Source organism: Eutrema salsugineum, unplaced genomic scaffold, assembly GCF_000478725.1.
Source record: "Eutrema salsugineum unplaced genomic scaffold, Eutsalg1_0 scaffold_5, whole genome shotgun sequence".
Classification (NCBI taxonomy): domain Eukaryota; kingdom Viridiplantae; phylum Streptophyta; class Magnoliopsida; order Brassicales; family Brassicaceae; genus Eutrema; species Eutrema salsugineum.
Window position 1 is genome coordinate 1,720,536 of NW_006256612.1, and position 140,349 is coordinate 1,860,884.

At 36.0% G+C, this 140,349-nt stretch overlaps 16 protein-coding genes, 1 long non-coding RNA gene and 3 pseudogenes across 21 annotated transcripts; 8 read left to right on the forward strand and 12 right to left on the reverse strand.

The window, feature by feature from the left end:
- Window positions 1-3,754: 3,754 nt before the first annotated feature.
- Window positions 3,755-4,550, reverse strand: LOC18991723. The gene has a single exon (XM_006415042.2). It carries the CDS (start codon window positions 4,459-4,461, stop codon window positions 4,189-4,191), a length of 273 nt encoding a protein of 90 aa, XP_006415105.1. The 5' UTR covers window positions 4,462-4,550; the 3' UTR covers window positions 3,755-4,188.
- Window positions 4,551-16,859: 12,309 nt separating this feature from the next.
- On the reverse strand, window positions 16,860-17,949 carry LOC18991725 (annotated as a pseudogene).
- Window positions 17,950-18,454: 505 nt separating this feature from the next.
- Window positions 18,455-19,065, forward strand: LOC112083907. Its single transcript, XM_024152129.1, has 2 exons — window positions 18,455-18,710; window positions 18,839-19,065. Exons 1-2 carry the CDS (start codon window positions 18,455-18,457, stop codon window positions 19,063-19,065), a joined length of 483 nt encoding a protein of 160 aa, XP_024007897.1.
- Window positions 19,066-19,365: 300 nt separating this feature from the next.
- LOC112083908 lies at window positions 19,366-21,060 on the reverse strand (annotated as a pseudogene).
- An 886-nt stretch (window positions 21,061-21,946) lies between these two features.
- LOC112083909 lies at window positions 21,947-22,576 on the forward strand. Its single transcript, XM_024152130.1, has 2 exons — window positions 21,947-22,199; window positions 22,338-22,576. The coding sequence occupies exons 1-2, from the start codon at window positions 21,947-21,949 to the stop codon at window positions 22,574-22,576; spliced, it is 492 nt and encodes a 163-aa protein (XP_024007898.1).
- A 58-nt stretch (window positions 22,577-22,634) lies between these two features.
- LOC18991727 (uncharacterized protein ycf45) lies at window positions 22,635-24,640 on the reverse strand. The gene is made up of 9 exons (XM_006415046.2): window positions 24,472-24,640; window positions 24,337-24,399; window positions 24,183-24,260; window positions 23,872-24,092; window positions 23,708-23,780; window positions 23,331-23,615; window positions 23,095-23,238; window positions 22,956-23,006; window positions 22,635-22,873 (listed from the first exon to the last, which is right to left on the reverse strand). Exons 1-9 carry the CDS (start codon window positions 24,610-24,612, stop codon window positions 22,802-22,804), a joined length of 1,128 nt encoding a protein of 375 aa, XP_006415109.1. The 5' UTR covers window positions 24,613-24,640; the 3' UTR covers window positions 22,635-22,801.
- Window positions 24,641-29,744: 5,104 nt separating this feature from the next.
- Window positions 29,745-32,191, reverse strand: LOC18991728 (protein BEARSKIN1). Its single transcript, XM_006415047.1, has 3 exons — window positions 32,029-32,191; window positions 31,664-31,932; window positions 29,745-30,275 (listed from the first exon to the last, which is right to left on the reverse strand). Exons 1-3 carry the CDS (start codon window positions 32,189-32,191, stop codon window positions 29,745-29,747), a joined length of 963 nt encoding a protein of 320 aa, XP_006415110.1.
- An 8,672-nt stretch (window positions 32,192-40,863) lies between these two features.
- Window positions 40,864-43,108, forward strand: LOC18991729 (patatin-like phospholipase domain-containing protein 4). Its single transcript, XM_006415050.2, has 7 exons — window positions 40,864-41,485; window positions 41,594-41,737; window positions 41,969-42,041; window positions 42,131-42,236; window positions 42,327-42,423; window positions 42,619-42,714; window positions 42,791-43,108. The coding sequence occupies exons 1-7, from the start codon at window positions 41,060-41,062 to the stop codon at window positions 42,944-42,946; spliced, it is 1,098 nt and encodes a 365-aa protein (XP_006415113.1). The 5' UTR covers window positions 40,864-41,059; the 3' UTR covers window positions 42,947-43,108.
- LOC18991731 (protein FATTY ACID EXPORT 4, chloroplastic) lies at window positions 43,050-44,783 on the reverse strand. The gene is made up of 4 exons (XM_006415048.2): window positions 44,479-44,783; window positions 44,320-44,384; window positions 43,644-43,731; window positions 43,050-43,539 (listed from the first exon to the last, which is right to left on the reverse strand). Exons 1-4 carry the CDS (start codon window positions 44,711-44,713, stop codon window positions 43,433-43,435), a joined length of 495 nt encoding a protein of 164 aa, XP_006415111.1. The 5' UTR covers window positions 44,714-44,783; the 3' UTR covers window positions 43,050-43,432.
- A 9,349-nt stretch (window positions 44,784-54,132) lies between these two features.
- Window positions 54,133-55,854, reverse strand: LOC18991730 (protein FATTY ACID EXPORT 4, chloroplastic). The gene is made up of 4 exons (XM_006415051.2): window positions 55,508-55,854; window positions 55,348-55,412; window positions 54,710-54,797; window positions 54,133-54,608 (listed from the first exon to the last, which is right to left on the reverse strand). The coding sequence occupies exons 1-4, from the start codon at window positions 55,740-55,742 to the stop codon at window positions 54,463-54,465; spliced, it is 534 nt and encodes a 177-aa protein (XP_006415114.1). The 5' UTR covers window positions 55,743-55,854; the 3' UTR covers window positions 54,133-54,462.
- A 137-nt stretch (window positions 55,855-55,991) lies between these two features.
- LOC18991732 (probable receptor-like protein kinase At1g33260) lies at window positions 55,992-57,898 on the reverse strand. 2 transcript variants are annotated; one of them, XM_024153246.1, is made up of 2 exons: window positions 57,326-57,898; window positions 55,992-56,966 (listed from the first exon to the last, which is right to left on the reverse strand). In XM_024153246.1, the coding sequence occupies exons 1-2, from the start codon at window positions 57,657-57,659 to the stop codon at window positions 56,245-56,247; spliced, it is 1,056 nt and encodes a 351-aa protein (XP_024009014.1). In that variant the 5' UTR covers window positions 57,660-57,898; the 3' UTR covers window positions 55,992-56,244. The 2 variants fall into 2 exon arrangements, with proteins under 2 accessions (XP_024009014.1, XP_006415115.1); XM_006415052.2 differs by having other exon boundaries at window positions 55,997-56,969.
- A 15,090-nt stretch (window positions 57,899-72,988) lies between these two features.
- LOC18991733 lies at window positions 72,989-74,801 on the forward strand (annotated as a pseudogene).
- A 148-nt stretch (window positions 74,802-74,949) lies between these two features.
- On the forward strand, window positions 74,950-78,084 carry LOC18991734. Of its 3 annotated transcripts, XR_002898125.1 has the most exons (4): window positions 74,950-76,135; window positions 76,212-76,769; window positions 76,856-77,037; window positions 77,920-78,084. XR_002898125.1 is itself a non-coding variant. In XM_024153238.1 (3 exons), exons 1-3 carry the CDS (start codon window positions 75,155-75,157, stop codon window positions 76,964-76,966), a joined length of 1,650 nt encoding a protein of 549 aa, XP_024009006.1. In that variant the 5' UTR covers window positions 74,951-75,154; the 3' UTR covers window positions 76,967-77,268. The 3 variants fall into 3 exon arrangements, 2 of the variants coding, with proteins under 2 accessions (XP_024009006.1, XP_006415117.1); XM_024153238.1 differs by lacking the exon at window positions 77,920-78,084 and having other exon boundaries at window positions 74,951-76,135; window positions 76,856-77,268; XM_006415054.2 differs by lacking the exon at window positions 77,920-78,084 and having other exon boundaries at window positions 74,955-76,135; window positions 76,212-76,763; window positions 76,856-77,268.
- Window positions 78,085-80,525: 2,441 nt separating this feature from the next.
- On the forward strand, window positions 80,526-83,688 carry LOC18991735 (trihelix transcription factor GTL1). 2 transcript variants are annotated; one of them, XM_006415055.2, is made up of 3 exons: window positions 80,526-81,079; window positions 81,472-82,930; window positions 83,028-83,436. In XM_006415055.2, exons 1-3 carry the CDS (start codon window positions 80,784-80,786, stop codon window positions 83,037-83,039), a joined length of 1,767 nt encoding a protein of 588 aa, XP_006415118.1. In that variant the 5' UTR covers window positions 80,526-80,783; the 3' UTR covers window positions 83,040-83,436. The 2 variants fall into 2 exon arrangements, with proteins under 2 accessions (XP_006415118.1, XP_006415119.1); XM_006415056.2 differs by having other exon boundaries at window positions 80,528-81,079; window positions 83,024-83,688.
- A 1,348-nt stretch (window positions 83,689-85,036) lies between these two features.
- Window positions 85,037-88,261, reverse strand: LOC18991736 (transmembrane protein 120 homolog). Its single transcript, XM_006415057.2, has 10 exons — window positions 87,907-88,261; window positions 87,746-87,824; window positions 87,557-87,651; window positions 87,372-87,476; window positions 87,188-87,267; window positions 86,432-86,522; window positions 86,247-86,354; window positions 86,070-86,156; window positions 85,639-85,707; window positions 85,037-85,422 (listed from the first exon to the last, which is right to left on the reverse strand). Exons 1-10 carry the CDS (start codon window positions 88,102-88,104, stop codon window positions 85,291-85,293), a joined length of 1,044 nt encoding a protein of 347 aa, XP_006415120.1. The 5' UTR covers window positions 88,105-88,261; the 3' UTR covers window positions 85,037-85,290.
- A 3,654-nt stretch (window positions 88,262-91,915) lies between these two features.
- On the reverse strand, window positions 91,916-95,207 carry LOC18991737 (probable methyltransferase PMT18). Its single transcript, XM_006415058.2, has 5 exons — window positions 94,447-95,207; window positions 94,007-94,217; window positions 93,624-93,921; window positions 93,022-93,489; window positions 91,916-92,306 (listed from the first exon to the last, which is right to left on the reverse strand). Exons 1-5 carry the CDS (start codon window positions 95,167-95,169, stop codon window positions 92,090-92,092), a joined length of 1,917 nt encoding a protein of 638 aa, XP_006415121.1. The 5' UTR covers window positions 95,170-95,207; the 3' UTR covers window positions 91,916-92,089.
- A 10,426-nt stretch (window positions 95,208-105,633) lies between these two features.
- LOC112083910 lies at window positions 105,634-117,081 on the forward strand. The gene is made up of 9 exons (XM_024152131.1): window positions 105,634-106,219; window positions 106,378-106,862; window positions 106,971-107,360; window positions 107,421-107,540; window positions 107,696-108,034; window positions 114,404-114,580; window positions 114,665-114,878; window positions 115,971-116,248; window positions 117,028-117,081. Exons 1-9 carry the CDS (start codon window positions 105,634-105,636, stop codon window positions 117,079-117,081), a joined length of 2,643 nt encoding a protein of 880 aa, XP_024007899.1.
- Window positions 117,082-120,598: 3,517 nt separating this feature from the next.
- Window positions 120,599-121,760, reverse strand: LOC18991738 (60S ribosomal protein L9-1). The gene is made up of 3 exons (XM_006415059.2): window positions 121,336-121,760; window positions 121,117-121,239; window positions 120,599-120,909 (listed from the first exon to the last, which is right to left on the reverse strand). Exons 1-3 carry the CDS (start codon window positions 121,708-121,710, stop codon window positions 120,823-120,825), a joined length of 585 nt encoding a protein of 194 aa, XP_006415122.1. The 5' UTR covers window positions 121,711-121,760; the 3' UTR covers window positions 120,599-120,822.
- A 3,441-nt stretch (window positions 121,761-125,201) lies between these two features.
- Window positions 125,202-126,222, forward strand: LOC112084104. The gene is made up of 2 exons (XR_002898075.1): window positions 125,202-125,449; window positions 125,993-126,222. It is a non-coding gene; the product is annotated as an uncharacterized LOC112084104 (long non-coding RNA).
- A 7,365-nt stretch (window positions 126,223-133,587) lies between these two features.
- LOC18991739 (60S ribosomal protein L9-1) lies at window positions 133,588-135,106 on the reverse strand. The gene is given in 4 exon segments (XM_006415060.2): window positions 133,588-133,927; window positions 134,398-134,520; window positions 134,654-134,781; window positions 134,784-135,106. Coding segments are annotated over 4 exon segments (579 nt in total). The 5' UTR covers window positions 135,025-135,106; the 3' UTR covers window positions 133,588-133,840.
- Between the last annotated feature and the right edge of the window lie 5,243 nt (window positions 135,107-140,349).

Here is a 140,349-nt window from a genome sequence, read left to right on the forward strand (position 1 = left end):
GTTTTTTTCTTCTTGTGTAAGACCAAGAGACCAAACAGGAGGATCAACAAGGTTTCGATCTGTGTGTCGGGCTTTACCATATCTGTAACCTACCACAAAGAAGAAATAGTCGAGTATTAAAAATTAACTAGTAATAACTAATAGGCGAATAAAGTACATGAACAAAACATCTATAAAAATTCTCAAACATAGTAATTGTGTACTAATAGTTAGTTATTGAAGATTTACATAAAATTCATTTTCTAATTCGAAAAATGGACAAGAACAAGAGATCTCAAATGTACGAATGATAAGAACGATTAAAAAGAAAAATCTTACCAAACTAAGAGAAACCAGATGACGCCGACTGGGACGTCGAATAGCGATGTGGCGGAAGGCTGGGATTACAGCCGACGAAACCCAAGTTCACCGGATAAAGTAACTTCGACGGCAGGCGGGCGTTGTGGTAGGTTAAAATGGAGGGGAACAGCGAAAACTTCTGAGAAACGAAGACAAAAAAAGTGACAATTGCTGAATAATTTCAGAGGTGAGAGAGAAAAAAGGAAAATGGCAGACGTGACATGATGAAGGGTATTAAGAGAGGTTTTATTGAAGGAATACATTTTTTTGTTTTAAAAAAAACGGTTACCAAAGCAGTTGTCACAAACATTCAAATTCTATAATAAGACATGTATTTAGAAGTGGATAACGCAAGGAACAATTGTAACTTGGTCCATAAATCAAGGAAAACAAATCCAGTATTCAACTACAATATTAAGTTAATAACATGCAAAAAACACAACTATCACGATGCGATAATTATCTACTGATAGTCGATTACACCAATTTTAAAAAACTGCATACATATCCGACTATGGATAGAAGACACTCCTCGCTAGCTAGTACTGAGCAAACAGGTAGCAATGCTCGCAGAGCATCTGATGCTTGAAACAGCAGATGGGAAAATCGGCATATATATTGGGTAAGATCACGTCCACGGTGAACTCTTTGCAACATGCTATCAAATCCCTTACTTGATCACCAATCCCTTCCATGTACTCCATTCGTGACTTCCAACCAACTCTACGGTCTAGGATTACCAGCCCTCTTGTATAGTGACCAAATGCGGTGCCACAAATTGCAAGCATTAATGTTGCTGTATCGACTCCAGCTTTAGACGCGTGGCTAAAAAACTTAGGGGAACCTTCGACATCATTATCAACAGTTATTGTCGTTATGCCGCGAAGGTACAATGATGTCGGATTACCGGAAGTGATCGCCGACTCAAGAAAGATAGGGTACCGCTTCATCAAGCTGGGTTTTTGGACGAATGCATTAAGGTTTACAACCCTAATGACAGATGGTTCCTTGAAAGTTTCGTTGAGGAACTTACATGAACTAGCAAACGAGCAAGCGTTTATTGCAGACTCCCTAGCAACTCTTTAAAAAATATCAACCAGTGCATCGCGGATCTGGGGAAGCAAATAATTTGTGAAGGGTGTCGGCTCGGATTGTCGGAGATTCCACATATCCCTAAAAGCAACAAACGAAAAATAGTCAGCTACAGCTAAACGACTATGATTCTAAAATGTGTAAAAACTTCAAAAGTAGCTAACTGTGTTGTGTATAACTAGTAAACACTGTACAAACTTTGATGTACCACAAATTCTGCAAAAAATAATAAATCTACGAAAAAAAGAACAAGTGAAAATGGTAGATCTAGCAATTCAACTAACCCAGCTGAGAACGATAACGGTCACAAACGTTTACATATGCACAAAGATGAAACTTTAAGTAACAATTAGCTCGATCCAAGAGAATTCGACGGGTTATCTTTCAGAAATCATCGTCGAAGAAATCGATTTTGGTTCCATTCTTTTTCTTGGAGGAATCGGCTAAAGATGAGCGATGTGTCTACTTCGCCGAAGAAAATAAATGGACGGCGGAATAGTAAACGATAAGGATGAGGTAAATATGAGAGAGAATGTCTGCTAGCAACGAAAATAAAAAGTGGAGCTTGTGTGTTGAAATGAGATTGTTATTGAAATTTGAAAAAAAGTAATGCTGATAAAATATTTGTCAAAGAAAAAGTAAAACAATAAAACGTGGGTGTTAATCTCAAAAATATATGTTACTGTGTTGTTGTGCTGAGGGGGTAAGTAGTATTTTTCACCAATAAAATAATATCGTTTTATTCAGCTAATTTGCTCTTGGATTGTTTCTACCACACCTAGTTTCCCTTCTTTATATCTATCTTTCTCTTTCTTTTTAAATTTTTTCTCCCTCACAAACAAAAATAGATACCACCGGAGAAGTTATTACAAACTTTAAGATTAGAACAATCAACAAACACACAAAAAAAGTATCACAAGTCTCATCTTTTCACGAATCTCTTTAGCACATTCATCTTCATGTGCTGCTAATGCCTCTACCAATGTCATCATTTTAACTTTTCAATTATTATTTGTAAATATATTGTATAAATTGAAAATTAACATATTTATTATCTTAACATAATTATCATTACAAAGTAAACACAAATAATATTCAGATTTACTATATGTTAACATGTTATAAGTATCAGATATTTTTATTATCACGTTATAATTATCGGATATATTGTACGTTATGCAAATTAGACATTATTGTTATCACATTAACATATATAACATGTAAGAAAATAATTATCATGTTAAGTGTATTAACGAATAGTATATAACGTGTAATTATTGTTTATATGTGAACATAATAATTGTTAACATGTTAACAACATGTTTTTGATAATGAATAATTGTTTTTTAATCAGAAAAGTAGTAACACCGATCATATGATGAACAGTGTCACCAATTTATTCTATCAAAAAGTTAGTTTCTAAACCAATGGCATTCTTTTTTTTTTTTGAATTTTCATAACAAAACTATCAAGGAAGTGTTCGATCTTTTCTTCCAATTTGCATTAATAAAGATTAAAACTTGCAAAAGGGAATTAAGAAAAGATCATTGGGTTTCGATTTATGCCCGCAACGGAACAAGAGCAGCATTGACCTTGCTGCTCTGATCTCTCAAAGGCACTTCAATCAATGGCATTCTTTATAATTATCTAAATTAGGAAATATGTTTTTTTGGGATAAATTTATTTTCTCTTTTCTATTTTACTAATTTTTAAATCAACTTTTTATCTATTTAATTTTTTAGTCAAGAGTTGGTATCGAGTCAATTAACTCATTAGTTTATGACATGCTTTCTTTTTAATAATTTCTTTTTTTTTTGGGGTCTTTTTTAGTTTTTTTTTTTTGTCCTGGTCTCTTTTAGTTTAAAAGTTTTTTTTTTAAAACATAGTTACATATTACCTCCACCTCAACTTTTTTCATTAATCCAATTCTTGCTAGTTGGTACAACTAAGCTAGGCTTGAAATTATTATCTAAACCAAAATGGGATTTTGTTTATGATTCGATTGTATGGAAAGAATAGATGGACAAAAATTTTAAAATGTACTCTAATTTCTATTGGGTTCATTCGAACCGAACTGTCAACCGAGCAATAAAAGTTCCAGAAATATCTCTTTCAAATCACACATTTTTTACCAATATGACACACGATATAATCGTGTTTAGGCACATAATTTATAGTAATAAAAAAGTTTTTAACTATTTTATCCGCCATTATATTTCCATCTTGGAGTTCAAACACCAACTAATATTTGGCAAAATAGGTCAGCAGATATTCATCTTTTTTTTAATCAAATTCAATTATTTACATTGTGATTAACCGAGAGATCACGAGAAGTGAAGATGCAATTCAGAAGATGGAGTAATAAAAGAAAACAAAACTTTGCTCGGTTTTGTTTTGTTGACCAATTATAATTACATTGACTCAATACATATTTGAGTTCCATTACCATCGCCGGAATTTTAAATCTCCGTCGCCGGGATATAAAATACATTGAGATGTATTCTTTTTTTTCCTCCTCAATAACATCATCAAATTTTTGAAATTTTATATTCCTCTACGTTCTGTACAAGCATCATCTTTGCCTCTACAATAATCAAATCCAAACCCCAACATTCATGTCGTATATTCGGATTTCGGATTAAGGGTTCTTCGATTTCACCGCTCCACGACTAGTTATCACCGGAGGAATCAAAATCTTTTTTCCCGATCCAAATCGACGGCGGAAAAAAAAAAGCAAATCATCGATCCGTGATAACATCAATTCGGACCCCAACAGCTCAGATACATGACCGTCCTCAGAGACTCCTCAGCTTGCTTCGCCTTCTCAACATCTTTGCCGGAGGCAACGACGGTGGACGAAGAAGAAGAAGAGAACCTTTTCGCCTGAGAAGCAGATCTCACATTGTTCCAGATACGTTGATTCACCGATCGGATCACGTAATTCCATCGACATAAACCTAATTGATCTTTCGACGCCTCCACGGCTCCGATGCTTGTTGCCACCAACCACGCTTTGCTCCTTGAACCCATCTTCTCTCCTTCTTTCTTTCTTTTAATTGGTAAATATCAGAGAAACTCTTTTCTGCGTTGTGATAGATTGTTGATGAAGAAGATGAGATTCGACGAGGTCTGTATATATAATGGTGAAGAGGATGAGAGATTAGAGTGCAAAACCAGACGCTTTTCTCCGCTGGTTTTCTCTCAAGTTTCTTGTCGTATAGGTGAGAGTGAGTAAATTACCAATTTGCCCATCTGAGAACAAACTGGATAAGGGCTAGTATTGACTTTTTGCCTATCCTAGATTGCCCTCATGCGCACCTGGTTTCGGTAAAACTATTTGGCCCTCGTGTTTCGCTTATCTTTAAACAAAATAGGTAATAAAAGTCGAAACTATCTTAAATTTTGTCTAAAACTTCAAACCTATTTTTTTTTTGTTTTTTACGTTATCATTAGTTCGAAAGCAACAAGTTAGATCGAACATTTGTTAATAGGTTTTGGTGCTCATGGTTTTCTTTTGCCGTGGGATTTATAAAGTACACACATTGTAATTTGTATCACTAGCATTACAAAAAAAAACATACTGTATACTACATTGTAAATCCTACGGGTCAATCTTGTTCAAACCAATCTCCTTGATGATGTCTTCCATCTCGAACTTTCCATAAGAAATCTTCTTTTTTATCGGATGAAACCGAAAACTAATACACCTACATTTGACAAAATCATATTTCGTTTTATGATGATCAAAGTTTGTTTGACTACAAAGCTTATATAATAGGTCTTTGATGTAGGTTCTGATTCTGTTATAGTTTAAGGGCTCTTTCTCGAAAGAACTTTCTTTTCGTGAAATAGAGACAAGAGTAGTTTTTGATTCACAAACATTCCAACTCGCACAAACACAAGAGAACAAATGATTCCACATATGAACTCTAATTAATAAAAAACTAAGACGAAAAAAAATGTTTTACATCCATTTTCTCTGTAGACATCCGACTCCTAAATTTTTTATTTTTGTTTTTACAATGGAATTCAGATGGGATTCGATACATTGGTGTTGGTATGATCACTTCCGGCTTTTAGAGTTTTGGTCTATCCCTAACCAGAAAACATGGAAACTGCACCCATGAATGAAATGTTATCCATTTCTTTTTAGGAAAAAACATGCTTAACTTTGAGAGAGAAATATATTAGACGATATATAAGATTAAGGTAGCAATTTTAAGGGGGGGGGGGGGGGGGGTTTGTCGATTTAAGTTGACGTTGTCGATTTAAGTTTGTTTGGTCAATTTAAGTTTGTTTTACCACATCAGTATTTAATATAAAAATAATCAAATCTAAAAATAATCTATTAAACAACATAAATAAATATAAATTATTTGATTTACATTTAACTATATTAAATTAAAATAAAAACATAAACTTAGAATAAATAAAATTCAAATTTATTAAAATATAGTGATTGTCTTTTCATTTTTTTTTGTTTATGATTTAACCATCTTTAAGCTAACAAAAACAAGTCAATTAATAAAAAAAAGTTTTGAGACCAAAACTAAAAACAATCATTCGAATTTTTTCAAGCAACTGAAGATATATAAACAAGAACTATAAAACCACAAGACACAATAATAACTATCGAAAAGATAAGAGAATATCAAAATTAGAGAAAAAATGATAAAAATATATAATTGCAAATAAATATATATAAAATTTTAAAGATACTGACTGGAAAATAGATTTAATAAATATATGTAATAACAAAATATGTAAATAATAAATTGAAAAAGTTGTTATGTGAGGTTTAAATAAAAAAAATTCAGAAAAATATATGAAAGAGGTTACTAAGATTACTAAAAATGATAAAAAGCAAGTTATGAGGTTAAAACTGAAACCAATATGTTTAATAAAAATAAAAAACTAAAGAAAATCCATTAAACAACATAAATCGATATAAACTATGTAATTTATATTTAAATATATTTAATTAAAAATATTAAAGCATAACTTATAATAAATAAAATTCAACTTTGTTAAAGTATATTGATTGTCGTTTTATTCTATTTACATGTGATTTAATTGTTATTTTTGGCCTACAAAGATAACTAAATCAACAAAAATGAAAAAAACAAGTTTTAAGACAAAAGAAATAATAACAAAAGTCAAAAAGATTTTCAAGCAACTGAAGAACAAAAACAAGAACTATAAAACTATACAATACACAAAACAAAAATTTAATAAATAATCGAGAAAATAAGAGAATATCAAAATTAGAGAGATAAATGATTAGAAAAAAAAGAATATGGCAACAAATAAATATATTTGGAAAGATGGATTCAATAAAACATATGTAATAACAAAATAATTGTTATGTGAGAATTTAAATAAAAAAAATTTGAAAGAATCGATTAAAAAATGACTAAGATCATAAAAACGCAAAATGGTAAAAAAAACAAATTATGAGGCTAAAAAAAATATGTTTAAAATAAAATAAGCAACTAAAGAATAACAAATAAGAGTAATAAATTTTTAACACCAAAAAAATCAATAAAGAATCGAAAAAAATATCAAGATATCAAAAATAGAGAAAACATAAAAAAGAAGAAAAGAAAAGAAAAAAAAAATATGGCAGCAATTTTGAAGATATCAGTTGGAAAGATGGACTGAATGTAATATGTGTAATAAAAAAATATGAAAATGATTAATTCGAAAAAGTTAAAATTGTTGCTAGTCAGGATTTTGATGAAAAACTAAAAAAAAGACATATAAAGAAGTTATTAAATTATTAAAAAGAAAAAATATGTATGCTGAGATAGTTAAAAGTTATCTCTAGATCAAAATTTTAGATCAACGAGTTCGAAATTTAGATGAACAAACTAGAAAAATAATAAATAGAAGAGATTACTAGATTTATGAAAAAAAATTCAAATTATACAAAAAATAAATTGATAACTTAACTAAAAAACTAAAACATAATAAAACAAAACCCGTGCGTAACACAATATGAAGAATTCGCTCTGCACAATCACTCCACAGGCGTTTTGCATATGACATTGGGTTTGGCTTGAGGGTTAATGAAGTTGAAGAAGCTCAGGCAACACTTCACTCACATCTGTGGTGTTGCTTCACTTGTTTCATCAGGCTCACAAATCAATAACATGTTTATTGGGATTTTCTACGGATCTTCACCGCCCTCATAACTCACATGACATGGAGATAATGAAGCTTCTTTGAGGGGAAGGAATAGAAAATACCGGTTATGTTGAGATGTTGGTAACCGTTAGTTTACTTAGACTCGGTTGTATTTGTCAAATTAATTTTATGTTTAATGAAGGAATTTTACCAAATCTCATCGACAAAAAAAAAAAACTTAAAATCCAAAAAGAACAGGTTAAAAAAGCAAATATACACTTAAATTACAGTATATATTGGGCGACACATAACCAAATTTACAAGAACTAAAAGGTTTCAACACCTACAAAAATGTAATGTTGCATACGAGATGAAATGTCCTTCTTCTACAGATCTGGATTCAATGCGACTAGGTAATTCATCATCTCAAGCATCTCATCCATGAAGGACTTTGCAACCGAAGCGATATCAATTGTGGGTCCTCCGCCCCGAACTCCATTCTCGTGCCTGCATATATGATTAATAAATGTAGAGAACAAACATCCATTATTTATTCGTAAGAAAACTTACTCAACTCCCCAATGTTTAAAAGTAAAGAACAAACATCATATATATATATATATATATATATATATATATATATTTGTAAAAACTTACTCAACGCCCCACTGCAAACAGCGTTTGAAATCATTGTCGATAAAATCCTTTGATTTTGGTATTGAGGCTTCCCTCCCATTGTCCAACATACAATATCCTAGCATGAACTTGTGGCTACAACAATTTAAACGAAAACCAATTTATATATTTGCAGCAGAGTTATTGGCAAATGATAAAAGAAAACCAAATTCTAGTTAGTGGGGAGGAAGGAAGATAAGCTACTTGATAAGTGACGTAAAGAATTTTTGCCTTAGAAGAAGGTAAAACATCATGTTTGAGTGAAAATTTAAATCAGACTTGGTGAAGGTAGAGAGATATGCCACCGCGTCATCGATTTCACCACTTCCAAGTTTTGCAAAGAAGCTTTCTTTGTTGATGTAGAAGCTGCAAGCAATTTGCAATAACAAAATGTAGAAAAATGGAAATCGAGAACAAACACAAGAGCAAGTTAATAATAACTAGTGAACTTCTCCACGCATTGTGTGTACTGCATTGTGTGTACTGATATAATTTTCCATTTTGTTGTTTGAAAATCTAATAGTAATTTGAAATCATTTGTTTTTTTTTCTATTATTGAATATATTTGTTTATTAGATTTCCTTACATTTTAATGTTTGAAGACATGATCATGAAAACAATATAGAATAATGCAGATAAAAACACATTAGTATCCAATTATTTTAGTTAAATAGTTTAAAATCTTTTAATCACTCACTACAAGAAAACAGAGATTTAGCGACCTCATATACAGTTGCTAATTAGTCGCTAACACTAAATTTACGACTAATATCATCAGTCGCTAATATTGAGTCGCTAAATTAATTAGTCGCTTATCAGTCGCCAAATACCGACTGAATAACGACTAAATGTTGACGAAGTTAATCAGTCGCAAAGCAGTCGTTACCTTAGCGACTGATTGACGACTGTTTTTGCGACGTATTTGCGACTGAATGGCGACCATATGGTTCGATAATTGAATGATATTTGGTGCAATTTAACGACTGTTTTGCAACGTATTTATGACTGTATTCCGACTGATTTACGACTGCATTGCGACGACTTCAATAAATAAAAACAAAATCTAGTTTTACGATTAGATTCCTCCAAATCTCATAATTTGAATCCATTCTACATTTTAAATAACAATTTAACAGCAAAAAAATATTCAAATGTAAAATGTAAAATGCAAAAAGTCATTATATTACATAATACCATTGTTTTAAAAAAAGACATAAAACCATTGTTTCAAAAGTTACTAAACAAAGATCAAATGGTTACATACTTAACCATTGAGATAAGTTCAAAAGAGTCTTAAGAGCCGAGATACTTAAAAAAAGAGACGTAGAAAAACCTTAAGAGTGAGTTGGATCACTTGGAAGAGTTTGATTTGCAGCCAAAAAATCCATGAACTTTGGATCAGTTTCAGTCAAATACTTTTCCACCATAGATAACTTGTCCAGCTTGGCTTGTTGCTCTCCTTCACGCTTGGAGTTCTCAGCCGCTTGTTCTTCTATTTTGCGAGGAGCTTCTTGTAGCTGCTCTTCCAATCCCTTGTATGTTGAAGAGCTTCCTGGGCATTTCCTCTTTCCATTGACATGTGTCTCTGAAAAACTTCCAATTCCATAAGGAATTCCTCGCTCATTTATGAAAGTCGACTGCAAAAACAAATAAGGATCAAAGCATCAATGCATATATATTAACATCAAAGCATCAAACAAAGTAACAACTTAAAATCTATAGAAGCAAAGCATAATATAAAAGAACACATCAAAAATAAAAAACGAAGACTTTACCTGAAGAAAAATCTCATTCTCCTCTTCTATGGTTAGCCCCAACGATGGTGAAGTACCATCTGAAGTCTCTGAGTCTATCCCAAGGTCAGCCAACTTGGAATCCATGTTCTTCCTATAAGCCTCAGCCACATTCTTGGACTTTCGGTCTACAAACGTTCCATCTCGTTTTGTATGAACCTTGATGAAAACTTCACCAAGACTCACCGGTCTTCCCAACTCTTCTTCCTGAAATGATAACAATATAAAGAAAGAGTTAGTTCCCATCTGACTAAAGATGATATATAAATTATGAGAAAGTTAAAAATTGATATATTTACCATTTCTTGTTGGATTTGGAGGCATGACTTCTGCCCTGAGAAGTGAACATGAGGACCAAGTCCATTACGCTCAGACATCCGAGCAGCTGATGTGGTGGAACTCTTCTCTTTGGCTTCTTCAGTGTCCCAATACTCTGTCATTTTTTCCAAAGAGTATCTCCAATCCAGTTTGGTTGTTCTCGAGAAGCCCTAACCTTGCTGACCATGTCTTTCATCCGGAGGAGACATACTCTCTCAAACCTTTCTTGAACCACACCGGTTAATAAAGGATCTCAGGTGTGGGTTTTCTACCAAAAAAATAGAGAAGATGATGTTAGTGAGCAATAAAAAACAAATGGCTCATATGTATCAACACAAAAAAGGAGAATATGGATAGAGAACCTTACCGCGAATTCAACAAAGAATCTTTCCTGTCTCTCCCGAGGCACACATGTCCAGCTACAAAATGGGTCATCAAACTTGTTACAGAAAATTTTTGTTATCTTCCAAGTAAGGGAAGACTTGTCACGCCCAAACCTGCAAGCACACAATAAAGCAAAGAAACAGTTACAATCCTAAACCCAATACTAAGATAAGCAAATAAACAGTCCATAAATCTAAGCTAACAATTCATATACCAAGTCCATAAATCTAAACTAAGTACCATAACAATTCTAACAATTCTAAGCCAAATACCATAACAACTCTAAACAATCATAACAATTCTAAGACAAGTACCCTAACAACTCTAAACAATCATACAAATTCTAGCCAAAAAACCCTAAACTATGCAATTAGATTACTTGAAATCATACCATGTTGTGTTCGGCTTCTTTATGGGAGAGAGGACTGTGGTGTATGCTTCCCTGCCAGGCTGAGTGAGCAAGGCATTGAGAATTCGTTGCTGGTCTTCCGCGAGATTCACTGGGAATAGAGCTTCTTCTTCTCTTCCGGAAATACACTTTGAGCGTCAGAAGCTTGCTCGTGTTGTTGTTGAGAGACAGATTGCTGTTGACCGCGTGGAGATGGTTGCTGTTGACCGCGTGGAGATGGTTGCTCGTGAGATCGAGACTCTGGTCCTCGATGTGGATTCTGCGAGTTCAGGAACAACTGCGCTGGTGGTGGGTAATCCCTCACGGATACTGATGGTTGCTGCGTGGGGACAACCGGCAGCGATGGCGAGGGCGTGAAGTCGTAACGACCTGGCAGAGGCGACGACGATCTGGCTTGCGACGGTGCCACACCTCCTCTGCCTCGTCCTCTCTTCCTTCCACCACGACCACCCATCCTCTAATCGTTGAAGAACGAAAGTGTTTGTCGGGGATTTGGGGATTTTTGGTGAGATTTCTGGGTTGGGAGAAGAAAGGGAATTAGGGTTTCGTCGAAGGAATTTTGGGAATTTTGTCTAAGTGTTTAGGGTTCTCGAGTGTAAGGATAGTTATTTGGGCTAATGGGTTTGTTTACATTTTTTTTTTATTTTGGGCCGAAATGTAGTCGCAAAGTAGTCGCCAATTCCCGACTACCGTAAATTAGTCGTTAAATTAATCGTTATATACTGACCAAGTTACGACTGTTTTACTTAGTCGCTAATTAGCGACTAATTGCCGACTGTATTTTATGAGACGTAAATTGGAGGCAAATCAGTCGCCAATTAGTCGTAAATGTTAGCAACTACCAAATCAGTCGCTAAATGTCGTCGCCAATTAACTGTTTTCTTGTAGTGACTGTTCTATGTATTTAAAACGTAGCTTTTAGAAGTACCGTACAAACTCATTTGAAAAAGAAGGAAAAGTTAAACATTTTAGAAAGTGTTTGAAAGAATTAGAGAGAAATCATGTACATATTTATACTAAAACATTTGAAGTTGAATAATTAATCTAGACATCACAAATACCTCATTTCATAAGACATTTTATTTATTGATTTTTAATTTTTTGTTAATTTTTTACTAAATTTTGGGTTTATAAATTTTTACTAAATTTCGGTTTTATAAAATTTTAGAAACGGTTTGATTTGACAGTGAAATAAAACATTAAACCACAATAATTTAGAATAGATTGTTTTAAGTTATTTTTAACACATCATCAGATAAGAGCCAATAGAAAAATGACACATAATCGATAAATGGGATAAAAATGTATTTTTACAGCCAAAACTTATTCTGGAGCTGACACATAAGCGAAACACTGTGAAAATCGCTGGATTTTCCATTGGCTTGCCTCTAAAAAAGCTTTAAAATACTCAACATCATCATCAACGATGAAACATGGTTTCCATTGGCTTTATTTGTAATCCACTTACTATTACATTAATCAATTATAAAGGTAAATTAGCTGGGATTGATTTGTCGTATGATTGACGATGCTGATACACCTAAGTTGCGTATTTGGGTTCTAGAAGATGTCCAGAGGCAAGAATGGTCGAAACATGTCTACACTTTGCCGAAGAACAAAGTTGATGTCTACAACAGGTGAGATTGTTTTGTCAGACAAGTTTACATGTAAACCGCAGTGCAATGCCTAGCTTTATGGAGGCCTAAGAAGAATCATAAAATATATTATTGTTTTATATGTTTAAATATGTATTTTTAATTATAGTTTATTTAATGTTAATTCTATAGTTTTTTAAAACAAAATGAAAAAACAATCATAATATCTTTATTGTATATGTGTCTCAAACATTTATATATTACTACATAATGTTTTCTACGATATATAATAAATAAAATCATGTATCTTACATCTTTGGTTAAAGTTATTAAAAAATATGGCCTTTAAAACTAAAACAAATTTTGGTGACTTAATGCAATTGCCTTTTTTATACATGCAAAGCACGGCTCTGGTAAACCGTTTTATGTTTTTACTTCAACCCCGAAAAGAACACTCTCCAAAGTGTTGAAATCCGAGGTGTTGGAGACTACCATGAAGCGTTTGATAGTGAATGCAAAGTTTACGCCTTTGTAGACTATGTTATGGATTTAAAGTTTTTAACATAAGAGTTTAAGCTAGTTTTGGCTGTGAATGTGACTTCTCTCACTCACACGTTTCGTGTGATCTTTATCACTTTGTTGACTCTGTGTTACACAAATTACTTGGGAGCTTTGCTTATGTTTTCGTAATGATAAAGTTAAATGGTTTGGGTTTGATGTTTCTCCTCAACCGTCCCGATTCAGAATTTACTCACACATAAAACTGAAAAGTTATAAGAATTGAATCAACAGAATTCAAAACACTGATAGTTAATAAATGATTGCCAAATATACAGTATAATTTTAAAATTCTTGCAAAGATCTTGAGCATATCGTTTTCAACATATTCCTCTTCAAAACTCATATTTCCAAAACTTGTAGTATAGATTTTTGAATTTTCTTATTCAAGTCGTGAATCCCAACCACCCTCCTCATATCTAATAGCTCTTTAAGAAAGATCGAAAAAACTATGACGGAACGGTTGTTAAAGATTATTATTAACGTTAAATAAAAACATATATATGTGTGTACATTACTCCCGAAGAAAAAACGATATCACATGAAAACAATCCATCACCAGAATCAATGCCTCATGAACCTATTTAATTAGTAGCTGCAAAGTTGATGATATATATTAACAATGAATTCAAACTATAGTCACATATGTGATATTTGATCTAAACTATAGAAACAATGACTTTTAACCTTTTTGTTGGATAACGAAGCATGCTTAGGGAAAAGGAAAAAAAAACTTAGAGCTGGAAAAGTTAGCTATTATCAGCGCCATAAGAGCTATATCTCGCTTGATTGTTAAACAAGTCTGATTGAAGTGAGGTTCGTGGCACTCAGAAATAAACAGATTGTAGGAGTTGACTACGATGGAAACAACAAAGAGGAGGGATGAGAGTAGATTGGAACCAAGGCCGTGGTAAACGGAGATGTCGAAGATATGTGAATATCAGATCTAGGGCTAAGAGTTGAATCGCTTGTTACAGTTAAGGCTCGCTCTAGCTCTCATGGATCGGCTCCATCTCGGTGACTCTCCGCCTCCTGCGATGTGAGTTTTGTCTCCAGTGGCGTGAGGTCCCTTGGTGATGAAGAACAGCAACGGTGGTGATGTACGGTGATGTTCAGCTCCCTTGGATCACGATAACGGTAAAGGCGGCAACAACAACTCAATGACGACATATTGCAAGTAGCTAGAGACTATACATGTATCTGCTTGTTCTTTGTCCATTTCAATGACCAAATCGATTGCTTTCTCAGCAAGTCTTGTTTACAGGACTTGTGGGAATCACAGAATTCATCATTTCATTTATTAATTTGCTCCAATTGTTAATATTTTTTTTTTTTTTATAGTTGAGGGAGAGAGCTTTCGTACTAAGGAATGGCAGAGACCAATCTGACATCGCCCCCATACTAGCAGACCAATGAGGATGATGACTATGGTCTATGGTAGGTGTTTTTGCAGCAAGAATGTTTTTTATGATTATCGTTAAGATTTTCCTCAGTGTAAGAACTTGAATGTAAGAACCATTCCGAGAGGAGATTCCAAAACTTCTTCCGGGTGATTCGGCGAGAATGGAGTCTCTGACACACCTATCTATCTGCTTGAATATCACTGGATGAGGAGTGGATACTGAGTTATGGAGTCTGTTATTCCGTTCTCTCCATATGAGAAATATCAGAGTCTGAGTAGTAAGACGCCTGAGCATCAAACTTGAAGGGGCCACAGGAGTGGATAGCCATCGCATGAGGTCAAGGTTAGATGGGGCTATCTCAGGCGTTGCAAATTCTGACGCCATATGAAGGAGCTAAACTCACAGTTCAGCATCAGGTGGTTTAGGGTCTCACTTTCTCTGCCACAGGTACAACATGTAGATGTAGTGGAGATGTCCTATGCTGCAAGTCACGTTCTGACTGGGAGCTGATCGAGGTGAGAAACCCAAAACGCGAATGTGAGCTTAAGAGTGGAGCCTTTGAACCAGATGGATTTAGCCCAAGGAGTTTAGTTTTGTATAGCATCCTACTATGTAGCTCTCCTCTGTTTTGTCTTGTGTTGTGTTATACTTCTTATGTGATATATATTATTTTTTCAGGCCTTAAACCCTCTGAATTATTTGGAAAACATAATGTAAGATCAAGAATGTTTCAAAAATCAACAAAAGTGAGCTCCGTAGTAGTGTTTTGGAAACTGGTGGCTATACAAATGGTATAAATATCATATATTTTACCTTTCTCATCCTTATTGTTTTGTCTGGGTTTCAAAGGCTCTGTCTGTTTCGTTACTTTTATCTTTATTGATGTCAGGTATATTTTAATCTATCCACAAGTATGCGATGTTCACAATCATCTCTCCTTGTTTCGATATGTGTTGCAAACCATGATAAACTTCTTCTAGGTTAGTATTTTTGCCCACTGGTCTGCATGATCCCTTTCACTCTCAGCATACACTGGTCATGTAGGTTCTTTTTGCTATCTCTGGTGTCACTGGTTTGTGTGCAGTATGGATACTATCCTTATATTATTAATTGGTTCTTGAACAGAGAGGGTGGACCAACCTTTTCGCTGCCTTAATCGTCATTGTAGGACAGAACTTGCTAGGGTGTATTCGACTTGTAATAAAATGGAATTAAACCTAAAAGGTGTTGTAAAACATTTTTTCATTGAGAAGAAAGTTACATCCGCTTAGGTGATGGATTCTTTGTATAGTGGGCTCAAAAGTTACATCCGCTTAGGTGATGGATTCTTTGTATAGTGGGCTCATGGCTCTTGAAGGCCAAACTTAAGAACACGAATGCTAGGCCAAGACTGTTAGATGAAAAGGAGAAGTACCACCTCCGATTGTTAGTGTGGACAAAGATATGTAACATATAGTTGATGATGTGCTGTTTCTCCCAGAGAGAGAGCTGCTTTAGATCCATTTGCCTCCAAAAGATGAGAAACATCCTCAAAACCGTAAAGAGGTGAGCTTGCATGGGATATATATATCTTTGTTGCTAGAAAGTGATTGATAGATTTGTTTATTGTTCTTCGATGCAAATCTAGGATGGCAATGGTGGAGAAGAGGCCATGAAGGAAGATGCCATTGAGCGTGATGAGAGACGTTTAACTGAGTTGGGTAAGTAACAAATGCAGAATACGTGAGGAAGAACTTATCCGTGAGGAAGAGGAAGAAGCATGTTTGGCAGAAACCACCAAACAAAGGGCCAAAAGCAAAGCAGCCAAGAGACAAAATTAGCCTCTTGTTAGACAAAACTTATTTTTCTATTTAATTATATCATGTCACATTAGTACTTTCTAGGAACAAGAAATTCAGACTTTTACTATCTAATATATTTTATATCGTTTTTACTTTATATTAGCAAAATCATTTACTGTATTAGTGTTTCCAGTTCTATCGATTCAATTATTAAAGCTTTTGTGTGTGCGAGTATAATCTGAAACGGTCGACGGTTGAAGCAAAACATCAAAAACCCAAATCATTACGAAAACAAAAGCAAAGCTCCAAAGTCAAGTGATAAAGACCACACGAAACCTGTGAATGAGAGAAGCCACACTCACAGCCAAAACTAGCTAGACTCTTAATTATGTTAAAAACTTGAGATCTACGACATAGTCTACAAAGGCGTAAACTTTGCAATCACTATCAAACGCTTCATGGTATTCTCCAACACCTCGGATTTCAACACTTTTGAGAGTGTTCTTTTCGGGGTTGAAGTAGAAAACATAAAACGGTTTACATGTTAACGTGTCCGACAAAACAATCTCACCCGTAGTAGTCATCCCAACAACGAAAACTTTGTAGACAGAGACTTCGTGTCTATTTCGACCATTCCTGCCTCTCGACATCCTCTAGAACCCAAATACACAACTTAGGTGCATCAGTGTCGTCATCATACGACAAATCAGTCCCAGCTAATTTACCCTTATAATTGATCAATGTAGTTTTAAGTGGATTACAAAAGCATTCTGCATCAACAACCTTGAATTTCTCAGACCTAACATCAAAGCAAACTATCATGTACTTTTCACTAAATTTGGAAGAAGTTTTTCTTTTTTTGAAGTGAACTTTAGAAGAAGTTTTAACTTCAGCTTGACCGATGTAATACACAACCCCATTGATGCATATCCCTTCACACACAGGCACATGGACTAAGCTAAATTCAATCTTCCTCCACCTCCTTTTGCCAGTTCCTAATGTCAGAATTCTATGTTTACCCGCGTCAGGACAATATGGATAAGCGATGAACAATACCTTGTATAGGTTGCCAACGGGATCAAACCCTAAAAAGCTATACGACTTTCTGTACCTACTTAGTTTAGGTAAGTTCTCATACTGTCCCGTGATAGGGTTATATATCACGGGCTTCATATCACCACCCGTCTCTATCTCCGTGTCAGAGAAATAGATTAACCCAGAGGTAAGGCAACGAAATTCTGGACTCTTGTCTTTAGAGATCTTCGTGTGAAAATCAGCGGCTACTACAAGAGACGACGGCGACTTCTCATACGGTTGCTGAGGCTGATGCGCTGAGAAGAAGAGAAACTCATGGTTGGCTCGTTCGAGTGCGAATAAGAGACGTCTATGTATGGAACCCCATAGCTTCGACACGCAACGAAACCTAGCCATTGACTTTGCCGGCAACCTCGAGAATATCTCGGTAATAAGTTCCATTGGGATGGTATGAGAATATTTTCCTCTGCTCATGATCGTCTAAGTTTTGCTAATCGGACAGAGAGCAATTAATATGAATACATATCATCGAAAAGACTTTAATGTATATAGGTTTTTAAATTTTAGGGTTTTGCGTTTTAAGGTTTTTTTTTTTTAGCTAGTTGCGTTTTTAGGGTTCTGCTTTTTAGCTAATAATATATAGTGGAAGGCACGTAGACTTGCGTCTATCTCGTCACTAATAGCTAATATATGTTCTCGTCCTAATCTCTCCATAATTCTGTATTGGATAGGGGAGGTGAATTTCTTGTTTCTCTGCCCATGATATTTGTTCCTTCAATTTTAGTACGTATATATATGAAACTTCTTTATCTGATGTTTTGTTAGAAGATTTTCTAGATTAGAAACCCAAAACTGCGTTTGTCTTCTCTCAACTTTTAATTTATTCGCTTCTGATTGATTTTTCTTTTTGTTTAATGTTTAAAAGTCTTCACTAACACGAACGAGAATGATGAACAAGAACAAGGTGGCTAAAGCTAAATACGAGGAGGCTGGAACGTGGGTTTTTTGGGACATTGATGACTGTCCGGTTCCTAGAAGTTGTAAATCTCAAGAAATCGCTCAGAAAATAATCTCGGCGCTGAATAAGCTGAACTACTGTGGTCCACTCTCCATCTCTGCCTATGGAGATATGAATCACATTCCTCCTTCCATCAAACAAGCTCTCTCTTCCACTGGAATCTTTCTTAAACACGTCCTGCCCAGTTAATCTTCTTATCTTTATCTCTTCAATCTGAGTATAAAAGTATACTACAAGTAAGACATTGTTGATGTTCAGATTCAGTTAACTGTGTTTTTCTGTTGTGTATAACGTCTTTATGCTTTGAAACAGATATGTTTCGCTCACATATGTTTAATGAAATGTTGGATTGGAAATATGAAATTCCAACTCCGGCTAATCTAATGGTCATCTCCCGTAGCGAACTACTCTCTATCACTTTTGATGAGCCGAAGGCGGGACACAACATTCTTTTGGTACATCATCCACATTCTTCAGAAGACAGTGTCGCTTTTGCAAAGACCAGATGGCTCTGGAGAGGCTTATTGGAAGAACCATAAATAACAAAGCCAAAACTTGCCCTAATTATCATCCCAAGATTGGTTATCACTGCAAAGAAGCAAGCAGATGCAAGTTTTAATATCTCAAGTTTGAGTTTTTTTTTTCTCCACCACAGGATATTGATGTTAATCTCCAAAGGGAATTGCATTAGTCATTTAATTATAGAAATGGTTTTTTTTTTTCAATCCTTTGAGAACACCTTTGTTCATAAGAAAGACAGAGTATGTGGTAGTGTAAATGCCTAAAACCTGTTGACATGATAACCATTAAAACAGGAAAACTCAGATGCCTTGTCCATCCTATGAACTCCATCTTTCTATCACTACTTTGAACTCCGCTTCTCTTCTCCTTACCTAGAAATCCAAAACTGCCATAAGTTATAATAGCCTACACAAGTCAAATCAGTACCTTTAGAGCTTTTCTCTCGAGGATGCTCTTCTGGCTTCTTCTCGCCCTTGCTTCTTCGTCTCCAAGAGTGACAGTCTCAACACCCCCAATCTACAAACCAAAAATGAGAGAAGATAAAGAACATCAAGAAAAGCTGAAGCCAAGGTACACGAAGGAGGTATTTGTTCTTGCCCATATCTTAAAGGTCCGTAACAAATGCAGAATATGTTTTCTAAATCTTGTATACTTCTGTACATGTTCTGCCTTGAATGTGTTTACGTGACGAATCATTATTCGATATCTCATGAGAACTATAACTGCATGCAGCAAAATCGAGGTTGCGTATGAAGAAGCTATTGTGCTGAAAATGCAGGAAGAACTTATTCGTGAGGAAGAGGCAGAAACCAAACAAAGGGCCAAAAGCAAAGCAGCCAAGAGACAAAATTAGACAACAACTTTTTCTATTTAATATTTTCATGTCCAAGTTTGCATTTTCTAGGAACAGATATTCAGGTTTTTACTATCTAAAATATTTCATATGATTTTTAATTTCTATTAGCAGTTATTTATTAGTGTTTTGGATTCTATTGATTCAATTATTGAAACTTTTGTGTGTGCGAGTATAACGTGAAACGGACGGTTGGAGCAAAACATCAAACCCCTAACCATTAAACTTTTTCATTACGAAAACATATGCAAAGCTCCAAAGTAATGTGTAACACAAAGTAAACAGATCAGTGATAAAGACCACACGAAACATGTGAATGAGAGAAGTCACACTCACAGCCAAAACTAGCTAGACTCTTAATTATGTTAAAAACTTTAGATCTACGACATAGTCTACAAAGGCGTAAACTTTGCACTCAGTCTCAAACGCTTCATGGTATTCTCCAACACCTCGGATTTCAACACTTTGGAGAGTGTTCTTTTCGGGGTTGAAGTAGAAAACATAAAACGGTTTACATGTAAATCTGTCTGACAAAACAATCTCACCTGTAGTAGTCATCCCAGCAATGAAAACATTGTAGGCAGCGACTTATGTTCTCCGGCAAAGTGAAAACATGTTTCGACCATTCTTGTCTCTTGACATCCTCTAGAACCCATATACACAACTTAACGGCATCAGCATCATCATAAGACATCTCAATCCCAGCTAATTTACCTTTATAGTTGATCAATGGAGTAGTACGTGGATTACAAAAGCATTCCGCATCAACAATCTTGAATTTATTATGCCTAACATCAAAGCAAACTATCACGTACTTTTCAATAACTTCAGAAGAAGTTTCAATTTCAGTTTCACCGATGTAATACACAACCCCATTGATGCATATCCCTTCACACACAGGCACATGGACTAAGCTAAATTCGATCTTCCTCCACCTCCTTTTGCAAGTTCCTAATGTCAGAATTCTATGTTTACCACTGTCAGGACAATATGGATAAGCAATGAACAATACCTTGTATAGGTTGCCAATTGGGTCAAACCCTAAAAAGCTATACGATTTTCTGTACCTACTCAGTTTAGGTAAGTTCTCATATTGTCCCGTGTTAGGTTTATATATCACAGGCTCCACTTCAAAACCCTTATCTTCTGAGATCTCCATGTCAGAGAAATATATTAAACCAGAGGTAAGGCAACGAAATTTTGGCCACATGTCTTTAGAGATCTTCATGTGAAAATCAGCAGCTACTACAAGAGACGACAAGGACGACTTCTCATCATACGGTTGCTGAGGCTGACGCGCCGAGAAGAGAAGAGAAATTCATGGTTGGCTCGTTCGAGTACGAAGAAGAGACGTCTATGTATGGAGCCCCATAGCTTTGACACGCAACGAAACCTAGCCATTGACTTTGCAGGCAATTTCGAAAATATCTCGGGAATAAGATCCATTGGGATGGTATCAGAATACTGTCCTCTGCTCATGATCGTTTAAGTTTTGCTTATCGGGCAGAGAGCAATTTATATGAATACAAATCATCGAATATTATATATATATAGCTATATATATAGGTTTTTACCTTTTAGGGTTTTTTAGCTTTGATTACGTTTTATTTTTTTGTTCCTAATATTTTGAAGACCTAAACCTAGAATTATATATCGTGGAAGGCACGTGAACTTGCGTCTATCTCCTCACGAAGCTCAGGAATCTGTTAAAGGAGGTATGTTCTCGTCCCTGTTAATATATGTTCAATCTTGGTAGTATATATAAATCTTACTAAAAAGAGTTGATCAAAAACGATTACGGCCTTGTTATTTTTATTCATGGCGCTCGAAGATTATATATCGCCGATCTTCTCTCTCTGTTAGCTGATAGCTCAATCTTTCTTTGCTTTCACTACTATCCGTTGCTAGCAGATTATTTCTCTGTTTTAGGTTAGATTCTTGCTTTATCTTATGTTTTGATATTTGAAGATGTTCTACTGCGTTTTTCTTCTCCCAATTTCTGATTGATTTTCATTGTTTAAAAGTCTTGACAAACACGAACGAGAATGATGAACAACCCGGTGGCTGAAGCTAGATACGAGGAGACTGGAACATGGGTTTTTTGGGACATTGATGAGTGTCCGGTTCCTAGAGGTTGGAAATCTCAAGAAATCGCTCAGAAAATAATCTCGGCGCTGAATAAGCTGAACTACTGTGGTCCACTCTCCATCTCTGCCTATGGAAACATGAATCACATTCCTTCTTCCATCAAACAAGCTCTCTCTTCCACTGGAATCGTTCTTAATCACGTCACTCCCAGTTAATCTTCTTATCTTTATCTCTTTAATCCGACTATAAGTATACTACAAGTAAGACATTATTGATGTTCAGATTCAACTAACTATGTTTTTTTTTTCTTTTGTCTTTTTTGTGTAACGTCTTTATGTTTTGAAACAGCTGGTAGTGGTTTGGGTCGCTTATATATGTTCGATAAAATGTTGGAATGGAAACGGGAAATTCCACCGCCGGCTAATCTAATGCTCATCTCCCGTGATGGAGGTCTCTGTTATCTTCTTCGCAATCAGAAGGAATACAATAACACTCTTCTGGCACATCCTCCACATTCTTCAGACTACATGCTCGCTTCTGCAAAAACCAAATGGCTCTGGAAAAGCATATTGGAAGAACCATTATAAATAACCAAAAGCCAAAACTTGCCCTAATTCTCATCCAAAGATTGGTACTAGTGAGAAGAAGCAAACAGAGGCAAGTTTTAATATCCCATGTCATGTCTTTCCAAATAGACATGCACACATAATCTCCAAGTTGCATTAGTCATTTACACAAATGTTTTTTTCTCCTCTTTTCAATCCATTGAGAAAGACAGAGTTTGTGACATAAACAACCATTAAAAGGAAAACTCAGATGCCTTGTCCATCGTATGACTTCCATCTTTCTATCACTACTTTGAACTCTTCATCTCTTCTCCTTACCTAGAATTCGAAAACCATAAGTTACAATAGCCTACAGACATCAAATCAGTACCATCATTATGTATATTCAGATATTGTGTACCTCGACCATGGGGTTCCTTCCTCGAAGCAACATATCAACACTCTTTTCAGTCTGCACAAGAGTAACCAAAGATGATATTGAGAATGTCAATAAGATAGTGACTAAAGAGACAAGAACAGATTTGGTGAAGAATCAGTACCTGATGTGCAATCCAGTAATCTCTCTCTCTCATCTCGATCAAGAAATAAAAAGTCGGGGGAGCTTTTCTCTCGAGGATGCTCTTCTGGCTTCTTCTCGCCCTTGCTTCTTCGTCTCCGAGAGTGACAGTCTCAATACCCCCAATCTACAAACCAACGATGAGAAAAGACAAAGAGAACACTGAGAAAAGCTGAAGCAAAGGGACAAACATAACATTCCAAAAACAGCAATTATTACCAAGTCTGAAAGAGTAGGATTCTTGATGATGTTCTGGAGCTGCTCTCCATGGGCAGTGCCAATAAGCATCACTCCCCTCTCAGCAATAGAACGACAGGCAAGCGCCTCAGCTTCCGTGCCGATCTCATCAACGATGATCACCTGAGGCATATGGTTCTCTACTGCCTCGATCATCACTTTATGCTGCAAAGATGGCTTTGGCACTTGCATTCTACGCGCACCTCCAATAGCCGAGTGTGGAATATCGCCGTCTCCTCCTATTTCGTTACTTGTATCAATTATCACCTAAACACACATTGCACATACTAAATCACTTACCTTTTCAAAAAAAAAAAAAAAAAAAAAAGACAAAACCTTTCAGGGCAAAGAAGACCCACCACTCTTTTCTGGAATTCATCGGACAAGACACGAGCAATCTCTCGCAAAACAGTGGTTTTGCCAACACCGGGCCTTATAATTAAAGACAATATCAAATCATCATCATCAAAGATTGGAGATATGAAGCAATAGAGCAAGTGTGTAAGACAAGAAACACGTATACCGTCCAACGAACAAGATGCTTTTGCCATAGTGAAGAAGATCATAGAGCATGTCAATGTGACCACTCACAGCTCTTCCGACCCGACAAGTTAGACCGACGATGAAGCCTTTCCTATTACGAATAGCTGATATCCTGTGCAATGTACCCTCTATTCCAGCTCTATTATCAGCCCCAAATTCACCTACAAGCTCTTGAGCATCCTCTAGCTCTTCCATGGATACCTAAGCTAGTGTTTTTCATGGACACAATAATCCAGATTTAAAGACACACACAACAGATGAAGGAAGACATAACATTTAAAATTAGTTTACCTCGATGTTCCTAAGATACTGTCCTCCTGGTTCACCGAGATAACGTGCCTCAGGTGGTCTCCCCAAGTCCATAATTACCTAATTGGAGATTTAAAAATCCATCATTTTTCCTCAAAACCATCATTGACAAAGAGGAAAGTGAAGAGTAACGAACCTCTACGAGCTGGTTTCTTCGGGAATCGTTGAGGAGACGGTGACGCAGATCTCCGGGAAGTATCTACAGAGAAGCGAAAGGTTAAAAACAAAGTATCAAGAGATTTGAAGAGTAGAACAGAGGTGATTTACAGACCTCGAGGAATGAGCCGAGATTGTCGTCGACGTTCATAGAAGAGGATTTCGGAGGAAGAGAGAGGGAAGCCGGAAGTTTCCGGCGAATTGGGGAAAGAAGGCGACAAGCTTCGCCGCCCCATGGAACGCACACTCCGGCCATGTCTTCACTGCCCCCACCATCCGGATAAGGAAGATTCCAGTGAACAAACAAAGACGACCAAAAATTAATCACGATTATCAAATTATGGGCCTTTGGGCCATCGAGAGTTATAATCAGAAAGCCCATATGATTCACAAGTTAAAAAATCACCAATCAATCAGTCAATTAAAAAACGCTTTTTGTTAAAGAAGAGAGGATAAATATCCTCATCAAATATCACCGTCATTGACCGACTTACCATGTCGGTAACTTCTCTTATTATATTCATAATGTTTGCTATAAATATGTTGTTACCTCCCCTTGTAAACTAGAAGTTACACGAGTGAAATAAGAAGAACATCTCTTCTCTTCTCTCTCTACTCCTTCACTGATCGTCTTCTTCTTACCCCCACCACACAAAACAATACATATATATACTCACCTATATAATATCATATAATACATAAAACGTTATCAGCACGAGCCGTTCTTATACCGTTCCTATACCGAAAAGAAAATGTCAAAGATTAAGATCGAGGATGGAGATATATGTCTGGCAGACAGTGCGACAACGCACACAATATTAAAAGATAAAAAGTATTTCTCCTCTCTAAATATGAAAGATTCCGCTGGAAGCGTGAATACAATATCTGGTAATGCAAAAATTATTATGGGCTCCGGAAGAGTCAGTTTTTCAATGCCAAGGGGAACAAAGTTTGAAATAAATAATGCGTTATATTCCCCCGGATCTTACAGAAATTTGTTAAGTTTCAAAGATATCCGCAGAAATGGATATCACATAGAAACTATGAATAAGAACGGCATTGAATATCTTTGCATTACATCAGTTATTTCGGAGAGAAAAGTTGTACTGGAAGTATTACCAGCATTATCCTCCGGAATATATTCCACAAAGATAAATATGACTGAATCATATGTTACTGTAAACCCGAAGTTTACAAGTACATTTAAAATCTGGCATGAACGATTAGGGCATCCTGGTTCAGTCATGATGCGGAGAATTATGGAAAATTCTAAAGGCCATCCGTTGAAAAACCAGAAGATTTTTCAATCGGGAGAATTTATGTGTAATGCTTGTTCTCAAGGAAAACTAATAACTCGGCCATCACCAGCTAAAATCGGGAATGAATCTCCAGTATTCCTAGAGAGAATACATGGTGATATATGTGGGCCTATTCACCCACAATGCGGGCCATTTCGATATTTTATGGTATTAATTGACGCATCCAGTAGATGGTCACATGTGTGTTTATTGACAACACGTAATACGGCTTTCGCAAAATTCATTGCCCAAATAATCAGGTTGAGAGCACAGTTTCCTGATTATATGATAAAGAAAGTAAGACTTGATAACGCTGGTGAATTCACTTCCCAAGCTTTTAATGATTATTGTATGTCATTGGGAATTGATGTTGAACATCCTGTTGCACATGTTCACACACAAAATGGCATGGCTGAGTCATTGATTAAACGGTTACAACTCATTGCTAGACCGTTAATATTGAGAACAAAGCTCCCAATTTCAGTATGGGGTCATGCTATCTTGCATGCAGCGGCATTGCTTCAGATAAGACCGAGTTCTTATAATAAATATTCCCCAATACAATTAGCATCTGGCCAGGAGCCAAATGTATCCCACCTACGTGTGTTCGGGTGTGCGGTTTATGTTCCGATAGCCCCGCCACAAAGATTAAAAATGGGGCCGCAAAGAAGATTGGGAATATATATCGGTTATACGTCACCGAGTATAATTAGGTATCTTGAACCGCAAACTGGTGATATGTTTACGGCACGTTTTGCCGATTGCCATTTTAATGAAGATGAATTTCCAGCGTTAGGGGGAGGAATTAAAGAAGTTCCAAAAGATGTTACATGGTGCACACCATCTTTGTTGCACCTTGATCCCCCTACGAAACAACGTGAACTCGAAGTTCAGAAAATTGTTCATTTACAAAATATGGCAAATGAAATACCAGATGCATTCACAGATACGAAAAGGGTGACAAAGTCATATATACCCGCTGCAAATGTTCCATCGAGAATTAATGTTCCAGAAGAACAAAATGATGGAAAAATAGCAAATGAACCCAAAGTTCAGTTAAAGAGGGGGAGGCCGATTGGATCAAAGGATAAAAATCCCCGAAAGAAAAAGAAATTGGGAAAACAAAATGAAAATGGTCCAGAAGAACCACATACAGAGAAAGGTCTTGAAGACGAAAATGACGAAGAAAATCATGAGATTTCCATCAATTATGCCCAAGATGGGATATTATGGGCTAGAGATGAAATAGAAGATAATGATGGAATATTTTCATTCTCTGTATGCAAAGAAATTGAATATGAAATTGATGATCCAGATCCAAGGTCCATATTAGAATGCCAGAAAAATTCTGATTGGGAGAAATGGAAAATGGCCATAGAAACTGAATTGATCTCCCTTAATAAAAGGAAAGTACCGATTGTTACAACACCTAAAGATGTACAGCCGGTTGGGTACAAATGAGTTTTTGTGAGAAAAAGAAATGAGAAAAATGAGGTGATAAGATATAAAGCCCGACTTGTCGCCCAAGGATTTTCTCAAAGACCGGGAATTGATTATGAAGAAACTTATTCTCCGGTTATGGATGCAATTACATTCAGATTCTTAATGAGTCTTGCGGCATCCAAAAATCTTGAAATGTATCTTATGGATGTTGTGACAGCATATTTATATGGATCACTTGATAATGATATCTATATGAAAATCCCTGAAGGATTGAAAATGCCTGAAGCATTAAGTTCCAAATCGAAAGAAATATGTTCAGTCAAGTTACAGCGATCACTTTACGGATTAAAACAATCCGGACGCATGTGGTATACTCGCTTAAGCGAATATTTACTAAAGAAAGGGTATGTGAATAATGCAATCTGCCCTTGCGTTTTTATTAAGAAATCTTCGTCAGGATTCGTGATCATTGCTGTTTATGTGGATGACCTGAACATTATCGGAACTCAAAAAGAGATTGATGATGCAAGAACTCATATGAAAGAAGAGTTCGAAATGAAAGATCTCGGAAAGACAAAATTTTGTCTTGGATTACAAATAGAGCATTTCCGAGATGGAGTATTCATACATCAATCAAATTATACTAAAAGGATATTAAAACGCTTTTGTATGGATAAAGCGACTCCTTTGAGTACTCCAATGGTTAATCGATCTCTCGATACGGAAAAAGATCCGTTTCGACCTTGTGAAGATAACGAAGAAATATTAGGTCCTGAAGTACCTTATATGAGCGCTATTGGTAAACTTATGTATCTTGCAAATTGTACCCGACCGGATATAGCATTTGCTACAAATTTACTGGCAAGATATAGTTCGTCTCCTACGCGCAGACATTGGAATGGAATAAAACATATATTCCGTTATCTTCAAGGAACAATTGACTTGGGATTGTTTTACCCTAGAAACTCCAAACTTGGTTTAGTCGGTTTTGCAGATGCAGGTTATTTATCAGATCCTCATAAAGCTAGATCGCAAACTGGATATGTTTTTACGTTTGGAGGAACTGCAATCTCTTGGCGTTCTCAAAAGCAGATCTTTTTACAAAGGCGCTTCCTACTACAGTATTCAGAAAGCATATTCAAAGTATTGGAATGCGTCATTTGCGGGATTTATGAAGGAACATTATATCCATCATTCCAGGGGGAGATTACGTTATTGTACTCTTTTTCCCTTATCATGGTTTTTATCCCATTGGGTTTTTCCATGATAAGGTTTTTAACGAGGCAATACGTAATATATTAAAGATGATGGATAATTAAGGGGGAGTGTTAAAGAAGAGAGGGTAATTATCCTCATCAAATATCACCGCCATTGACCGACTTACCATGTCGGTAACTTCTCTTATTATATTCATAATGTTTGCTATAAATATGTTGTTACCTCCCCTTGTAAACTAGAAGTTACACGAGTGAAATAAGAAGAACATCTCTTCTCTTCTCTCTCTACTCCTTCACTGATCGTCTTCTTCTTACCCCCACCACACAAAACAATACATATATATATACTCACCTATATAATATCATATAATACATAAAACTTTTGAAATTGTTAAAACTTCCCTCGGTTCCTTCTTGAAATTGCAACGTTTCTTCAGTATTACTATATTTTCCTCTAGCTTAAGCTTCTTCTAAGTATGTAAAAGGTGTTGTCTAGCAAAAGCAAAGATGTAGGTCTATGCATTCAGATATTTGATTAGGTTCGGTTTGGTTTTTTCGAGTTTCGAGTAGTTCGGGTATAGCTTTAAGGACCTATATTGGAACCAAAGATAAATAAGTTCGGATCCAGCTTGTGTAGCTACCGGTTCACAGATTGGTTAGTATAATATAACTAAAAACCGTCTTGCATTCAAAATGTTTTTGGATTCGATTCGAATTTAGTTTGAATTGGATATTTTATCCGTGAAAATATCTAGCAAACATATTTGAACCACCCTAATTTCTCATTTAACACTTTTGAAATTGTTAAAACTTCTTCCCTCATCTCCTTCTTGAACTTGCAACGTTCCTTCAGAATTATTATTTTTTCCTCTACTTTAGGTTTTTTATTAAATTTATTGGATTTCTAATTCAAAACCATTTGTAATGAGTGGATTGGCCCAAATCCTTTAATGTTAGTTCATTTAAACTTCTGATGTGGGTTCCTAACAGTTTTAAGTAAAAGGTGTTGTCTAGCTAAAGCAAAGATGGACTGAGACATATATATATCCTTCTGGATTCTCTTACATAACAGAGCAAACAACTACCGTTGAAAGCTTAAACGTACATTACGCTTTTGTTCATTTTTTTTCCTAATGGGCTTTCTTGAAATTGGAAAACTTCCTAATCTCCTTGAAATTGCAATGATAATTTAGCATATAATTTTCTCCTCTACTATGTTTTCTAGCTAAAACGATGGTCTGAGGCATATATCCTTTTGAATTCTTATACTCCATAACAAAGCAAACATAATACTAGTTGAACCGTATGATTCTTAGTTATTAACATCATCACTGAAGCAATTTGCTTCCAGTCAAATGAAATAAATGGATACATAAAATCAAATAAGAAACATAAATAGTAATGTATAATACAACAAAATTAGCAACTCTTTAAAATAACCCGAGAAAGCTATTTTCACCGCGCAAAGAAAGCAGATTCGAAGGTGGCTGGACCAAGGACGAATTGTTGTTGCCTTCGTATTCAAACCTCATCGCTCTAGACGGTTCCTGATGATTCTGGTTCCCCATGTGACAAGCCACAATTCCCCATTCACCTACTGATTTGCACGTGCCAACACCAACCCCTGATGTCTCACACGCTTGCTGGTACTGAATCCCGTCACTCTCGCTTTCCCTTGGAAGAAGAGCCAAGTTGTGGTCATAGCCAATTGAAAGAGGCTTGTTGTGATGAGTGGAAGTCAATATAGCTTGAGACTGAAACATTGGTGGTTGGTTTTGATGAAGACCAATCTCTCCAGGCTTGTTAAGCTCAAAGGTTACGGTTCCGTGGTAAGGGCTTTCTTTGTGGACGAAGCTACGAACTTCAAGCCTATTGTTGTTGTTGATCCTTGAACCAGCATCATTCCCTACTTTGAATAGATTTTTCTTCTTGAACACTCTACAAACAACCCATCCATCTTCCTGCATATATAAAATAATATTGGCTCATTCAATCAAAGATGGACTTCCATAAACTTCTACTACCATTATAAGTCTCATTTCATAACTTTTACCCACATATTAGAAATAAATGATGAAGTTTCTTATATCTATCATTAATACACTTGTAACTTTGGCTGCGATTAGTGAGATGTGATTTTGAAGTTGAATTACAATCGATGTTGTAATTTGATGTAACTTGCAGTAAAAATTATGTGATATAAACTGTAAATTTATGTGGTGAAATTGCTGTAAAAAGATGAGTTAGTATTTTTTTGTTAAAATAACTGACTGGTAACATTTCTGTGGTAAAAATTGTAGTACATGTTATTTAAATAAATTAAAATTTTGATTATTAATAATGATTATATTTATTAAAAATAATGTTAAAATAGTTTAAAAATTAATACTAACTTCAATTCTATTATATTTAAAAAAAGTTATTTTTAATAGGATGTAAAAAAAATTAAAAACGTAACTACTAGATTGTAAAACATATTTACACAAAATGCATATACACAAAACGCTTGTCAACGTTGTATATTTACACAAAATGCATATACACAAAAAGCATGTTTACACAAATGCTTATACACATTATTTTTCTGAAATAATTTTTTGCAGAAAAAAAAGACAATGCAGAAAAAAAACGTGGGAAGTGGGAAAAAGCAAAAAAAAAAAAAATTAACTCAATCTCTACTAGTCTACTACATGAGATTTTCCTTGATGTTGAGTTAAATTTTGAGTTATCAATTTTACAAAGGACATAACTCAAAATTGTAACTCAACCATATCACTTTATAACTCAAACTTAAACTCAAAAAATTAAAACTAATGCATGATTGGTAACATTCTTGATGTATGCTCATAACTCAAACTAATGCAAGTGTAACTCATGTCACCAATCAAATTAATAAGTTGGAAGAATATGTATTAAACCTGTCTTAACTATATTGTTGTTAATGCCTGAGCCAGCATCATTCCCTACTTTGAATATATATTTTTTTCTTGAACACTCTACAAACAACCCATCCATCTTCCTGCATATGTGTAATAATATTGGCTCATTCAATTCAAAGTGGACTTTCATAATTTTCAATGTGTATAATTTTTACCCACATATTTAAAAAAGTGATGAAGTTTCTAATATATCCATGATTAATACACTTAAGACGTTTTCTTTTTTTTTGCGTACGTTAACACTTAAGACGTTATTCTTTCAAATTAAGAAGTTGGAACAATATGTATTAAACCAGAGTTTTGTTAAAAATTATGCATTGAAATTATAAAACGATGCAGTTTGCAAATTACAATAGAACCACGCTTATGATGAAACAGAAGTAGTAGTAGATAAGAGAAGAGATACGTACACTAGGTTCATCGTCAGTGTCCTCAATACGGTACTCGTGCATGATCCAATCGGTCTTCTGGCCATGAGGAGCTCGTCCTTTATAAAAGACAAGAGTCTTCCTCATGCCTATCTTCTTGTAACAGCTTCTTATGCATTTGTCACGTCCCGTCGCCTTCCAGAAACCCGAGTGAGTCGCACGGTTCGTCCTTGAACCTGTTGGATATTTTCTATCCTTGTGGCTGAAGAAATACCACTCGTTTTGAGGTGTTGATCCTATTCTGCATCTATCTGCCACACACAAACAAGAAAAACATATGCTAGTAATTAGAAAATTGGATCATGATTCATAATATATATGAGTTTTCTTAATCAAAGTCTACTTACCTTGTAAATCCCACGGCTCAATCTTGTTCAAATCAACCTCTCTGATGACTTCCATCTCGAACTTTTCATAAGAAATCTTCTTCTTCAAGTAGTAATGAAGAAGTTCTTCGTCTGTTGGGTGAAACCGGAAACCTGGCGGTACACCTCCATTCAACGAACTCATTTTTTTCCGGTTTGTGATAATCTTTATTTTGTTTGTTTGAGTCCAAAGCTATCTAAGAGATCTGCCTTTTTTCTCAAGCACTCTTCTTGTTCTTGGTTTAAATATATAGAGAGACTAGCTAGCTAAAGAGATACACACGTAATTGTCAACTATGTTATCGAAATTAATTAAATACTCAAAGATAATAAGTATTAAGATGATGAAGTTGACGGCCGGTGACAACGCCGCCGGTGAAGCTCCAAAAGCTATCGTGAAAATCAAGATTCACCGTCGGAGGCGCATTTAAGCCGTATCCACGCGCCTTGTGTTACACCGCGTGTGATACACTCACGTGAATCCAACTGATCTCATTTGGTTTTACGCAATGTTTGGTCCTAATAGCTTGTTTATTCAATCATTTATAAACGATTGGTCCCGATAAATTTGAAAATTTGATTATCATTATTAATCCGTGTTGAATTTAACTTGATTGCTCCGTAAGCAAGGGTATTTGCCAAAGAAACTAAATAAAAATCCATATTGGGAACTCCAATTCTGATCATACGGTCATATTTGTGTTCATATGGGAAGTTTGGTTAGCTAGCTATTAATATGATTCAAATTTAATGACTATTATTATTCGATAGTTGAATTTCTTTCAATGAAAAAGCATGCATGGAGGTTGGTATTAATGCAATCCAGGGGCCAATGGCAAAGGTCAATCTATACTATTATTTGCGAAGTCAAAATTCTTATATGTCAACACCAGAGCGATTTGCTTATGTATCATATATATGTATCATTTTTCTTAATTCTAATTGGATTATCATTAATTTTACGTGTCACTATAGTTAATATAATTTTAATGGGTCACCTATACTATTAGTTAATGGGCCATCGATTTCGTTTAATTCACCGAATTTGTAAAATGGGCCACCAAAAAAGATTACCAAAAAAAACCCTAAAACATTTATCGTACACTATATATATCGTTAGTTTACATATGTTTTTCACGTACAACAACTAACTCACCCTTCTCGAAGATCTACTCTTCGCTCATTCTCAAAGTAAATCGGTTTGTACTTTAGTAAGCCGGTGAATTTTGTTTCTGTGGCATAGTCTCCCATATTTCCTTTTTGTGATTTCTATAGTGATTATTTTTCTTTTCTCGCCTTCTTTTAATTTTCTATTTTATATTTTGGGTTTTATATTGTTGTTAATTTGTTGTTGTGCGGGCATAGAGATTTAATTGTTGTAAACTAAAACTAAAAATAATTAAAAACAATTATTTAATATATACATAATAAAATAAAACAAATCCAAAAAGGAAAAATATATTTACTATTGAACTCACAAATCAATTGAATTAAGACAAAATCGAGTTTTTCGTCTTTACATAATTGTTTTTTTTCTTCTTCTTTTTTATCTTTTAGTTTTTTATTTTATTTTATTTTTTATCGTCTTCCATCTTTATCTCTCCTTCTTGTCTCACGTTTTCTTCTTAGTTTTCTTTCATTTTCTTTTATTTTTTTTCTTTCACCTCTTCATTCTATATCTCTTTTGTTACTTCTTATTCTGTAAATTTTTTTTGTCACATCTTCTTTATTGTTTTATGTTTTCCTCATCTTCTTCCTATTTTACTTCTTCTTCTTCTTCTTCTTCTTTTTCTTCATCGTCTTTGTCTTCTTCGTTCTCTCCGACTTTATTTTCTTCTTATTTTCCTTCATTTATTTATATCAATCAAATATATGTACTTGAAAACTTTAACTATATCTCTCTCCTCATCCATGTGTCCATCCCTCTTTCAATATTTATCTCTCATTCTCTCATTTCCCCCTCGTCCTAAATTTATATATATCATATGATTTAGATAACTACATTTAAAATAAGAAGTACTTCAAAAATAAAAAAATAGGAACACAAAAAATATGAGCTAACATAGACTGAATATCATGTACCTATAAGGTTAACTCTCTCTACCGTTTCTCTTTCTCTCTTTATCCCCTCTCTCTCTCTCTCTCTCTCTCTCTCTCTCTCTCTCTCTCTCTCTCTCTCTCTCTCTCTCTCTTTTTCTATCCCTCACACTCTCTCTCTCCATTGACATGTCCCTAAAGCATCTATATGTCCCTGAAAGCTTTAACTCAATTTCTCTCTGCCTCCCCGCACAACATCTTATGTGTCGTTTCCACAGCAATTATCCTATGTGTCATTATTAAAACATATTATATGGCGTTTTAATTTGTTATAATAGGTCAATCATTAATCTTACGTGGAAATACCTATGATGTGTCTTTTTTCCTCAATTATGAGCCATCGATTTTATTTATGGGCCACTAATCTCGACTTTGGTCCTAGCCACTGATTTTGGTTATGGGCCATCGATATCAAAGTCAGTACTAATCTAAACCCTAGCGTATCCATCGTGCTATATATACTCCTCTCGGTCTTCATGTTTTCTTACATACAATGTCCGTCTTCTAAGGTTGAGCATCTTTTTTAAAAATAAATCCATTTCTTTTAAAAAAAATCAATATATATATATATATTTTTTTTTTTTTAATGCATTTCCATAATGACAACCTACTCTTATAGTTATACTTCGCTAATTGAATATTTTATCTCCCGCTTTACAATAAAATTGTCAGGTAAATAAAAATTCATGTTTGTTTATTTTAGTTTGTGCTTTAAATGTTTTTTCTGCTTCTAGACTATCGTCTTATGTAAATCCATTGCCTAATAGTTCTTTCCTTCAAAATTTTTATGAGTTTTCTATAGCGACCAGCAATCTTTCCCTTTGTGATCCTCTGATTTTGCCGTAACATCTGCTTCCATCTCATATCGTTTTTACAGAAGATGAACATTTTTCTGCGATGTTTACAACGATAAATTTTCAGGTTCGTTAAAGTGTAATTAGGACCGGCGGTGAAACCGTGCCGGAGACGTTGTCGACATAAGGGTTTCGACTAGCTTTTAAGTTTTCTTGAAGCCATATCGTATATGTATTTTGAATTTCCGAATTATTGGGGTTGGAATCATAAAAACATCAATGGCACCCCCGTCTTTCGGTAACTCCAGACCGAGTATTATAGCCAATTGTAACTCTAACGCTGGCGAAGCCTACTACTTGAGGGTTTCATTGCATGTTGTTCGCGATCCATGTTTTAGATGGATATAAGAACAATTAATGGTGTTGTCCACCGTACTTTCAAAGATGCATGTTATGCTTTGAGTTTAATACACGATGATACCGAGTATGTCAAAGCTATATATAAGGAAAGTCAATGGGTTCCCACTCCTTTCTTCTTATGATGTACACTGCTTTGTTACGTGCAGCTTCTATGATGAATTCTTTTTATGTTTGGAGATCCATTCAATGTTTTTTAGTATAAGTTTCGTCAATTCCTTGCATTGTCTTTGATTAATTTTCCTTAATTATCTTATTTTAACAATTTTTTTTTATTTTTTGTTGTGGTTGGATTTTAATTGTTTTCCCTAATGTACTTTCTAAATTTAGTTACCATCAATAAAAATAAACAATTAAACAGATTCCTAATTAGTTTTTGCTATTAATAATTTATATATTGTTCTTATTTTAACCCATTCATAATTGTTATTTATTGTTAAAAAAGACATACAAATAGTTTTCCTAATAAATCATATATATTGCTCTTACTTTTATTCACCTATAATTCTTATAACTTAGAAGTATAAGTATAAAGAAGAAGATGTAGTTAATGATAAAAACTAAAAAAAAAGATGAATTTGAATAAAATCATTGAAAATAAAAAAGCATATCAGAACACGAAATAGTGAAGAATAATAAGGATATAAAAAAAGGATGTTTTAGTTAAAGAAGGAAACCGGAAGAAAACAAAATAAAAGAAGAAAAAATGAGAAAATGAAGTTGGTGAGGATGAGAAAGAGATCAAGAAAAACCAGAAGAAGACAATCGAAAGATATATAAGAGGAAGAAGAAAAAAAAGTACAAGTCAAATCCGATGAAGAAGAAGAAGAAGGAAAATATGAGAAAAAGAAGATCAAGAAAAAAAGTACAAGTCAAAGATGATGAAGAAGAAAAAGGAAAATATGAGGAAAAATAAGATGAATAAATTGGGCCCAAAAAAGAAGGCAAAATCCTTAAAATTGGAGATTGAAGAAGAAGACGAATAAAAACTGAAAAAAGTAAGAAAAATACGAAGAAGAACTAAACCAAAAGATAAAGAGTAGGAGAGAGTAGAACAAAACAAAAGAGGAAGAAGAAGAAGAAGACAAATCAGAAGAGAGAAATGAAATAGAAGTTGTAGACGATGAAGAAGAGGAAAGAAAAGATAAGGAATAAGAAAATTGACGTCGATGATAAAGAAGAAGGAAAAGACGAAGAAGAAGACCGAAAAAAGAAAAAAAAAATCATAATAAGAAAAATTATGATATGACGAAAAATATTGAAGAATAAGAAGGGGAAATGAGTGATGAATTTGGAGAAAGTGGGAGACAGAGAGAAATTGAGTTAAAGCTTTCAGGGACATATAGATGCTTTAGGGACATGTCGATGGAGAGAGAGAGTGTGAGGGAGAGAAATAGAGAGAGAAAGAGAGAGAGGGGGGGGGAGAAAGAGAGAGAAAGAGAAATGGTAGAGAGAGTTAACCTTATAGGTACATGATATTCAATCTATGTTAGCTCATATTTTTTGTGTTCCTATTTTTATTTCTGAAATACTTCTTATTTTAAATGTAGTTATCTAAATCATATGATATATATAAATTTAGGACGAAGGGGAAAGGAGAGAATGAGATATAAATATTGAAAGAGGGATGGACACATGGATGAGGAGAGAGAAATAGTTAAATTTTTCAAGTACATATATTTGATTGATATAAATAAATGACGAAAAATAAGAAGAATATAAAGTCGGAGAGAACGAAGAAGACAAAGGTGATGAAGAAGAAGAAGAAGTAAAATAGGAAGAAGATGAGGAAAACAGAAAACAAGAAGAAGATGTGACAAAAAAAACTTAAAGAATAAGAAGTAACAAAAGAGATATAGAATGAAGAGTAGAAAGAAAAAAAAATAAAAGAAAATGAAAGAAAACTAAAAAGAAAATGAAAGAAAACTAAGAAGAAAACGTGAGAGAAGAAAGAGATAAAGATGGAAGACGATGAAGAAATAAATAAATAAAAAACTAAAAGATAAAAAAGAAGAAGAAGAAAAACAATTATGTAAAGACGAAAAACTTGTTTTTTTCTTAATTCAATTGATTTGTGAGTTCAATAGTAAATTTTTTTTTTAAATTTTAGATGGTGTTTCCTTTTTGGATTTGCTTTATTTTATTATGTATATAATAAATAATTGTTTTTAATTATTTTTAGTCTTAGTTTACAACATTGATTTCTCGATAGAAATATGCGTGATATACTCAAAAATGATGACCTTTTTGGTGGGAAACTCATTGTATTCGGAGGAGATTTCAGGCAAATATTGCCTGTTATTGTAGGAGGTAATAGCACCCGAACTCTTATGCCTACCATAAATTCTTCTACTTTATGGGACAGTTGTACATTTTTAGAATTAACCAAGAATATGAGGCTTCAAAATGGTGCTGAAGGTGATCGGGTTAATGAGGTAGAGGCCTTTTCAAAGATGTAGGAGACGGCAAAATTATTTCGACTGGCAACGATGAAGCTGAAATTGAAATCCCTAACGATTTACTGATAAAAGAATGTGCTGATCCTGTTAAAGAGATGGTGATTCATACGGATCGGAAAGAGATCCAAAATTTTTTCAAGACAGGGCAATTCTTAGCCCAAGAAATGCAGACGTGGGATTAATAAACGAATACATGTTGTCGGAAATAAAAGGTAAACATATTTAATGTTTTATACATACGATCTTACACATTAGCTTCATAATGCGATCAACTGAACTTCGTAAAACATTTTTCTAGCTGAAGAACATACATATTTAAGCTCGGACAGCATCGATATTTCTGATAAGGGCAAGATTGACGAGAAAGTTTACACACAGGAATATTTTAATAGTATAAAGATCTCAGGATTTCCAAACCATGAATTGAAATTGAAAATAGGGACACCTATTATGTTGCTTCGGAATATTGACCCTAGAGGTGGTTTATGCAATGAAACAAGACTCTTGGTAACACAGTTGGCCAAACATGTTATTCAAGCTAGCCACATAACTGGAGAATATATTGGTCAAAAGGTCTTGATCCCAATGTTTGTTTCCCCCACAGAGACAAGATTTCCTTTTAGAATGAGGCGTAGACAATTTCCGGTAGCTATCGCCTATGCAATGACTATCAATAAAAGTCAAGGACCGACTTTGCAAAAGGTTGACCTGTATTTACCAAACCAGTATTTTCCCATGGACAACTTTATGTGGTTATATCACATGTTACTTCAAGAGCTGGTTTGAAGATTCTGATAACGGATACAATGAGTCAGCCACAAACCAAGACTTTGAACGTTGTATACAAAGCCGTCTTTCAGAATGTAAGGAAACAATAGTTTTTTTTTTAAGGTTTAGATTTTTACTATTAAAAATGGTTTATTTAATTATTTATTAAATGACATTTTAGTTTACTTATCTTTTTCCTATTAATGATTGTCCTCATTGCAGAGAATCAAACATAAAACAAATAGAATACAAAAAAAATAATGGTGTTTGCAGAATTAATGAATTTTTTAAAAAATACAATTATCCAACTAACCAATTTGATGACTATGAATGCTCTTCCAAAATTAAAAGTTTCTATAATACATTAGCGTTTTGATATTATAGAAAAAAATTTAAGTATTCAGCTTCATGGACCTCGCAAATCCGCGCATCGCGCGGGTCTCCACCTAATTGTATATATGACTTTGCGTTATATTCTTGTTTATTTTTGGTTTGTCTAACTTTCAAGCATTCTATCTGTTTAATTCCTTTCATTGACTCAAGCAACCAATATATAAATGGATTATGGATTTATGAACTCAATGAAAAGGGATTTGACATTTGAGATAATAACAATAGAATTAACGAGAAAGCCAATCCCTGCATGCATGATGCATCGCACGTGGGAGACTTGCGGTGATGGTAGAGCTACGTTGACATGCGACTATTGTTATACATCTGAGCAATGACGTTTCTCAGTATGGTAAATTTTGAGATTTGAGAGTAATTAGGTAAGGGTATTCTAATTATTTCTGTGAAATTTTCCAATTTATTAGCTTTGGGTGTTAAGAATTAATTATAAGATGATAATATTTCAAAGTACAAAAAATGTTTTGAGCAAATTTTTGAGCGATTTGATATTTATACGTACTAGTATTTGCAAAGTCATAAATCCTATATAACGTTCCCACGATATATAAGTTTCAAACTTAAGTTTTTGATACCCTTAATCGATTAATTATGATCACTGGCATGCCTAGAGGAAGGCTTAAGAACCGTGTGCTTATGACATGTCATAACGAGAATTAATCCAAGATGTCTTAGTTATGGTTGGGGATGTTCTAATCATTGTCCAACTCAAAAAAAAAAATGTAATGAAGATGTTAAAAAAAAAAAAACTCAAAAAATATGTAGTTATTTTCGGTATGACTGGCTGGAAATGTTCAAGGCTTACTTCGACTGTCAAGTGTATAACATAGACCAACCTGATTTTAGAAGGAAGACAAAATTCTTGATCAATGGTGATAAGGGTGTAGATTATAGGTTAAGGCATCGGATCTGTAAGTTTAAATAGCTGATAGACTCCTTAGAAACTTATGCATTGTTTTGAACACACAAAAAAAAAAAAGTATTGTAAGCTAAAAGTTTCTAACTCAAAAAATCTTGTAGGAAAATCGAGCTAGGGTGTAGCTTACAAGAATTGTATCGTCTTGTTAAACTTGAGAAGAACTAGATTTTCTTAGAGATACTTGTGAGTTATCTGTTTTGGTATATACTTGGCAGAGTTTACATTCATGAGAAGAACTAAAACACGATACGCTATTTGTGTGTTTGTTTGTCTATTGCATTAGTCCTGTGCGCGTTCTAATTATAATGAGGATCAGACTTTTTTTTGTGCAACTTGGCATGATGACTAATTAGTAATTCGTAAGTATAGTCTGATAGCCTTTTACGAAAATTATGCATTGTAAGCCAAAAGTTTCTAACGCAAAAAGGGTTTTTATAGTTTTCTTGTAGGAAAATCAAGCTAGGGTGTAGCTTACAAGACTTGTATGGTCTTGTCAAACTTGGAAAGAACTACATTTTCTAAGAGATACTTGTGACTTGTGAGTTGTCTATTTTGGTATACTTGGCAGAGTTCACATTCATGAGAAAAACTAAAACACAATATTTTTTAAGAGATACTTGTGAGTTATCTATTTGTGTGTTTGTTTATCTATTGGACAATCCTTTGCGCATTATAATTATAAAATGAGTATCAGGAATTCAATATAGGACTGTCATGATCATGATGACTTTTTTTTTTGTTTTTTGCAACTTGGAATGATGACTAATTAGTAAATTTAGTTGTTGTTTGTGGTTGAAACCGAAACAGAAACAGAAATCAAATCACATTTTTTTTACTCTAATTTCGTCGTTCCTAGGTTCTCTCCCAAAAACAGAGAAACTAAAAGAGTCGGTGTTGACTCACCAACTGATTCGATAAAGTTTAAAGAGAGACACTTTCTTTTCTAATGTTGCTGTTTCCTGGGAGAACAAAATTTTATAAATTCTGCTATTTCATATATATAAAGTTTCAAGGGCTTAGCGAACAGTTTCGCCACGAAACCAACACAGTCTCATCCTCATGACTGTTTTCTTGTGAGCTGCGATGATCGTGTGAATCAAATCCCTTAACTTTCCCCAAAATTGTGAAACTTGAGTGTGACCCTTTGTTCCATGGCGACCTCTCTTCTTCCTCGACCTTTCATCTCGCTCCGTACAAGTAAAAGCTATAACCTTTCCTCGAGGATTCTCCCCCTTAGGCTATCATGCTCTTCTGATGGGTCCACCGGAAACCAGCAAGTTTCTTCAAATCCCGAGAAGAGATCGTTCGCTGTAGCAACCGGTGAGATGTTCATCGGAATCGCGTCGAGGCTTTTGAAGAGGTCCAATCGAGAAATTGATGATGGAGACAGGATAGGAACCGTAATCGAGGATGAGATTGAGCCGGCGGTGATTTGGGAACAGAGGGTTAAGGATGTAGAGGCGGAGAAAGAGAGGAGGGTCATTACAAGCCCTGGGTTTAGTTTCTCCGCTGCTGGTCTTTTGTTTCCTTATCATCTTGGAGTTGCTCAGTTGCTTATAGAAAAGGGTTACATCAAGGTGCTCTCTCATGAGTTTCTGTGTGTTTTATGAATTAAAGAAAGGTGTTTTGGTGTCTTGATTGTGAGAGAAAGATGGGTTTGTTTGTTGTTTTGATTTTTTTTTTAGGAAAATACTCCTTTGGCAGGAGCTTCTGCTGGTGCTATTGTCTGTGCTACGATAGCCTCAGGATCCTCTATGCATGAAGCCCTTGAAGCTACCAAAGCTCTTGCTGATGATTGTCGACGCAATGGCACTGCTTTTCGTCTTGGGGTATTGAACCTTTTTCCTGTAACTATTGACCCATTTCTCAATATGGCTCTTAAATCATGGAATGGTTTAAGTTCCTAGGTGCTTCACTTCTTGAAAATCAATCAGGTTCTGTGTTCAAACAGTTTCTTTCTAGGTGTTCTTGTATGCAAGATAGAGTTTGTGTCGATGTGATGATTTTCGATTTTAAGTGTCGCATGTTAAGTTGTTTATCCAAGTTCTTGTGGATTTTAGGCTGTCCTCAGAGATTCTATGGAGAAGTTACTTCCAGATGATATTCACATTAGGTCCAATGGCAGAGTTCGTGGTGAGAACAACATCTTCTTTCTTCAGTTTGGTTTCCTTTTGCCAAAGGACTTCGGGTCTGACATTTCTGATCATTCCATGGTATTGTAGTTGCCATCACGCAGGTTTTTTGGAAACCTAGAGGGTTACTAGTGGATCAGTTTGATTCCAAAAGTGACCTTATAGATGCAGTTTTTACATCTGCCTTTATTCCAGGGTAAAATATCACTCTCTTGCTTATTAAAACTTCCAAGTTTCTCTTGGAAAACAAAACTTTTTGACAAGTATAGTTTAAGAACAAATGCAGATATCTTGCACCAAGGCCTGCAACGATGTTCCGTAATCGACTCTGTGTTGATGGAGGCTTGACATTGTTTATGCCACCAACAGCTGCTGCTAAAACAGTACGTACATGATGCTTCTTGTTTTGTTCTCTTTTTCTCTATCTTTCTCAATATGTTTCGTTCACTGTTCATTTCAAATTTTTGAGTGGTTAAAGACCGGCTAAAGAATATGTGCATTCTTTGGGGTTTTTTCAAATCTAACTTCTAAAGATGTTCCATGTATGTTATTAAAGTTTCTATGTCAATGTATCACAGGTTCGAGTTTGTGCTTTTTCGGCGAGTAGCTTCAAACTTAAGGGCATTGAGATCAGCCCAGATTGCAACCCATTAAACAGGGCAACATCTAGACAAGTTAGTGCTTAGTTTCTTTAAAAGATTGTTCTCCGTTGAGAGTAAGTGTGTTAATCTTGTTTTTTCTGATACTTAGCTATTGAATTGGGCACTGGAACCAGCAGAGGACGAAGTGTTGGAGAAGTTGTTTGATCTGGGATATGCAGATGCAGCCACATGGGCGGAGATGAATCCAGTCGAGGAATTGGTCTATGACGATACTCCTTCAGCTCAAACGATTCAAGCTAGTTAGAACACAAGAACTCCATACTCATTTCTTTTAACCATATACATATAGTCTATTTATTGCACTACAATAGATTCTTATAGTTTTTGCATAAGCTTGGCTCTTGAAGTTACAGGAACTTGTAGTTCTTAGATCAAACAAATTCAATGATACAACACTTTCTGTCTTGACTATTTGTAGCCAATCTCGCTCAAATTTCCAAAGAGTATTTTCACAAAATAATTCACCGTACTCTTAAGTTTCAGCATGGATCATTCAAGATCAGAAAGCTAAAAGCTTTCATCTAGAATGGAGATGCATCTGTGTCTGAATTTAGCAACAACCCTCAAACAAACATTATTCTTTCCACATTAGCCTAGCAATTTATTGGAGTGTGGGCAAAAGCAAAACAGTATTTGATTCAAACTTTGAGAACGTTCCTATCTTCTTAAAAGACCATGCTCTCATGTAGGCTTAAGGTAGAGGTAACAGATCCTGTACGGATATAGCGGGTTAACTGTGTTGCATATAAGCCATTACAAAGAAGGCCAACATGCCGATGGAAAGGAGGAGTAGCGGCCCCGCTGGGACCAGTTTCCGGGAAGATGCGAAACGGAAACCTGCAAGAGAGTTGTAGAAATGAACAGAAAAATGAGAAAATATTCATCACGAATCTGACATACATGCAAAGACAAAACACATCTTCTTAGAAACTTGTTCTTACCGAAGAAGAAAGAGAAGAGGAAGGCAGAGCCGAGTCCTATGGTATAGCCGAGGACTCTGGTCTTTGGTGACTTAATGAGGAAGTAGGCCTATATATAGATATTCAAACATTGGTATGCTTCAGTTAACAATTACAGTTGAACAAGAAGAACTTTGCTCAACAGGAAACAACAAAGAGAAACAAAGGTTTTGTAAAACACAGATTTAGAGGATCACAATCAAGAAGATACAATAACAAAATTCAGGGATCTTTAAGGGCTTGAATTTTGTTTATGTTAACATAAAAATAACAGGGGTTCATGCAGCTGTAATCAGACAAACTTCTGAACATACTAGTAAGTAAGGGTTGATCAGACCTTGAAATCTAATACTTGGAAAGAGAAGATCCAATATCACAAACCATACAATATGATAGGAACAGATGTTATGCTACATTAGCAAAATATTCTACCAAATCAACTGTTAAGATAGTTTCTTAAGCCACCCTAAAGAGACAAAGACACCATTTTTCTCAAGGAATTGAAACAAAGCTTGGATGAGAACAACATCAAGCAGAAACAATGTTTTGAACAGTGCACTTAGTTCCTCACTACCTTCCTCAAAGGTCAACTTTAGACTTTAACAGGCTATGCAGCAACTAGAAACTAACAATGAGAGGTGAGAGAGGAAGATCTTACAGCTGCCATAAGAACAGCACCAGTCAAACCACCAAAGAGAGAACCCTTGCTTCCAGATTTGGTATCTTCAAATTTTAGGTACCAAAAAGATCAAAACTTTAGTGAAGTGAGCAATAAAATCCAAATAAAAACGTATGTATCATGAGATCAGTAACTTACAAGCGAAGAGACCGCCTCCTAGAAGAAGAACACCATAACCAGCAGAGACGGCTGGAGCTAGCTTCGACAGCTCCGCCTTACAGGAGAGACCATAACCTCGTTTGCTCTTCGATTTCTCCGACAACTTAGTAAGTCCAGACCAATTCCGACCGCAATCACTGACACTCCGTCCGAGTTTGGTATTTCTCACCGACACCACCGACGGAATATGTAACATTAGCGCATAAGACGACATTTTGCTTCGCCGAAATGTTTCCTCAGAGAAGAGAAAGGAATTAAATTTATATTATTAACAGAACAAGAATTGGGTTTTAAAAGGCTCAATGTTCTTTTTGTATCTAATGGGTTTAGAAAAAGCTCAGCTTTTTTCTTTACTTCTTCTCTCCTTCAAGGCCCTGTTCTAAAAATTCTAAAAACTCTGACTTGTTCAATTTTAAAGTTCTTAATTTTCGTTTGTCTCATGCTGATGCGTTGCTTGCAATAAAAAAATCTTAGCTGAGGACAAACAGATTCACCAAATATTTGTATAGTACATTACACAGTAATGTTTACAAAATCCACTTTGTTACATGAAAATGTTGTTTGCTGTTTACTATACACATCACTAAGCAGAAGAAGAATCTGAGTCTTTCTTCTTTTCTTTTGGGTTTCTGAAAAATATCATATACACCGAAACTCAAATTGATGTAATTCTGGAAAGCAACAATAAAGACTTGGAGTTAGAACTAAAAGATGGAGAGCAAGTAGCCGAGGAACAAGAGATTGTAGCTGATCAAAAAGATCTTTTAAGCATTCTAAGTGGTCCAATGACTCGATCAAGGACTAAGAAGCTTAAGCAAATCATTGGAGCTATCATCAAAGGCCTTGACTCGATTCAGGAGGGAAAAATCCGATCACAAGAACCCTGATTGTGATCCAAGTCCAAGACGGCTAAGTGGGCTTGAGATCCAGGCTTGTACTCTTTTTCCTTGTCTCAAGTTTGGTCCCATTGGGTTTTCTTGAGATAGGTTTTTAATGAGACAAGAAAGGATCTCTATTTCACCTAAGTACACAAAGCCTTAAGCCCAAGCTGTGTCATCAAGAGGAGCGTCTAAAATCAAGTTCAAACTTAACAGCTTGTTCTTTGTTTATTTCCGAGATGAGTTAATGATTGTGAGACTCATCTCTTCTTTCTTTCTTCTTTATATTCGCTTGAACTCCTTTGTATCAAAGCATCTTATCTTTTATTCTAAAACTCTTTCTTAAAAATTAAGATCTCGTTTGTTGGTGTGTCATATCCTTCAAACAACTCGAATCGACTTTGTGTGAGTCATATCACTTAGAAGATTCAAGCAGACATATCAAAAGTGTTCTGCGACTCTTGTGTGTGTCGTATCGCTTCTCCAAAAACTTTGGAACGGTTCTGATTGTTTTCAAGGTCTATCTTTTAAGTTCCAGTCGTTACAGTGTCGATCAAGGGCAGATCCTTATTATGATCACATCACAAATCTTCTTGGCAAAATTCAGATATTTCTGCGACCTTATAGATGCAGTTTTTACATCTGCCTTTATTCCAGGGTAAATATCACTCTCTTGCTTATTAAAACTTCCAAGTTTCTGTTGGAAAACAAAACTTTTTGACAAGTATAATTTAAGAACAAATGCAGATATCTTGCACCAAGGCCTGCAACGATGTTCCGTAATCGACTCTGTGTTGATGGAGGCTTGACATTGTTTATGCTACCAACAGCTGCTACTAAAACAGTACGTACATGATGCTTCTTGTTTTTGTTCTCTTTTTCTCTATCTTTCCCTATATGTTTCGTTCACTGTTCATTTCAAATCTTTGAGTGGCTAAAGAATGTGTGCACTCTTTGGGGTTTTTTCAAATCTAACTTCTAAAATGTTCCATGTATGTTAATAAAGTTTTTATGTAAATGTATCACAGATTCGAGTTTGTGCTTTTTCGGCGAGTAGCTTCAAACGAAATGGTATTGAGATCAGCCCAGATTGCAAACCATTAATGATAGAATTATGGAAGAGGAAACAAGGGACGAGGTGCGAACCGAGGTTCAGGTCGGGAAACAAGACCAAGTGGCCGACCTAAATGTGGCCGACCTAAATGAAGTCCTGGCCGTGCCAACCGGTCCAAGATGCTTACGGGAGCGATCCAACGAGTTCTCACCGACCTGGGAAGCCAAGGCCGAGCTGACGACCCAACACCAGTTCATAAAGCCATGACCATCATTATGTACTCTGGTCCGAACTGACCTGGTTAGGGTGTCGTTTTAATACTTTTTTTCCTTGCATTCGGTTTTGTCCCACTGGGTTTTCCGAATGGGATTTTAACGAGGTTAAGGCACACCCATCTCACGACCATGGTTCGATTCGCGGCCAAGTATAACGGCTAGAAGTTCAAAAGTCTAGCGGGAGGATGCGAAGGGTCACCAGGAAGTCTGATCGTTATTCAACGTTCTCTTTACTTTCATTTATTGTCTTTTAATTCTTATGTATGACCGATGGTCTCCCTTTTGCCTCTATATAAAGGCATCGATGTACTTAGACTTATCATCACTTATATTTTTAATAAAATTTTCTCTTTGTTGTGAAAACTTAGAAACTTTATTAATCACTGGAATATATATATAGAATACATAGGGAATCTAGGTTAAGTACAATGCCCTGATGGGCCTAATGGGCCGGTATAAGAGTCCATATATGATATGTGTTATAACACGCATTACTCCCCATGATTGTAGCATCACTGCAGATCTCTAAGTCTATACATTCCTATCTGTTTGACGAGCTTCCGGTGTGTTGAAGTAGGCAATGATTTGGTGAAGAGGTCAGCTGAATTCTCACTGGATCGGACCTGCTGAACGCTGAGAGTGCCGTCCTTCTGCCAGTCTGAGGTTGAGAAGAACTTCGGTAGAATGTGCTTCGTCCGATCTCCTTTGATATATCCTTCCTTGAGCTGAGCTATGCATGCCGCGTTGTCTTCATACATCACCGTGGGCTGTGTGTCTTCGTCCATACCACAATCTCTGCGGATGTGCTGAGTCATGGAGCGCAGCCAGACGCATTCCCTACTAGCCTCATGAATGGCTAGGATTTCAGCATGGTTTGATGAAGTGGCAGTGAGTGTCTGCTTCATTGATCTCCAAGAGATGGCTGTTCCTCCATGCATAAAAACGTAGCCAGTTTGAGACTTGGCAGTGTGCGGATCTGATAGATATCCTGCATCGGCGAAGCCGACTAACCCATCTTTATTTTGGTTAGTATAGAAGAGTCCTAAGTCTTGAGTACCTCGAAGGTATCTTAGGAGATGTTTTATACCGTTCCAGTGCCTCTGAGTTGGAGATGAACTATATCGAGCGAGGAGGTTCACGGCGAAACATATGTCTGGTCTAGTGTGACTAGCCAGGTACATTAACGCTCCTACAGCACTGAGGTATGGCTTTTCAGGACCAAGGATTTCTTCATCATCCTTTTTGGGACCAAGAGGGTCATCACTTAAGCTTCTAACTACCATTGGGCTGGTCAATGGGTGAGCTTGGTCCATATTAAATCGCTTGAGTACCTTTTCGATATAAGCCGATTGATGCACAAGGATTCCTCCTTTGATGTACTCAAGTTGTAATCCCAAACAGTACTTTGTTTTGCCTAGGTCTTTCATTTCGAATTCTGTTTTTAAGCAGTCGACTGTTTGGGAGATCTCACCAGATGTTCCGAGGATGTTTAGATCATCCACGTATACTGCTATGATTACAAATCCTTTGTTTGAGTACTTCTTGATGAAGATGCATGGACTGATGGGGTCATTTTTGTAGCCTTCTTTGATGAGGTAATCGCTGAGGCAGTTGTACCACATACGCCCACTTTGTTTCAGTCCATACAAGGATTTGTTCAGCCTGATGCAGTATTGATCTCGAGATGCATTTTTGTCTTTTAGTTCAATGCCATCTGGGAGTCTCATATATATTTCGTTGTCCAGGGGCCCATAGAGATATGCGGTTACAACATCCATTAACCGCAGATCAAGATTTTCTCTTATGGCCAGACTTATGAGGAATCGGAATGTTGTTGCATCCACCACTGGAGAATAAGTCTCCTCATAATCGATTCCGGGTCTCTGTGAGAATCCTTGTGCTACAAGCCGTGCTTTGTATCGAACGACTTCACCGAGTTCGTTCCTTTTGCGCACAAAGACCCATTTGTGGCCCACTGGCTTGATGTGTGATGGGGTCCGGATGATCGGACCGAACACGTTTCTGAGTTTGAGACTCTTTAACTCCACGTTTATGGCTTCTTTCCATTTTAGCCAATCTGTTCGATGTGTACACTGTGTTATTGACGTGGGTTCTAGATCCTCTTGCGTGAGTGCAACATCAAGTGCTACTTTGTATGCAAAGAGTGCATTTAAGTCGACTTCTTTTCGATTCCATTGTATTTCGGACATATTGTAATTGATGGAGATCTCATTGTTATCTTCTGAACCTGGAGATTCGGCGTCCCGAACTTCCATTGAGGGTTCATTAGATTGAGTCTCAGCCGCGGCTATGTCTGATATTGCAGGAATCCCGGTTTCGGTTATTGCACCTTTCTTTAATTTCCGGGGATTCTTATCTTTGGAACCGAGAGGTCTGCCCCGTTTGAGACGTGGTGCAGACTCTGTAGCAACTTGGGTCTGTCCCGTTGGGACAGCTATTCGTACTGGTGCATTACAAGCTGGGATGTACGATTTGGTTACTTTGGTCGGGTCAGCAAAGGAATCTGGCAATTGATTAGCTAGCTTTTGATAATGAATAATCTTTTGGATCTCTGAATCACATTCTAGAGTCCGAGGATCTTGCCAATTTAATGATGTTTGATTCCATGAAAGATCTTTGACCAGCTTGTTTGTCTCACCACCTAAAGAGGGATATACCGATTCATCGAATTGGCAATCCGCATATCTGGCCTTGAAGAGATCTCCAGTGGTTGGCTCGAGATATCTTATGATGGTGGGAGAGTCAAAACCAACATATATTCCCATCCTTCTTTGAGGTCCCATTTTGGTTCGATGTGGTGGAGCAATGGGTACATATACTGAACACCCAAATGTTTTGAGATGGGAGATGTCTGGCTCATGACCCGAGAGTAGTTGGGATGGGGAATATTTGTGTTCACTAGATGGCCGGATGCGTATGAGTTCAGCAGCATGTAATACTGCATGTCCCCATGCTGAGGCCGGGAGCTTTGATCTCATGAGTAATGGTCGGGCTATCCATTGAATGCGTTTAATGAATGATTCAGCCAATCCATTTTGAGTATGGACATGTGCTACAGGATGTTCCACGGTTACCCCCATGGCCATACAGTAGTCATTAAACGCTTGTGAGGTAAATTCACCAGCATTGTCAAGGCGGATAGTCTTTAGTGGGAAGTCAGGGAAATGGGCCCGCAATTTTATGATTTGGGCCAAGAACCTAGCGAAGGCTTGGTTCCGAGAGGACAAGAGACAAACATATGACCAACGGGTCGATGCGTCTATAAGGACCATGAAGTACCGGAATGGTCCGGAAGATGGATGTATAGGTCCACAGATATCGCCCTGGATTCTTTCTAGGAAATAAAGTGTTTGTTTAGAGATTTTAACTGGTGAAGGCCGAGTGATCAATTTGCCTTGAGAACAAGCTGTGCACATGAGGTGTTGAGGATAAGCTCGGTTTTCTTTGAGGGTATGCCCTTGAGAGTTTTGAATTAGTTTACGCATCATATTTGCACCGGGATGACCGAGCCGGTCGTGCCAAATAGTATAATCAGTAAATCGGGCTTTGAGAGTGGTATTAGCTTCAATCATACTGACTTTAGCATGGTAAAGTCCAGTAGAGAGCGCGGGTATGGTTTCGAGGATTTGTTTATGGCCGTCTACGGTTTTAGTGACTAGGAGGGATTCTTTGTTCCCTTGACCTTGGGTTTCTATGTGGAAACCATTCTGTCTTATATCCTTGAAGCTCAGAAGATTTTTCTTCGAACTAGGAGAATATAGAGCATCTGGTATTTCAAGTTGTGTGCCATTTGATAGCAACACATAGGCATGGCCATATCCTTCGATAAGGTTTGAGGGACCCGCGATGGTGCTAATATTTGCGGTTTGATAGGTTAGGTTTATGAAGTAACTTTTGTTTCTTAAGATAGTGTGGCTGGATCCACTATCTACGACTATGGTTTCCATTTGCTGGTGTGCTTTATTATGAATAGAAGATAGAATTCAGTATTGAGGAATTCAGAAAATGTGATAAATCATAAAGTAAAGCAGTGTCTGAGAATAAAGGCAAATGGAAAAAAAAATGAAACAAATCCCAAAATGAAAAAAATAAAGAACAAAATCAAATTGTATCAGAGTTTCAGATGATTGAATTAATCGAGAAGATCAGTTGTTTCATAGTCCATGGGGTCGGTCTGCTCGTTTGTGGTGTTCTCATCATCAAGGAGGTCGTCACCTTCCAGGTTAGCAGCATCGACTGGCTGAGTCATGTTGGCTTCAGCAGGAGCTTTTCCGTACTTCTGGTATAGATCGCAGTGGATCTTGGGGGTGCGACATTGCTTTGTTGGGTGGTTGAACATCTCACATCTGGTACAAGCAGAGTGATCGGGGTTGGTGTGGCGGGTCGGCTTGGTGATGCCTCGACCACGACCAGGACCATAACTGAGGTTAGGTCGGTTGCCACGACCATGTCCGCGTCCACGTCTTCCACGTCCATGTCCTCGGCCATTACCACGTCCATTACCACGTCCACGGCGGTGATCTGAGGATCTATCGGGTTGAACATGGTAGGACTCTTGACGAGAAGCTGGGACAGGAGCCGATCCCGGGGGCCTCATAGCGCTGTTCCTCATAAGCAGCTGGTTATTCTTCTCAGCGAGGAGAAGACAGGACAACAAGTCTTCGTACAATGTGTGTTTCATTGCACGGTATTGTTGTTGGAGCACAACATTCTCTGTGCTGAATGTGGATAATGTTTTCTCGAGGAGATCATTATCTGTCACATCCTCGCCACAGAGTTTCCGGATGGCAACAATACGAAAGAGTTCGTTGTTGTAATCATCTACGGATTTGTAGTCCTGGAACCGAAGGTTCTTCCAGTCGAAATCTGCCTGAGGCAACTGGACCATTTTCTGATGGTCATATCGCTTTTTCAGCGCTTGCCACAATTCAAGTGGATTCTCAAGAGTGAGATATTGCTGCTTAAGGCTCGGGGCCAGATGATGGCGTATGTGACATATCGCCTGAGACTGTCCCTTACGGGATGCGGTGTTACCGTCGGTAATACACGCATCGAGTTCTTTCGATGCAAGGAACAAGCGCATGTCTAGGGCCCACTCGAGGTAGTTATCCCCGGAGACGTGAAGGGCCTCGAATTCACATTTCTGAATGTTTGACATCTGAAACATGAGATTGATTTTGTTAGGGATTGTTTTGAGAAAATTTTGAATGCTGATGATGAAACTTTCTATTTTGAGAATATTTCTATTTTAGGAAAGTTTCTAAATTTGGAAAGTTTCTAATTTGGGTAATTTTCTAAATGAGGAAAGTTTCTATGTCGGGAAAATTTCTATATGAGGAAAGTTTTTTTTTTTTTATATATATGAGGAAACTTTCTATTAGAGGGAACTTTCTCGGAAATAGTAAATTTTAAAGGGTATGGTTTTAGTTACCCCGAACATGATGTCGGTTTAATAGCTGTGATTTAATCGGTTAAAGCCGAATATAATTTCGGTTAATGAGAACCAAGTTTAGCCGGTTTTAGGCGGTTTAGGAGGAACCCTAGGGGAGCCGAATATGATTAGGGTTTTATCTAGGGTTTTAACGGTTTGGAAAACATATTTTGGATGTGATTTCGAGATCTATAGGATCTGTGGTCGATGGTTTTAATAATTTCGCAAGGACAACAAAGAAATCACGTGAAAAGGACTAGGGTTTAAGCATTATGACTTACGATTTTGAAGATTACAAAATCGTGAATCAAGCTTAGGATTTAGGGTTGATTTTCTTAGTTTATTCAATCAAGTGTTTCAAGCAAGAGAATCAACAATCAAATAAGCTGCAACAAGCTTATTAAACATGAAGAAAATCGAATAGGTTTATGCCATAAACATGGCCAAAAACGGTTGTTAGGTTTTTGTAGATTAGGGTTTTATAAAACGAGTTTAAAACTTTTGAACATGCATAAACTTGTAATTTAAACAATCAATCAACAAGTTATCAATCAATCATCAGAGTATCAAACACTTTCAATCAATTAGAGATCGATTTTTTTTTTTTTTATATAGGGTTTTGAAGTGTTTAAACAACAGGTTCTATGGCTCTCAGTTTTAGAAGATACCTTTTCCACCTTTGGATTTCTGACAGGCTAATGAAACTGGGAGCTAATAGACCTCAGTTAGCCGCTACAAATTCCAAGGATTGATCACCAAAACTGGAGAAGCTGCTGGTTGAAGAAGGAAAAACTCGGATCTGGTTTTTTTTTTTTTTTTTCGGTTGATCGTCGTGTACTGTAAGTGTGCGTGAGGGCGCGTCCGACGTTGGATCGACAAACGGTTTTCACCAGTAGATTCGTCTCGTCGAGGGCTTCGATTTGATATGTAGATCGTCTTCTGGTTCCTCACGGTTTGGAAGATATGCGTCTTTTAAGTTTCGACTTGCTTTTAGGGTTTTGGTGGTGGCCGGATTTATTAGGGTTTTTCGCTCAGAGAGTCTTATCGTGCTGATAACGTGTTGTGAAAACTTAGAAACTTTATTAATCACTGGAATGTATATATAGAATACATAGGGAATCTAGGTTAAGTACAATGCCCTGATGGGCCTAATGGGCCGGTATAAGAGTCCATATATGATATGTGTTATAACACTCTTTGAGTTTTCTCTTTTGTTCTCTAAGAACTTTTCGATATTTTGGTGGTTAGCCATTGATCGATTTCTGGTTTATCAAGTAGTTTCACCCTGCTTGACTCTGGTTTATCAAGTAGTTTCATCCTGCTTGACGCAGCCTTCGTTTACAAAGTGTGAGAGAGAGTTTGTAGTCATATCTGGGGCTTAGGGAATTTCGAGACTTGTCTCACACCCTGACATCCGATATCGCAACCCCCTTGTTCATTTTTGTACATCCCCTCGTTTACGGTCATTTCTTTGGAATTTGGCCTAAGGATTTTCGAGTTTTACTCACGCCTTAGCATCTCTTTCACCGAAGCAATCAGGATTCAAGGATCTATCAATCTCTACCGAATCAAGTGTGTGACAATTCTAGGACGGTCTTCTATCAATTAAACAGGGCAACATCTAGACAAGACAACATCTAGACAAGAGTAAGTGTGTTGATCTTGTTTTTTCTGATACTTAGCTATTGAATTGGGCACTGGAGCCAGCAGAGGACGAAGTGTTGGAGAAGTTGTTTGATCTGGGATATGCAGATGTTGCCACGTGGTCTGAGATGAATCCAGTCGAGGAATTGGTCTATAACGATACTCCTTCAGCTCAAACGATCCAAGCTAGTTAGAACACAAGAACTCCATACTCATTTCTTTTAACCATATACATATAGTCTGTTTATTGCACTACAATAGATTCTTATAGTTTTTTGCATAAGCTTGGCTCTTGATGTTACAGGAACTTGTAGTTCTTATATCAAACAAATTCAATGGTACATCACTTTCTGTCTTGAGTTCATATACTTTCTATCTTGACTATTTGTAGCCAATCTCGCTCAAATTTCCAAAGAGTTTTTTCACAAAATATTTCACCCTACTCTTGTTATCATTGAAGATCAGAAAGCTAAAAACTTTCATCTAGAATGGAGATGCATCTGTGTCTGATTTAGCAACAAACCTCAAACAAACATTATTCTCTCCACATTAGCCTCACAAAGCCTAGCAATTTATTGGTGTGTGGGCAAAAGCAAAACAGTTTCTGATTCATGCTTTGAGAACTGTCCTGTCTTCTTAAAAGCCCATGGTCATGTAGGCTTAAGGTAGAGGTAACGGATCCGGTACGGGTATAGCGGGTAAACTGTCGTGCATATAAGCCATTACAAAGAAGGACAACATGCCGATGCTAAGGAGGAGTAGCGGCCCCGAAGGGACCAGTTTCCGGGAAGATGCCAAACGAAAACCTGCAAGAAGTTGTAGAAATGAACAGAAAATGAGAAAAGATTCGTCACGCATTTGACATATATGCAAAGACAAAACACATCTTCTTAGGACTTGTTCTTACCGAAGACGGAAGAGAAGAGGAAGGCAGAGCCTAGTCCTATGGTATCGCCAAGCACTCTCGTCTCTGGTGACTTAGTGAGGAAGTAGGCCTATATAGAGATAATTCAAACATTAGCATGCTCAGTTAACAATCACACTTGAACAAGAAGAACTACGCTAACGAGGAAACACAGATAGGTTTTGTAAAACACAGATTTAATGGATCACAAATCAAGAAGATACAATACAACGGTCAAGATAGAAAACAAACAGGGGGTTATGCAGCTGTAATCAGACAAGCTTGCCGAACATACTAGAGTAAGTAAGGTTGATATAGACCTTCAAATCTAATACTTAGCAAGAGAAGATCCAATATCACAAACCATACAATATGAAAGGAACAGAGGTTATGCTACAGTATCAAAATATTCTACCAGATCAATTCTTAAGTTAGTTTCTTAAGCCTCGCTAAAGAGACAGAGACACCATTTTGCTCAAGGAATTGAAACAAAGCTTGGAGGAGAGCAACATCAAGCAGAAACAATGTCTTGAACAGTGCAGTTAGTTCCTCACTACCTTCCTCAAAGGTCAACTTTAAACTTTAACAGGCTATGCAGCAACTAGAAACTATCAATGATAACTGAGAGAGGAAGATCTTACAGATGCCATAAGAACAGAACCAGTCAAACCACCAAAGAGAGAACCCTTGCTTCCAGATTTGCTATCTTCAAATTTTGGGTACCAAAAAGATCAAAATTTTAGTGAAGTGAGCAATAAAAATCCAAATAAAAACGTCTGTTTCATGAGATCAGTAACTTACAAGCGAAGAGACCGCCTCCTAGAAGAAGAACACCATAACCAGCAGAGACGGCTGGAGCTAGCTCCGACAGCTCCGCCTTACAGCAGAGACCATAACCTCGTTTGCTCTTCGATTTCTCCGACAACTTAGTAAGTCCTGACCAATTCCGACCACAATCACTGAGACTCCGTCCGAGTTTGGTGTTCCTCACCGACACCACCGACGGAATATGTAACGTTAGCGCAAAAGACGACATTGCTTCGCCGAAATGTTTTGTCCGAGAAGAGAAAGGAATCAGAATTGGGTTTTTAAAGGCTCATTGTTCTTTTTGTATCTAATGGGTTTAGAAAAAGCTCTGCTTTTTTTTTACTTCTTCTCTCCTTCAAGGCCCTGTTCTAAAAATTGTAAAAACTCTTGACTTGTTCGATTTTAAAGTTCTTAATTTTCGTTTGTCTCATGCTGATGCGTTACTTGCAATAAGAGAGAATTTAGCTGAGGACAAACAGATTCACCAAATATTTGTGTTATACTGCACACAGTAATGTTTGCAAAATCCACTTTGTTACATGAAAATGTTGTTTGCTGTTTACTGTACACATCACTAAGCAGAAGAAGAGTTTGAATCTTCCTTTTTCTTCTTTTGGGTTTCTGCAGAATCTCCTATACATCGAAACTCAAATCTTCTTGGCAAAATTCAGATATTTTCTGCGTCTTATATACCAATCACTACCCTAAACCTTTCACCGTCTTATCATCACTCACATTTCTTTTCCACAGTCGAGGAAAGACAGAGATGGGATCTTGTGGACAAGAGCTTGGACTACTTGAGAAGCCGAAGGTCTAAGAGATGGAGGGCTGCGAAGACAGAAAGCAGCCACACAGAGCATTGTCTTAACCTCATCAATATCAAGACTACTGTCCCTAGACAACCTTGGATCCAAGAACTGTCTCACTTTCTCCTCTGCAACATCTGAATTCGAATCAAGAATCTCATGAACCAACGGAGCAGCTTTGTGCACAAGCATCTCACCTCTCTCGGCGCAAACCGCTTCTTTACCCGAAACCAACTCAAGAAGCACCACTCCAAACCCGTACAAATCCATCTTCTTGGAAGCGATCCCGGTTCTCAAGTAGTGAGGATCAGTGTACCCTGGAGACCCGATCATCCTCACTTGCTTGGAGCGTGGTGAAGAAGACATCGTCGTTGTGGAAGGCTGAACCATAGACGAGAACCCGACCTTGGCGGATCCGAAGTCGCAGAGCTTGCTGTTGAAATGCTTGTCAAGGAGGATGTTTGATGATTTGATGTCCCCGTGAACAATCTGAGGGCTGCATCTCTCGTGAATGTGCTCGATCGCTTGCGCGACCTGAAACGCTATTGCGGTCCGGTTTCTCCATGGCAAGACTTGTTTGCTGTTGCGGTTTAGCTTCTCTTGGAGGTTACCTTGTGGAAGGTATTCTAGTAGAAGTGCACCACTTTCTTCTAAAAAAAGGAAGAAGAACATTTGATAAGTAACTTGCAACAAAGAAAAGCCAATTGAATGCAAACGAATAGTTGTAAAAGTAAAGCAAAAAACCACTAATTTGGATAAAGAATTGAATCTATAGAAAGAATGTTAACGAGGACAAGAGTCACAAGACAAGAATAAGAACAATCTCAAGGCTTTTGTTCTTTAAAGTATTTGACTTTTGCCATGAGTCCACATGTGAAGTGAATCATAAGACCAATTCTCTCACACAAGAAACGATTAATCAAATCTTGATGAAGAATTACATCACAGAAAATAATCTAAATTCATGAATTTCGCTGATTTAACCGAATTTTAAAAGAAAGGAAACCTGAATCGTCAAAGTAACCGAGAAGCTTGACAATGTGAGGATGTTGAAGACGAAGCAAGATTTCAAGCTCGGACTTAAACACCTGATAAAGACGATGGCTACCGACATGAACCTTGAGAGCGGCTTTGTTTGAGCCAGACAAGCGAGCCAGGTAGATACTACTGTAGCCACCGGAACCGATGAGTCTAGAGAAATTCGAAGTGAGGGACTCGACATCGTCCCAGGTATAACAGGTTACGCCGGAGACAGAGACAGATCCAGTAATCGTGGTGGGTTTGTTGTCGGTGGTCGTGGTCGAGTCATCGAAACGGACGCAGCTTAAAAGACAAGACATTTTGGGAAACAGAGAAAGAGAAGAGAAGTGTTGAAATTTTTGAGTGAGGAGTCTCTGATTAAGAAGGAGGGTTTCGGGGAAACTTAAAGGGTTTGTAACTGCCGACAAAGAAGGAACAAGAGGATCGGAAAGTGGAGATCTTATTTAGGAATGTGTTTTGTGTTTGGTGGATTGTGATAAAAGAAGAAGAAGAAGGAGAGGAGAGAAAAGGTTATATTTTTGGGATTAAGAAGAGAGAGAGGCAGAGTTTTGACAATTTGTGGGAAGATGAAGAAGAAGAAACCTTCCTAAGAAGCTGCACTGACGTTGTAACCACTACGACTCACTCATTTACTTCTCTTATAAATACATTTTTGCACATTTCTTCTTAAACTATGATTAATAATAGTTTAATTACCCATAAGATTATGGGCATCATTTAAGGGCCCTTCATGTTTCATCCCCTTTTCTAATCCCAAGTTTCAGTTTTTATGTGAATGAATGCATTTTTTATGAACAAAAAATTTCAGTTCTTGTTTATTGACAAAAAAAAAAAATCAGTTCTTGAAATAAGACGGAAATAGACAGAAATGAGAACAAGAAAAATTTTCTTTAGGGACAACTTATACTATGTAATTAAAGCTACTACTATAAGAATAATAAAAATGAAAATACTGTATAGAATATATTACACACAAATTTATTCAATGTTAAGTTTCTAATTTTTGTAATAACTAAATGTATTAATTATCTATATACTTATTTATGTAGTGATTTGCTTTTCACAGCGAATTTCACCGCTTTTCACTTACGTGTCAACTCCAAAATGAGTTTTGGCCGCAAAAAGACCGTTTAACCCTATTTTGCAAGAACGTGTCATTTTTTAATTGGTTCTCATCTGATGATTAAAAAAAAACTTAAAACAAACTGGTCTAACTTATTATGGTTAAATGCTTAATTCCATAGTCAATCAAAGCGTTTCTAAAATAAAATTAAACAAAAATTTAGGGGGAAAAAAACTAAAAATATTTTTATAAAAAAAGGAATTTACCATTTTTAATGTCTTTAAAAACGTTTTTATAAAAAAAAAACAAAATTCACCATTTCTAATGTCTTCAAAAATGTTTTGATAAAAAAAGAATTACCATTTCTAATGTCTTCAAAAACGTTTTTATAAAAAAAAAATCAAATTTACCATTTCTAATATCTTCAAAAACGTTTTTATAAAAATAAAATAAAAATAAGAAATATATCATTTCTAATATCTTCGAAATAATAAAAAACCCTAACTAAAATGTTAACAAAAATCTAGACAAAGGCTTCTTATGGTTTAGTATAAACTAGGTCAACATCCGCATGTAATGTGCAGGTTTTTTTTTCAATTTTTTCAAATTTTTTTATATTTTTATAAAAACTAATATATTCATCACTCGTTAATTACTTACTTGTTAATATTTTATTTTAAAATTTTTTGAAATATTAATTTAAAATACATATTGAATATTATTTAACAATTTAAAATTATATTAAAATTAATAAATATCATTCAATATTTTAATTAATTATGACATAAATTTTTGTTTAATATTTACACAAATATTAATTATAGACAATTAATAAAAAACGAAAATTAATATAATCATCATTTCATTTGTTACTTATTAGTATTTTATCATAAATAATTTTAAAACATTAATTTAAAATACATCTTGAATATTATTAAGTAATCTACAGTTATATAAACATTAAATACATATCTATCAATATTTTTAATTAGTTATAATATAATTTTTATTTAACATTAATATAAATATTAGTTAAGAATCAATTAATAAAACAAACTTTTCATATTCTTTAAGTGTTTTCAAGTTTAATATTAAAATTTATTAATTAAAATTTAAGTGACAGGTGTCAACCTCTCCAATGCTGATGTATCAAGCATATGGAAAAAGTTGAGCAACTTTTATATATAAGGTATAAGCCACTTTTCACTATTTCTCTCTTAATTTTCACAATTGTTAAACATCTTCTTTCTTTTTTATTCTAACTAAAAATTCATGGAGTCATCAGGTAAATCTATATTAATGTTTTTAAAAAACAAGTATTAACATATATTATATTGATAATTTTAAACAAAAAGATATTTTTCATATTCTTATGTCGTTTTATTTTGTAGTTATCAACAACCCTTCAAATCCTACAATAACTACGTCTCAAGAAAACCAATTTTGTTTCGAACTGGGTCTGAGATCAAAGAAAAAAACAATGGAAAACATGTTTCCTCGGTGATGATGCTGAGTACTTTGAAGTTTTTTAGAGGCAAGCCAGTGGAGTACTCCATTATGTCTTTTAAAGGCTTACTTAGCTCTATTAAATTGTGATGCTATGGTGAATCCTTTACATGTTTGGAGTTCGTTTTTTAATTCACAAAGATGCATGATTTCTCTTTCTTTCTGATTTTAGGGAATATTAGTTTTGAGGCTTTTTAATTAAACATTTCAATTCTATATTGTTATTTCTACATTTAAAAAAAGAATTTTTTTTAATAATTTTGCCAGTCTTTTGTATTCGGCTTCTTTAGTAGTGCTCAATAATTAGTTTTAATCTTTACCAAATCTATACACATATTTGTGTAGTGATTTACTTACGTGTCATGCTCACAGCAAGTTTAAGAGATTTTTGTTTACGTGTCAGCTCTAGGATGAGTTTCAGCTGCAAAAGACAGTTTAACCCCATTTTGCAATTACGTGTCATTTTTTATTGGTTCTTATCTGATGATGTGTAAAAAAAACTTAAAACAAACCGGTCTAAATTATTATGGTTTAATGATTTATTTTGCTGTCAAATCAAACCATTTCTAAAATTTTAGAAACCCAAAATTTAAAAAATAATCTAACAAAAAAATTTTAAAAAAAAGAATCTATATCTCTAACTAATGGAATATCGCTAGAAAAAAAGGAAATCATCTCTAGCTAATAGAATGGCGGTAATTATGATATATAGGTTAGTGTTTACGATTTCTTATGTTTATAGGATTTTTGATTTCTTATTATTTAGTATAAATATCATCTATTTTCTCTAATAAAACCGACATTTAGTCAAATCTAACGAAAATGTAAAAATTAATAAATAAAATGTCTAATGGAATGACGATATTTATGATGTCTAGATTAGGTGTAACACCCCCGATTCATTCTATACTTAGAAGGAATCATGAGTGTTGCATTATGATACCGGGGATAGTCTGGCTCAATGTTCAAAAAATCGCTAGGCGATGGCTAGGCGGGTGATAGGAGACTAGTGGCTAGGCGGATTAATCGGAGACTAGGCGAAGCCTAGGCGTTAGCAAAATTTTCGTTAATTATTATAAATTTTTTATCTATATATCATATTTTTAAAAATGTTTTAATTGTTTTCTTAAAAATTATTTTATCAAAATTTATGTTTGAATAAAAAGTAAGAAAAATTAATAAATAAAATTATATAATAAAGTTCAACAAAGAAATCAAACTAAAAATCATCAAATTCTTCAAACTAAAATAAATTTTAATCTAAAAGCTTTAAAAATGTAAATCAAAGAGAAATCTATCTAACTTACTCTTTAAACACGTCCATATCCACCACCTGCTCATTTTTAGACTCAAATTCAAAATCAGTAGCTATATTATTTTCATCGTCGGAATCGATATCTCCTCTAGGCTCATCGTTAAAATTGAAAGTTGAAACTTGAAACAGAGCACAAACAAAGTAAACAAAGATGAAAAGACAAATTAAGAGAATACAATATAGTTATATAATATATACAGATAGATAAAGAGAAAATTCGTAGAGTTCAGCAATAGAGAATAATGATCCCCTCTTGTAGTTTATGAAGGTGAAGTAGTGGGGAGGAACGAGGATGATTATATTAAGTTATTAACCCTAATCCACGTTTCAAATCTTTTTTTCTCTTTTCTGTAAACTGATGTTGGTTTACTATCCAAAACCGTAAAAATTGACTGAAAAAAGATAAAAATAGTTAGTCTAATTTGGCCGATTTTACCGATTTGGTTCGATTTTTCCGATTTTTTCTGATTTTTTATTAAACCGGATCTGCTTCACTGATTTTATGAAAATCGGATCGGCTAACCCCGACTAGCCGCCAAGGCGGCCGCCTAGTCGCCGACTAGACCGATTTTTTGAACACTTCTGGCTAGAGCATCCCATAATACTCTAACTAAACTATTACCGATATCATTCCTCTTGACCAAGGCCTAAGGCTTTTCAACCCGTACCCCAATCTTGAGTTGTTCCGACCCGGACCAGGGTCTAATATCTTGAAAAGCGAGGTTTGTACAGAAAAATGCCTTTTATTCATATTGAAAATCTTTACAAAGCACGTTAACAACATGAAATCCGACAAAGCATTTTACTTACAAAACCAATTCCGGAAATAGCTTTCAAGACTTCTTTACAATCCCACCGTAAAACTATTCCAGCACTCCTAATGTCCGATGCCTTCCCTTCTAAATCTGTCTACGGCTTCCTGCGAGACAAAAACGTATAATGAGCATTTCTAAAAAATGCCCAGTGAGTGCAGGCCCTGCTAAACACGTTAATTCCCCATCTCACCCCAGATAGCCGAAGCACATCACACAAGGGAAAGCAGCAAACACAATGAGTCGCACATAAGTTTCACGGAACAGCTATCAACCAAATGCTACAGCGGAAGCTACAATTTCACATAACATTACCGAACAGGTGGGATCCCAACCCAACATGCCTTACAGCATGTAACTATTGACACCTCCTAGCCCGGCAAGGTCCCGCTATTCATAGCCACTCAGGCACATGAACCGGCCTTGCTTCCGACTTCGTGGTCCTTCCTTCTTGACCAGTCGGGCCACATCGTCATGCAGCACTCGGCCATGGGAGCGACCCAAGTATCCCTCCGAGTCTCTGGGCTTGTGTCCTAACACACCACAAGGTTCTACCAACCTTTCTGTGGTTCCCGCAATAACCATACCACAGATTCCACTGAATCTTTCTGTGGCTTACACACAATCATTTAGGTTCAACGGTTACCCGCAACCTCTATCTACATCGTTTTATTAGCCAACGACCCGTGGTGACCATAGTCCCCTCACGGCCGCCCTTTTAAACAATACTTTACGATTCATAATCGTTCTAAGTATAGCTTACCCTTAATCCGGCATAGAACCCCTTATCATATGCCTTGGTTTTATTTCTTTTAACGTTCAAGTTCTTACTAACTTAACGTTTTCGAGGTTATATAATTTTCTTACTAAGTATAACGGTTTAGGTTCCCACCCCCAAACAATGACTTATACCTAGCAAGCATTCACACAATCTACTTATAACCGTGGATTACAGTCTCACCTAGACCGATCCATGGTTCCCTGCACAAAATCATTAGTTCCTATCTACCGGAACTCACCTTTTTCCTTGACGGACGTTTCCCAGGCGTTCTCCCGTTTATCGCAAAACTCGGACCAAAATCCACCTGACACGGCTACTTCTTTCGGCTAAACTTTCTTGCTCAGCACTCAAATCGAACACGGTAAGCTCTTATCGGACTATCTCTCTTTCTCTTAAATTTTTCTAAGTTTTTCAGGTGTGATTCGAAACTATGGTTTAGGGTCCTATTTATAGCCGCAGTTCGCCGACCTTGGTTCAGCACGTGTCGGCCAAGTGTCCTTTCCGGTCATGATTCAGCGCCACATGCCGCAGTCCGCGCATGCACACCTCCATGTAGGGGTGTCAAACGAGCTATAAACCCGCGGGTTCGGCCCATCTAGATCCGCCATGGGACGGGCTTGGTCACAAAATTTGTAACCCATTAATTAGCGGGTCTTGCGGTTTAGTCCGTTGCAGTTAGCGGGTTTAATGGATTAGACCGAGACGGATTCCTGGGTTATCGGGTTTTGTCCGCGGGTTTGATTTTGAATGGTTTTAAACCATTAACAGTGCTGGATCATTTCATGATCGATCCCTAGAAAAAAAAAAAAGAAAAAACATTACAAAGATCAAGACTAAAAACTACCAAAACTTACTTAAAGATTTTAAAAAGAATGTAATACAAAATTTCCTTACGACACCACCAACTGATGATACTAGAGAATAAGTTTGTACCATGTGCTTCTAGCACCTATATAAGGATCTACTGAAATGGTTGCAAACTCAGGTACCTTGCTATATTTTGCTTTGCCAACTGAAAATTGTGTAGGATCTCTTATTGCAGGAAATGTTGAGTCAGTGGCACCATCTTTGTTCTACAAAGTTATATTAATCAGAATCAAGAATCAGACAAAATTCGGTACATTAAAAGTCATACACAACAATAAATTTTCTCTGATGAAGTTAGTGTTGCAGCTAAAGCACAGCTTGAAGTGGTTTAGTCGACCTGCGTTCTTCCACATCATAAACCACAAACAACCCGCGGGTTAGCCCGTTTGGCCAATTGTTTAAAGCGGGGCGGGCGTGGACAATGTTTACATTGCCTGCGGTTCAAGCGGGTTGATCCGCGACGATCTGAAAAACAAACTGAACCATGGTGGTTCGGGTTATATGGGTGCGGGTTAGCCCGTTTGACACCCCTACCTCCATGTACCAAGTCTAGTCCTAGACTTAGCCCGTAGCTTGCCATACTCAGCACAGCTATCGGCCATCCTGGTCATGCTTCCGTCCGCGTGTCATTCTTACGGCCAGTCCACATCATCGTCCAGCGCTTCTTTCCGCAGCAAGTGTACAAGCTAGTCCGACCATAGGTTTATAGGTCTGACCCTAGGTAAGCCTTTGGTCGACCCTTGTCCAGCCTTCGTGTCAGCCCGGCCGATTACCCATGTGTCGCGTTTTTACAGCAACTCGTCAGGTACACGGCTCGGTCACGCCATGTGTTGGCGCGACTCCACGCATGTTCCATGCCGCTGACGGCCATGCCACCAGCAGTGCCACGTACCGTCACGCGCGCATTTTAGAAAATTTGCCTGCGTCGTTTCACTCCCGTCCGGCCAAAAATGCACCCATCCGACCAAAAATCAAGTTTCTGCAGCCAAAACTGATTTTTAGCGAACCACTTGGATTTTCTTCGGGCTTTTTCCTCTTTTTCCCCGTTAGATCCCTTCCTTTGTTGCCTCTGATCGATCTTCTTCATTTTGCCTTAGCAAAATCCATCTTTTCCCTTTCCCGGTCTTTTTATTATAGCAACCCGTGTAACGGGGTGTTACATTCTCCCTCATTTATAGGAATTCGTCCCCGAATTCCCAACGCAAGTTCATGCTCTATACTCTTCTAAATTCTGGCTTCCATCTGACTTCTTCTTTCTTCCTTTTTATTCCACGCTCTCCTTTGTAACCGTTCACCTTGGTTTTTCTGTTCTTCCTTTCTTTCGGCTATAAATAGTCCCTACTTCCAACTTCATCTTTCCTCTAAGGTTTTCCAAACCTAATTTTCTAGTTCCAGGAATCCTTCCTAGGACTTAGAGTTTTCTCCCTAGCTTCTCACAATTTCCTAACAAGGTTCTTGCTAGAACTTAGTTTTCATCCAAACCGCTTATTGTATTTGGGATCAGATCACGTGTCTTTCCCAAATATTCGGTTTTTCTTTTACCTTCTCTTAAATTCACACATTCATACTAACTTTCATCTTAAAGATAGCACATATTTTACATTGGTGGCTTACCCACACTTATGCTCACACATACATACATACAAACAAAGATAGGCACGGATTAAGTTCACCAGACTTTTCGTCCTACCACATGTGGTCTTAGCCTATACTGCTTCACACACGATTTTACAAGTGCATACGGTCTTAGCTTGTCAGCTTCACGTATGTCTTCCGCAAAAAATTGCGCATGGTCTTAGCTCTCCCGACTTCACATGCGACTTTCTCACGCAACACGCACACACATATGTACATAAAGTACACAGAAAACAGTTAGCGAAAATACTTACCTGATATTCGGACCTTATATCAAGGCTAAGGAGGGTTTCCCTGCTTTCTAACTTAGTTATTCCCAAAATGCGTCGTAGAACCACGCATTTCCGCTTGACGATGAGCTGTGTGATTCATGAGTTCTGGACTGCCCTGATTCCGCACTAGGACTATGCATTGTTGAACCATCATTTCCTGGCTCATTCTGTCGAGCCACTCTTTCACGACATCCCCATGTAAAGTGACTTGTGGATCCACATCGAGTGCATGGCCTTCGTTGCCTTATCCATTCTGGATCGGTTTCTCTTATTCGTGCTGTGGCCCTTCTTCTTGGCCTTCTCGGCTGTTCCATCTCTGGCCTTATCTCATTCGGTCTTTCTCTTGGTTCACTTGGTTCTCCAACTTCTCTTCTCCCATTTTCGATTTCGTTGTTTATGACAGACGTCTCCACCCAATCCATAGTGTTTCTTGATTCTTCAAGTTGTTGGGGACAATAGTATTCTGTCCCAGTTTCATCACGCCTCCATAATCCTTCCCTAACTTCGTGATCTAGAAGATCACCCATCCTCTTTATCCGAGGTTCCACCCTTGCCTATGGCACTACCACGCTTTCATCCGCACATTCCTCTGGCTCGATTACTTGGGGAACAACTCCATTAGATGTCCCTCCTGATTTCCTTGTACTTACTTCTTCAACATGGTTCATCTCTTGCCTTTCATTTTCGTTCTGGTTTAATACTAGGTGGGGTCTCCAACACAGATTCCACCGATTCACCAAATGCGTCTCTTTATCCGCCCACTGTTCTTCATTCTCTCGGCGTTCACGTTCTTGAGCCACCCTGACTTCATAGTAACGGTCTTCCGGTATCTGAATGTGATCCCATAATGGTCGGAAGAGTCGTACAAACCTTCGGGCGTGGTTTTGTTCTTCATAGTTATAACGATCCTCCCATCCTTCAGTTCCGAGCTCTCTTATGACTTGTTGCATTCGGGGATAAAGACATGTAAGGGCATTCCTTCTCATGGCTTCTTCTGCTTCACTTTGTCGTATGCGAGATATCTCTAGGTTATCTTCACATCCTTCGGTAATAGTTGATATCTCCTCCACTCGATATATCCTTTGTTCCGGCATCTGCTCTTGCACGACATGAATTTCCAGCGGTGGGTACTGATATCGACAATCTACCGTAAACGTGTAGGGTCTCCAAACAGTAGGTGACGCTTCCGGTCCACTGGAGTCACTTGTCGTCCACATTCCACTGCTTGTGGACCATCCGTCTGATCCACTCCATACTGATGCCGAATCATCAGAGGAAAGCTGGATAACTTCCACCAGATACGGTTCCAAAATATCCACATCCGAATACTCCGTTGCCACCACCAAGAACCCGTCAAATGGCTGTGACGCCTCAAATACATTTTCCGGCTCCGGTTCTTGCGGAATACTCTCCATATCTGCGTCCAAGTCCAATCCGGCTAGCATGTCCGGATTGGACAAAACCGTCTCCTCAAAATTTCCACCCTCTTCTGGATCTTCTTCTGGATCCTTCTCCAATTTGGATTCACACGTTGTATCCGAATCAACCACATAAATTTCTTGCACTGAGCTTGAGTATTCATCATCACTCGATGTTTCCGGCTCATCCCCTGAGTTTGAACTTCCGGATCCATAAAATCGGGGAAACCGGTAACCATGCCGCCTGTCGGAACTAGGCGTCCACTCAGAATCACGCTCATACCGTCCCGGTCGTCTCGGCATTGCCTGCATGGCTCAACAAAAGGGTAAATTCCTAGAAATTTCCACACCCTATGGCAATCGGACCTCTGGATTCCTACAGGTGTTCATGCGACTCGTTTTGACTCGATAAAACATTTGAAAACTCGTTTTCACAAGCATGATCATAAACCATGCTCTGATACCAACTTCTGTAACACCCCCGATTCGTTCTATACTTAGAAGGAATCCAGAGTGTTGCAGTATGATACCGGGGACAGTCTGGCTAGAGCATCCCATAATACTCTAACTAAACTATTACCGATATCATTCCTCTTGACCAAGGCCTAAGGCTTTTCAACCCGTACCCCGATCTTGAGTTGTTCCGACCCTGACCAGGGTCTAGTATCTTGAAAAGCGAGGTTTGTACAGAAAAATGCCTTTTATTCATATTGAAAATCTTTACAAAGCACGTTAACAACATGAAATCCGACAAAGCATTTTACTTACAAAACCAATTCCGGAAATAGCTTTCAAGACTTCTTTACAATCCCACCGTAAAACTATTCCAGCACTCCTAATGTCTGATGCCTTCCATTCTAAATCTGTCTACGGCTTCCTGCGAGACAAAAACGTATAATGAGCATTTCTACAAAATTCCCAGTGAGTTCAGGCCCTGCTAAACACGTTAATTCCCCATCCCACCCCAGATAGCTGAAGCACATCACACAAGGGAAAGCAACAAACACAATGAGTCGCACATAAGTTTCACGGAACAGCTATCAACCAAATGCTACAGCGGAAGCTACAATTTCACATAACATTACCGAACAGGTGGGATCCCAACCCAACATGCCTTACAGCATGTACCTATTGACACCTCCTAGCCCGGCAAGGTCCCGCTATTCATAGCCACTCAGGCACATGAACCGGACTTGCTTCCGACTTCGTGGTCCTTCCTTCTCGACCAGTCGGGCCGCATCGTCATGCAGCACTCGGCCATGGGAGCGACCCAAGTATCCCTCCGAGTCTCTGGGCTTGTGTCCTAACACACCACAAGGTTCTACCAACCTTTCTGTGGTTCCCGCAATAACCATACCACAGATTCCACTGAATCTTTCTGTGGCTTACACACAATCATTTAGGTTCAACGGTTACCCGCAACCTCTATCTACATCTTTTTATTAGCCAATGACCCGTGGTGACCATAGTCCCCTCACGGCCGCCCTTTTAAACAATACTTTACGATTCATAATCGTTCTAAGTATAGCTTGCCCTTAATCCGGCATAGAACCCCTTATCATATGCCTTGGTTTTATTTCTTTTAACGTTCAAGTTCTTACTAACTTAACGTTTTCGAGGTTATATAATTTTCTTACTAAGTATAACGGTTTAGGTTCCCACCCCCAAACAATGGCTTATACCTAGCAAGCATTCACACAATCTACTTATAACCGTGGATTACAGTCTCACCTAGACCGATCCATGGTTCCCTGCACAAAATCATTAGTTCCTATCTACCGGAACTCACCTTTTTCCTTGACGGACGTTTCCCGGGCGTTCTCCCGTTTATCGCCAAACTCGGACCGAAATCCACCTGACACGGCTACTTCTATCGGCTAAACTTTCTTGCTCAGCACTCCGATCGAACACGGTAAGCTCTTATCGGACTATCTCTCTTTCTCTTAAGTTTTTCTAAGTTTTTCAGGTGTGATTCGAAACTATGGTTTCGGGTCCTATTTATAGCCGCAGTTCGCTGACCTTGGTTCAGCACGTGTCGGCCAAGCGCCCTTTCCGGTCATGATTCAGCGCCACATGCCGCAGTCCGCGCATGCACGCCTCCATGTACCAAGTCTAGTCCTAGACTTAGCCCGTAGCTCGCCATACTCAGCACAGCTATCAGCCATCCTGGTCATGCTTCCATCCGCGTGTCATTCTTACGGCCAGTCCACATCATCGTCCAGCGCTTCTTTCCGCAGCAAGTGTACAAGCTAGTCCGACCATAGGTTTATAAGTCTGACCCTAGGTAAGCCTCTGGTCGACCCTTGTCCAGCCTTCGTGTCAGCCCGGCCGATTACCCATGTGTCGCGTTTTTACAGCAACACGTCAGGTACACGGCTCGGTCACGCCATGTGTTGGCGATAATCCGCGCATGTTCCATGCCTCTGACGGCCATGCCACCAGCAGTGACACGTACCGTCACGCGCGCATTTTAGAAAATTTGCCTGCGTCGTTTCACTCCCGTCCGGCCAAAAATGCACCCATCCGACCAAAAATCAAGTTTCTGCGGCCAAAACTGATTTTTAGCGGACCACTTGGATTTTCTTCGGGCTTTTTCCTCTTTTTCCCCGTTAGATCCCTTCCTCTGTTGCCTCTGATCGATCTTCTTCATTTTGCCTTAGCAAAATCCATCTTTTCCCTTTCCCGGTCTTTTTATTATAGCAACCCGTGTAACAGGGTGCTACATTAGGGTTTTCGACTTTACATATTTTAGTATAAATATGACATATTTTAGTATAAATATGTACGACTTCTCTCTAATTGTCTCACATCCTTCTAAATTGTTTAACTTCTTTCTTCGTCTTCGAATAAGTTCGTACGATACTTCAAAAACTACGTCTAAAATACCTAGAACAGTAATCAAAAGATCTCAAAACTATTTAAACTAAATTATTTGAATATTAATATATTTTTATCTACTTTTTTAACATTGTTTTTACGGTCATATATTTAAATATTAAAATGTAAAAAAATTTAACAAACAAATATATTCTACAACAATAAATACAAACTATTATTTAATTTTCAAACAACTAAATAAAAAAATATTATATCAGCGTGAGCAAATTCACTAATTATTTCATAATTGACATGTTTTGTGATGGACAATTTTATTTATTGGATTATTTGCTCTCATCGTATCATGCTCATGTCGCAGAAAATAATTTGATGATTAAAACATTATGAACAGAGGTCGGTACATCTTTCCAGATCACATAATGTCATATTCTAAATCTTAAAAGAGACATAAATCAACATCTATTTTGTACAAATTTTAAATTCATTCTTCTAAAGTTGCGTTTTGAATTTCCATTTGTCCATCACTAAAACATCTTCTATCATATATGTATGTTTTCTAGAAATTAATGAAAATTTTCTAACTTTTAAGAAAAGGTAGAGATTTATTATATGATAGTGACTAGTGAATGGACTAGTCTTCGAAGTCGCTATCGCCACCGCCAAATAAGAAATTTTTCAAAAACAAAATCAATTGGGACGTTTCAAGATGGAGACCATAATATATATGTTGCATGTCATATTGTCAATCATCTCTCACATATTATAACTTATACGTATAACCAAGAATTCATATATTTTTCACCGTTACCTTAACTATCATAATATAAGTCCACTTTTTTGTAGTTCAAAACATAATATAAGTCCACTAAAAATGAAGTTTTCTTCCATATATAATTAATGAGTAGATAAATCATTAGTATCCATAACCGATTTTGTGTTTACAAAGTTTTCTAGTTGATCACTACTATGCACTGCATTGTTGTTGATGATTCCTCGTGAAGTAACAATGAAATTCTGCCGTCAAATACAGGCAAGCAAAAAAGATCATCATAACCATATCTACATCTAGCAACCAAATCTGGTCAACAAATTCGGTAAAGTTACACACGATTTGGAGACAGATATTTTTTTTTTTAATGAAAACATATGATTTGGAGACAGATTTAAACAGTCAAATTAAAAAAAAAAAGAGTGTTCTAATCTGTCGGTAATTACTAATTGCTGGCGAAACTAAAAATTTTTTTTTTCTTTTATAACAAAAGACGTAAATATCTCTTTCGTACATCCAATCATAGCTAAAGCATTTTTTTTCTCATGAAATGTTAAAGAACAAAAAGAAAACACACACACACGTTCGCTCAAATTAAAATGTGTGAATATGCACCACCAACCGAACTGACATAAGCTTGCACGGGTGGTACATGTATTATCATGCATGCTCTCTAGACTAGTCATCTAGAATACGAGTATCTTATTCTTTACTCGCAAATTATAATAGTATTTAAAAAATACAAAGCATATATTAATATGAAAAATGTATATATGTATATACATTTAATTCAACGGCAAGAGTACGGTGGGAGAATTATTGTCCCATGTATTCAAATAGTACTCGTTTTTCTATGTTTAATTAATTTTTGAAACCAAAGTTGTCGTCAAGTATTAGAGGTTAGATGTTATGTCGTTTTCTTTCATTTTCTACGCAACAAAACGTGGAAGATGCTCTTCTTTAACACCTTCGTATTGTATTTGTACATACACGAACTTTTTTTTCTCTTTTGAATTGACCCCAATAAACACCTAACCACTCACCGACACATTTCTCTTGCCTCATTTAATCTAATGCCATGTTAATTATTCAAATGTTATGAGTCTATGACTTCTCATTTACTCATTCCTCACATACATTTCTCTTCAATTCGTGATTCGTCTTTGATCGTATTTATGAGCTACGACCCTGCGATAAACTAATCATGCGGCAACAACCGAGTTGAAGAGCAAACTTTATTTTTCGGAAATACTGATGTGTGTTTTTAATGTGAACTAAACTTATTAAAGTCTACAGATAACAAAACGTTTGTAGGTGTATCATGTTAATACAGTATGCATGGTGTTAGATAAAATTTGTTATCACATTGATTTTTTTTTTTTTTTCAATCACATCGATACTACTTCCGTTCTTAAATAATTGATGTTTTAAGGGTTTATTTTTGTTTTCAAATGATTGATGTTATCTGTTTTCAATACAAATTTAAATATTTTTTAATTATTTTAATTTTTTATATTCTGCAGAGTATTTTTTTTATTGGTTGAATTATGTTTGAACAATAATAAATGATGTGTTCAGTATAAAAAATAAAATAAAAAAACATGAATTCTTAATAAATGTGTAAAAACCTTAAACATCAATTAAAAATTTAGTATGGAGGGAGTAACTAATTACTTATATAAATCTAGTGAACGGTCGTGTTTATATGACGGAGTCATATTTGCTGTTTTCCATAGCCGATAGGTCAAGATCACTTATTAAAGATCACCAAACAAACGCTACATTGGTATCACCCATTTGGTTTTTTAGTAGGATAAAACACAATACACCTTGGAAATCGAAACAGATTAAATTTTATAGATCATTGGCAAGCTGGAAGAAAAATAGTATTCATATTCAACTTATAAATTTTCAGCGTAGATTTTTCGAAGAGTATTGAAATTATTGAAAATATACTTTGAATATTAGTATTTTCTTCAAACTTGCCATAAATTTCTTTGGAAATTGGTCCATATCATTTTTTGACTATGTGGTCTGATCGCACTAAACCAAAATAAACCGAACGGGTCCTTCGAAACAAAACTCGAGACTTTTCACATTTTTCCCGAAAGAGACGCCAAAAAATCTCAGTCACGGGAGTGAAGAAAAGTTGATAAAAATTCGCATTTCGCCGGAAAAATTACTCGATCTCGCTCCATTTTCCAGCTAAATAGTCACGCGTCACTTCTGAATTCGCTATTTCGTAGGTACAAAATTCGATTCCTTTTTGACGATTGAGTATCTGAAATATCTTTTCAAACATGTGGTGAATATTTACTCGATTCGATGTTTGCTACTTTGCTAGGCAGAGAACATGGAAGAATACATAGAGAAACGTGTTTGTGCAAGAGGATCGGGTTATAGAATAGGGGAAGTAGATAGGCTGAGTAACTTGCCAGATTGCTTGCTATTTGAGATCCTAACGAATCTTCCCACGAAGGATGTGGTAAAGTTTAGTGTTTTATCAAGCCGATGGAGAAATCTCTGGAGATATGTACCTGGGTTGGATCCAACCCAAGAAATGGTAACCAACATAAGTGAAGCTCAAACACGTTATGACCTTGTGATGATAACTGTGAGTGTGATGATGATGATGATGATACCTGTAAGTGTGAGGAATCGGGCTTTAAAGCTTCTGTGAGTCGTGCATACAAAAGTTTAGGTTAAACAGGAATAACGATGTTAAGCTTGATATTACTCATTTCACCCGGTGGATCAACACTGTTGTTGAACGGAAAGTGAAACATCTCCATGTTTTGGACAGCATTAGGGGGTGGTTGCAAGATAAAGTGAGAATTTCCCCAACAGTTTACACGTGTGAGAGCTTGGTATCCTTAAACCTATATGACATATGGTTGCCTAACCCCGAGTCTGTGTCTTTACCTTTCCTCAAAGATATTGTTCTAGATACGGTCGAGTTTGAAGACGATCGGGCCTTCGAAATGCTGATCTCAGGTTGCCCAGTTCTCGAATGCTTATCTATTAGCGTGGACTATTACTCTAACAACGAGGTCATAGTGTGTTCTCAGTCTCTTTTGAGCTTCACTTATGTTGGTTACCATTTCTTGGGTTGGATTCAAAATCAAGAAGCTGTAATTGATGCTCCCAGGCTTGAGCGTGTGAGGCTAAGTGACCGTCACACTGCAAGTTTCATAGTAAAAAATCTTGGTTCCCTTGTTGAGGCGGATACTGATATTGTATTTAACTTGGGGTTCGACAAGAACTTTTGGTTTGAAGAGAAGCTCGATGCAAATGATCTACCAAAGAGAGAGATGATTCGTAATTTTCTTGTCGGGATATCTTGTGTCAAAGACATAAAAATTTCTTCGAGTACTCTTCAGGTAACCTATGTTGAATTCACTATTTGAGTCCTAACTGTATTATATAAGCTTTTCCTAATCTCTCCCTCTTTTCTTTTTTGTCCTAGCAGATCACATATGATTACTCACGATGTGAATCACTACCCTTATTCATAAACATATCTTTCTTGCGTGTCGAATTCTTTGACAACCCATGGGAAATCCTGCCAATCTTTCTTGAGAGCTGCCCGAATATAAAGTCTCTTACCTTGGTTAGGATTGGTTACTGAAACCATAATTAAACTTCCTTTCTTGCTAATGCAAATGGTGAAAGTTTCACATACTCAATATGCTTTGTCTTACTTGCAGGGATTTATTAAATCTCCAAGGGAGGAGGGAGTTGGTAGTATGGTACCTGCACCTCGGCGTTTTCTAGTATCTCTCGAGTATGTTAAGATTGTAAAGCCAATGGCAGCGGAAGCGACAGAGACCCAACTGAAGCTAGTGAGTTACTTTCTAGAGAACTCAACAATCCTCAAGAAACTCACACTATGCTTAGGTGATTTCGGTGACAAGGAAGAATCTGTCTTCATCAAGAAACTCCTGACCATACCAAGACTCTCTAGCTCATGCCAAGTTTACGTGCTATGATCCTTGGTAGTCTTCATCAATGTTGTCTTTAAGTACTTATGTTATGGTGAACTCTATGTTTCTTCTTCGTTTGTCATGAATTTGAACTATCGTAACTTGTAAAAGAATCATATGTTTGGTATGTTGTCAAGAATGGAATGGTAATACCACACACCTGGAGTGTGCGTATATATATACCAGAGTAACCAGACAGTGATGTTATCGTTTTGAGTATGAAACCCTCTCGTTGCCATAACTGGGCTAGGCCCAATAATATAGGCTTAGGCTTGTTAAAGCCCATCATCAATGTAACGACACGAACCTTTTTTTTTAACCAAAATCCGCCACCAAATTTTAAAAAATCAAAATCAAACCCTTAGAGGTCAAAGCGACGGCGACGGAGAGAGAGAGAAAGCAGAGAGACGGCGACATCTCCCCCTCCTTCGTCGCGATCGGAAACCCTGTGCCCTAATTTCACGAAAAACCTAACGGAAACCTTGTTTCGCCGCCGTTCTGCGTCGCCCGGCGGCGGAAATGTGCGCTTGGGGCGATGCGTTTAATCCTCACCGTCATGCTCTCTTTCATTCCTTACCTTTATTCCTCTGATCGTCCCTGCTCCTCCCCCGTCGCCGCTCGTCCTCGTATCCGTCGCTGCCGTCTCACTCGCTTCGCCACTGCATTGGTCGCCACCGCCGCTCTTCTCCTCGCCTCCGTCGCCTGGCTCTCTCTCGTCTTCTCCCCCGCCACTTCTCGTTGCTGGCACCTCCTTAGGGATTGGGAAGACGCACATATCTGGAACAGACGGTACCATCCCTATATCCCCAAAGAAATCTCTCCGCCGTCGATTCCATCTCTCTCCGATCATGACGACGACGAGATTCTCCTCCTCCAACCTAGGAATCGCAGTCTCTGGGAGTCGAATCGACTCGATCTGTCTCTGCATCACTTGATGTTCGGCATCGCTGGATCTTCACAGCTTTGGGAACGGCGCAAGGAGCTCGTGAGGCTATGGTGGAAGCCATCTCAGATGCGTGGTCACGTCTGGCTCGAGGAACAGGTTTCTCCTGAGGAAGGAGATGATTCTTCTCTTCCTCCGATCATCGTCTCTGAGGACTCTTCTCGATTTCGTTACACTAATCCCACTGGCCATCCTTCTGGGCTTCGAATCTCGCGCATTGCGATGGAGTCTTTCCGCCTCTCTCTCCCTGATGTCCGTTGGTTTATCCTCGGAGACGACGACACTATCTTCAATGTCCATAATCTTCTCGCCGTCTTGAGCAAGTACGATTCTTCGGAGATGGTTTATATCGGATCCCCCTCGGAGAGCCACTCTGCTAACTCATACTTCAGTCATAACATGGCTTTTGGAGGCGGTGGCATCGCCATTAGCTACCCTCTAGCGGAAGCTCTCTCTCGTATCCACGACGATTGTCTCGATAGATACCCGAAGCTATACGGTAGTGATGATCGTCTCCACGCCTGCATAACAGAGCTCGGAGTTCCTTTGTCTAAAGAGCCTGGCTTTCACCAGGTAACTTTGTCTCAATCATCACTGCCTTTTTATGATCTTTTTTGAATCATTGCTGATTTTCGCGATTCTGTGGCAGTGGGATATTAAGGGAGACGCTCATGGCCTCTTGTCTTCACATCCCATTGCACCATTTGTCTCGATTCATCACGTTGAAGCTGTGAATCCACTTTATCCGGGCTTATCTACGCTAGATAGTTTGAAACTCTTCACGAGAGCTATGAGTTTGGATCCCATGAGTGTTTTGCAACGGTCGATCTGCTACGATCATACTCAAAAGCTGACGTTTTCGATATCTCTTGGTTATGTTGTGCAAGTTTTCCCGAGTATCCTGCTACCACGGGATCTTGAGCGAGCTGAGCTTTCTTTCTCTGCTTGGAATGGGATAAGTCACCCGGGTGAGTTTGATCTTGACATAAAGCTTCCGGTTTCATCTCGTTGTAAGAAGCCTGTACTCTTCTTCTTGAAAGAGGTGGGAGGAGAAGGCAATGCTACACTCGGAACGTATGAGAGATCCTCGATAAAGGATGATTTGAAAAGGAAGCTTTTATGTTTTCCACGGTCTCCTCCTCTGCAAAAGGTGGAAAAGATACAGGTCCTTGGGTTTCCTCTGAGCAAAAGCTGGCACTTGGTGAGGGTTTGTATTGATCCTTTGAATCACCTACTGTTTCTGTCCTTTTCTTTAATATTCACAATTGATGATTCTTCCACTGCTCTGATCAGGCACCAAGACGGTTGTGTTGCAGAGCAACCCCAACTACTAATGAGCCTCTCAGATTAACAGTTGGGCAGTGTGGAAAAGTCATTTTGGGTTCCATGGTTAGTTCCCAATGAACGCTTATGGTGGATATTGGATCTAAAGCATATGATGTTGTTTCAGCTCTATCCTGTGGCTTTGTACATAGGTAAGATCCAGGACCTTAACTGTTGTCTGACCCTAGCATGCTAATGCCCAAATTTAATTCTTTTTTTCTTCCATTGTTACTCTTTTGTTTCTTCCTTTTTGTACATCTGAGATTTCAAGAACTTAACCCATCCTGTTGAGAATCGAGTGCATTTTGTACAACATTTGAGCTTAGCACACCATTAAAGCCACCTATCTATCTCAGTAGCTTGTTTTATCTTTTACGATAGCACTCTGTGTGAAAAAATGGGTCTTTTTCTCCCTATCTACTACATTGCGAAACTTTATAACCACTCAAATTTTTTTGTGGGTTTTACTTTGTTTAATAATCTAAAAAGGAAAAATATATCCACTAGTAGAGTGGTCCATGGGTTGTGGATTTAGTGCGGATTTAAGGAAATGTCTTTGGTTGGATAGATTTTTAAGATGTGTGTGTGTTCTAAAACTGCGGGTTTAATCAGAGTGTTGTGGTCTGAGTTGACTTGTCATGAACTCTGACACACTGGCAAGTGAGCCCAGGTTTGCTACTTGTTTTGTCGTAAACCCTGAAATTGACATTATGATGAGTAGAGCAATTGCATCATTGTGTCTATTTAAGGGGTCGTATAGTTATTGTAGTGATCACATGTTAGCCCAAAGTAAAAAAAAATGATGAGTTGGTGTAAATTCTGACCTTGTGAGGTATTTTATTGGCTTCCAATTTTCGGAGTCTGAGTTTTGAGAGGAATCTGGATTTAGTGGGTGTGTGGATATATCTCCGTTTATAACTAATTTTGGTTTCTGACTCGTGAAATGATGTTGACTTTTTTTATTTGGTAAGTCCTCGTATGACACAAGTTGGGAAAGTAAACGAGTTTGACAAGTTGCGTTCTAATGAGATCAGGTTTGTATTGGTGGGGAGAGATGTTGTTTTGGAATAAACCAATTTATTTGTTGGTTAAAAAGATTAAGAGAAAAAAAATGGTTAATGCTGTAAATTAAACGCCCCAAGATCTAAGAGAAAAGGAATGAAGACGGTTAGAGAGATTCATTCAGAAATCAAGCAACTCACTCCGCGAGCATGTTCTTACCACCTCTTTTTTTTTTTTATTATGGTACACTTGTCTTTTCGTTTTAATTAAAGTTATAAATTGAATATTAATTTAAGTTTAAAATCATAAATAAATAGAAAAAAGAACATATCACATGTAATAAGTAATAAATAAGTGAGAAAAGGGGTTAAGAGGAGAGAGCATGTGAAAGTTGGGAGGGAAGAAGAAGAGAATACAGCTGTTTCCGCCGCTCTCTCTCTTTCTTTCCCCTTCAAGAAAGTTCTCCACTTCCACCGCCCATCTTCTCTCTTCATTCCTTCTTCTTCCTCTCTCTCTCTCTATCTTTTAAGTTGTTTAATCCTTTTTTTCTCTATTATTATTAGCATCTTTTACATATTATAACTCAGTTGTTCTCCTTAACATTCACGATTAGGTATAATCATGAGTAGTTTACACTCCTAGCACACATTTGAGTTTTAGTTTTACAAAATATAAACTTTTTATGGGGTATTTTGGACAAAACCGTAGACAAAAATGTGTCATATTTAAAAAGTGTATGTTAGTGTAACTAGAGTTTAAAAGTGCATATGATGTAATATATTTTCAATATATAATGAGTTTGACTAATACATATATTAGCTGAATAGTAATATAGCGAGATAGTTAAATAACAAAATAATAAAATCAATAAGATGATAACAAATATTAGATTGAGTAAATTTAAAACGCCAAAAATAACTATTTATTAAATTAATAAAATTTTGTATAAGCTTGTATAAATTTAAAACATGTAGAATAAATTGGATAATAATTTGTTAAATCTTATTTTTATAAGTATGTACGTGCTTATTATCATGAATTAATGGTATGTAGTCGACGCAAAACATATCAATTGAGCCTAATATTTGTTTTCTCTTTTAGAGAACTAAACATGATTTATGCGTTAATTAGAAATAATTAGTCAATTTCAAATATGCAAAACAGATTAGAAATAGTTTGTTAATTTTCATTTTTTATCATTATATATTTATTACGTTTTCAAAACATGAAAACATAAACAAATTACATATTATTCGAGTCTAATATTTCTTTTTCTTTTTTTAGAGAACTAAAAACCAGCGGTGTATATATGTATAGCGCGATTTTGGTAATGAAAATGAAATGTGTTGTATAACAAACAGTTATAATTTATGTAGGTGAGGCTATTTAAGAGTGTGTATAATGTCGACAGTGTATGTGTCTGCGTCGATCGTCTTCAGTTTGCAGCTAATCTTAGATATGAAGGCTATTTAATTCTCCGCTCATTTACTTTATCACTCCTTTATCTATCTTTCACCACAACTTTACTATCTCAAATGTACTTTGTTCTCATTATTTTACCTAACTGTTGTTCCTCGGTCTCTTTATTTAGATTGTAATATTGTGTTTTTTTGTCTAAAAATCTGGTAGTTGCCACTACGAAAATCTGGTAAATTATTAACTTTCATTAAAATATATTAGTTCAGTAGAAAAATTGAAAAAAATGATTTTTATCTGATTATTTTAAGATTGACACAAATAAATATCCATTTTTAAGTATATTCAGAGAAATGTTGAAAAAGGTATATATTCAGAGAAAATAGTAAATGGATTCATAGATTTACTGATTTGACTAGCTGTACAGTCCAAATTTGATAACACTGTATTTGTACATAGTTACACATCTATGCATGCATTATGAATAATTTCTAATCAAAATAGTAAATAGAAACAGAAATTCTGATTATTTTCTTTTTATAATTTTTCTTACTATGGCATTGGATTGGATTTACTTGTTTTTTTGTTTTTAATTATTTCATCAACTATTGTGTGGCCTAATTTTTATTTTTTCTTACATCAAATATTGTTTGGCCTAGTTTTTAATTTTTCTTACATCAACTATTGTTTGGTCTGTTTCTATAACAATATTAACACAACAATAAAAAAATAAAAAAGCAAAGAGAGAGACTGTTGAATTGGAGAGGAAAGATTGTGGGGGAAAGATGTCAAGGCTGGTCCAGCTCAAATCGGGTAAAACTATGAAAATTCCAGTTTTGTCCTTCCCTCCGGAAATCTGATTGTCACATACCCTACCAATCAGACAACGCCACGTGGACATCAAAGACATGATGGTGGGAGAGGACAACAACATGGGAGGCACATGATTTTGTGTTTATTTTAATAATAATTCCAATTTTAACCCCAAAAAAAGAAGGAAAAAAAGATAAAAATGAATCGGATCACTGGCAATGAGATGTTTGCGGATCCAAAATTAACTTTTAAAGCCCTCTTTCCTTTTTAATTAATAATAATAATAATAATAATAATTCACATAAATTTAATGTAATAAAAAATAAGTGGACCCTTAAAGAAAAAAAAAGGGGGTGATGAAAAGTGGGTTTAACAATTATTTGCTGCAAAGTTAGAAGAGGCTCAGCTTTATTAACTTCTCTTTGCTTTCATTCTCTCTATCTATCATCATCATCCTCGTAATCCTCATCTCTCTTTCTAACACCTACTTGCAGTAAAAAAAAAGGCTGCATCTTTCTTTTCTTTCTTCATCAATGGTTTTATGAGGAAACTGTGAGCTACAGATAGAGAGATAGAGAGAGAGAGATAGAGAGGGAGAGTGTGTGTGTGTGTCTAGAATAAAAGAGTGGTGGTGGTGGATTGAAATCAAGATTGGTGAAATCAAGAGATGGAGCAAGGAGGAGGAGGAGAAGTTGGTGGTGGTGGTGGTGGTAATGAAGTGGTGGAGGAAGCTTCACCGATCAGCTCAAGACCTCCGGCGAATTTGGAAGAGCTGATGAGATTCTCAGCGGCGGCGGATGACGGTGGAGGATTGGGAGGAGGAGGTGGAGGAAGCTCGTCTTCTTCATCGGGAAATAGATGGCCCAGAGAAGAAACTCTTGCTCTTCTCAGGATCCGATCTGATATGGATTCTACTTTCCGTGACGCCACTCTCAAAGCTCCTCTCTGGGAACACGTTTCCAGGTTTCTCTCTCTCTTTCTCTTCTCCATTACAATCCTTCTTCTTCTTGATTCTCATCAATGGTGTTTTCTTGAGATAGAGATCCATTTGCATGTGTTTCCAACGCTTACTTTTTTCCTATTTTATTTTTAATTATTTACATAAATACTAATATATTCGGGATCAAGCATCTTCACCATCCCCAAGAAAATTTTATTAAAAAAAAACTCTTTGTTTATTACAGAAGTAGCTCATGAGTTTCTGTGACGTTTTCGATTTTGTAAATCCCAAGACTCTCTTCTAAAATTTTAATTTTTTAAAATAATTTCGATCGAACAGTACCCATGAATTTGAAGCATATAGAATCTGAATTTTGGATGTGTTTTTGAATGTGGCCAAAAAAAAAAAAATACAGGAAGCTAATGGAGCTTGGTTACAAAAGAAGTGCTAAGAAATGCAAAGAGAAATTCGAAAACGTTCAGAAATACTACAAACGCACTAAAGAAACTCGCGGTGGTCGCCATGATGGTAAAGCTTACAAGTTCTTCTCTCAGCTCGAAGCTCTCAACACTACTCCTCCTCCTCTTCCTCCTCCTCCTCCTCCTTCTTCTTCCCTCGACGTCGCTCCTCTCTCCGTCGCCAATCCAATCCAACCGCAATCTCAATTCCCAGTCTTCCCTCTACCGCAAACGCAACCGCAACCGTCTCAACCGCATCTCACACACACAGTCTCCTTCACCACTCCTCCACCTCCTCTTCCTCCTCCTCCAATGGGTCCCACTTTTCCCGGTGTTACCTTTTCATCTCACAGCTCATCGACGGCGTCAGGAATGGGGTCTGATGATGACGACGATATGGACTTGGATGAAGCGGGTCCAAGCAGCCGCAAACGCAAACGCGGAAACCGCGGTGGTGGTGAAGGCGGCAAGATGATGGAACTATTCGAAGGTTTGGTGAGACAAGTGATGGAGAAGCAAGCGGCGATGCAAAGAAGCTTTCTTGACGCGCTTGAGAAGAGAGAACAAGAACGTCTACAACGTGAAGAAGCTTGGAAACGCCAAGAAATGTCTAGATTAGCTCGAGAGCACGAGGTCATGTCTCAAGAACGAGCCGCGTCTGCGTCTCGTGACGCAGCGATCATCTCACTAATCCAGAAAATCACTGGCCACACCATTCAGCTACCTCCTTCTTTATCATCATCACAACCGCCTCAACCGCCGCATCAACCGCCGCCACCCGCAGCTAAACGTGTAGAACCGCCACAAACAACAACAACTCAATCGCAATCACAACCAATAATGGCGATTCCACAACAACAGATTCTTCCTCCTCCTCATCCTCCTGCTCCTCCTCCTGCTCCTCATCAACAACAAGAGATGATTATGAGCCCGGAACAATCATCACCATCGTCATCACGGTGGCCAAAGGCGGAGATTCTTGCGCTTATAAACTTGAGAAGCGGAATGGAACCAAGGTACCAAGATAATGTACCCAAAGGACTTTTATGGGAAGAGATCTCAGCTTCAATGAAGAGAATGGGATACAACAGAAACGCAAAGAGATGCAAAGAGAAATGGGAGAACATAAACAAATACTACAAGAAAGTTAAAGAAAGCAACAAGAAACGGCCTCAAGATGCTAAGACCTGTCCTTACTTTCACCGCCTCGATCTTCTTTACCGCAACAAAGTACTCGGTAATGGTAGTGGTTCTAGCACTTCTGGTCTACCTCAAGAACAAACATCAACAGTACAAAAGCAGAGTCCGGTCTCTAAGCCGCCACAAGAAGGAGTTGTTAACATTCATCAACCTCATGGTTCGGCTTCAAGTGAGGAAGAAGAGCGGATAGAGGAAAGTCTACAAGGAACAGAAAAGGTAAAAACTTTGACTTTTTTTTTTAATTCTCAAAATGTGCATTTGTTTGTGTTCATTCATAACTAAAATCTTGATTTTGTTGGAATTGAAAAGCCAGAAGACATTGTGATGAGAGAGCTGATGCAACAACAACAGCAACAACAAGAATCAATGATAGGTGAGTATGAAAAGATTGAAGAGTCTCACAATTATAATAACATGGAGGAAGATGAAGAGGAGCTTGATGAAGAAGAATTAGACGAGGATGAGAAGTCCGCCGCTTATGAGATTGCGTTTCAGAGCCCTGCAAACAGAGGAGGCAATGGCCACACAGAGCCACCATTCTTGACAATGGTTCAGTAAATCAAGAATCACTGTTTTCAAAATCGTCACCGTCCCAAGAAAATGTACTTATGTGTGCATAGTTTCTAAACAACACACAAACACACACATTTCTGACACCAAAAAACTGAAAATCAAGGTCTCATCAATCTTGATATTTTCAGTGAAATACAATTCTTTTTTTTTCTTCCATTTTTCACATTCTTTCCCTTTGTTCCTTTCTTTCTCACAGTCTCTTGTTTGTTTCTCTGTTCATTGTTTTCTTCTTCAACACCATTGTTCATCACACATTCACATGAACAAAAACTCTTAGCTAAAAGGTCTTTTAGATTGTTTGGAGTTGTAATTCATCAACAAAGTCTCATACTTTTTTTCTTTTCTTCTTAAAACATTTGTTGATTGGTTAATTGGGGAATAAAGAGTCTTTTTTCTTTCTTTCTTGAGGTAATAAGAATGATTCAGTTGTATCAGTCAAAGGTGAAGAAGACTTATGAAACAATAGAAACATATTTGAAATTGATAGATGAGAAAAGATTGGCTTATTCTTTTTTACTCAAAGATCCCAAAAAGATGAGAAGAGACTCACTCAAAGCCATAGTTTCTGAGAGAGGAGAGGAGAAGAGAAGAAAGAATCTGTGTTTTATGTTTTCATCCTTTTTTTGCGGCGCCCACAAAGACACAATCCGATAAGCCATTATTCATTTGTGTCACGATCAGTTAAACAGAGTCACTCAAAGTTTTGTTCTTTTGTTTCAACTTTCTCCTTTTTTATTTTATTTTTGCTTATAATCAAAAGCATGTGCAGCTTTTGTACTTACAACGACAAGACTCGTGCCACTCTCATTGTTTCATCTTCTGTTTCTCTTTTGCTTTTTAATACCTTCAAAAACTGTTTTCAGAATATATTGATTTACTGCAAAACTAATCATCTATATCAAAAAATGGTTATTTTTGAATTGAGAGAATATACAAACATGGATTGAGACAGCATGATCACACCTAAAAAAAAGATAAAAATTAAAAGAAAAGATTCTTCTGTATCTTTTTTGATAGAGAGAGTAATAATGGAGGAAATGGGTACAGGTAAGAAAGAGTAAGTACCACTTTGATTGCCAACTTGCTTTCACCTCTTTGTGTCTTACACAGCTGCCCCAACGTGCAATCATTTATATATTTATATAAATATATAAAAAAATGTATGTATTTATATAAAAATGTATGTATCTAATAATACATATATTGCAATGTAATGCATTGTGTATAAAATACACCAACGAGCCTGTCCTACCCATGTGCATTTGTTGTTTTCTTTATTAATTAGACTTTCTAACTCTCTATTTTTTTGTTTTGTTTAATTACGTATGTTGTAGGTAAACCAAAAAAATACCCAACATGTAATCAACAATTTCACATGTTGATCCTACCATAAACCCAAAGTTTAAGATCTGTGTTTAAGTCACTCACATGTAGTTTCCTTTTTGATTAGGCTGCCTACTCTTTTCTTGTCTCCAAATCCATAAGGTTCTCTTTTCTTTTGTTTGTGTTTTTTTTTCTTATGAATAGACTAATAATATCTTCATAATATATAAACCCAATGTCGGTAGCTAAACCAACCAACTAGCATGCTCTACTCCAGAGTGCTACAAACCTAAACCCAAAACCTTGGAGTGAACCAAACAAAATTATTATTGTCTTTGAGGTTATTGATTGGGAACCTTGACGAGGAAGCTACCTTTCTTCAAATTAGTGTCAAGTTACAAGCACAGAGACAAAGATATACAAATCTTTCAACGACCATAACTGATAATTAGAAACCCAACAAATGTTAGTCGAAAAAATTACAAAACACAATCCAATCCATCATCTATCAACTCCCACTTTCATTTACACAAAAAAGGGCGTTCCCTGTTTTTTTTTTCCAAAACGTTAGGTCACTTTTGCCCCAAGAAAACAAAAATTTATCACGTAAAAATATATAATGAGGGAGAAAATTCCAAAGTTGGGAACTATGAAGCTGTAGTTATATGAGTTAAGAAGTTTTAGTCGAGTTCTGCTTTGCTTTTACTTCTCTTCATCTTAGCCTTGAACCTCGACTTCACCATCAATGTCTCTACTGTGTTTATGAAGTTTCCAATGGCCATCACAACCAGAAGAATGCCACAAATCAATACCTGTCCCCAGCATTCACGTTATCATCAGACAAACAAACCATTGTGGTAAAAATACTTTCCACGCCTATTTAAGATAAGTTCCTTGCTTGGAAATGGGAAGTAAGACAATATCGGTTATATCGACAAAATTTCTTCTTTTTCTTTTTGTTAAATTGGTGCGTGAATACGCCAGTGAGGATAATTCACAAAATGCTGTTGGAAGAGAGACTACAATACCTGCCATTCGGCGACTACCCCAGTTAAAGCTGTCCTGAGCAACTGCAGTCCAACGTATGCTTCAAAGCCCTGAGTTTGCCAAAGTATAACACAACAATGTTTAACTACGATACGACAAGCAAGATTATGAACTTAGTCTGTCTGAAGTTTCCTTTGGATCGATGCCTCGATGTGGATCGATGCCTCGATGGGGAGTGAAAAAAGTATCTTTTACTGTTTAGACCATCTTTACAAGTCTGAGGAAAATTATGAAGTTTGTTTACTTTATCAAATATCTTCAAAGAGATATAAGTTTCAATATTTCCTTATGGAAGTCATGTATACGACTAATAACTACACATCAGCAGCTAAACCACACAAGCCTAGTCTATGGTGCAAGAAACATGAAGCTTTAGTATAACCTAAGTGTGGAACAAAAGTAGAACTGTTACCTGTAAAGTGAACAAAATAGGACATAATAACCATAATTGCCCATCTACTCCAGACGTTTCTCCCCACACGACATCCATCCTCTTAGCCTGACAATGACCACAACGCACATTTTTTACAGCCAGTTTCATAGAGGCGGATATGAACTGGACCAGAGAGAAGTGCAAATAGTATTGTACCTTTCCTAGTGCAATGCGAGTGTATAATCTTTGGCGCTGATATCTATTTTGCAGAAGCATTGCAACACCTTGCATCATAGCCCATTGAAGGAAAAGACGGACTCCTTTCTGCAGTATATTTTAGAATGATCCATAGCATTTTTCTTGGCAAACTTTTACGCTATATATATGATAATAACCAATACCTGCTTCTGAACACAGTTTGGTTGACCTTTGATTTCCCAAGTGAGACTGACAAGGGCCATAGCCATGGCACAATAATGATGGTAAAGCCACCTGCAAAAGCATATCAGTTCAGAGGTTTAACTCATCTCCAACTCACGGTAGGATAAATATGTTGATAAGACCACCAGATCAAACCAGTCTAAAATAACATGATTCCCTTCATATAAAATAATCAAAATCATCAACCAACTGAGGATTTTATGCGAGACAAAAGTTTCTCATAATCGTCCAAATGATATAAAGATCCAATTTCTACTCGACAAGAACAATAAGCTACCTATTGATATTCCTATCATCCACTTAATTCTAATGCCCCTCATTCAGCAGTGCGATCAATATAGGCTTGGAGGTGTACCAAAACCAGAGGCAAAACACAAATGGTAGCAAAAAATTGACCAGCGAAAACTAATTTGCTGAGTTGCTTGCAGTCAAGCTAACACCCTAAAGTTTACAGTAATTATTCATAGGCAGTCAATAGACAAAAAGGAGAGTTAGCACTAGCAGCACAAAGAATCTAACTAACGGAAGTTAACATCACTCTAAAAATGATCTTATCTACCTAAATCCATGTCCTGTGGTTTTCATTTCAGCAACAGCATAAGACATGTAAAAACTTCGGATACTTCAAATTTAAAACACTGGATAACAATAGCTAACCCGCAACTTAAGGGATCAAAACAATCATAATCAACTAAGGAAGGCTACGATAAGAGTACCATGAACGGATATCACTCCCATTGGCTCTCAAAATGTTCTCTCGCATAACCAAACCAGCATAAAGGAACAGAAGCCAAGCCTGATAAAAGGAAGTTCACATGTTAAATACAAGAACCTGAAACAGGTTCGTGTCGTTACATTGATGAAACGCAAAGTAATTCAAATCAACACCACTTAGTGTACCTCGTAGAGCTGAACAGGGAACGCAGGCAAACATCCATACCACACATAAGATCTTAGGGTCAGAAGTATTGCAGGAAAAACAAGAAAAAGAAGAGCTGTTCTATCCTGTGTCAATACAAAGATGATCAATTTCACGTTATTGGAGACAGATCAACACTAATAGGAGGGTGAAAAAAAATACTAACTCTGTAGCTATTGTATTCTTCTTTGACTTTAAGCTGTATATCTTTTCGTGAGGCACGAACATTCACAGGCCCCAAAAACATTCTTACGAAGCGTCCTGAAGAGAAGTAAACAAAACTCAAAACAGTGAAGACGCGAGTCTAATCATATACAATAGATCAAAATCACAATATTGAATCTGAGAGAGAAACCTTGGGGTTTGAAGGGAAGAAAAGAAGAAGTGTCTCCATCGGCAAGCAAGCATCTAGCTCGTTGCAGATCCTCCTCCAGCTGCAGCAAGACGGGGAACAAAAAATCATAATTTAAGAATCGAGAAACGAAAGAGAGATCGAAAAAGAGAGAAGAAGAATGCCTTGTCGAAAAGCTTGGGATCGAGATGCTTGTCGGAGACAAGAGTGGAGTGGAGGCGGCGGATTGATGCATCGACGACGGAGGATCTCTGGCGAAGAGAGAGCTCTTCCTGGGAAGAAGCAGAAACGAAGGAGGTGGCAGAGTCGTGGAGCTCTTTAACCTGGTCCACGATCCGTCTCACTTCTTCTTCAACCTCCATGAGTGTCGATTCCGAAAGACGAGATTGGACTTTTGTGCGTCCGAATGAGAGATGAGGATTCGAGAAAGCCCACAAAGGAAAGGAAGGATTTTGTAGAGACGAGAGGAAGAAGAAGAAGAAGAAGAAAAGGTTGGAGTTTGTTTTGGCATGTCTCGAATTGACGAGGTCCTTAATCGTAAATACAGATCAAATCGCACGCATCTATCCTCGTGCTCTTCCTAAATCTTGATTTGAAAACAAAATATTTTTTAAAAAATCATATAAAAAACGACACTTTTCTAAATTCATGTCGGCAAAATGGTGCAGTGTCATAGAGAATCCATAAATTTCCAACTTTTTTTTAATAAATGGTGTTTTTTTGTGTATCATTAAACATTTCATCCATTAGTACAATTATTGAAAAATCTAAAACAATCTAAAACTTGCTAAGATGCAATCTCATGCTCTTCCAAAACCAACCATATCGCTCTCTAAGCTTCATTTTACCTTTTGTTTTTTGTTTAACAAAAATTTCCGTAGCTTAAATATAATAAAATAGTGGAATTCTGCCAATGTGAATATCTGTGTTTGGCTGAGCTTAAACCTAAATGCAAAATACCTGTTTTTTTGTTCATTTTGCTTTTTATTAATAAAATTGTATTTTGGTCAGCTTTAATCTAACACTACAAAAAAATATGTCGAAAACCTGTGAAATTTATCATTATAAAAAACTATCTTTTTTTACCAAATTCATACGAAACTTTGTCATAGGAAATCAGCCGTCGGAAATTATAAAAAGTAAAAAAATTGTAGGAAATTTTCAACAAAAATGTTAGTAGGAATTCGACGGAAATTTTGATAAGATTTTGGTTAAAAATTTACTACCAATTTACTACCATTTTTTTCGATTTGTGTTCCTTTCAATTTCCTACGAATATTACCTATATATTTTCTACGAATTTTCTACTAATCTTTCCTACCAATTTTCTACTAATCTTTCCTACCAATTCTCTACTAATACAATAAAAATAATTTAAAAAAAAACAGAATTAACAGCAGAAATTTAATTTAAATTAAAATATGAATTAAAATTAAATTTGATAAATAAAATATATAAAACAAAATATGTCCATTAATTAGAGAGAAGGTGAATACTCTTATTTATAGTGCAGTTTCTTCATCTAAAATTATCTTAGATGTTCGATGTAGGACAAACCAAAATACATATTTTTCTATAAAATTTTATGATTTTTCTACAAACAATATTTCATAGGAAATCCGTAGAAAATTTTAATTTTGATCTATTTATGGTGTAACTTCTTCGTCAAACAATATTTTATAGAAAATTCGTTGAAAAATTTCCTATGAATTTTCCACTAGCAGAACAGTCAATTGGGTCCTACCATTTTTCTACTAAATTTTGATCGAATTTTATACGAATATAAATTTGGTAAGTTATTGGTTGGATATATTCTACCATTTTTTGACATTTTTTCATGTATAAAATTGGTTATGAATTTTTTTATCATTTTTATTTTTTTGTCATAGTTGCATAAAATATTGGTTAAAAATATTCCAACCAAATATTTTCGTAAGATTTTTCATTGGAATAAGCATGTTTTGTTGTAGTGTAAATGCAACTTACTTAATTTACACTTTTTCCCAACTATCATGGCTCTTTTGATTCACATACGAATATAAGATTATAGACGAATTTCAAAAAGTCACACTTTTAACGATTGTTTAAACACCATTGTTTGTTTGTTGCCGACTTTGATCTCAAGTTCACAATCTTCACGTATGTTTAGCCTTTAGGAGAATTACATTAGGTGCAATTTGACGAAGAAACAAGTAATTAATAAGTTGGTCGGATGGATTGGGACGTGATGGATGAGACAGTAAATGTTTAAAAGATCCTAGACGAGATATTGAAAGAATTTTATTTTTTCATAGCGTTTCTAGCTTCATGCAATTATTATAAGAGTATAGTACATTTAATTTGTGTATGAAAGATTTCATGTTATAACATTATTAAAAAAAAAGGAAAGAATTCATGCTCATATATATTCAAATGATTAAACTCCAAGACTTAGGAAAGGTGTCAGTTCTTTAAACAACCTTATATGCTATATCTTGAAAATTGGTTATATCAAAGAGTTGAAGTAGAATTAGACTTCAGCCATTAGCAGAACTCAAAATTTTTGCGAATCTCATTGATAGCATTATGAGAACATTGATGACCATAACATTTTATCACTTTCTGATTCTCGTCTCTGATGCTTTCTTTCTTTTTGTTGTCGCTACATTACATTGCTTTTTTTTTCTTTCTAGTCTAGTTGTTACATGGCCACTTTTTAAATCTAACTACGAAGGTCAGAGTAGTTTAGTAGCTTTTAATAATTTCCGTTTCTTGGTGTTGGTTTGATGTCTCTTTTAGCTCTTAAGGTTTAGAAAAATTGATTACTTTTTTTCTTTTGAGCTTGAATTGAATGTTCTGTTAGCAGTGTTGTATATATAAAGTTTTTGTAATTCTAAAGTGACATTTTTTTTGTCAACAATCTAAGCACCTACAACGGTTCGATAAATCAATGGTACCGAATTTACATAGATGATATCTTGTGGGTAGATACAATCACTTCTTATTAGGTGGTTTACCTTGGAGTTCTTTTTGCATGGGATATGTGATAACAGGAAGAAATCAAATTTGTCCTTCATTTTCCCAATTTCTTCCAAATAAAGAGTAAAAGTTGGCCATTCTTCGGGTGTAAACACCATCTTTACCAACTCTGAACAGTCCGTTGCAAAAGTTGTTGTCATTCTCTGATTCTCAAGCATACAATGCATATCCCAAATTAAATTGAGCTTCTGTTTCCGCATGCAGTGGTGTAAGACTGTGGCTTATATTCTGAGCACCCATAACTTTTTCCGTAGCTTCTTCATGGAAGTAATATCATCTTAGTCTCGTTTTTGTATCCGTATCTTTCTACGAGCCACCAATATAACACCACCATCCACCATATTCTATGGGTATAGGCAATGTCGTTGACGTACCATTTCCATTGGATGATGGGTCCTGGTCAGGCCTTTGGGCCTCCTCCCAGAAAGTTGCTTCTGCTTCCGTCATTTTTAAAGTTATCTGTGGATCTATAATCCTATTTGAATACACTTTTGTGTTCCACGCCTTTTAAATATACCATGCAATCTAGGAGAATTATATATTTTTTTTATTCCGTTGGGGAGTCTCCAAAACAAATGATCTCAATTCGAGAAAACTGATGTTTCTGGGAAAATCCCTGAAGGTGTTGGTATTCGGGATAATACCCATGTTTGTAATGCTTGGGAACATTCAAACAAAGCATGACTAATTGTTTCTTTATCCGTTCCACACCGTGCACACTCTGTATCACATTGTAATCTACAAGATCATAGTTTATTCGAGATTGGGAGGCATCTTGATATTGTTTGCCAAATAAAATGTTTTAACTTCGGTGAACATTTCAATTTCTAAGCTTATGTTTGAAGAACCTGTACATCTGGGCCAAAAGTGACATATTTTTTTCAGTAATAAAAATTCTGTAAGCCATATTATTCATAAGCAAATAGAACATGTCTATGTTTTATGAGAAAAGAATATGATTCACGCCTTCTAAAAATCAATTGAAGGAATGCAGCTATAAACGAAGCTATGACGTTTGGTCAAGATTCTATAAAACAAAGAATGAGAAATTCCGTGTTGAGTACGTTACTACTGAAATCACAACATGGAAATGGTTGGAGAAAATAGCACAAGAAAAAAAATGCTAATTTTCGGTGTAAGACCCAAAAAAAACCCTCTAAAATGTTGTCTTCTCTTGTATCTTTCCAATTTGTTTCGACAAACCAAATCCCTTGTATTTTCACAATTAATGATAAAAAAATTTCTTTAACAAACAAACAAACACAAAGATGAGAAAACAGAGGATGGAGAAGATTTGAGTAAAGAGTCAAAAAAAAGGTTGAAACTAGCTTAAGAAGAAGGACCGGTCCAATATGATTTAACAGCTAGAAGGATCTTCTCAGGGATAAAAGGACCTTTCTCATGATCCAAAATCCGACTTGTCCATTTCATTCCATTGGTTATGCTTTGTATCTTCGTCAACATTTCGACTGTGTCCCTAAACACCACTGTTCCTTCGGGTCTTAGTATTCTATCCATCTCAAGTAGTATCAACGTCACATCACACCTTCCATTAACCAACAATAACATTATAAGTCACGTTTGTGAGACTGCATACACATAGACAACAAATGCACATCTCCGTTGTTTCAAACATAATTTCATATTTGCGATCACATGGAGAAACATCTTTTATGAAAAGTGTTACATTCTTTTTAAATATGGACATTTTCCATTATAAGTAAGTGTATGAATCTACAATGTTTTAACAAAAACTCAAAATATCAAAAGAATATGCATGATTTTGTTAAAAACAGTTTAAAACATACTTTTTGTCAAAAAAAAAAAATTGGGGTCACAGAGATATACATAAAAAGTAGGGGTTTTTGCTAAAAATAATATAAAACTTGATTTTGAATATAAAAGTAGACCCTTGAAAAAACATTTGGCAGAAATAATTTAAATGGGTAGTGAAAAAACCATTTTATCTTGTATGAGTAAACAAAAAAGGATGTCCTAATTACCGTTTACACCCTGATGAAGTCTACTAAAGAGAAAAAGAAGTCTAATAGTAGACTTCTTTTATCGAAATGAAGCATTTATGAGTCACTCCTCTAATACTTTTTTAAATCGCAAATGCAAACACCAACGCAAAGAAAATATTCTCCTATTTGTGTTTGAAGTATTTTAATTAATAATGCTTAAATTTCTTAAGCTTGTCTATTTAATTAGGTAAAATATATAGTTAAATGCAAGTAAAGTTTAGTGTAATTGGTGTTTACCTGTTTTCGTAAATGCTGAACAATCCACCAGCATGAATAAGATCATAAGTTCTTGGATACGTAGAGAATCCTTCACACCAATCTTGATATGTCCCTATAAATCCCCTCTCGTAAATCGCCCCTAATGTTTGCTTCTCCGCATCCATAGGCACCACGTTCATAACCCAAGATGGATATTTCATCATTGCCGCTGCAAATCCTCCAAGATATGCATTCATGTCCATAATGTTCCTGAATCTTCCACGTGGAAGCTCAGACATTATCTGTGTGTAATATGCTATTCTCTCCTTCCACACCTCATTATCTTCTCTGAATTTCTCAGCGTTAATATCTGGAATTGTCCCCCGGATAATCCTAGGTGGAACCGCAAATGCTCGGTCTGGCCAATCCTCCAACGCACCTCCAGCGAATTCCTCTGGACTATTTGCTTCTGGTAATGGTGTTACACAAGATTCCAAGTCTTTGTACCTATCAAAGATACATCAAGTTTCATGGTCTAGAGTGTCTAAAATAATATATAAAAAAAGAATAAGTCTATCCACCTATTGTCAATTGGTTTGAATCAGAATTCTTAAGAATATGGGAAGTGTTTAGATTGTTACCAAGCAAAATCGGGTTGATCTGATTTGCATATAGGAGGAGATTTATGACGTCGTTTGAGTTTCTTACACTCAATGTGATTAATTGGCTTTTGCCAGATTGATAAATCACCCTTCTCTGTGACTTTCTTCCAACAAAGACTTCTTGCTGCATCTTCTATTGAATCTTGCTCTTGCTTCAAATCCTCTTGGGATCTTTCCCAGCCTTTCCAGTGTTTCTTCCAGTTAATCGGTGGGCCCGAAAGAATCCAATAACCACCCGGTCTTAAAACCCGGTCCACTTCGGTCAAGTACAAACCATCTACACACAGCTAATTTTTTCTTGGTTAAGTTCCCACAACAATCAAGAAAGCTGAACAAAAAAAAATCAAGAAAAATTTCATTACCGTTTTGAAACCAAGGAATCAAACAACGAGAACAGTGAGCAAGATCAAAAGCTCTAGCTGGATAAGGAAGCCTTATTGATCCCATTATCCCGATAATCGCAGGAACTCCACGTTCTAAAGCAAACTGGACTTGAGCTTCGTGAGTGTCTCTTGGTGCAAAAGACATAGCAATGATATCCCTCTTCAACAAGTAAGCACCAAAACTAGCAACCTATAAAACCAACAAAACCGAATCAATTAAAAACAAGTCAAAGATTGATGCACTGTGGATGCCTTAAGTGGCAAGAATATTCTGTTTTTCTCAGATTTTGATGCCTTAAGTGGCAAGAATACCCGGTTTTTCACAGATCCCGAGATTCATCTGGATTTCAGTCAATAAAAGAGGAAAGAAAAAGATCGATGCATCTAATAATGTAGTAAAAATTTCTATGGAAACTTACTCCACATCCTGTATCAATAGCAGTTCTAATGGCTCCATCAGTAAGAGGGATGAGCCTAGAAATGTCATCAATGTAAGCATCAGCTCCACGAGGAAACCCTGTTCCACCACCAGGGAATCTGAATTTTTCTCCTTCTACTTGAATCCAATTCTGGATTGCTTTCTCGATACTTAGCTCCTTGTGTGGGATGTTGTCGTACCAAGCATAGTCTCTGCTCTGAGGCCATTTGAATGGGATCTTGTAGTTTGGTGGAGGAGGAATCAAGCAATAGAGAAGCTCATCTTTCGAAGGACAATGTCTCTCTCTGTATTTCATCATGTTCCTATCGAATCTTCTCCCTCTCTCTCGATCTTCACATGGAGTGTACTCGCTAAGAGACATGTCACATGGCTCGAAATACTTTACGGTTTGGTTCGGTACCTTGAGCTCGAGTTTGTGATGGCTTTCGAAATCTAACTCAACTGGTTCTGAGGATGAAGAAGAGGAGGACAAAGTGGAAGAAAGGAGTCCCTCATCATCATCAGAAGAAGAAAGTTTTGTCTGAGTCTTTGTTTCATCACATCCTATTCTTGAGTAAACCTCAGAGGAAGAAGATGGGACAGTGTTGATTTGCCAAGCTCCAAGAACATAAAACAAAATGCAGAGTCCACTTACACAGAGAATCCAAATGAGTCTTTTTCTCTTTACTTCTGCGTGGTGATGACTACTGTTCTCTTTCGCCATTTCTTGAAAGTCTTGTTTCTGTAGAGAGATGAGCCAAAAGACTTGCAACTTTTATCTGATTTTAGTAAAACTAAAAGCTAAATGCTTTGTAAAATTTTTCCTAAAAAAATGTACGAAAGGTTATAGTGGAGCTCGGAACACGAGGATAAGGGATCCACCATCGAAGAAAAAGAGTGATAGAGAAACAAATTTGTCTGAGTTTTTTTGTATAAAAAAGGACAATTGTCTCTATTCTTTAGCAAAAAGCCAAGAACCACACTTATTAGATGTGGTTAAAAGAGAGGGAAAATTAATAAAAACTATAAAGTTGAGATAAAGTTGGAGGCTGACTAGCCTGATTTTTCGTTTTGCCATGCATACACATACACACACTACTTCCTTGTCGTTTAAAAGAAAATAAAATACACAAAAGTATAGCAAGAAATTTGAAAATTCTAAAGGTAAAAGTCAAGAGAAGAAAAATAACAAAACAAATTCACGTGGTGCCCCATAACTTTGGACTATAGGAAATCATTATTAGGCTCCTGTCCTATTCCCATTTTTGTGATTGATTCTATATGAAAGGATAATAAATGGGGGCATAGTATTCTAGACAGGTCAAGCACAATGTCAGAATTTTCATGCCCCCCACCACAAAAAAAATTATGCTAGATTTGTCGACTGTGAACAAGAATTCTTCGCACGTGACATACACATGCTTATATACACAGAGACACATATCCTTATAGAATGTTATAGTTACCACGAGCCTCGAGGGCAAGGGATGTGAAGTGTGACATAATTGCTAACGATTTGAATCTTGTTTCCTCCTTGTTTTGTGGTTATAGAGGCGAATGAAGATGGCGCGGGGTGGAGTGGAATTAAATTTGATATGTTAGTTAACATATTTTCAAAAAATTAATCAATTTTTTCATTGTCATTCAAACTAATGAATAGCCAGAATATACATCTATTAGTGTATATAGTTCAATATTGTAGATAGAGTCATGGTGAACTGGTATAAGATTGATTTTGATTTAGTCCTGAAGCTCCCGGTTTAGGTATAGTCTTGTATATAAACCAACCATTGTAATTTTATTCTAATCAGTGAAACAAACTTTTCTTTGCTAATATGGTATCATAGAACAAAATAAGTTTTTTCGATGGAACTATTGCTAAACCTGATGAGTCTGATCCCTATTATAAGATCTAGTGCCATTGCAATAGTATGGTCAAATCTTGGTTTTTGAATAGTGTCTCTAAGAAGATCTATACCAGTATTCTCTATTTCAAGAATGCATCTGATATCTGGAAGGATCTTCATACTCGCTTTCATAAGTCTAGTCTCCCAAGGCTATACAAGCTCCGTCATCAGATTCACAGTCTTCATCAAGAGAGTCTAGATCTCTCCTCTTATCATACCAAGACTCAAGCTCTCTGGGAAGAACTTTCAAGCATCCAGATCACGCCTCGCACAGTTGAAGATCTGATTGCTGAAAAGAAAACCAATCGAGTCATCGGTTTCCTTATGGGACTCAATGACAACTATGAGAATATTCATAGTCGTATTCTGATGAAGAGGACTTTACCAACTCTCTTTGAAGTTTATAATCTGCGGGACCAAGAAGATAGTCAGAAATCTGCTCGGATCACTCTCCAATCTGATCCCGTTCCTGCAGCTTTTCAAGTCACCCAGTTTTCAGCCCAAGGTTCTGCGAATTCTGTTCAAGTTTCAGGGAATCATAATGCAGGGAGCACTGGTTATCAGAGAAAAGACAGGCCGTATTGTACCTTCTACGGGAAAGTTTGACATGTGGTCGACAAGTATTACAAGAAGCATGGATATCCCACAAGCGTTAAGCCAAATGTGCGATCAAATAAGTCATCTTCTGTTGTAGCAAACACAGTGGTTGAGACCTCTTCTATAGACAGTGGAACTTCCGTTGATGATCTGTCACCGACTCAACTACAACAACTCATGTCTTTTCTCAGTAGCAAGCTTCAGCCTCCAAGCTCTATTTCTACACCAGAAGTGCACTCTGTCTCAGCATCTTCCATCCCTTCTTCATCAACCGTTTGCCCAATTTCCGGTAACTTTCATCCCTCTATCCTTTGTTCTTTTACAGGAACTGATAGGCCTTATGTCTGTTCTCTTGATGGCAATCTTCCTGCCATCAATGCTTGGGTTATTGATTCAGGAGCTACTAACCACATCTCACATGATAAATCCATTTTTTCTTCCTTTAAACCTATCGTTGACACCACTGTCAACCTTCCAAATGGAATTCTCGTGAGCATTGTTGGTGTAGGTTGTGTTCCCTTGGATAGAAACTTCATCCTTAACGATGTCTTATACATACCCCAATTCAAGTTTAATATTCTCAGTGTCAGTTCTTTAACCAATAGATGGCTGTCATGTCTGGTTTGACAAAGTCTCTTGTGGTCTTCAGGATGCTACACAGGGATTAGTGATTGGAATGGGTAGACAAGTGGCTAACCTGTACTTCTTGGACATAGATTCCTTATCTTGTCAAAGTACCACATATTCTTTTGTTGCTGCTTCTGTTTCGAATATTCATTTGTGGCACAAACGTTTAGGTCACCCCTCCATTTCCAAGTTACAGTCTATGCATTCCTTTTTATCCTTACCAAAATCTAAAACTGATACTGATTATTATTATAAAGTTTGTCACCTATAAAACAAAGACATTTACCTTTTGTTTCTCATAACAACGTTAGTGACAATCCTTTTGATTTGATCCATATGGATACTTGGGGACCTTTTTCTACACCTACTCATGATGGTTATAGATATTCTTATTATTGTTGATGACTGTTCAAGTGCTATTTGGGTCTTTCTCCTTAAGAATAAGTCTGATGTCCTTACAGTTTTCCCTTCCTTCCTTACCATGGTAGAAACTCAATTCCAACGTAGGGTTAAAAAGGTGAGGTCCGACAATGCTCTGGAACTCAGTTTCACATCCTTATTTCAATCAAAAGGCATTCTATCCTTTCATTCCTGCCCTGAAACTCCTCAAAAAAATTCTGTAGTTGAAAGAAAACACCAACACATCCTAAATGTTGTTCGTTCTCTTTTCTTTCAATCCCATATTCCTCTCCCTTACTGGGGTGACTGCATTCTCACCGCAGTTCACCTCATTAATCGTACACCTGCTCCTATTCTCAAGGACAAATGTCCATTCAAAATCTTAACAAATAAAATTCCTGATTACCAACAACTCAAAGTTTTCAGATGTCTTTGTTATGCATCCACTTCACCCAAAAACAGACATAAATTTGACCCTAGAGCTCGTGCATGTGTCTTTCTTGGCTATCCCAATGGTTATAAAGGATATCTTGATATTCAGTCTCATAATATCATCATTTCTAGACATGTTGTCTTTCACGAAGAGTTCTTTCCTTCTCTTGGATCTGATCTATCTCCGGAAGATCAAACATTCTTTCCTGATCCGATTCAACAGCCTCATGTGTCATCTCATACTCCTGGTGATGAATCTTCTCATTCTTATAAACCCTATAGAGATTCAACCCTCTGTTGATCATATACTCGATGTTTCTGAACCTTCTGTTCAAACATCACACAGGAAGGTCAAAAAGCCAGCTTATCTTCAAGATTACTACTGTCATTCAGTGGGATCTTCAACCATTCACGAAATCTCTCAGTTTCTTTCTTATGCTAAAGTTTCTCCTCTTCATCTTTCCTTCTTGGTTTCCATAGAATAAGAAAAAGAACCCTCAACCTATGCTGAGGCAAAGAAACTTCTGGTTTGGTGTAGAGCCATGGATGCTGAAACTGATGCATTAGAAGAAACAGGGACTTGGACTATTTGTACGTTGCCTCCTGACAAAACCCCTATTGGCTGCAAGTGGGTCTTTAAAGTAAAGTTTAATGCCGATAGTACAGTTGAGAGGTATAAAGCCCGTTTAGTAGCCAAAGGCTATATATCACAGAAAGGCATTGATTATAATGAGAGTTTCTCTCGAGTTCTTAAACTCACCACAGTTAAGCTGATTCTTGCTCTCTCTGCCATTCATGGTTTTTCACTCACACAACTCGACATATCAAATGCATTCCTTAACGGTGATCTCGACGAGGAGATCTACATGAAGCCACATAATGGTTGTAGACCCCCTAAAAAAAGCTCCAGGATATGCATATAAGAAGGGGGACTCTCTTCCTCCGAATGCCGTGTGTAAGCTGAATAAATCTCTATATGGCCTCAAGAAAGCATCCAGACAGTGGTTCCTGAAATTTTCAACAACTCTTCTCAGTTTGGGGTTTACCACAGTTAAACTCAAACCTACGCGGATCATACATGCTTCATCAAGGTATCTAACACATTATTTCTATGCATGTTAGTATACGTAGATGATATCATTATTGCCAGTAACAATGATTCTGAGGTTGACATTCTGAAGTCTCAGTTTAAGTCATGTTTTAAACTTCGTGATCTGGATCCTTTGAAGTATTTCTTAGGACTAAAAATTGCTCGATCCAGTGAAGGGATTCATGTTTGTCAGCAGAAAAATGCTCTAGATTTACTAGATGACACGAGTCTACTTGGCTGCAAACCATCTTCTATTCCTATGGATCCGCATGTGAAATTCTTTAAGGATAGTGGTGGAGATCTTGTTGATGCTACAGCTTACAGACGTCTTATTGGCCGGTTGATGTATCTTCAAATCTCGAGACCTGACATTACCTTTCCTGTCAACAAACTCAGTCAGATTTCTCAAGCTCCTCGACAGGCACATCAATAGGCAATCTTCAAGATTCTCGCTACATCAAGGGAACAATTGGTCAAGGCCTTTTCTACTCAGCTAAAGCAGAACTTCAGATTCAAATTTTTGCGGATGCGGATTGGTCTTCATGCTTAGACACACGTCGCACTACATCCGGCTTCTGCTGCTTCTTAGGTACCTCTCTCATTCCTTGGAAATCTAAGAAACAACAGGTTGTCTCTAAGAGTTCCACTGAGGCTGAGTATCGCAGTCTTTCGTTTGCCTCTGATGAATTGGTGTAGCTGACAAATTTCCTCAAGGAGTTGCAGGTTCCTCTGGCTAAAACTACACTCTTTTTCTGTGACAGTGCTTCGGCTATTCACCTTACCAATAACCCTGTCTTTCACGAATGCACCAAACAAATAGAGAATGACTGTCACAGTGTGCGTGAAAGATAAGTTGCAGGTTTATTCAAATTGCATGTCTCCACGACTCTGCAACTGGCTGACCCTTTCACTAAAGCCTTGTACCCGGGACAGTTTCACAAACTTATTGGCAAGATGGGTCTGCGCAACATCTTCGTCCTATCTTGAGGGTGACTATTAATGTACATAGTTCAATATTGTAGATAGAGTCATTGTGAACTCGTATAACTATAAACCAGTATTAGATTGATTTTGATTCAGTCCTGAGACTCCCGGTTTAGGCCTGGTCTTGTGTATAAATCTACCATTGTAATTTTATTCTAATCCATGAAACAAACTTTTTTTTGCTAATAACATCAAACCAAGCCATTTTGAGTGGCGTATCATAAATTCATAACCAGTGTAGAATCTTTTCCTATCTAGGACTGTTTTTTCCCACATGATTGCAAAATAAACCTCATCGGAAGTTTCCTTCTCATGATCATGAACCGACATCCACATACTCTTTTCAAGATTGTTGTACATTTCTAGGATCTTGTGTAAATTTTGTTTGGTGGTCACGCTTCACCAACGATGCTTCACCAATGATACGCTTCAAAATCCATCGATAAATGAAAAAGTTAAGTAACAGTTGTCGAGTTTCACTTTAGAGATTATCATGGGCTATTGAACTACAAAACATGTTTTATACTGATTTTTTTTAACTAGTTGGTGATTTGCTATTTTGTATTATTATTTACTAATATGGTTAGAAGAAAACTCAACATTGACAAAGATATGATCGTTAAGTCTCATTCATATAAAACACGATAAATCTAAATATCTAATCATTTAATGGTCTATAGCTAAACACGACCTGATCCAACTATCCAGCTATCGGATTTATGAAAAGAATCAATTAACTCTTATAATATGCCTTACACTAATTAGGAAACAACACATACTTGTATGAGTTAAATGTCCATTGATAACACCTGATTTTGACCACTTTTATGGATCACTTTTAATATGTTATGCAAGTGATTTCACTCAGTTTTAAAGGTTTTCAAATTATTTCTATGTTTTAGAATCTCAAAAGAGTTTTCAGGATATTTTGACAAAAGGAATGCATTTGGGAGCAAAAAGCATAACTTTGGATAAATTCAGACCGTCGGAAGTTTGGTAACAAACGGAGAACTTCCCACTGTCCAATCATCCCCAAATTTGACACAAGATAAAGGATATAACCAGCTTTCCAATGCAAGTAGAATCAAAGCAATCCAACGGTTAGATCTCAAGATATGGTCGATACACTAAAGGCGAATCATCACAGTCAGAAGCTCACCCGCGGCCAAAACATCATCCACCGGGGGTGCGAAATTTATACCGCGGAGAGCTCTATTCCGAGTCTCAGAAGCCCATATCAAAGCCCAAGTCACTCCCGTCATTATTCCTGCAAGTCCTAGGCGTTCCCGAGGACTCAAAACACTATATAAACCCCTTTTAAGTCGTTTAGAAGGGTGTGCCACATTTTCATCAGGAACCCTAGAAGAGAAGCTCGCCCAGAAGAGGAGCCACCGAGAGGGGCACCATCGACCCTCCTTCTTCAACCTGTTCTTCGTTTCTAAACTCTGTCTATTTCAATTCTGCAATTTTAAATACACTTGTGATGTTGAATTCAACTATGTCTGAGTAATTTCTTAGTTGGGTTTTTAAGGGATCTTTCAAAGGGAATTTCATGTCTTGATTATATGCTTTATTCGATTTAGGGTTATTGATCTTCTAGGAGTCCTTCGTTCATTCTTATTCACTATGCTGTTTCTGTTGCTAGCCGCTTAGAAATTGATTTCAGTAATTGGAGCCACGAGAGTGCTGTATCGAATTACCAGACCTAGAAGTGATCGAGCGAATTGGCTACAGGAGACGAAAGCTACCTGTAGAGAATCGTGAGCGTGGATGAATTTTATTTATAATGCATGATCTTATTTGCAGCATGAGAGCGAGATTTAAGTGCTGTGTTAAGTGATTAGATGATTAGGGTGACGACAGTTGGCTAATCTTATATGTGTCTATTCTAGTTCGGGATCCTCACTAGATGATTACCTTTATCGATTTGTATGTATTTTGATCAGTTCATGAACCCATGCGAAAACCCTTTGAACCCAGCTCCTGTTTCTTATTATTTTACAACTTGCTTATTTCGATTTACACTTAGATTTAGTGACACCAAAACCAAAAACCCCCATTTGCTTGTTCTGCTAGTCTTAAGTCTTGATTGATTCGCACTGAAAGCTCAAAATCTCTGTGGTTCGACCCCTAAGTACTACAGCGTACATCTGTGCACTTGCAGATATTTAGGGTTATAAATTTAAAACGTGAAGCTAGAAGTAACCCTTGATTCTCTTAGCATCAAGTTTTTGGCGCCGTTGCCAGAGATTTTGATTCCTTTCGTTGCGAATCTCTGCTTAAGTCGGTAAAACTTTTTCTAATTTTTGTTTTTCTTTGATTTTTCAGGTACTTTTTTTTCAATGAGGGGTCAGGAACACATCCTTGATCCTCTCACTGAAGAGGACCCTTTTCTAGATGGTGATCCATCAGATGATGAGCTTAATGACCCAATCGATGATGGCAATGAATCGATTGGAGAACCAGAGTATGAAAAGAAGGGAGAACAGCTGATTGGAGAATGTGATACACACAAGCTTTTCGCAGACAGGCGAGCAATTCGACCACCCTTACCTAAGGATGGCGACTCTGAGGCTAAGGTACAATACATTAGGTATATCAAAAAGTATAACGGTTTTTCTACTGAACACCCAATAGATCATATTGAAAATTTTGAAGAGTTGTGTTCAACCATAATGAAAAATACTGATTATTATATGTGTGTCCTTTCCCCATTCTCTCTAACTGGTAGAGCTAGTAAATGGCTTAAAACTTTGCCACATGCGTCCTTGAAGACGTGGAAAGAGTGTAGAGAGGCTTTCCTAAGTCACTTTTACACCAAAGATCGTTCCAATCTCTTAAGGGACAAAATCCAAAAATTTCAGCAGGAGGACACAGAAGACCTCTACGACGCCTGAGAAAGATTCAGAGACTACCAAAGAGATTTCCCACTCCATGGTTTCTCGGAGGAGCGCTTGATGACCATCTTCTACCATGGAGTTAATGAAGAACTGAAGTTTTCTTCTGATACCTCTAGCAATGGAGACTTTTCCACTAGAACTGTAGCTGAGGCTCAGGCCTATATCACTAATCTAGCTGGGAGTATCAGAAATAGGAGACTTCTAACACAATCTAGATGTCCTAAAGTTGAGGAAAAAGAATCATCTGTTAGTCAAGAACACCTAGATCAGATTAGAGAAGGCATCCAGAATATTCTTAGCATGATTGGTCCGATTCATAACTCTGATGAGGGAAACAATCATAGCAAGCCCTACATTGAGAAGATGAACAACCTTGAGGTGGAGAGGAACTTCCAAAATCAGGAGGTGATGCAAACCGCTGATGTTTACCAGAATCAACCCCACCAGGGGTGGGAGCCAGTCAACCGCGGCAAAACCAACCTCCACCGCGGGTGGGAAGCATTTGGCTGCGGCCAAGAGGAGTTTCACCGCGGGTCAGAGCACTTTGACCGCAGCCAGCCTCATTTCCAATCCTCTTTTCAACCTTCTTTCAAGAAAACCCAATCTGATCAACCCAATTCCACATTTCCTCCTTATTATCCTTTTTCCAGGATTGACGAACTAGAAAAAGAGGTTGAAAGACTCAAAAAAGAGATGGAGAGTAAATCAAAGAAGCATGAAGATGTTATTAACAAGCTCTCCACCCATTTTCTTCTTCAGATTAGTGACGAATCAAAGGAGACGGATTCTTCTGTTAATGATCTTGATGAACCTTTTTCTGAAAGAATAAATGAATTGGAGACCTCTGATCACTTAAAAGCAATAACCCTCAGGAGTGGTTTAGCTTACAAGGAACCAGAATATCCAAAAGATTTCGAAGAAGGAGAAAAAGGAGAGGTTTCGGCTAATAAAGAAGGAGATGCAGCATTTGGGAAAGAAAGAGAAACTGAAAAGGAAGACACTCCTCAAGAAATTGCTGAAGAAGAACCTATGCCACCTCCTCTTATTCGTGTCTACAAGCCCAAACCACCATACCCACGAGCTTTGAAAGGACCAAAGAAGGAGAAAGAAAGGGCTAAGCTGAAAGAGATAATCGAGCAGTTAAATGTGAGGCTGCCTTTCATTGAACCTTGTGCAATGATACCTGCTCTTAGGAAATACATGAAGGGTATTCTAACGAATTCTCTAGCATTAGAAGAAGGCGTTATGATGATAACTCATGAATGTAGTTCCATTTTACAAAACCATGTCCCCCAGAAGAAAGAAGATCCGGTAAGTTTTGTACTCTCTTGCACAATCTGGAATATGATATTTGAACGTTGTCTATGTGATTTGGGATCAAGCATCAACATGATGCCTCTCTCAGTTGCAAATCACTTAGGATATCATACTTTCCAGCCCACAAAAATCTCGCTGATTCTTGCCGATCGATCAGTCAGACGACCAGAAGGAGTCTTGGTTGATGTATCAGTCATGATTGGAGAAAACTGTATTCCGACTGATTTCGTAGTTCTTGAATTGGAAAGAGAACCAAAAGACCCTCTGATTCTCGGTAGACCTTTCCTATCAACTACAGGAGCAATAATCAATGTTCCGGAAGGAAAGATAGACCTACATCTAGAAAGTTTGATTATGCAGTTTGATATGAACAAGAGTCTTGAGAAACCTACTTTAGATGGCGGGCTCTGTCGGGTTGATGAAATTGATGTTATTACTGAGGAAGTTTATGAAGAAGTCCTTCTTTATGACCCTCTAAAAATTATCCTCACCACCCCAAACGATGATCGCAGCCTGCTCGAAGAAATTTCAAAAGAGTGTGCGCAAATGCTCGATAAGGCCGAGGATTATGCGAAACTTGTGAACTATCTGGACCTGAATGAGGAAAATCACATCCCTACTCCTGAAAAAGATACCTTGGCAGCTATAAACGATCCATGGAGCGAGCTCAAAGCTCCAAAAGTCGAGCTTAAACCTCTTCCTTATGGGCTCAAGTAAGCTTTTCTTGGACCAAACTCAACTTACCTTGTCATCATAAATTCTGGCTTAAGTAGAGTTGAAACTACTAAGCTGTTAAATGAGTTAAGAAAGTATGCCAGCTTGTTAAGAAAGATGACATACAAGGAATCTCCCCAGACCTCTGTATGCATAAGATAAATCTTGAAGACAATGCCAAGAATTCAATTGAGGGCCAAAGGAGGTTGAATCCAAACCTGATGGAAGTGGTAAAGAAGGAGATCATGAAACTTTTGGAAGCAGGAATCATATTCCCTATCACGGACAGCACTTGGGTTAGTCCTGTGCATGTTGTCCCGAGGAAAGGAGGAGTGATTGTTATAAAAAATGACAAGGATGAAATGATTGCTACAAGAACAGTGACAGGACATCGAATGTGCATCGATTATCGAAAACTGAATGCAGCAACTCGGAAAGATCATTTTCCTTTACCCTTCATTGACCAAATGCTAGAAAGATTGGCAAATCACGAATATTACTGCTTTCTAGATGGTTACTCCGGATTTTTCCAGATTCCAATTAGACCGGAAGATCAAGAAAAGACGACATTCACCTGTCCATACGGAACTTTTGCTTATCGGCGAATGCCTTTTGGATTGTGTAATGCACCTGCAATCTTTCACCGGTGCATGACGTCTATTTTAACTGATTTCATTGAAGATTTCATGGAAGTCTTCATGGATGATTTTTCCGTCTATGGATCCTCATTCGACAGATGCTTGGCAAACTTAGGGAAAGTTTTGCAGCGCTGTGAAGATAAGCATCTTGTCCGAATGTTACTTCATGGTCCGTGAGGGAATTGTGCTTGGACATAAAATATCTGGAAAAGGTATTGAGTTGACAAAGCAAAAATTGAGGTCATGACTAGCCTCAACCTCCAACTAATGTGAAGGGAATCCGAAGTTTTTTGGGGCATGCTGGATTCTATAGGCGATTTATAAAAGGCTTCTCAGAAATCGCCAGACCTCTCACACGTCTGCTCTGCAAGGAAACAAACTTTGAATTCGATGATGAGTGCTTGACAGCATTTCATAAGATCAAAAACACCCTTGTCTCCGCTCCAGTTGTGCAACCACCTGATTGGGAACAAACGTTTGAAATCATGTGTGATGCAAGTAATTTTGCTGTTGGAGCTGTGCTTGGTCAGCGGAAAGAAAAGAAACTACACGCAATCTACTATGCGAGTAGAACTTTGGATGAAGCTCAATGCAATTACGCGGCTACGGAGAAGGAGCTTTTAGCCGTCGTTTTTGCTTTTGAGAAGTTTCGATCTTATCTAGTAGGATCCAAGCTTATCGTCCATACTGACCATGCTGCAATCAAGTATCTCATGTCCAAGAAAGACGCCAAACCGAGGCTGATCAGATGGATACTCCTGCTGCAAGAATTTGACATTGAAATTCGAGATCGGAAAGGAGCAGATAATGGAGTAGCAGATCATCTTTCTAGAATTTGAGTAGAAGAGAGACTCCCTTTGAATGATAGTCTGCCAGAAGAAAATGTTTACGCTATGGAAACTATACCTATTACCGTGCAGGAAAAGCCATCCCAACTTCCTATACGGCGGTCAGGCGCTTTTGACACCCCATGGTTTAGGCATATAGCAAATTACTTAGCTGCAGACATTGAACCATCACAATTCTTTGCTTATAAAAAGAAGAAATTCTTAAGGAAAATCCGACATTATTTTTGGGACGAATCTTATCTCTATAGGAGATGTGTAGACGGTTTATTCCGACGGTGTGTGGCTGAAGAAGAAATAGAAGGAATACTGTTTGGATGTCATAGCTCAGCGTATGCAGGACATTTTGCGACGTACAAAACAGTTTCAAAGTTCTTCAAGCGGGATTTTGGTGGCCTACTATGTTCAAAGACACTCACGCCTACATCTCGCGCTGTGATTCATGCCAACAAATGGGCAACATCAGTAAGAGGAATGAGATGCCTCAAAACTTCATTCTTGAAGTCGAAATCTTTGATTGTATAGGGAATTGATTTCATGGGACCTTTCCCAACTTCTTTCGGAAACCAATACATTTTAGTAGCGGTAGACTATGTCTCTAAATGGGTAGAAGCAGTCGCCAGCCCTACTAATGATGCGAAAGTGGTTATAAAGCTATTTAAATCAATCATATTCCCTCGTTTTGGAGTTCCCCGAATTGTGATAAGCGATGGAGGATCCCATTTCATCAACAGAGTTTTCGCAAATCTGCTCAAAAAAATGGAGTCACGCATAAAGTTGCATCTCCATATCACCCACAGACAAGTGGACAAGTGGAAATCTCTAACAGAGATATCAAATCGAGTTTACAAAAGACAACTGGCGTAAATCGCAAATATTGGTCTGAAAAACTCGACAATGCACTTTGGGCCTATCGGACAGCATACAAAACTCCTTTAGGAACCACACCGTTCAACCTCGTTTATGGAAAAGCATGTCACCTCCCTGTAGAGCTGGAGTATAAGGCACAATGGGCTATTAAGGAGATGAACATAGACTTTAAGGCAGTTGGAGAAAGAAGAATGCTTCAAATACACGAATTAGAAGAAATCCGCCATAACGCCAACGGAAACTCCAGGATATACAAAGAGAAGACGAAGGCATATCACGACAGAAGGATCGTACATCGATCCTTCGCTCCAAAAGTTCTTCTTTTCAATTCTCGCCTTAAGCTATTTCCAGGAAAGCTACGATCTAGATGGTCTGGACCTTTCACAGTAAAGGAATTCAAACCGTATGGAGCACTAATTCTTTGGGGTGAGAAAGGAGATACATTTGTCGTCAACGGACAACGTGTAAAACCATACCTAGCAGAAGAATAAGAAAGAGAAGCAATGCTCTTGGCAGACCCGCCAGGGTAGAGCATCATCAAAGTCAAGCTAATGACTTTAAGCAAACACTTAGTGGGAGGCAACCCATTTGGTATTTTACTCATTCCTGTTGATTTGCCTTTTTCTATTTTTGCTGCTTTGTTTTTGTTTTCTATAATTCCAGGTTTTTAAGCGAAGAACGAATAAGAGGTGAGCAGAAATCACGAACCAGGAAACACATCACCAGGTAAGTACACCTAAACATTCCAAATTTCAGTACATCATTATCCCATCCTCTCAAAGATTTGTCACATTGGGGGCAGTGTGATTTAAGTCTGGGGGAGGATGTTCATCCTTTACTAATTAAATTTGGTCTGTCTTGAGTTTGTGTTTCACAAAACGTTTTCCAAACGGTTTTTAAAACAGGAACACCGGAACAAAATCATATGCTTCTAGACTTTACACGCTAGTTTCTTTTGTGGATAGTACTAGACTAGGCGGTAGTTACAGTACTTGCACTACGAACTCCCACGAGAAGATTTCTATTCATGGGGATCTTTTCTGCCAGGATATACCAGCTCATTTTACTTGAACATAAGCTTGACATCTAATTTTCTCATCATTGGTTTTAGCAGGCATCATGATACAAATCTTGGACATCTTCACCTTATTGTTATCACTCTTTGTTGTCCTAGATGGCCAGTTCATCTTTAGCTGGTACCTCACCCTCTACCCAAACCTTTATGTTCAAACCTCATGCATTCTCTCTTTAGTTTATATTGACAGATATGTGCAAAAGCGCCGAAGAGGGAGGAACAACATAGTATTCAGTCACTCAAGAGAAGGACTGAAGAAATTTGGGAAAAAGGAGTATCAGCAATCCTATCAAGCTTAATGGTGCCTCAAAAAGCTCATTCATAAAGGTAAATCTCGTGCTCCTAGGACTCTATGTCAAAAGGCGGTTTCCCCTTTCAAAAAAAAAAATCAAAAAAAAAATGAAAGGAAAGGAAACCAAAAGCCTAAAGAGTCTAGGATGGCCGAAATCATTAGAAGCAAAGACCACAAGTATTCATCTGTGAGGATTGGTTTTAAAACCTGGATAAAAAAGTGTGGGGGAGTCATGAGGAGAACCTGAAGAAAGGAGATCAAGAATCTTAAGGCAAGAAGAATGTGACTGAAAATTGTGGGGGCATTGACAGTTCCATCCTCTCTTGCTGTTTTGCATAATGTCTTGTCTCTTCAGAAAAGGTAACCCTAAACACTAAAAGCCTCACTTTCTAAACAGCTATTTTGAATATCTAGCCTTGATTGCCTTGCTAAACTCCTTTTGATGAGAACCACTGGAACTTATTAATGAATGTTAAGAGCTAGTTGACTGGAGGATAAGTTTAAATGTGTAGACTTTCGCATGACGGATCAACGGACTAGTTATGCTTGTGCTTTGGTGAGAATTTTCTAGACTATTGATGTGTCGGTGTGTTGAGAGTTGTCAAGTTTTACCCTAAATGAAATCAATAGCCGCAAGTGCACAACTGATCGATTGTAGTACTTAGGGATCGAATCCACAGGGAAGGAGGATATTTTCCTGCAAAAGCCTTTGAAAGAAATATAAAGTAAGGAAGTCTAGAACCAAACGGTTTTGTGGGGGTTTTGGTGGTGTGTTTAAAATGTAAAAATGAAATCTAAAAAGAAACTACGGGAATTAAATGGCCTAATAACTAAACTTAAGGAAAATGAATAAAAATGAGAAAAACGGATATTCTAATTGCTTAAATGAAAATCTACTAAAAAGAAATGAAAATATTGAACTAAAGCTTGAAATAAAAACGGTGTGAATCTATAGGAAAGAGGGCGTTGGGGTTCAGGGAAGTCTTCTCAGGGGTACGAACGATTCAAAACATTGCTAGAGAGTAAATTTGATAAGATCTTAGCTTAAACTTTTCGAACTGGAGTCACGGACGTATGAATACGCCACTGTCGTGATCATAGACAATTATCTCTCTCAACCCTGACCAGTAGGTTTCCACTCTGGCCCTAGAAGAGAAGACTCGTCAGCATTCAAAAATCGCCCATAGGTAGGTTTCCACTCCTATGTTTGTTTTGCTCTCCCAAACTAGATCTGACACCGGATGAACACTTTCGTGTCACCAAGCATCTGGATCAGATTGTAGTTCATGACGCTACTCTCATGCAGTAAAAACGAATTCAGAAGAAAAAGTTCTAAGATTCGGCTCAAAAGCTCATGGAATCCTCATCGAACATATAAGTCCCCATCGAAAATCCCTTAATCCCAACAATAAAACTACTCAGACATGATGAACGAAATCAAAAACATAGTATTTATAAGTAGAATAAAAACCAAAATTGAAAAAGAAAGAACAAGGGTTCAAGAGACAAATCTCTCTCTCCCTAAAAGCTAAAGTAAAAACAATAAGAAAAATATGAGGTAATGATTCGGTTTTCTCTTTTAGGGTTCCTAAAACATGTATTTATAATGCTCAAGACATCTCTGGACGTCACTTAGGGTTTCTCTAAATGAGGGAATCATTGTGGGTTTCAGAAATGGGCCTTCGGGCTCGGAGTTGGCTGACCGCGGTCAAGATGGCTGTGACCGCGGGAAATGGTTGGCTGGCCGCGGTCGGGATGCTTCTGACCGCGGGAAATGGCCTGTTGGCCGCTGGTGGAAATGCTCGCCGGCTGGTTTACGGGACATCTTGCTCTTCGCGCATCTTATGATTGAACCGTTGGATTGCCAAGCTGTAAAGTATGCTGGAAAGCTGATACTTCCATCTTTAAGATCTCCAAATTTGAGCTGGATCAGACGGTGAGAAGGCCTTCAATCAGGGGTGAACTTCTGACGGTTTGACTCTGAGCTGAAATCTGGTTTTCTATCCATTTTGTTAAGCTTTTCCCTAAGTTACCTGAAAAGAGTCTTGGAACTACAAATACTAGAAAAACGTAATAAAAGTACTTGAAAGCAATTAAAATCATAGAAAAAGTATTTCAAAACGATCCATAAAAGTGGTCAAAATACGGTGTTATCAACTATCCTTGATTTGAGCATAATGACTAACTTTAGTTTAGAAGCATGGTCTCTGAGATTTTGTTAGTTCCTGCGATTTTCAAACCTCTTTTCCAGGTTCAGATCTTTGGTTTTGTTTGAGGACAAACAAAGGTTTAAGTCTGGGGGAGTTGATAACACCTAATTTTGACCACTTTTATGGATCACTTTTAATATCTTATGCAAGTGTTTTCACTCAGTTTTAAAGGTTTTAAAATGATTTCTATGTTTTAGAATCTCAAAAGAGTTTTCAGGATATTTTGACAAAATGAATGTACTTGGGAGCAAAAAGCATAACTTTGAATAAATTCAGACTGTCGGAAGTTTGGTAACAAGCGGAGGACTTCCCACCGTCCGATCATCCCCAAATTTTGACACAAGATAGAGTAGACAACCAGATTTCCAATGCAAGTGGAATCAAAGCAATCCAACAGTTAAATGTCAAGATATGGTCGATACACTGAATGCAAATCATCACAGTCAGAAGCTCACCCGCGGCCAAAACATCATCCATCGGGGGTGCGAAATTTTAAACCGCGGAGAGCTCTATTCCAAGCCTCAGAAGCCCATATCAAAGCCCAAGTCACTCCCGTCATTATTCCTGCAAGTCCTAGGCGTTCCCGGGACTCAAAACACTATATAAACTCCTTTTAAGTCGTTTAGAAGGGTGTGCCACATTTTTCATCAGGAACCCTAGAAGAGAAGCTCGCCCAAAAGAGGAGCCACCGAGAGGGGCACCATCGGCCCTCCTTCTTCAACCTGTTCTTCGTTTATAAACTCTGTCTATTTCAATTCTCTGCAATTCTAAATACACTTGTGATGTTGAATTCAACTATGTCTGAGTAATTTCCCAGTTGGGTTTCTAAAGGATCTTTCAAAGGGAATTTCATGTCTTGATTATATGCTTTATTCGATTTAGGGTTATTGATCTTCTAGGAGTCCTTCGTTCATTCTTATTCACTATGCTGTTTCTGTTGCTATCCGCTTAGAAATTGATTTCAGTAATTGGAGCCACGAGAGTGCTGTATCGAATTACCAGACCTAGAAGTGATCGAGCGAATTCCCTACTGGAGAAGAAAGCTACCTGTAGAGAATTGTGAGCTTGGATGAATTTTATTTATAATGCATGATCTTATTCGCAGCATGACAGCGAGAGTTAATTGTTGTGTTAAGTGATTAGATGATTAGGGTGACGACAGTTGGCTAATCTTATATGTGTCTATTCTAGTTTGGGATCCTCACTAGATGATTACCTTTATCGATTTGTATGTCTTTTGATCAGTTCATGAACCCATGCGAAAACCCTTTGAACCCAGCGCCTATTTCTTATTGTTTTACAACTTGCTTATTTCGATTTACACTTAGATTTAGTGACACCAAAACCAAAGACCCCCATTTGCTTGTTCTGCTGGTCTTAAGTCTTGATTGATTCGCACTGAAAGCTCAAAATCTCTGTGGTTCGACCCCTAAGTACTACAACGTACATCTGTGCACTTGCAGATATTTAGGGTTATAAATTTAAACGTGAAGGTAGAAGTAACCTTTATTCTCTTAGCATCATCCATTTATTTAACATTTGTTATAATAATAGGTATAATTTATTATAAAGATAAATATAAATAAAGGCCAAAATTTTTACCCGTAAAAGAACAGAGATATTGGTAAAAGAGAGAGCGAGAGAATAAGAGAGAGATGAGGATGTTTATAATTGAGAATGAGATGTTGTTGTGTTTACAATCGAAAGATTTTTTCGTATATATAAACGTAAAAAGTTTGAGTTACTATGCATAATTAGTGAAGGTGAGCTCCACAAATTTTACTCACGTTTTTCATTCTACCTACACAAACTCTGACTTTGGAGATAGTCTGCTTTTCCTGACTTTTGTAACAACATTATATATTTCTCGAAGCGACCTTTTCCAGACATGCCCCTATTGTTTTATGTAATTTCACTAACACGACCTATTGAAATATAATCCATCTTTTCACTTGATTTAAACTTAGAGCATGTCCATCAAGGGATCAGCTGGGGTTCATGGCTCAGAATCATAGGCAAAAATGATTATTTTAAAAAAGAAAAAAGGCCCAATTTCGACGATTCAGTTCTTCCCGAAGAGCCTGAAGAGACTGCCTCTTCACCACGTGGAAGCGTGTGATTGACCGAAAAACGAGTGTTAATTTTGTGGGACACATTTTTTTTTCCTCGACCATTTTCATTTTCCTCTCATCCCGACTATCTTCTCTCTTTTTCTTCCCCGACGATTTTCAATCAATCAGAGCTTGCATCAAATTTACCCGTGGAGATATATTCCGAGCATCGAGTATCCATTCCAATCATCAAGGTAAGCCATCTTCCTCTGTAATTTGTTAAACATATAAAGCTTTAGGGGAAATTAGGGTTATCGAATTTGGGGAAAAAATCTATGGTTATTTCTTGGTGTTTTAATTGGGGATATACGATCGATTAGAAGTCTCGGTCTGTTCGTTGTTACCCTATATGAAATACGAGTTCAGTCTTTCGAATTTATGAGCAGAAATTTGTTTGATAAAATTAGGGTTTTTCCGATTTGGGGTAAAATTTGGGGCTTTTTCGTGGGGTTGAAATTGGGGTTTATTACATTCATTTACAACCGCCGTCTGTATATTGTTGTTGACTGAGAATATGATATGATTTCTATTGTTCATAGCCATTATTGAAGATGATATGACTGAGAATATGATATGATTTCTATGTTGTCTTCCTGTCTGATGTGACTGAGAATATGATATGATTTATATTGTTCATAGCCATTATTGAAGATGATATGATTTCTCTTTGCTGGTTCCATGATCGGTAGTGATGGTTTATGTTTGTTTATGTTGCTTAGATTGAATGATTGTTTATGTTGTTTAGAAATTTTAATGTATTACATAATATGAATGATTGTTTATGTTGCTTAGATTGTTTATGTATTAAATAATATGAATGATTGTTTATGTTACTTAGATTGTTTATGTATTTTATGTTGCTATTGGCGGAATTTCTTGGATTGTTTATGTTGGCATTTGAATGATCAATGTTTTGGTTAGCTTAGATTGATGAAATTTTTGTTGGTCAGAGAATGCCTATAAGCTACAACGATACATCATCTGAAGGCCCAAAGATGGACATGGGCTGGGCATATTCGGATGCTACTTATGGCATACCTGAAAATTGCTTCTGTGGTCGTAACATGAAGCTTGAATCAAACACAGATGGCCGCAAGTATTATGGATGTCCTGATAGGTTCAAAATGGTTAGCTCTCTCTCTTTATTATGTCTTCCTTTTTTTGTTTGTTTAGTTATGTTTATTATGGCTGAAACTGTTTACTGTTTGTAGGCCAGTGGTGAGCACATGTGGCAGTGGTGGGATGATGCGGTAACCGTGCAGTTCAAAAGGATCAACTTAAGGCTTCAAGAGCAAAAGGAGCTTATCCTCAGTGTTGACCGACACAGAAGCAACACATCTGATCCAACCATAGGAGAAGTTCGTGAAAAGCTAACACGGCTTCAAGGTGAAGTTACAAGATTGAAGGACCACATTGCTAACCAAGGTGATGGTTTTGTTATGTTGGTTTTTATTTGTGTTATTGCAGCCATTGCATATGTGTTTAGTATTAGAAATATGTGTTTAAGTATTAGAAATGGGTGGCATCTATTTCGAAGTTATGTAGTAAGACATAAGTACCATTTTATTACTCTTTTTAAGCTCATGACTTAAAGTGTTGTAATATTATCTACCGTCTAAGTTATGCAATAGATCGTACTCATAGTTGTGGAAATTTCTATTACTTTTTATGCTATTTTTCTTACATCTAATAAGTTATATTATCTACGTCATAGTATTGTAGGTTTTAATGATCCCTTTTCAATATTTTTTGTGAGGTAATATGGTGGAACTACATATACATACTTCTAAAAACTCCACCGAGTAGTTATGTCTCAACGATTACAGGTCAGTCGTCTTTAAAATTTTTGGTTAGAAATTCTTTGTGTTAAATGCTAGGTTGGTTTTGTTAGGTTTATGACATTTAACTTTTTGGATTCATGGTTTTGTTAGGTTTGTGAGGTATAATGATGATCAATGCTTTAGATCAATGCTTGATATGACTTGTTAGGATTAGGTGGTGTGATAAATGCTAGTTAAGTGTTATTATTAAGACTTGACTAAAAACAATAAACCATATTTTTCTTAAAAAACACTCAAGTAAAACACCAATATTCTTCTTAAAAAACACCCAACCATATTTTTCTTAAAAAACATCTTCTTCTTTAACTATCTTCTTCGACTTCCAAACACTTGTTCTTCTAAACATTTTCCAAACACTTGTTCTTCCAAACAGCTTGTTCTTCCAATCATCTTCCAAAAACGTGTTCTTTAACTATCTTCTTCTAATTCCTTCCACTTGATCTATCGTATGTAACTAGCTTTTTCTACTTTATTCCACTCGTTTCATCGTTTTTAACTATCTTCTTCTTCTTTTTTCCACTCGTTACATCCTCTTTAACTATCTTCTTTGACTTTCTTCCACGTTTTCCTTCTCTATAACTTCCTATGGATTCTCAGAACTCGTTTACTCAGTCTGAAGGCTTTATCAACCTATTAACTAGTTAGCTAGTTAATGACACTTTCTCGCCATGTATAGAATTAGGATCATCATACATTCCTATGTTTAGTACACAAGGATCTGATTATTCAAGTGATGACCGTAAAGTGAGAAGGCACTGGACTCCGAAGGAAGATAAGGTGCTGATAAGTGCATGGCTCAATACGAGCAAGGACCCTATTGTCGACAATGAACAAATAGTTGGTGCCCTTTGGAAGCGGATTCAGGCATATTACAACGCAAGCCCTCACATATTAGGACTACAAAGAAGAGAAGCCTCTCAGTGTAAGCAACGCTGGGGAAGGATCAATGCCCAGGTCTGAAAATTTGTGGGTTCGTACGAGCCTGCACAGAAGGAAAAGACAAGCGGTCTGAATGAAAACGACATAATGAAGGCAGCCCATGACATCTTCTTCAATGACTACCTCATCAAGTTTGGCCTCTAGCATGCCTGGAGGGAGCTCGGGCATGACCAAAAATGGTGCACAAGTTCATCTGTGAAGGATGGTGAAAAGGCTAAAAAAGGAAGGTTGTAGCCTCGGCTCAGTCGCCAAGCTCGTTTCCTGCAACCGATGATGTGTCAGAGGCTCGGCCGCCTGGTGTGAAGGCGTAGAAGGCAACGCTAAGAGGTCAGCCGGAGTCAAAGTAGAAGGAAAGGAGCTGAAGGAGTGGCAAAGTATGTGGGAAATCAAACAAAAGGATTTAGAAATGAAAGATAAGATTACTAACAAAAGGATTCTTGAGAGCCTCTTAGCTAAGACTGAGCCACTTTCGGAGAATGAAGTGGCACTTAAAAACAAGTTAATTAGTGATATGTTGTTGTGATGTGTTGAACTTTAAAGTTTATGTAGTCAACTTTGTGTTTTTCCTTTGATTGACGATGACTTATTAGTTTGCATAATATATGAACTTTGTATTTTTATTTTGTTTTTAGTAGATTGCTTAATGTTGAGTCCATTGTCAAAAATGATATATAGTAATTTTGCAAGATAAAACACTGTATGTCCAGGTTTGCTTACTTGTTTCTTTCAATGAATAAGATTAATAGTCTGAATTTGACATTGTAATTTACTGATGTTGTTTTATGTTTTTGCAGGAAGTGCGTGATCAGATGCACTTGGCCACTAAATTTTGGAAGACAAGTCCGTGATCAGATGCAAACAAAATGAAGTGTCCATTGCTTTTGTTTTATTGTTTAGTAAACCACAAATTTTTCTAGTGTAATGTATACCATATGTTCTCAAACGTGCTTGGAAGCCACATATGTTTAGTTTTGACGTGTACAAATTTGTTGTGTGAAATGATTAAACAATTATATCTCCATTCATATTTTTTTTAAGTTCATTCTACCTCCTTTTGTTTCCCAATATCGAAAACCACATCTTGTTTTATAAGCCAAGTCTCACTCTCCACTTGTTTCCTCCACTTTAAATTCATAATCCCTTTATCAAATCCTAATAATATCATTCCTATACCAAAATCTTTATCTGTTTACACAAACATTATGGCAGCATCTTCAAGCTATGGATTGGCTGACTCATTTGATGATTCATTTGATGAAAGTTTCGATGAGATCTTCGATCAAAATTTTGATACTATGTTCGATGCAGGTCTTAATCGGCATGCAGAAAAAAAAACTAAGAAGAAAAGAGCATACATTGAAAGAGAGTGAGAACAAGGCCACAACCGATTATGGAACGACTACTTCAATGATGGTGCAACCTACCCACCAAATCTATTTCGACGTTATTTTAGAATGAACAAGGACTTGTTCATGCGTATTGTTGACTGCCTCTCCAATGAAGTTATCCAGACTACAAAAGTGTACGACAGCAATTCGTATGATGGCATATGGTTCGGCAGCTGACGCAGTTGACGAATATCTCCAGCTCGGTGTAAGTACGGCACTGTTATGCTTGGAAAATTTCACTGAAGGAATGATACACTTGTTCGGCGATGAGTACCTCAGAAGACCCACACCAGAAAACCTTCAATGACTACTCGATATTGGAGAGATACATGGATTTTCCGGGATAATAGGAAGCATTGATTGTATGCATTGGAAGTGGAAGAATTGTTCTACCGTTTGGAAAGGGCAATATTCACGTGGTTTCGGAAAACTGACAATCATCTTAGGGGCAGTAGCATCACAAGATCTTTGGATATGACACACGTTTTTTGGACCTCCAGGTACATTAAATGATATTAACGTTCTTGATCATTCACTCATTTTTGATGACTTATTACAAGGTCGAGCTCCAAAAGTGATATATTGGGTCAACGGTAACGAGTATCGTTTGTCGTACTATCTCACAGATGGTATTTATCCCAAATGGAAAACTTTTATACAATCTATGCAACTTCCTCAAGATTCCAAAGCAACGTTATTTGCTACATGTCAAGAATCCGTACGAAACGATGTCGAACGTGCTTTTGGAGTTCTACAAGCTCGATTTACAATTATCAAAAATCTAGCTCTTTTATGGGATAAAGAAAAAATTGGCAAGATTATGCGAGCATCTATCATATTGCACAATATGATAGTAGAAAACGAACGAAATGGCTACACTCATTATGATATATCAGATTTCGAACAAGGAGAAGGAAGCAGAAATTTGCAAATCGATATGACGTATTATACAGATATTCCTACAAATATTGAAAATATGATGGAGGTTCGAAATCAAGTCCGTGATAAACAGCTACATGAACGATTGAAAGCGGATTTAGTTGAGAATATCTGGAATAAATTTGGTATATCTCAATAGTAGAACTAAATGTTTTACACTTTCAAAAATCTATATGTTGTATTTTTAATTTAAATTTCATGTAATGAATTGTAATTTTGTTTTATAAAAATGTGTATTTAAATTAATTAGCAAAATAAAAAATTTAAAATAACTTTTTTTTTTTATTCTTGGTAAATCATTTTAAGAGTTCACCAATAAAACCCCAAAATTAACACAAATTCTTCACTTTTCTTAAATCCAAAAAATAATAATAATTCTAAAGAACCTCTTTTAGAGGTTCACTGATGTACATGGTTAACATCCATCTTCTTTCTCTTACTTCTCATTTCTCTAGCTACTTATGTGATTTTCTATCTAATTTTTATTGGGCTTTTCTAAGCCCATGTCCAACTTTCCTAATTAGTATGATATTGTCCGTTTTGGACCCAACAGGCAAAGCCCGCACGGATTTGGTTTTGGGCTCCTTCCCAAAAGGCCTCATACTAATTAGAGTTGGACATTACTTATATACTAGACCATATTGGTCTAAACTTCCGATGTGGGACTTTGGATTGATTCCCAACAATCTTCCCCTCAAGCCAAAGACCCTATAACTCTTGATTTTCAACCTACATGATACTTAGTACCATCTTGTACTTCTTAATCGGAAGGTCACTTTTGAAGGTTTCTCTCCCACACCGAACATTCAGTCCGATTCAACTTCTTCAGGTCCATTTTTCTTTGACCTAAGCTCTGATACCATTTATTGGGCTTTTCTAAGCCCATGTCCAACTTCCCTAATTAGTATGATATTGTCCGCTTTGGACCCAACAGGCAAAGCCCGCACGGATTTGGTTTTGGGCTCCTTCCCAAAAGGCCTCATACTAATTAGAGTTAGACATTACTTATATACTAGACCATATTGGTTTAAACTTCCGATGTGGGACTTTGGATTGATTCCCAACAATTTTAACGTTAGATAGTATTTTAAAAGACTATCCTTTTGTGTCTTTAAGATATCATGACATGAACATGTTATCTTTTCAAGATAGCTCAATCTACCTCTCATAACAAACATTTTTAGATATCCATATATAGCTGTGGTCATTAATCTATCTTTCGAAAGCCCTCATATGCATTCTTTAATCATTATGCTGGCATGCATGAATGCTTATTTTTTTTAGCACTGATATTGGTAGATGTATTTGCCTCTTCAAATTTGAATCACTCATCTATGGGTTTGTTGAAGTCATGCAAACTTAAATTTTTCTAATGAGCATTGTCCATTTAGAATTAACCATCTCATAGATCTTACAATTTTGTTCCGAACAACCATTATTAGTCATTTTGTTCTACTTTCCGAACAAACTCGAACTCAACATTTAACACAATCAATACAGAAACAGTCGAACATTTGGATATAATTACTCACACCCAACTCCACTTTTCACAAACATACATAAACAATTATTAAGGAACAAAAATAAGCTTGGACCAAAGATATTCACCTTTAGCCACCACATTCATCAATCAACAAGCCGAAAAATCATAAACCCTCCAAGAGCTTGTCTAAAAGCACTTCCTATGAACAATGGCCAATCCTGATTCCTCACATTCTGCCTTTGATATCCACATCTGCATTTCCGAGCAAAGGTACGTAACCAAACATCAATACTTTGGATGTACATCAGTACATCACTGAAACATCACACACATTTAAAGATTTCCGAACAAGGTACGTAACCAAACACCAATCCATACAGTGTACTTCCTCTAACCATTAAAGCTTCGTGGCCAATCTCTTTATAATCTTTAGGTAAACCAAAGCCAAAATTACTTTTAATTTTTTAGGTTTAAGGGCAATTATGAGATGAAGTTTGATAAAAGATTGTGTTGCAATTGCACTTTCTGAGGTTGATATTGATCTGAGTGAGACTTAAAAAACTCATTATTCCAAATTTCATAGATTTAATTAGGAAAATAAAAGAGAGTGAGAGGGGATTAAAGAGATTGTTGTCTCCAAAACTTGTGCAGAAATAAATAAAATAAAAAAATCTCGAACAAAAAAGACCAAGTTTTGCAACACCGGAGGATTTGGATTTGGTCTGTAAAACAAAAACTAAACATTCAAAAGACAAAGAACGAGAATAAATATATTGGTCTTATTCCTCCTCAACGATCTTGCTCTTCTCGCTAACATAGATACCATCAAGAAACTTCCTGATATCCTTCTTCTTGACGTGACATTTCTGCACAATCACATATACAAAAGACCCTTAAACAGATTTACGATAAATTAAATCACTGACTAATCAAATACGGTTTCACTATGGCAAAATGTGATCCCAAAATCAAAAACCATCAACCAAATATGCAAAAACTCGAAACTTTCTGTCTAAATTCGGTCAAGTTAGCTCATTTCACATGAATTTGGAATCTGTTAGTAAGAACAGTACCTGGTTGATCAAAGCGCAAGACCTTGAGACGAGCTCGATATCGTTACCATCAAGAACAATCTCATCCTTAACTTTCTCAGATCGAACAATGGTCACACCATCCAACATCTCTACCTTCCTCACCTGTTGATTCCAATTAAAAAATGTAACGTCAGTGAAAACACTTGAATCTATTGGCAATCCATTTTCCATTACGAGAATTAAAGAAAAAACACAAACCTTCTTCTCGCCAAGGAAGTTACGGATCTCAATGGACTTGTTATCGCCGCTGATTGAAGCGTTGATGGGAAAATGAGCGTACACGAACCTCATCTTGTATCGGAAACCTCTGGTTACGCCGGAGATGAGATTATCGACGTGGCTAAGAGCTGTTCTGATGGAAGCGCTTGATTTGCGCGATCCAAACCACGAATCGATCTTGAGCTTTCGTTTCCCAGTCTCTTCGTCCTTGATTAGCTGGAAATCGAGATTGAGATGCTTGAAATCGCGGACGAGCTTGCCGCGAGGTCCTTCAACTTCGATCACTTTAGCGTTAACTTTGATGCTAACGCCGTCGGGAATGTCCATCGTCTCCGAAGATAGAATCGTCTTCATCTTCTCTCGCTGTCTGTCTCTCTGGCTGTGTCTCTTGTTTGCACCACGGCGGCGGCGAATTTTAACAAGAAACCTAGGTTTTATGGGTTTTCTGATGGGCCGGTCCGATCAGTTTGGGCGCAGTCCATTTTGGGCCAGTCTTGATAAAATCTATATATTTCTGTGTTTTTCTTTCTCTCTATCGGTGATCTACTAGTGTTTTGTCCGACCACCGAAGGAATCCAACCGAGCCAAATCAAATAAAAAGAACTACTAAAAGGAACCGGACAGTTAAAAATGCTGAATGATTCTTTTTCAAAAAAAAAATTTAGATATCTGCGCCGAACCAAATTAAGAAGAATTAAACTGAAACGAAATAGTCCCAAATACTTGAATGATTCATTTTTAAAACATTTCATATATCCTGAAACGAATAGTCACAAATACTTGATTGATTCCTTTAAAAAACATTTCATATATCCGAACTGAACCTGAACCAAAATACAATTATATATGTAAAATATCAAGTATTTTTTAGACTTAAAATAACCAAAATATTAAAAATAACAATTATAAAATCTAAATTTTTAATTTTAAGGGTATTTCATATACTAAATATCGGATAATTTAGATAATTTGAGTAGTTTTAGGTATTTTTTAGGTAATTTGGATAGTTTAAGTTTTTTTAGAGTATTTCAAATAATTCAAATAATTCGCGTAAAGTTATCATATTCAAACCAAACTCACATACATTTCAAATCATAGGTGTCAAGATATGACGCGGTCATCAAACCAGTAGTTGAACCAGAGCTTCATCAAACTTACTGCTCAAGCTACATAGGATCCAACAAAGACGTCTCTGCCTTCAATAAAGCATATCGAACCAACAAGAAAGATTTGAGGAACAAGCTGAATTGTTTTAGAAACTCAAATCATCAGAGATTCATGGAGAAGTGTAATTGGGTTCATATCAGCTCGGACAAAACCAGAATCGAATTTACAAATCAGATGATTCCAGATTATCTTGCTATTGAAGCCAATACGACCTACGGCCATTGTTTCACAAATACCGGTTCAACCACAATGATTCAAGGCACGAAACCAGTTGGAGAACATTCTCAGCTCATCTAGAGAACACCAAGAAGTGGAATCAGTCCAATACGAGTTCTGAGGAAGGAGATATTCAGTTTTCAAACCAGGAGAACTAGAGCTCGCTAGATTCAGACATATGCGGGATCATTGGAGGATTCCGACTAAACCAGAATGAATTAAGCTATGAACCAACTTGTTCTAGTATCTTAATTCATCAGGAAATTAGGGAGAGTTTAAATCGTACCAATACCGGTTATGGTTGGGGAGATATTCGATTTTTAAACCAGACATTCCTCACCTTGCCTTATTTGGAGTCTCACGAGTTTGGTCAAAGTCAAACGTATTTGTGGCGACCAGGAGAAATTAATAATAATCCAGAATGTTCCTCAAAGGCCCTACAGTGCTCCAGCACACAGAGGATTAGGCGAATCCTCTTGCACCTCAACTTACCATATTTGGACGCGTTCACACTTGGAGGAATAACTCACCAACGATTCTTTCTTCTTTGCTGCTGTATTTGAAGCCTCTAAAAATGAATCCAGACATCCCAAAGGCGCACCACTTCCAGCCCAAGCTATCAAGATTGAAACCAATGGTTATTTCCTTAGTTTGACAGATTTTCTCATCAATTCTCCAACAGCTAGTTTTTCATTTAATTCTGCAATTTTCTTCTTGTTTTAGACTTAAAAATTGTTCTACTTGAGCCTATATAAGCTCAGCTCGTCCCCATGTACAAATCACCCTTGATCATTGAAATTAATAGAAACGTTTTATTCTTTTCACAAAGCTTGTTTTTCTTTGCGTTTATGCTCTTTAGATTTCTAAGTGTGTGATTCACTTTAAGTCTATAGAAACCCACGGTTTTAGGAGTGTTTTGAGTGATTCAATACTCTTAGTCTTGCCATTGATTGAGTGAGTCAATCACCTTCACCATCCATCTCTACCTTCAGCCCCTTCAGCGTACCTTAGGCTTGGAATCTCTCGATCATCGAGTGATCTTAGTATTGGAGTGATTCCGATCCTATATCAAGATAGCTTTTCAATTTATTAACCGAATTGACCTGAACTGAAAGCCACCCCAATCTGAATACGGATTTTTCTTGGTTCTAATATAGTTTATAGTTGTTATACACGGTAAAAAACTAAAGAGGTGTTATTGGGAGGTTGATTTATGAAGATTTTCAGAGTTTAAGATTCTATGGTTATTGGTTTGTGGATTTTTACATTCTTAATAGATTTCACTGTTATTTGTAAACGGATTTTAAAAATCCATTGTTATTGGTTTGATGATTTTGATAATCTAATCAAAATCTATTGTTAGTCAAAAAGTTTGTATTTTATTGATTTTATGATTTTGTTATAATCTAGTGTTATTAGGATAATGATTCTTTACAATTTAACTCATAATTTTCAAAATACTACGGAAGAGTTATTGGGAGTATGATCTATAAAGGTTTTTGTTGCTTTTAAATGTAATGAGATTTATCAAATTTTCATAAGTTTTGTTGGATTTGTAAAATTTGCAGAAAGTTATGTGGATTTAAATAATCCACAAAATATTTTTAATATGACAGATTTTGAGAATCCAATGGATATACAGGTAGTATTTTGGAAATCATGATTTATGAGTTAAATTGTAAAAAATCATTACCCCAATAACACTAGATTATAACAGAATCATATAATCATTAAAGGGGTTTTTGCTAAAAATAACATAAAATTTGATTTTGAATACAAAAGTAGATCTCTGATGCAACATTTAGCAAAAATAACCTAAAAGGATAGTGAAAAGACAATATAATCCTGTATGACCAAACAAAAAAACGGATGTCATAATTACTGTTTAAACTCTGACGAAGTCTACTTTAAACTATTAGAAGTCTATTAGTAGACTTATAATAAAGTTTATGAAGTCTACTATGTAATTAAATCATAAAAATTAATTTTAAAAATAATAAAAAATAATATTGGTTTCAAATTTGCAGTCATAAATTAGATATTGGTAACCCTATTGCATATAAATTATTTTTTCATATTTATAAGTTAAACTTTATGGTTTCAAATTAAGAAGAACAAAATATTTGATTTAGTGTTTATATTTAGTAGACTTCAATATAGAAGTCTACTAAACCGAATAAATACCGAAAATTGAATCGAAATTGAACTAACAAGGAAATCTATAAAATCGAATAAATTAACTTAACCGATATTTAAAATCAAAATTGAACCAACGAATTTATGAGATATTAAACCAAAAATGTTATCAAACCGAAATTAATTTCTTGTAATCAATGAAAATTAGGTTCTAAAATTTAGTTAAACCAAAATTGAACCAAAGAAATTTAACTTTTCCAAAACCAAAATGAAAATTAGGTTTTTTTATCCTACTATATAAACGAACTATCCCTAATAAAACCCTTATTTTATCCCAGACATGCTCTCTCTAAAACGGCGCTCTCTCTTCTCTCTCACCATTTTTTTTTGCTTTTCATTCTCTTTGTGAAGCTATAGAGAAGCATGGTTGCTGTACGAAGCTGTAGTGAAGGAGCTGAAGAAAGAAGATTCAGGCGAGCTCAAGATCTTAAGCGGTCGTGAAGGAGTATTGAAGAAGATGACTCATCTTAGTCTCTTACCGAATCTCGCCGCTCCTCACAGTCTCTGGTGTGAGGTAAATCATCGTTACTCCTTTTTTCCTCTTTAAACCCTCTAAATATCTGTTTTTTTGTAGATCTTAAAATCTGTTTGGTTTATTTTCTTGTTGGCTTTTTGGACGAAGCTATTGCATTTTAGCTTACACGTGTTGTTTCTGATAGATGGCTTTCGTGATTTGGTCTCTCCATGGATTATAAAGTTTTCGCATTTGGTGCTGTTATTTTTCTTCATATATCTTTACTTCTTTTTTTTTTTAAATCGTATATCTTTACTTCTTGATATCTGGCTTCAGTGTCAGTGTGTCACAACCACACATGATTTCTCTATTGATAAAGAAATACGATCTGCTGAGTCTTGCCTTTGTAGCAGAAGATTGTTTATTTCATGTCGTTACTTTCTGTGCTAGTTGAGTCTGGTTTAGATATCTTCATCTTATTTTCTAATTTAAAAGTTTGATTAAGCTCAGATATTTGTTGTTCTATTATTTTCCAAGTTTTGTTATTGGTATTTAATAACCTTTCGATGAAATACTGAGAGTATGTATATTTTTTTTTGCAAGAAAAAGTGAAGACAAAGCATCCCCAGCTGCCAAAAACTCAAAACCTGTCTCACTCAGGTGGACCAAGCAGAGACGCTCCAGCAGGGCAGGTGTTACCGCAGAGGAAGACTAATGATGATGCTTGTATCACTGAACTATACCATTTACATAGAATTACTTTTGTAATATTTAATTTCATATACATATATAATTGGAATCTTTTTTACAATCTTTCAGTCACCGTTAAAAAATTTAGTCTTTTATTTTCTTTATTCAAAATCGTTTGTTCATGTTGGTAAGAAGATGATCCAAATGTTAGGCCATGTGATGATTGATCCAAATGTTTCTTCTTTTAGTGTGGATGTAGAAGATGAAAATATCACTTTAGTTTAGTGTAAAAACAAAACTGAAGAAGTAACAAAAGTAGATTTGGTAATAACAAACCTGAAGAAGTACTAACAAAAGCTTCAATTTTACATTTTAATTCAATGTCACAAAATGTTTGAAGTGAAACCACATAAGAAGCATATTAGTAGACTTCAAAATTTTGTCACCAATTCAGTTTTTTTTTGTCTAAATTATAATTATCTTATGTCATTTTAGTAAGTTCAACAAATGTACAATCATCACTCAAAAAACAAAAAAAAATTCTACCTCCTTAACCATTGCTATTATTCACCACAAAATGTCACAATTTCTCTTTCATTTTTCAATTTTAGTAAACAATAAGTATTTCAATAATTATCTGTAATAAAACACACAAATAAACCGTATTAGAAAACAAAATTGCGAACCAAATTCTTGTAAACACATAAGAAATGAAAATTTTTGATCAAGGAGACTTCATCGGCAGACTTCATCCGTAGACTGCAGATGAAGTCTACTCTTCCAAGCTAACTAGCTATTAAATCAAGAAATTTGATTCCACAATAAATATCGACTTATCACAAATGAAACTTATTGAGTAGTTAAACCAGTTGGTAACACACATTCCAAAACCAAAAAAATACAAAAAAAAATTTATATATATTATGTAATATTGTTTTAAAATAATGATACCAAGCAGACTTCGTGTGCAGACTTCATCCGCAGACTTCTGTAGAAGTCTACTTTGATAAGCTAAGTAGCTTAAAAATCAAAACTTCTGATTCAACAATAAATATCGAATTGAATGAAATGAAATTCACTGGGTAGTTCAATCACTTACTAAAAAGCATTTCTAATCAAAAAAATAAAAAAAATACTTTATAAATTTGCCTAAAACGCATTTTTTAAAAAAACTGCAATAAGTAGACTTCTACAGCAGACTTCAAACGTAGACTGGAGGAGAAGTCTACTTTTTCATAGTGAAGTCTACTAAAGAAGTCTACTAAAAAACATGTTATTTTTGCAATTGACCAATCCGTTGACTTTTTCTTCAGTAGACTTCAGAAGTAGACTTCCGGCCAAAAAGGTTACTTTAGCATTTGACTGATGCATTGACTAACAAAGTAGACTTCTATTGTAGACTTCATGTACGAGTAAACTTCTCTGACAGTCTACTTTTGAAGTCTACTTTTTCAATAGAAGTCTACGAAAAAAAATAGGTTATTTTTGCAATTGAATTTTTGGAGTAGACTTCACTGTGAAGTCTACTTAAAAAAGATTCCTTCTAAGTTTGACCGAAAAATATAAGTAGACTTCCCAAAGAAGTCTACAGTTTTTAGACTTCTTTCTGAAGTCTACTGCAGCTTTCCGGAGTTTTATATTTTTATTTTTTTAAAAACTTTAGTCAAACACTAAAATGACCTATACGTTTTTGGTCAAACTACAAAAGTAACTTAAAAGTAGACTTCTTGTGCAGACGTAAACAGTAGACTTTAGAAAGAAGTCTACATTAAAAAAGTCAAAATATGGTCAACTACAAAAATAACCTCTTTTCTTTCGTAGACTTCTTAAGCCTTCAAATGAAGTCTACTTTGCTTTTTTTTGTTTTCAAAGGATATCGAGTAGACTTCTCGTGAGGTTTAATGAAGTCTACTTTTAAAAGTCAATTACAAAAATAACCTTATGTTGACTAGTAGACTTCAGTATACTTCACGAGAAGTCTACTTTCGCGATATGAAAACTGAAATGTGGAGAAATTGAAGTGTGACGATTACATTTAACAAAATTGAGCTCGGCTACAGTTCTTTTAAGCACCCAGAACTCAGGATTTCACCAAAAATAAGCAACCCAGATGTTAAGTAACCAGAAATCACCAAAAATGCATGAATTTTGGCATTGTAACTTAGCCCAGTTGTTTTGGAGAAGAAATTATGAAAGAATGAGGAAGGTTATGAGTGAATGAGCTCAAATCTTTACTTATTACAGCTTTAAAATTGGTTGAGAAGCATTTATTCTATTTTCATGGTTGTTCATAGTGGTTGAAGAAATTGAAAAAGATGACATTCTCGTAATAAAAAGGTTTTTAGAAGGTCCAAGGAGACTTTAACCAAATTAAAGAAAAATCGAAATAATAGATGTATAATGGCATTTTCGTTAATAGTTTAAGTGGGAATGATAAAATTGTGAGAAAATGGCAAAAGTTGGAGAGAGAAAAAAAAGAGGTTAGTTTGGTGTTTGACTTTGAAATATGGGTTAAATCTGAAACTCTCCCATCATTAAAATGCAAATTTTTTGAATAACAGTAGATTTTGATTAGATTATAAAAATCATCAAACCAATAACAATAAATTTTTTATAATCTGTTTACGAATAACAATATAATCTATTAAGAATGTAAAAACCCACAAACCAATAACCATAAAATCTTAAACTCTAAAAATCTTTATAAATCAACCTTCGGATAACACCATCTACATATATCTCTTGGATTCTCAAAGTCTGTCATATCATATCTTTTAAATCCACACAATTTTTGTAAGTTTTATAAATTTAACAAAACTCTTGAAGATTTGACAAATTTTCTGACTTTTAAAATCTTTATAAATCCAACTTCCAATAACCCCTCTAAAACGACTATCTGAATGTTAATCTTTTGCTATTAAATCAAGCAAAGAGAAAATTGACACCACTTTATCATATCAAATTGATTTCTATATCCCTATGAAAAAATATAGGGAATTATGTGATATGTTTATCATTGCGCTATGTAACTTGTGATTGTCCTAAATCTAGTAACAATTTTCAGTTCCTTTTTGTTTTGGTTTATTTCAAAACACTCTTTGGAGGGACTATTCACAAATCAATGACCGAACTTTACACTTTATTTATACTGTAGCCATTTAGATAGTTCTTGCCTTTTTGGTCACAGTTCAAGAACTTATTTCCTTCTTTTCCCCTACCGTTTATTCCACGTAATTTAAATTGTAAAACTGATCATTATGTTGCTTGCAATGCTAGTTTCGTTCTTGTGATTTTGTAGATATAAACTTTGTAATTCTTATTTGGATTTTCTATTAACTAAACCATTATTGTTGAAAAACCATCATCCTGAATAGGGTTGTCATTTGTCAATTAGGGTTAAAGTTTATTGACTATCCTTGAATCCTATCATCTGCGTGGCCCAAATCACCCAAACTCGTTTTGCAGGACTTTGGAAAACTTGAACTCTTAACATTCAACACAATCAATATGGAAACAGACGAACATTTGCATATAATCTACACACAACTCCATTTTTCCCAAACATATATAAACAACTCCACCTGAGGTAAAGTTCAAGGAGTTCAAAAATGAGGAGTAAGAGAACTGAAACTTATTCAATTTAGTGCTTTTTAGACCACCTCCAACCATGGTCTCTAATGAGGAGTTCTAATTATTTTTTTTAATAGTTTTATTCATCTTTTTTGTTTTAAAACCTCTATTACATCATTTCTAAATTTTGTGGTCCAATGGTAGGCTTTAATTGAAGTTCTAAAAAAGAAAAAAAAAATTATTGTAACTTTTGAAATACAAACATTTTATGAAGACAAATTATTTTATTGATTTGAAATTTAAATATACATTACAAAAAAAAAAAACACTACACCAATAAGAAAAAGGGATTGAATAAAAAAAACCCTACACCAATCTTATATATACTAATAAAAGTTGAAGCTATATGCTTTTAAGAGTATCCACATCCACATAGGATTTAAGAAAGCAATTTAATTGGTCTACATCAACATTCAAAAATAAGGAAAATTTACAAATTGTAATATTATTGTTGAAAAAAAAAGAAATTAAAAAAGTGTCCACATAGGATTTAAAAAATGAATTTCATTGGTCCACATAAACATTTAAAATTAAGGAAAATTTACAAATTGTAATATTATTGTTGAAAAAAGAAATTAAGAAAGTTTATTGGTCCAATAAAATTTTTTAGTGGTCCACCTCAACACTGAAAATTAAAAAATATTTATATAAATTTTTTATTGGTCCACCTCAACATTGAAAATTGAAAATTTTCCAAATTCTATTATTGTTTTTAAAATTATGAAAAGTAAAGAAATTATATATAAAATTGATATTAATAATAAAAAACTAAAATAAATAATATTAAAATAAAGAAATTACAAAGGTGTCCACATAGGATTTAAAAATCAATTTTATTGGTCCACATCAACATTCAAAATTAAGAAAAATTTACAAATTGTAATATTATTGCGGAAAAAGAAAATTAAGAAAGTTAATTGGTTCAATAAAAAAATTTTATTGGTCCACCTCAACACTGAAAATTGAAAAATATTTGTATAAATTTTTTATTGGTCCACCTCAACATTGATAATTGAAAATTTTCCAATATATAAAATTAATATTAATAATAAAAAACAAAAATAAAAAATATTAAAATAGGAAAATTTTAATTTAAATTAGATATATACACACATATTTAGAGACTCTTATATTAGCATCCAATTTTTTTGTCACATAATTATAATAATTTTTTAAGTTGTTTTTGTGTGTGCAACCATGTAAAATAAACAAAAACAAAAGATAGAGTAAGGTTTCACTACAAAATGAGTCATTACAACGTAAAAGAACTAATTTGACTAAAATATATGTTTAACTATTAGCTAAATTACAAAGAATATAATAAAAGAAGATATAAACAAAACCACTACAATAACAAACTTGACCAAACTATATGTTTTAGCTAAATTATAAAGAATATAATGAAAGAAGATATAAACAAAGGCACTACAAGCCGTTTTAATATTAAAAAAGAAACCGTAAAATCTTCAAAGCTTGGCCACCAAATTTAAGATAATGATAAATTTTAAGCAATCCGAGAACACATGTCAAGTGATTGATACTCGACACTTTTGAAAAACCAAGCACTAAAAATAGAGAAAAGAACATAGCGGAGGAGACTGAGGTATCTGAGGAAATTTTGTGGAATAACATAGCATCTGAATGGGTTTTAACAATCCAACCTGAACCACAAAAGTAACAATTAGCTGACCAAGCAGCACTGAATGTATTCGGTAAGCCTCAAAACAATGAGGAGAGGCTAAAATCACTTGCCGTAACAGGCCTCGTGTGAGATTTTCTAGTTTTAATTTCTAAATCTATTACTAATAAAAGTTAAAGCTATATGTCTCTAAGAATGTCCATATATGATTTAAAAGTTTAATTCTATTGGTCCACATCAATATTTAAAATTAAGAAATTTCTAAATTTTAAAATTATATTGTTAACAAACAAATATATTTAAAAATAAAAATAAAAGTTGAAGCTATATGACTCTAAAGACATTTACATAAAATTAAATTAACTTTTTTTTCTAAATTATAAAATTACATTGTTAATACAAAATAATATAAGAAAAATTGTTAGTTAAAATTATTCTATTATTAATGATAGTTAAAGCTATATTATTTTCAAGGCATCCACATCAGCATTTAAAAATTCATATATATTAGTATATATCAAAATTATAAATTAAAAAAAGTTTCATAATTCTAATATTATGGTTAAAAAATATATTAAAAAAATAAAGAAATATCTATTAACCAAAAAAACCAACATAATATTAAAATCTCCATTATCACTGTTTAAATCACAAATTTAGTTTATTATCTATAAAAAAAATATATGCTACTTATACAAGTTTAAGTTACTTGATTTTAAAGCTTTTCATGTAGAATTTCAAATAACTAATATTTATGATTTATATTCATCTAATTTTTTTTCACATATGCAAACCATATCATCTAAATATGTAATATATTATGCGAAAATATGCAATATTTTTTTCTCATGTAATATATTATGCAAAAATGATCAAAATTTTTACATTTTATATATTAAATTTGGAATTCAATAGATTAATGTAGAAGTTCTTAGTTTTGAGTTGTTCAATTTGTTATTCTATTTTTATAAATTTGTATGTATTAAATTGTATTGGTTTTGTCCTACTTAATTACAATTAGAAGTGAGAATGAATATGATGAAACTGAATATAATCATACAAAAATTAATAAAATAAATAAATATGATAGATTCATTGAAAAAACAGATATAACAAGAATAAAAATGAAGAAGATGAAAAAAAAATCATTCTTATTAGAAGAGATGACGTATAATCATTGAAAAATTATTTAAAAGTTTACACTACCAATTGACAAAAATATATTTATTTATAAATTTTTGTGATTTTATTCATTTCATATTCAATTACTGTTTTAGTTTCAAATTTAAAGTTGTTATTAATCTCAAAGCAAATATTTTATTTAATAGTATGTTTTTAAAATTAATATATCAAAATAAAAATTTGTATTTGTTAAAAAAGAGAAGAAAAAAGATTAAATTTTAAATTTTTTTATTATTTTTTTAAGAACATATATATAATTAAATAAAAGTGAAAATAATGGGAAAAATTATCTTCTTAATTTAAAGAAGTGAATGTATAATATTTTATTATCATGTTAATATGATGTTTAAAAAGTAACATTTGATTAATTTGTAAAAAAATTAGCTGGTTTTTGTATATTAACTTATAAATGTTTGACCAAATAATACATTTTTGAAATATGATATACTGTATATAGATTCAAAACAAAACCATTAAAATATCACAATTTACATAAAAATTATTAGATCAACACTATTATATTTTAATATATTTTTAAAACACTAATATATAAAATTTATATCTTAATAAATATAATTAATTGTATATAATTTTTATCAACAAAATACCCATGCGTAGCGTGGACGCAAAATCTAGTGAATAAAAAAAACCTTAGAGGGTTTGAACAAGAACTAAAAAAAAATACATTACATAATTCAAAAATTTTTAGTGAGACAGAGGGCTTAAATAAATAATAAAAAAAACACTACACCAATAAAAAAGTGACACGTCAGAGTCTCTAATGAATCTTTAGAGAGCACTAAATTAAAAACGGTTTTGGCAATATTATCCATTAAAACTTTTCTGTTTAATTAAAATTCAAACTATAACCCCTTATCATCCCCCATTGGCTGCTCTTAGCCCCTTCTTGCTTTCTTTCTTTACTGATGGTAAATCGAATCACTTGTCCAATTTCTTCCGTTTACACTTTACAATTGTTAATCAACGCAAAATTAGGAGTTAGATGTGAGATGACGAACTCTCATTCAAGTTTGTGTATCACTGGATATCATCGACGAATAAATTCCATTGCACAACCAATTCTCTTCCACATACAAAGAAACGTCATATTATCGGACGAGATTTCTAATTGTGGCAAATCAAAGAGAGCGAGAGAGAGGAGGGTAAAAAGATTGTTGTACTCAAAACTTGTGCAGAAATAAATAAAATCTAGAACAAAAACGAACAATGGATAAGCTGACACCAGGTGGATTTGATCCACTAAGCAAAAACTAAACATTCAAAAGACAAGAACGAGAGGAGACTATGATCTATTCCTCCTCAACGATCTTGCTCTTCTCGCTTACATAGATACCGTCAAGAAACTTTCTGATATCCTTCTTCTTGACGTGAGATTTCTGCACATCACATAAACCAATCCATAGTAATTACAAAAGTTCCGTATACAAAAGTGTTCAAAAATAAAAAAACATCAACCAAATATCCCTTTTAACCTCGAGCTTTCAGTCTAAATGGGTCGGAGACTAACAATATGCAAGCTAGATCAAGTTAACTTAAGCAATTTTATAGTCAGTATTGTAGAAGTCTACGAGAGAGCGATATAGATAATTTGGATGGATTTACACTGAAGTTCATATCATTAATCAAACATAAACCATAATATAAACTACGTCTCCTTCATTAAACAATTCCTCAATCTTTGAGACCCATCAGAATACAAACTCGGTTAAGAACTTTCAAGTCTTTATCTAGTGAACATTGTTAAAGACTATGAGAAACCCATTAACATATACACACAAATGCATCTTTCTTCACTCAAGTTTCAGAACATTAAACAAGAAATGTATCTGCTTGCTAGTAAGAGTACCTGGTTGATCAAAGCGCAAGATCTTGAGACAAGCTCGATATCGTTACCATCAAGAACAATCTCATCCTTCACTTTCTCAGATCGAACAATGGTCACAGCATCCAACATCTCTACCTTCCTCACCTGTTGATTCCAATAAAACCATTACATCTAAGTTCATCAAATCGGAGCTAATATTTCACAATCACATTACACAATTCCAGAAGAACCAAATCCAATCTAGTATCCGAGAGAATCAGATTGATAAAACACGAACCTTCTTCTCGCCAAGGAAGTTACGGATCTCGATGGACTTGTTATGGCCGCTGATTGAAGCGTTGATGGGAAAATGAGCGTACACGAACCTCATCTTGTATCGGAAACCTCTGGTTACGCCGGAGATTTATCGACGTGGCTAAGAGCAGTTCTGATGGAAGCGCTTGATTTGCGCGATCCAAACCACGAATCGATCTTGAGCTTTCGTTTCCCAGTTTCTTCGTCCTTGATTAGCTGGAAATCGAGGTTTAGATGCTTGAAATCGCGGACGAGCTTGCCGCGAGGTCCTTCAACTTCGATGACCTTAGCGTTAACCTTGATGCTAACGCCGTCGGGAATGTCCATCGTCTCCGAAGATAGAATCGTCTTCATCTTCTCCCCACTTTTGTTTCTCACTCGCTGCCTCTCTCTGGCTCACTCTTTTTGCCCAAGGAGGAGCCGATAGTTTGAAACCCTAGGAAGTTTTTAAGCAGAGAAACTCTGAAAACCCTAGGAATTATTTTTTTCTTTTCTATTTGCCCGGCCCGGTTCGATTGAGCCCAGTCAATTTAGGCCTATCTTAATATTATTTACAAATATTATATTGGTTTGTGATTTTGAAACATTGGTGAGTGATTGCCCCAAATGATTATCTATCTAGCATTTTTTTAACATGTTATGACTTCTTTTTTCTTATAGTTAGGGGTAATTTCAGATTTTACCACCCAACTAATTTATGTGAGTGAATGTAGTTTTCAAGTAGTTCATTAAGTGTGTTTTAATAGGTCCAAAGTATTACATGCATTTCGATTGACCAAATAGAAGTAGTTAAAATAACTCAACACTTAAGGTTATCAATCGCTAATCTACACTAACATGACAACTCTCAACAAATGAGAACCACTAGTCTACTACCAATACCATTTAGTTTCATTCAACTTGTTGTAGTATTTATCCAACATAAGAAACGTAAAACCTAATAAAAGGTAGCAAACGACCTCATTAGAAAAAGTAAATAACAAACTTAAAAAGAAGTAGAATCTAAAAACATTTGAACACATGTTACCAATGATCACACTCTCAATTTTTTGGAATGGAATTGGTAGAATAGAAGATTTTTTTTTTTTACTTCCTCAGGAAACAAAAAAAATATTTTCATCACTACTGCAGAATATTGTAGAATAGAAGATTATTTTTGTTTCTATCATATTCAACCGTTGATCTCAAACATCATAATTATATTCAACCGTTTATCTAAACATCACAATCATAAAAATATTGACTCATCACATTTCATTACATTGTAGCTAGTAATCAATAGAAATAATTTGCTGAATAAAAGGGATAATGATCTGAATAAACATCTAACTTTTTCCACCGAGTTCGAGGATAAATTTTCAAGTAATAGTTGTCTTTCCATCTATGATACATGAAAAAATGATTTTTTCTTATTATTTTATTTTAACTGGTGAATATTACAAAAATGTAAAGGAATCTATTATTCATGAGATTTTTACTACATTAAAATGCATTCCGGCTAGATTTTGACTAAACTGTTTCATAAATCGTAAATATCTAATGTTTTTTTTTCAAAAAATCAATTATATATATATATATATATTATCAAAAGATTCTAGGTTGAAATCCATAATCCTCAGGGATCTGAAACCATAATAGTTATGTCTTAACGTCATTTGATCATGTGACCTCTAGACTTTGTTCAAAAATTTTTTAGTTAATGATTTGATTGTATAACTATTTTTCAGGAAATATATCATATTGGTGATGTTAATGATGCTGACATGCAGTTCTTTGTATATCGGCGTCGTTCTTCTTGCCTTGGCATTGGTTCACCTTTCAAAACAGAACATATTTATACACAACCTGTCTACTTGGGATTTTGGATCTAGATTGTTTTAATACTTATAACCCAGGTGCTTAGAATGGTTTATCCACATCGCCAACGAGGGTTCACCCTGTGGTTGCTGTCATTGCATTCGTCTCTTTTCATAAAGAAAGAGAAGAAATTATTGGATCGAACCACCTATAAGATAATATTATCGTAAGCAATATGATCCAGAATAATAAGAGTGTCCCATTATGATTATTATGAAGTTTAAGGTTTATTATTGTAGATGTGGTTTGTATTGTTTACATAACCATAACTATGTTAACTCTCTATAGACCTAAGACTTAAAACTATTCTCTTGTATATTATAAAATATAAATATTTAATAATTACAATTTATAAAATTGTTTTGTCAGATATTATTAGTAGTTCTTTAATTATTTCAATGATATTGCCACAATTCAATATATTTATGATTGTGATGTTTTGAACAAAGGTTGACTATAACAAATATCACAACATGTTGATCTAAACATCATAATCATATTCAACCATTGATCTAAACATTATACTCATATGCAACCATTGGTTTAAGCATCACAGTTATATTCAACCGTTGATTTAACATCACAATAAAGATATTGGTATATGATAATTTTTTCTTACTTCCTCTGAAAAGGAGATTTATTTCCATCAATACATAGGGGAAAATAGATTACATGTATGAACTTTTTTGTTTTTAATATGATTATGATGTTTAATGTTTTATTATATATAACACTAAATAAAAATATGTTTAAACTTTTAAATTGATTATCTGCGTAATTATGATCCATATAATTAGATTTTAAATTAAGATTTTATTAAGTTATTAATAAATCATGTTTCATGATTCACAATTATGAAATTAAAAATTAATACATATTTCCATAAATCTGATAAATAATTCTTCTAAATAAATACTAATTTCTGAAAACATAATTTCCATTATATGATAGTTTTTATTTTTTTCATTTATTTTTTTCTATTTATCAATCTCTATTTAAATAAAAATATAATCTATTTTTTCTTTTTCTAAGTAAATGATTAAAAAAAATTTATATTATTATATTGACAAATGTCATAACTAAAATTCATTATGACACATAGGACAATCTAATGAGTTACAAAAATCATACATGTTAGCTTTACATTGAATGCATTCAACTTTATCTAATAACACAAGTATATGGAAAATGGTAGTGTTTCAGGTTACTTGTTTCATGGTAACAGCCTGAGTTGGTCTCAGAGAGTACATATAGTGAAGGGAGTAACCTCTGCCCTTCATTACCTCCATGAAGGCTGAGTTCAAGTTATACTGCACAAAGACATCAAAGGGAGCAACGTTCTCTTAGATGAGAATTTGAATGGGAAAAAACACACACCTGGTAGGGACTTTAGACTATATGGCTTTGGAGTTAACCACTATGGTAGCACTCACAACGATGACTAACGTTTTCACCTTTGGAGCATTTGTGCTCGAGATTATTTGTGGCAAGAGACCCATTGATACAAGTAGACCAAGCGATGATATTAATTTGGTTCAGTGGGTTGCCAACTACAGTTGAAGAGGTTGTTTATTGGAGGATGCCATTGATAGCCGACTTGTTGGCAACTTTGGAGATGAAGAGGCCATGATGCTTTTAAACCTTGGCATGATCTGCTCGGATAAGAACTCGGAAAAAAAGCCTACAATGAATGACGTGGTATAATATCTTGAAGGAAACACAACTCTTCCTTAATTCTCATTCGACTTGGAAGAAATAGATGATGATGAAGAGACAACACTAGCAGCAACTACATCAGGTTATATTGAGTTGGACACCATTAGCATCCTATTTGAGGGTCGCTGCAAGCCGTTTCTTAGAGCACCTCCATCAATGAGCTGGTCTAACGAGTGCTTAGCAAATTTTTTAATATTTTTGTGTTTAATGAATAATTTGCAAAGAGAGAGAGAGAGAGGAGAGAGAAGAACAGCAAATAAAAAATGTGTCGGGAAAATGGTTTGAAAAGAGAGAGAGGGTGAAATGAATAAAAAAAATTACCCAATCATCATCGTCCACGTGGCCTAAGGGTCGACCCTTGGGAGCCTTCTGCAAGCGACGGTGTTAAAGAATATTGGGTTTAAAATATTTATTTTAATTCAGTTTACCTATGCATTCGTGCCCAAATCAGTTAAGAGTCTTTGATGGAGCTGGTCTTATAGAGCAAACAATTAATTTTACTGCAAGGTTTATGCCTGCACAATCATCTGAGAATTTGAGTATTAGTAGTATATGTTTTGTTTTTGTGCTTCAGTTTAAGTGTTTGTATCAGACGCTGATCCCATCCCATATTTGGTTGTTTTGTAGTGTAAGGAAGGAGAGGCTGTTAGACAGCTAGAGTAACCACCGTCCAATGAAAGTTATTAAAGCGTCTACACAAGTTCGAGCACTAGACTCTAGCTGTCTATACTCTATTTCTGTTTTCCTCTGTTTTTTTTTTTTTACTTTTTAGCTAATGAAATATAGGAAATGAAATCAGTATCTTCTTCTACTTGATAAGAAGTGGTTTCACTTTTCATTTAAGTTTGGTATTAAACAAAAGCTCAAGACTGAAAAAAGAACAAGAACAATAAAGAAAACCATGAAAAAAAAAGAGAAGATTACACCGGTGGTTTGCTTATTATCATGATTTAAATACAATTTATGGACGGATTTGAAATCGGTTGTTGTGTGTGTTTTTTCTTATTTTATTTATTGTTTTTTCCATAATCTAAACATAATTTTTGTTCCCATTACTTTTTAGGATTAAGGACATGCATATATGGAGATTTGTAAGTTGTATTTATAGCTTCTGAATAAAAAAATTGAAAAAAAACTAAAAATATTAGTAATTTCTTTTATTATAAAACTGAATAACTATAAACTGGTTTTACGGAAGTGAAAAATTAGAATTTTTTTCCCCTTTAGGTTTGTATTCTATTTGTTTTTTTTTTAATTTCTTTCATATAAACAATAGTAGTAATAGTTATAGTTTTTTTTTAATTTTTACTTTTTAAGATTATAATATATTGTTTTACTTTTTCATGCTAACTGATAGATACATTTTTTTCCTTTTTCTTATAAATTTTGATTTTTATTCTTTTTTTTATCTTTTTTTTCTTAATCTAAACATAATATTTTTTTATATCTCATTTACCTTTTTAAATTAGGAACCAACTATAAAATTTTCTTTTTCTAATAAGATTAGTTAAAATATAATTAAAAATCAATTAAATACATGTTAAAATCTTATCGTTTATTCTTGACATATGGCATGATTATGCGATTTACTAACTTTAAATCATTAGCTTTATATAATAAGATAACTTTTCTAAAACACACTCATTTTGTAAAATTTACAAAAATAAAAATAAAACAATTGTTTCCACGTTCTAAAATATTTTGCTTTTGCTTATTCGTTTCTGCAACCGCCTGTATAGTATACTTCTTTTTTGTCAACTTTGATTTCATTAAAAGTTCAAATGGGCGATAAAGAGTTTCCAAGCCCAACAACTCCAGAATTACATTCAAATTTTGCAATAAAGCCCACTAAAAAAAACATGTATTGAGTTCAGATAAAAAAATCAACTTAACGATGACACGCATCTAACACGTTTTGCAAAGAGTTGAAGGAGAAAGAGTTTCGCCGCCGTCGAACCGCCACCGCGAGACTCTGATCAGAAACTGCCACTGCGAGACTTCATGAAGGACCAAAAACTGACAATCTTCTACTAGTTACTGCTAACAATTTCCATCAATTCTCGGCCTTCTGCTTCGAAAACCACTTACTTGCTCCTTGTTTGCCGG

Coding starts and splice junctions, on each gene's coding strand:
- LOC18991735 (XM_006415056.2), top strand. CDS start 80,784: ATGGAGCAAGGAGGAGGAGGAGAAGTTGGTGGTGGTGGTGGTGGTAAT. Junction 81,080..81,471: donor CTCTGGGAACACGTTTCCAG/GTTTCTCTCTCT, acceptor AAAAAAATACAG/GAAGCTAATGGAGCTTGGTT. Junction 82,931..83,023: donor GTCTACAAGGAACAGAAAAG/GTAAAAACTTTG, acceptor GGAATTGAAAAG/CCAGAAGACATTGTGATGAG.
- LOC18991732 (XM_006415052.2), bottom strand. CDS start 57,659: ATGTCTTGTCTTTTAAGCTGCGTCCGTTTCGATGACTCGACCACGACC. Junction 56,970..57,325: donor CGGTTACTTTGACGATTCAG/GTTTCCTTTCTT, acceptor TCCTTTTTTTAG/AAGAAAGTGGTGCACTTCTA.
- LOC18991731 (XM_006415048.2), bottom strand. CDS start 44,713: ATGTCGTCTTATGCGCTAATGTTACATATTCCGTCGGTGGTGTCGGTG. Junction 44,385..44,478: donor AGGAGGCGGTCTCTTCGCTT/GTAAGTTACTGA, acceptor TAAAATTTGAAG/ATACCAAATCTGGAAGCAAG. Junction 43,540..43,643: donor CCTCTTCTCTTTCTTCTTCG/GTAAGAACAAGT, acceptor ACTCTCTTGCAG/GTTTCCGTTTCGCATCTTCC.
- LOC18991728 (XM_006415047.1), bottom strand. CDS start 32,191: ATGAGTTCGTTGAATGGAGGTGTACCGCCAGGTTTCCGGTTTCACCCA. Junction 31,933..32,028: donor TGAGCCGTGGGATTTACAAG/GTAAGTAGACTT, acceptor TGTGTGTGGCAG/ATAGATGCAGAATAGGATCA. Junction 30,276..31,663: donor ACACTGACGATGAACCTAGT/GTACGTATCTCT, acceptor TTATATATGCAG/GAAGATGGATGGGTTGTTTG.
- LOC18991730 (XM_006415051.2), bottom strand. CDS start 55,742: ATGTCGTCTTTTGCGCTAACGTTACATATTCCGTCGGTGGTGTCGGTG. Junction 55,413..55,507: donor AGGAGGCGGTCTCTTCGCTT/GTAAGTTACTGA, acceptor CAAAATTTGAAG/ATAGCAAATCTGGAAGCAAG. Junction 54,798..55,347: donor GTTCTGTTCTTATGGCATCT/GTAAGATCTTCC, acceptor ATCTCTATATAG/GCCTACTTCCTCACTAAGTC.
- LOC18991737 (XM_006415058.2), bottom strand. CDS start 95,169: ATGGCGAAAGAGAACAGTAGTCATCACCACGCAGAAGTAAAGAGAAAA. Junction 93,922..94,006: donor GATTCCTTGGTTTCAAAACG/GTAATGAAATTT, acceptor AGCTGTGTGTAG/ATGGTTTGTACTTGACCGAA. Junction 93,490..93,623: donor GATCAACCCGATTTTGCTTG/GTAACAATCTAA, acceptor TATCTTTGATAG/GTACAAAGACTTGGAATCTT.
- LOC18991738 (XM_006415059.2), bottom strand. CDS start 121,710: ATGAAGACGATTCTATCTTCGGAGACGATGGACATTCCCGACGGCGTT. Junction 121,240..121,335: donor ACTTCCTTGGCGAGAAGAAG/GTTTGTGTTTTT, acceptor TGGAATCAACAG/GTGAGGAAGGTAGAGATGTT. Junction 120,910..121,116: donor CTTGCGCTTTGATCAACCAG/GTACTGTTCTTA, acceptor GTGATTGTGCAG/AAATGTCACGTCAAGAAGAA.
- LOC112083907 (XM_024152129.1), top strand. CDS start 18,455: ATGATGAACAAGAACAAGGTGGCTAAAGCTAAATACGAGGAGGCTGGA. Junction 18,711..18,838: donor TCTTAAACACGTCCTGCCCA/GTTAATCTTCTT, acceptor GCTTTGAAACAG/ATATGTTTCGCTCACATATG.
- LOC18991723 (XM_006415042.2), bottom strand. CDS start 4,461: ATGGGTTCAAGGAGCAAAGCGTGGTTGGTGGCAACAAGCATCGGAGCC.
- LOC112083910 (XM_024152131.1), top strand. CDS start 105,634: ATGGAAGTGGTAAAGAAGGAGATCATGAAACTTTTGGAAGCAGGAATC. Junction 114,581..114,664: donor GTCCTGATAGGTTCAAAATG/GTTAGCTCTCTC, acceptor TACTGTTTGTAG/GCCAGTGGTGAGCACATGTG. Junction 116,249..117,027: donor GGGGAAGGATCAATGCCCAG/GTCTGAAAATTT, acceptor ATGTTTTTGCAG/GAAGTGCGTGATCAGATGCA.
- LOC18991727 (XM_006415046.2), bottom strand. CDS start 24,612: ATGGCCGGAGTGTGCGTTCCATGGGGCGGCGAAGCTTGTCGCCTTCTT. Junction 23,781..23,871: donor AGCATCTTGTTCGTTGGACG/GTATACGTGTTT, acceptor TTTAATTATAAG/GCCCGGTGTTGGCAAAACCA. Junction 23,616..23,707: donor ATGAATTCCAGAAAAGAGTG/GTGGGTCTTCTT, acceptor ATGTGTGTTTAG/GTGATAATTGATACAAGTAA.
- LOC18991729 (XM_006415050.2), top strand. CDS start 41,060: ATGGCGACCTCTCTTCTTCCTCGACCTTTCATCTCGCTCCGTACAAGT. Junction 42,042..42,130: donor GTCCAATGGCAGAGTTCGTG/GTGAGAACAACA, acceptor ATGGTATTGTAG/TTGCCATCACGCAGGTTTTT. Junction 42,237..42,326: donor ACATCTGCCTTTATTCCAGG/GTAAAATATCAC, acceptor GAACAAATGCAG/ATATCTTGCACCAAGGCCTG.
- LOC18991736 (XM_006415057.2), bottom strand. CDS start 88,104: ATGGAGGTTGAAGAAGAAGTGAGACGGATCGTGGACCAGGTTAAAGAG. Junction 86,157..86,246: donor CTCGCATTGCACTAGGAAAG/GTACAATACTAT, acceptor GGTCATTGTCAG/GCTAAGAGGATGGATGTCGT. Junction 85,708..86,069: donor CTATTTTGTTCACTTTACAG/GTAACAGTTCTA, acceptor TGGCAAACTCAG/GGCTTTGAAGCATACGTTGG.
- LOC18991734 (XM_024153238.1), top strand. CDS start 75,155: ATGCGTTTAATCCTCACCGTCATGCTCTCTTTCATTCCTTACCTTTAT. Junction 76,136..76,211: donor AAGAGCCTGGCTTTCACCAG/GTAACTTTGTCT, acceptor ATTCTGTGGCAG/TGGGATATTAAGGGAGACGC. Junction 76,770..76,855: donor AAAGCTGGCACTTGGTGAGG/GTTTGTATTGAT, acceptor TGCTCTGATCAG/GCACCAAGACGGTTGTGTTG.
- LOC112083909 (XM_024152130.1), top strand. CDS start 21,947: ATGATGAACAACCCGGTGGCTGAAGCTAGATACGAGGAGACTGGAACA. Junction 22,200..22,337: donor TCTTAATCACGTCACTCCCA/GTTAATCTTCTT, acceptor GTTTTGAAACAG/CTGGTAGTGGTTTGGGTCGC.